Source organism: Spinacia oleracea, chromosome 2, assembly GCF_020520425.1.
Source record: "Spinacia oleracea cultivar Varoflay chromosome 2, BTI_SOV_V1, whole genome shotgun sequence".
Taxonomy (NCBI): Eukaryota; Viridiplantae; Streptophyta; class Magnoliopsida; order Caryophyllales; family Amaranthaceae; genus Spinacia; species Spinacia oleracea.
Window position 1 is genome coordinate 105,366,029 of NC_079488.1, and position 138,546 is coordinate 105,504,574.

The following is a 138,546-nucleotide window of genomic DNA, read 5'->3' on the forward strand; positions in this document are numbered from 1 at the left end:
AATATTACACGAAAATTTAATAAGATCTAAACAGTGGGTGCTAGATTTTAAACTGAAATTAGGTAAGATGTCATACCATTTGATTATTGAAGAGCCTGTTAAGAAATTCAAACAAATATAGGAAAAAAACACATCGAATCAACAAAATATCCAGAATCAATTCGAAAAAAATGAAAATTTAATAAACAAATATTGAAATCTCACCCGAATTTAGTTCTTGGCTTATCAAGTTCAATAGCTTGCGCGCAATTCGAATAGGAAGCTCTTTATGAAGAAATTGAGCAGAAATCAACAAATTACGATGTTAGAATAGAAACCCTAAAACTGAACTTTGTGGCTGTTATTTCAGAATAAATTGGAATTAGCTCAAAGTCCATAAAGAGGAGTCAGTCTTTACATGAATTAGCAGTAATAGGAATTAAATCAATTGAATCAATTGGAGTATAAGAAGTCGTTTATATTTTATTCCCCTGCTTCCAATTACTGAAATAAAAAAATTTAAATTGGAATTGGAATTAAAACCCTAAAACTGAAATTAAACCCAGAAAATTAAAATTAAGAGATAATTACTTTGAATTTCGATTGAGCCTTCCTAATGATTTTAGGGTTGATCGAAACAGGATTTCAAGGATCAGATCTTTCGACAACCCCATTAACGCACCCTCTTTATGTTTGAGTACTTATTCATACCGGATTAGGGTTTTCACTTCTGTCAAAATCACAAAATTCTACAGTTAAGATTAACACTTTCACACAAATTCCCCCAAATTCTCAACAATTCCACACTATAAATTTTTAAAAAGGAAGCAAAAACTACAAAATTGTGTAACTGAAACGGAATCAAATGAATAAATTGTACTGCAATAGTGAAGAATTAAACTACGCCTAATCATGGTGGAAGTTCACATAAACAAATTGAAGAATATTACAACAAATACTATAATTACATGAAAATAATAAAGGAAATGAGGGAATATTTTACCTTCAGATCAGAACTTCTGATGGGAATAGAAAAGAGAATATGGTGGCTGCGCTAAGGAAGCGGCGGAGAATACGGTGGCCGGCGACTGAACGACGGCAGTGATCTGTAAGAGGGTGGATTTGAATTGCAGGATCCTAATGTGGAGGTCGTCTTTTCAACAAACCTTAACAATGGCGACGACTCATCGTACTCACCACTTTTTACCTCCTCCGTCGCGGTTTCCAGCATTTTCAACGGCTTCGGCGGACGAACATAGAAAATATCAGACGATGATGGTGATGATGATGTCGACGACGAGAGGTGGAGGAGAGAATGAAGCGAGGAGAAGGTTTTGGGGGAGTAGACGAGATATGGCGATGAAGTTGAGTGAGAGAGGGGAGGATAGTGTGCGGTGAAAGAGGCACGACATCTTAGGGTTTGGAATAGGGCTGGGTTTTAATTAGGGTGAGGGTATTTTAGTCTTATACATGGGGAAACCAAAAGTGTGATTACAATTTTAACCTCAGCTCTTGGCTTGGGGTGAGTTTATCCCCAGACTCAACTGCAATCTTCAGACTCTGCCACGTCAGCTTTCCACTAACTTTTTCATTATCCGACTCACAAAAAACTCACCCTATTTTTACACATTATTCCCAGACTCACCTCAGACTCACTTAACTCTTAAAATTATATTTTATGTAATATATCTTTTTTTTTGTACATTTTCTAAATAATATTGAAACTATGTTTTCTTATATACAAACAAAGTAGACCTGATCAACATGCGGGCCGGGCCGGGTTCGGGTCGAGCCGAGGACATAAAAATTTGTCCATTATGTTGGCCGAGGCGGGGCGGGCCAATTTTGTATGCCCAAAACCCGCTATTTCGGGCCAAAAATAGGGGGCTTTTCGGATCAATTTCGGGGCAGACCAAATTTATAACTAAAATTGTTGTTTTGCGTTGTCCAAAGCCCGCAAATTTTTTTTTAAAAAAATCGGGTCGGGCTAGAGAATCGGGCCGGAATCTTCTGCCAAAAACTCGGTAATTTTCGGACCGGGTCGGGAACCGCGCTAAAACAAAGTAATTTATAATTCGAGAAAAAAAATGAAAAAAAATAGAAAATGGTAATTTCGAAATTGACATATATTCCGTACAAATTAGAAACAATAATACAACATATTAAATTCAAAAGATCTAGAACATAAATTTAAAGGATAATGAAACAAAATCATACATAAACCATCAATAATTTAGTTGAGTGGAATAAGATAAATTAAGTTTGATGATGTGGCATGATTTGATTGGAGGAAGAAAAAAGTGGAGTCTTAAGTGAGTCTTGAGTGAGTCTTGGATTTTCAAACTCACTTCAAGACTTGGGGTAGTCTTTTACCACATTATCCCAAGATTTAGGCTTGAGACTCACCTCAAGACTCACTTCAAGACTAGGGATAAACTCATATATAATAGAGATGCTAATTAAAGGATGGTATAATATTTTTACAAGTAAAAGTTAATCGTGTATATAGGCAAGGAATAATTTTTAATGTTTCAGGTTGGATATTATTCGGTCAAAATTCAAAGCATTGAGTCGAAAATCATTAATTAATTGAGTAATTTTGATTCCTAATTTAATTTAGCTCATTTTAGTTATTATAATAAATGATGTGTTGTAATTTGCACATTTTTATAAGCCAATTATGATCTCGTTTGTGTACATAGTTTATGTTATCCCCGTAAGTTTATAAAGTTTATTAATACTTCGTATATTTTTGTTGTGAAATACATAGATAAGAGAGAATAAATTCGGAGAAAACAAATGTGTGTTTTATTCCATGAACAATAGGGTATATATGTAACACCCCCGATTTACTAACTAGAAATAAATAAGAATATAAAAGACTTTATAAAAATATTGCGGAAGCTTACACCTAAATCGGAGGTATCACCGCCACACTTGACCACATTATCAAGTGCTAAGGCTTACAAAACTCAAACTAATACAACTCGATTACTAGGTGATCTATTTACAACTGTACAACTGAATAATATTAAACTGTCATAAAAGACTAAACGGTAACACTTAAGCTCCTTTAACTTCTAACTGCAATCCTTCACGATCAATTTGCTCCAGTCATCTTGACTGCTCACCATAGAGGACAAATTCCAAAAGGATCGTCGCAGGGCCACCATAAGAAAAAGACATGGCCACAAACACACATAACAAATAAACACACACGTCAGCAAAAAGTTGAGTAATCACCTGTAATAAAAACATACCAATATAGAATAATAAAGGCTCATGTAAACAATGTAGTATGAAACTACATTTCAAGTATGATCCCAAATATAAAACTAACTCTATGCTCTATAAATAGTATAGGTCTTCTCTTCAGTTGAACCTCAAATATATTTGATATGATCCTTTCATCTACTAAACTTACTTCAACCAATAGGTGCCATGTTTGCTCTTTGTTTTATACCTAGCCTTGGACATGGGTAATTCGAATAATAAACCAACAAGTATAAAAACTTGAAACTCTCAATAGCTACTAGAAAGACTCTCTGAGTCAAGGCCACTTTTGGACCAAATCCCACTTTTGGGGAGATTAAGAAAAATAAAGATTGTATCTTGCTCCTCTACTAATGGTTATCATCTCCTTACCAACATGCCAAGGACTAAGGTCTATAACATTGAACCTCAAACCGAAATATAATAATTCTCACCCTTTTCGTATCAATACGATCAATACCCATTATGGGTTAATAATCTATTTTTCTCAACAACGGCACAAGATCCCAAAACAGATGCATACACCGGCCTTAGCTCGGTCTAAAAGTAATCAAACCTCATTCGTTCTAACTACGACCAATCACCAAGTTATTCATCTTAATCCCAAACAATTGAACCATTAATGAATGCCCTGACATTAGCCAAAGACTACAAGCATGACTATCTTATATACCGAAACCGTATACAATAACTCCTCATTCAATAACGCAGAAGTAATGGAACTAATAACTAATGAATATATATAATCGCAACAGCTAGTTATTACTCACATCAAAGTAATTTTTACACATCTAAAATCATATCATCAAAATATATATATCATCTAATATCAAACATGTTATTAATTATCACTAATAAAATACACGGCGTATAATTTCATACAACTCCAACATAATAGGTGCGCGGGATTACAACTAATAATATACACGAACAATTAGAAGGGACTAAGCGTGATTACAACTAATAATATACACAAGTAATTGGAAGGGACTAAGCGTGATTACCTTTCGAGATAATAATTTCATAATTAAATGCAATTCCACACTTATTGAGATCGAGACAAATTAAAGGGCGTTGCTGCTGCTCATTGCTCAATAGTGATCGATGAACAATTTGTTTTGGTTTGCTAAGGAATATTAAACACATGATCCTGGATAAAATGAATTGGATGGTTTCTTCTTGCTTGTTGCCCAAAGTAAGGATTTTGATAATGGAGGTAAGTTGTTTCTATTTTCTCACGGCTCAAGTTACTCTCGACCAAGAGAAACAACACAAGACGGCTAAACCTATTAGAAAATATTTAGGGCTAACAGAAATATGGAATATATAGTACTTATAATAAGAGTCCTACTAAATTTAAAATAGCATTTTTAAAATTTCCAAAAATATTAAAAAAGACTAATTAAAAGCGAAAAATCATTTAATAATAATATTTTTTATTTTTTTTGCTATAAAATATATTTTACGAAATCATGAAATATTGGGGTATTACAATATATACATACAATATAATAGGGTTTTCTTGGAGAACAATAAACCTAAGATATAGAATATTCTGGAAATATACTAGGGGTAACTATAATGGGCATCCACATAATATTTTATAACACTCCCACTTGGATGTCCATTGTTGAAGATTATGCCTCGTTAAAATCTTACTATGAAAACCCTGTGGGATAAAACCCTAATGACGGAAAAAGAGGTACATATTCTTCATAATATGCTTGAGATGTTGCCTCATTAAAAATCTTACCAGGAAAACCCAGTGGGACAAAAACTTAGTTAAGGGGAAAAGAGTGCAACGCGTATTTATCCCCCTGATGAATACATCATTTGAGATCTTCTGGTGCAATCTATCCAATATTGTTGAGTAACTTCTCAAATATAGCAGCATGGAGTTTCATGAAAATCGATTCTCCAAAGTTTAACTTGAATCTTCAATTCTCCACTTGAACAGATGAGGTGAGTATTTATATCACCAATGTTTTGAAAATAATACTTGTAAGGTCATGTGTTTTTCTCTATCTCATTCGATACATTTGTTTTTTATTTTTCCGATGCATGATATAGTAATGCTTTAGCTTCACCTAACATAAATACATTTTCTTGTACATGATATTACAAAACTTATTCATACATATTGGACATATATACCTTCTTTTGGAGGTCATAAATGGTACTTTTCGATCAATAATGATCGAACTTTCTTTGGTCATATACTTTCATGGCAATACATGATAAATATCAATATCAACGTCCAACTTGGAGGTATAGTAAATCTAATAATGTTATTTATGGTTCTTCTGGACCATAAAATAATATTCATTGGAAAGACATTACATACCATTATCTTATATTTTAATATGATTAATATTTGTACAAGAATTCTTTCATGAATAAATTAATATGTATATTTCAAAACTCTTAAGTACTCAAAATATTGGTTGAGATGATTCAAAAACACTCTTTTAGAGTTTTTATAATATCTCATCGATGTTGTGATATTCATATGCAAAACTCAAAGGGATAGATGTTTAAGAACATCATGTATAAGACTATAAGCTCTCCAAGAACTCTTATTTGCATGAATCATACCATGCTATTAAATCAACATCATATACTTCTTTTGCAACTACTAGCACAACGGGGTAAGAATCTCCTCTTATAAATTTCTACCAAAGTTGCAAATTTTTCTTATTATGCTCTGGATGCATGTTCAAGTACGTCATGATAACAGTTTAGAAACTTTTGTATACAATATAAAATTTATAACTAGATAAATCAAAATCATACAATGATAAAATGTAAAACGAACTAAATGTATGATGAATGATGCATTTACCTATTAATTACACATGCACATGAATGTAAGACTCAAAATGCAAAACACTGTACATTGTGGATTATAAAATCCATAAATTTTTGGACTTCGGTTCCATGAGCTCATTTTAATCAATATGATTATGTCGACATCAACAAGAACATATATTTCAGAACCCCATTCTAAAGTCCATTACTTTTCGCATATGCATATCGGTGCCATGTGAAATGCAAGTTTCATAGTTGGTTTCTCGGACACTTTAGGAGACATGGCGCAATTTGGTCATGAGTCTTACCTTTGAATCTAGAAGGACAAGATGGGAAGACCTTAAAAGTCCTCTATGAATCCATGAGCCAACAGTGATTGATCTCGATTCAACGGTTAGATTCCTTTAGCATCAAAGTTAACTGGTCCTGGAGAGCATATCTTTTTCTTAATGATCCCTAAACGTACTTTTTAGTTTTCACCGTATGAATTGTTGTTGAAACTTATGGTTAACCTCTTTATGTGGTCTTCAATATTACGAGTTTCGGTCCTTTGTTCCAATTCCATATCCCAATCTAGTGTCCTAACTCAACAAACATAGATTAATTCCAACAAAAAACAAATAAAATTTATCATGTTTCAACTCATTCATACCTTTTACCACCTTGAGAAATGTCATTTGTAGTGATGGGTTTCTTTTTTAAAAAAACTATAGTGCGTTAGCGCAACTCGTCCCTTGCTTGTTTTCAAACTAAAGCGAAGTTTAAGCATCTAAACAACCTAAAGCGAAGATTTTGATCATAAGCTGTGCTCTAGAGTTCCTCGGAAGTCTTGTTCTGATTGGGAATATGTATATGGAACTCTTTGGCTAGGGGGAAAATGGAAAAAGAGATAGAAAGTAGTGAAAGATGATGTTTATTTATCTATTGAGAATTTAAGAATGATTTTTTCATAACTCTTAAAAAAAGAGTTTTCATTGAGAAATCATCTACTACTCATTGGAAATTCTCCTACCTTAACCAACAAGTCACCAATTCATCACAATAAATGGAATTAATCTAATTTTGTTCAGTTGGGACATTAGACAGGACACAAATTTAGGATAGAGGACCGAGACTCAATCTCAAACTTTAAACTGTGTCACATAATCTTTTCACTAACTTTTAGTATCTACTTTTTCATTATTCAAACTCACACAAGACTCTCCTTATTTTAACATTATCTCCAGGCTGACGTCTAAGTTCCAACGAATTGATTTGGTTGGAGAAAAAATAGTCTTGGATATCCAAACTTAACTTCAGACTTATTGTAGTTCCTTAACACATTATTCCTATAAAGACACTACTCCATATAAGGGATAATCTCACCCTAACTTGATAAGGCTACATTACATGGTAAACCGCTGTAGAAATACAAGCACTGAAGGATAATTTGGCAGTTCCTGTAGAATACCAGCATTTCCATTTTCCAGACAAATACTTGGTAGCTTGACTTGATTTCATTTCTAGCTACTCGTTATGAAGGTTGAATCATTCTCACCCTGCCAGATGATCTCTCATGCTCGCCTTTTCTTTTCCTCAGAGTCTGCTTCCTCTGCTAAGTACTCTTCATCCATGCTTTTAAGAGTGCGGAAAGAAAAGAACTTGAGCCACATGTGACCTCTCCTATTCTGTAATCCATGTTGTATTTGCATCTTGCCATTTTCTGGGTTGATATATACTATGTGTCTCAAGCACCCGAGAGTAACAATTCGACCTTGTCCTGCATATCATTGTTTTGTTGCATTTTATTTTGATACTCATGAAGACATAACTACTTAATTAAAAGAACTAGAGTTACATAATTTTGAAATGTGTAAACATACTTATAAAACTTGAAACAAGGAAACATGCAAGTTGGTTATTAGCTCATGCTTTAGAAATTAATGATGTTGTAGAAGAAAAACATGAAACTCACGCTACCAAGTACCAAGAGAAAGGAAACAGACGAGATGACATCATCATTGAAAGTATAGTTTCAGGACAATTAGTTCAGATAAGGGCTACACAAGTTTAAATCACATCTAAAAATAGTTCAGATAATAAGGTTCTGTTCAGGTGAAAGGCTGAAGCCTAATAAAGCCTTACCGTGGATAAGCTAAAATAACATGCAGTGCCCACTTCGATAGTGTTCTTCACACATTTGAGGCATCCAATGCATCATCAAACATTCTGCAACAATGAAAAATGCAATGGTGATTTATAACAGGAAAAGAATATAATGTAGATAAGTAAATCAAATGAGAAAGACTATGAATCCTGCGTAGTACTCCATAGCATATTATGTCAAATACCTTGCAAACATGGTATAGTAAATTCTAGAAATGACCTAGTTGGCAGAGCTTAGATGTGCATTAAAGACCATGTATCTCCATCCATGAATCCCAATCTTGCTAAATGTCGTACATCCTTTTAAAAGAATCCGAAAATGCAGACCTCCATATAATTATGTTACTTCTCTATTGTTGCTTTAAGTTTTACACATATTATGGTCTGTATGGAGTATGGAGTACTTCGTAGTTGCTAATAAACTCACTATGTTCGATAATGTTAACTTGAACTAGTGATAAGTAATGCGAGTACTATCCTCGGACACAACTCACACAAGTAGCAAAAGAATTGTACCACGTAATACATAAGAATTTGTTTATGCGTTTGTATCATTTTTAAAACTACATATCCTCTTTTAAGTGTTTTAACGGGAAAGGGGATTTTACCAAGTGTCAAGAAAGCGCCTTTGTATCATTATTCATTTATTTGTCAGTGACCTTCAAGAGTTCAAGACTCATTAAGCATTTTTAAGCCTCATTTTTTGTGATTCTTAAACAGTGGGCCAACATAGTTAAATTGTGAATGTGATTGGAAATGGGCTTAAACAGTTGTAAAACCTAAAAATTCCAAACACAATACAACTAATTAAGTCTCCCATTCAAATAGGCCAACACAAAGATAAGGCCCAACAAAATAAAGTCTCATTTTGTCATATTCATATGTGGAGTAACAGATGAGTAGAAAACAGGTGGTTACTTGTTAAGTTGTTAACATTAAAAAATATACACTCGCTGTACTAAGCAAAATCTTATACGAAGTATAATGATGGAGTAAACAGTAACTTCAGGAATCATGACTCCATCAAAATAGACTATCACTATCTGACTCATCATCTGAATCTTTGAATCCACTCTCCAAATCGTGATCAGCTTCTTCCTCCTCCTTCTTCTTCTGGTATCTGCAGATTGATTTAAATATCTTCTCCTTATACATCCTACAGTTCTCGTAGAGATGAGCTGCTACGTTTTGAACCTTAATACAGCCTCACCATGGCAAGTCTCCAAGTAGTCATGAAATATTTCATTTAACAAAGTTAATTTTTTACTTTTAATTAGATGGTTTCTAAAAAATTTAAGATATTTACCTAAAAAAATATATTTATGATTACTTATTTTTATCAAAATAATAATTCAATGATATGAAAAAAAAAACAATAAAATTTATATAACCATAAATGACATAGTAATGTTTACTAAAAGAATTTATAACATAGAATTTATTACAGAGTATTAAAATATGTCTTTAATTATACATTATAAAATCTAGCTATAAGGCGTAAAAAACCTTAACTTTTATGAATTTGAAAGTAATTACAATTAATGACTTAAATATTAGCAAAGAAAATTTGAATATACATGATAATGAAGGTTATGAATCGTTATTTAATTTCATTTGAATTTGTTGTAACTATTTCATTAAAATGTTACTATTAAATTCTATGTTGGTTTGTTATTATTTTTGTGATTTGATTATAAGATTGTACAACCATTTTTGGAAATATTTTTCATATTCAATTTTTACGGGAAATTAAAATTAGTTAAATATATGGAGTATAAAAAAAATCAAACATTTCATTCTATGGTTTTGAATTGCAGTTGAATCATAATATCAATTCACAATTCAACTTAATTTTTTATTTATTATATGTCTAATAAAAATCCAATCAATTGGTATATGAAAATTCATTTACGAAATATAGTTTGTTTTATTAACTTTTCTGTAAATAATTGTCAAATTATTAAAAATATTAATAATATTTACGGTGTATTAATCATCGTACAATTTTTAAAATCATTAATACTACAGTTATTTTTAACATACGAAATGATATGTATATGATATAGATCGTTTTTTCATTATAACCATTGTAATTATTGCATTAAAACGTTATTAAATATTACTTTTATTCATCATTATATTTTTTATTTGATTAAAATATTGTAATAAAATTTTTGGAAAAGTTTTTGTATATATATAAATTTTTATGGAAAATTAATTCAATATAATAAATGAAACATTTTAATGTATGGTTTTGAATTGCGGTTCAAATGATAGTATCCAATAAATATCATTTAACTTATTTAGTTTTTTATTTATTTAGGAAAAATTAAATCGATTCATGTTGATGAACTCATCGACGGAAAACAAAAGTGAAACCAGAGAAAACAGAGATAATACATTTCAACCAAAATCTACAAATCCTAAAACTCACAACAAAATCAACATATTCTAAAATCATAACACAATTATAAGCAGAAAATCAATAAATCCTAAAAATCATAACACCAATCTATTTAATTTTTCCTAAATAACTAAAACAAAATAAATTAAATGATATAGATTGGATACTATCATTTGAACCGCAATTCAAAATCATACGTTAAAATGTTTCAGTTATTATATTGCATTAATTTTCCATAATTTTATATATATATATCATATATATATATATATATATACTTTTGCAAAAATTTATTACAATATTTTAATCAAATAAAAAATATAATGATGAGTAAACCTAGTATTAACGTTTTAATGGAACAATTACAATGGTTATCAAGAAAAAATGATCTATATCATTTCCATATCATTTCGTATATTAAAAAAATTGTAGTATTAATGATTTTAAAAATTGTACGATGATTATACTCCGTAAATATTATCAATATTTTTAATAATTTGACAATTATTTAGTTAAAAGTTAATAAAACAAACTATATTTCGTAAATAAATTTTTCATACACTAATTGATTTGATTTTTATTAGACATATAATAAATAAAAATTTAAGTTGAATTGTGAATTGATATTATAATTCAACTACAATTCAAAACCATAGAATGCAATGTTTGATTTTTTTTTATACTCCATATATTTAACTAATTTTAATTTCCCGTAATAATTGAAATATAAAAAATATTTCCAAAAATGTTTGTACAATCTTGTAACCAAATCACAAAAATAATAACAAACCAACATAGAATTTAATAGTAACATTTTAATGAATAGTTACAACAAATTTAAATGAAATAACGATAAATAACCTAAAGTATCACGTATATTCAAAAAAAAATGCTAATATTTAAGTCATTAATTTAAATTACTTTTAAATTCATAAAAGTTAGGGTTTTTTTACGCCTTGTAGCTAGGTTTTATAATGTATAATTAAAGACATATTTTAATACTCTGTAATAAATTCTATGTTATTAATTCTTTTAGTAAACATTATTATGTCATTTATGGTTATAATAATTTTATTGATTTTTTCATATCATTTAATTATTATTTTGATAAAAATAAGTAATCATAAATATATTTTTTTAGGTAAATATCTTAAATTTTTTAGAAATCATCTAATTAAAAGTAAAAAAAAAATCACTTTGTTAAATGAAATATTTAGTTAACTTAAGCCCCTCTTTTCTTGATTTTTCTAGCTTTTGATTTCATATTTAGTTGGTGGTAAACCCCTCTTTTCTTTGTCGGAGGTTCGTTCCCTTTCTCTCAACCCCATGATCCCCGTCTGGTGGAGGAACTCTAGGAACGTGTGCTAGTCAGACCATATGTTAATTAAGGTAGTTGTTACTAACTATAGAAGTAAATTATTTTGTATGGAATATTTTGCAAAGAGCTCCATAAGCCATACTTCTAATTAGCCCCATAATCTAGTTAAATCCTTAAGGTGTTTTGTATTTGGTAAAGAACTGGATCCTTGTGCGCGCTGATGGTTTCTTGATGTTGCTTGGTGATGTTTTGTACAATTGGTCAGCAAGTGCATTACTTGCATTATCTGTATGTTATGCTAGCTTCTGTTCTACATATAATGTTTCTTGTTCGATCTACTACTCTGCGAATTGCTTTGCTTATGGACTCTCTTTTTCTAATCAACATATTGCTTTTGTTCTGGTGCTGGAATGTAGGTTGTACAAAGAGGGATGCGATGCCTCTCTTATTTTGTAATTATACTTCTTTTTATAAAAGAAGAACATCTTAACTTGATATGGCATTTTGAAGTATTTTGTAATGTGGTTTATATGCTAAGTGTTTTGTATATTGAGCAATTAAAATCCATAAAAACGAAAATATATGGTACATGACTGATTGAAAATGGGTAGGTAAAATCATTTGCCGACCACTATCGTAGGTAAATTATTTTGTGAAATGAGAATGTTACCAGTAGGTAATAATGAGAGCAGTAGTAAATCAACTACTGGAAGTCGGAAGGTAATTACCTATGGAAATAACTGTAGGGGTTTACAGTTAAATACACAACATGATAGCGGAATAACCCCAAAGCCAGGAATCATGTATAAAGTACAGATTAAGCAGTACTTACCTTTGTAGCGTGTTTTCCCTAGTTCAACGAATCATAAACAAGAACAAGAACTCCAGATGTCGTTCCTCTACTTGGTTCACCGACACGTTCAGATCCGTCTTGAGATCGATGGCTTAGAAGTCACTCAAGATAGTTTGCTTAGGGAAGAACAATTCTAATTAAGGCACAAAGAGAGTTTAGGGTTTCTCTTGCCTTAGGTTAGAATCTAATTTTTGCATTAGGTTAGGAAAACATGTAGACTAGGTTAGTATAATAACCTATCTAGTAAGCCAAGCCAACCGGCCAAGCATAGAGCCCGACCGGCCAGCAAGGCCCACGACCGTAGCCACGCACAAGCGCACAACACAACACGCAGTGGGCTGGGCCTCGCTGCTGCTGCTGTTGTTGTGGCTTCCCCGCACGTGCACAGCCAAGGCAGCAAGGCCATGGGCCTTTGCTCCTTGCGCTTTGCTTGTGGCTTTGCCTTCGTATTTGCTTCATTTAATTATCATTCGATAATTGATTTATCGTTTCGTATTTCCGATTCATTTAATCCGATGATATGTTACATGCCAATGGTGTGACCTTATAGGTTCAGTCAAGAGTAAGCTGTGAGCCTAATATAGATTAGAACTCACTAATCGAAAGCATTGCTCCAGCCAGCCGTTCCGATCACTTGATCTCACTGAATTAATTGTTCGAAATTAATCTGAACCTTGGTATACTAATGCACATTGGGTGAAAGACATATTTCCTTCAAAGTGAACCCGAATAGCAATAGCTTTAGACCGTGCACGTCTGAAGTGACGGACAATTAGGAGTTGAAGTTCATGGTGGTAGCCCATGGCTTTTTCTGGAACCGGATTGATCACCGTGTTTTATTTTAATTCAAAAGGTTCCTCGATATCGTGGGTCATAGGAATACGGAGTCGCACCCGTATTCTGTCTTCCAAAATGAAGGCTATTTCAGTTAGAAACCCAGTCCATTGACTAATCCATTCAAATGAATTGTTATTCAAAGTTAGTTAGGAAAAGTTATATGTGAGTCTTTATGTTGTTACTTATTATTGTTTATTATGCATTAGTATCATGTTAGGATTCTTCGTTTATTAGTATTATGTTAGGATTGTTATTTATTTAATATGTAGTACTCAGCTTTGCTGATTACGTGCTTTTGTTTGTGTATGTTGATCATGGCTATGCCTTATTGATCCTGCGATGACCCATTTTGGTGAGAAGTCTCCAAGGATTAATAAGCATTGTCCGTTTACAGGTTTGAAGATGGTGTATCATTGGGTTCGGGATTGGAGAGCTTGTGTAGTTTAGTTTTAATATTTTAAGTCGACTTTGGTTTGTCTTAAGTGGACTTTGGACTTGTTGAATTGATTATGTTGAATTTATTTTTCATTGGTTGGTTTTGGAGTTAATTATGTAGTTAATTGACCATTCTCAAAACTTAAAGTTAGTTATTATGTTTTCCGCTGTAAAATTCTGAATAAGCCGATACGTTTTCACATGGGCGATAATGCCTTGATAATTCTATATGTTTTATATTAAAAGGGTATTTTAGAAAGGAGAGGATTGTCCGGGTGTTAAAGTTTAGTTGCAAATAGTTGCATTCAGAGTTATCCCTATTCTATTGCCTTTCTTTGATTTTTTTTACCGATAGCTCATATCTCCCTATTTTCAGGCCAAGTTATAGCATGGCATGGAGTATGGATGTCCCGCTTATCCAAAAGAGAGAATGACCACACTAATGGGGTTCGAGTGCAAGATTTGCGGCATCCTCGTCATCACACCTTATCACTATCATCAAAGGCTCTCACAAAAGAAGAGAAGTATGAATGGAAAACTCCCACGAAGTCGAGTCTATGGGGTTGAATGATGCATGGCATTTATTCACAAGAAAAGAGTAGAAGAGAAGTAAAGCAGCTAGGAGCATATTTCTTGTACGGACCGTGCTACCCTTGCATCGCATCGAAGCAGTCATCTTGGATAGCAGTTGTGCACAGACCGTGCACGATATGGTGGGGGTCGTGCAACACATGATGCAATACTCGTTGTACGGCTCGTGCACATTTGGCGCACATCGTGCAACGATGCTACTCCACCCTTCATGATTACATTGCACGACCCGTTTCACGTGTCGCGCAACTCTGCTGAACATCGTGCGAAGCATGACAGATATGCCATTTCCTGGGCACATGTTCTTCCTTTATATAAATAGAATGTTACCCTGAAGCCCACATGTGTGGAGTGTGTATTAGTTATTTTCTATCATTTTGTTTTATTTTAGCTTGCACACTCTCACCACTTTATTGCTTTCTAGTTTAACTCTTTAATTTGCTTTAATTTGTATTTTGAATTCTGTACTTTTAGGAACAAGATCTCATCTTTTAATTCAAGTACTTTTAGTTATTTCTTTGTTTATTCTCTTTGTTTCTTTCATCTTCTGCTTCTTTTTTTTTCTTCTTTTTTTTTTGCAATTTTCTGAGTTTTTGGTGCATGATTTGTAGGGGTGTTCATCGGTGCAAACACGGACTGGACCGGACTGACCCAGATCGGACCGAAGACCGAAATTTTGATAATTCAAGACCCGAAGACCAGATCGATTATGCTTGGACCGAATTCGGACCGGACTGGAAAAATCGGTCCAAAACTCGGACCGGTCTGGTTTGGACCGGTTGTAGACCTATTTCTATATTTTTTACTTTTTCTAAAAATTATGATAAAAAAGATAAAATATATACTTCCTCCGTTCCGGAAATATCGCACCCTGGTTGAATTTTACTCTTCTAAGTTCTAACAATTACTTTGACTCTTAATATCTCAAATCGTGTGCAAGTACAAATTATAAAAAATTAACATTTAGAAAATATATATCTATACGAATTTAACATGAACCCACATGACTAATACTTCCTTACGTAAGAATCATAAAAAATGGCCAAAGTCGTAATGTGAATAGTGTAAAAAACAAATAGTGATTTCCGGAACGGAGGAAGTATTAAAAACCAATTGTTTAAGGCCTTTTCGGAAGCTAAAATAAAATATATCACAATATAGTGATATTTACAACATATTAAAGGAGAGAATTAAATTTTTAAATAGTTTATATTATATTTTATTAAGGAAAAATCGGTCCAGTCCAAAAACGGGTTTTTGACCGGACCGGACCGGATCAATGACCGGAAATTGATATTTCTCAACCCGGAGATCGGACCGATTTCCTTATGTCCGGTCCATTTTTTTGGTCTGGATTAATTTTTGCCCACCCCTAATGATTTGTGGTTGAGTTTCATTACCCGATTTGGTATGTTCTTGGTGTTCATCCTCAAGTTCATCTTTTAGGTTGAGTTTCTTTACCCGGAATAGAAAGTCATGTTTTCAGGAATGGTTTTATTTGATCTTCTAGGTTTAACTTCTATTATGTGTGAGTAGTTCTTGTAGGCCTAGGGGTTGGGTGACCCCTAGTAGAATTATGGCATGAAACTTCTTTGTTTTTACTTTTGTATGTAACTTTGGTGTTTGTTGGGCTTTGCTAGTTATTGTGGGATTTTGTCCTTGCTTGAGATGGGTGTATGAGCATGCTAGATGGACTTAGGTTGGTCTTACTTGTGTTGTTTCCTTGTTCCAAGCCCCAAGGAAAAGTTGTTATTCATGCGCTATAGTTGTTCTCCTAGATAGGTATTCAGCACGGAGTCGTTGACACCAAAAACGCTCCCTTTGACACGATAAAGCCTCTGTTCTTCGTGTTGACTGTATGAGCTTGATTATAGTGGGTGTTGAGCCTCATTTCTATTTACTTAGTTGTCACCCTGACCCAAGGGAACCGACGTAGAAAATTAGGAACACAACTCTAGAATCTTGAGCCACACTGTGATCGACCATCGAGTGGGAATGGTTTGTAGTAGTGCGCAATGCTCCCTAGACTTACTTGTAATTCTCCATATGTTTATGCTTGAGTAGAGTAAGAGAGACCTTGACTTGCCAGCTATAATAAGTCGAATCCTTCTTCCTTAGTCCTATCCTTGAATATAATTTACCCCGTTTGTGCAATTCGTGACAAGTTGTTCAAACAACTCAATCATTGATTGTGTTTGAAGTGAAGTGTGCTAGTGTTACATGTGCTTTGCTATTGTATAAAACGCTTGATCCCCGAGAGTTCGACATGTCACCTACGTAACCCTTGTCTACTATACTTGTTATAGTGTCATATGATTGAGTCAAGTGGACTAAATTGTATTACTTGCTTGGAGCTCTTAGTGTAACGACCACTTTGGGTCTTGTTAATAAAACCCGTATATAAACGGCGGTCAAAATCAAAACAAAACGAGTCAAAAATATTTAATGGGACATGACTACCAGTCTACCAAGTCCCGTTCAAAAGCCAAGAATGCATAAAAATCGCAAAGGTCTCCCTCACTCACTCTATAAACAATGCATTCTACCGTATTCTTCAAGGTAAGGAGAAATCAAATTGTAAAACCTGTAGCGCTCGAATGTTCTTCATGCTAAACTTCCTCAAAACAAAAAGCACTGAAATTGATGTATCGTTCAATTCTAAAGATGAACCGTGAAAGAAGATCAAGCCCCGAAGTCCCTTATTCAAGAATATCAAGTTGATAGTGAAGGAAATAATGCCCTTGGTCCAAGTTTGCATTTAATGCATTTAATGCTAAGTCTAATAAATGCGGTTCAATATTTATTAACAAGTTAATAATTCAGTGAGATCAAGTAATCTGAATGCCAAGGTAGAGGCCGCTTCAGTTTAAGTGGAATTAATAATATTAATCCACAACTTACTCTTGACTGAACCCGTAGGGTCACACAAATAGTGCGTAAATGGATCAAGTATTTAAGTGAATATAATATTCATTAAGTACTCTATTTATGGTCATTCGGAAATGATGGATCTCGGTTCCAGTGGGAGCTGAAACCATAAAAAAGGCAAAAGGGAATTTGCCGGAAATGAAGATATTGACGGAAACGGAAATATGGTTCATGACGGAAATATAAATATTATCCAAGTCGAAGATATTTCCGGAAACGGAAATATTTTTCGCATCGGAAAATATTATCGGAAATAGAAATATTTCTGGAATTGAAAATATTGTCGGAAACGGAAATATTACCGTAATCGAAAATATTGTCGAAATCGGAAAATATTGCCGGAATCGGAAATATTTTCGGAAAAGTAAATATGTTCGAATCGGAAATAAATTCCGGATTCGGAAAACAAATCGGAAGCACGACGAGCGACTGCTCGACGAGCGAGCTTGCGAGACGCAAGGCCCAACGCCTAGCAAGCCCGCACGTAGCAAATCGCTTGGGATGAGCAAGCGCAGCAGCGCCCAGCAATGGGCCGCGTGCTGTGTGCTTGGGCGCCAAGCCTCGAGCAGCGATGTGGGCCTCAAGCCCACGCTGCAAGGGCTGGGCCGGTTGCTTGTACGTTAAGCAAGCCTTAGGCGCCAAGCTACTTGCGCGACAAGTAGTTTGGGCCTCAAGTTATTGTTTTCCTAATCCTAAATAATTAGATGTTAAGGGTAAATCTGAAATACTTAGTATTTGATTATCCCTAGAGTTCTAATATTATTAATTAACCAGAGTCCTAATAGATTTAGTTAATTGATTCCTAGTAGGATTATATTTCCCTATTTCCACCTTATAAATATGTGATTCGTGATCACAATTTATAACAACACATACAATACATTAAATTCAAGGGAGACTTTAATATTTGCCTATCATATTTGTGAGTTTCCCGAGTGCACAAAAACCTTAAAGAATATTCTAGTCGACGTGCTGTGGACTTTCTACGGAGGGGCAACATTTGGAGTCATGTACTTGTTCTTGTTCAGTTTGGGAGCAGTTAGGGAAGGCACGCATCACTTAGTATGTATACTAAATTATGCTAATTGACTATGTGACAATAAATTTGGATTCCTGGCTTTTATGGTTTTTCCGCATAAATTATATTGTTCATAACCTTACAGATAATTCCTGAGAAATTAGTTTAGCTCGTGGACTGTTATATCCATTCACAAGACATCAAATGAGTTCGTGAACCAAATCAAATCTATCTGTGAACCAAAACAAATTTGAAGAGGAGATCAAATCATATAAGCAAATATTAGATAATGTAACCCAAATATTCAAAATGCATAAATTTATATTTTGACTTTGTTTGCATATTTTAATTTCTTATTTGAATATTTTAAAATGCGTGTGTACAATTGTCTACCATATTTTACTAGTTGACCTAATTAGTCACTTAATCAATCAAAATTATGTTAAAAAATAATGAATCGGTAAAATGAATTAAGTACGCAGCTTAATTTGTCAAATATCCTACAAAATTGATTTAGGAAATATTTAAAAGGTACGGTGTATTTTTAAGTAAGATAATGAATAGTAAAATCTATTACATATTTACATTGTACTAAAACAAACATCTGGAGTGACTCATGTTATTCCTGGTGCAATTTTTTTATTATTTATTTATTTATATATCTCAATTAAATTTTATAGAAAAGATTTAGTATTTTGACTAAAATTTTATCTTTCCCTATTTATTTGATCTTCAATAACTTTTCAATTGTAACTAATTTTATTTCTCAAAAATAATATTTGTAAAATCATAAAATATATCATAGCCTTTTTAATCTTTTGAAAATTTGCAAGATCATTTGTATTTTGTACTACTTTATTTTAAACAATTCTTTTGTTATTCAAATATCTTACGAAACAATGGTAATTTTTTTTAATACTCGTGCATGCACGGGATCTAATATAGTATTTCTCTATTTTGTAATAGTTTTCAAGTGCTTCAAAGTACTTAAATTTTGTAATACTATTGCAAATATAGTAAAATATTTCTCTATTTGCAAATAAATAATTTATATACTTTAAATTTGTAACAAAATAAATTTGTTTTATTTATTCGAAAAAATTATATTTATTTTTTTATTCAATGTTTATGCAAACAATAAAAAGAAAATAATAAACTATTTGTCCTATTTTAGTAAGATACTCGGTATAAAATACTACATATCCAATAACAAAGTACACAAACTTTTAGGAAAGACGGTCTAACGGTTAGACTATTTTTATGCACTGGAGCCAATTAGTTATGCACTTTAACTAATTAATTAACCACGGAAACCAATTAGTTAAGTCTGAAATTCAATTAGTTAAGAAACGAAACCAATTAGTAATGCAACCGAACCAATTAGTTAAGCACTGAACCAATTAGTTAAGCAATGAGATGAATCAGTTAATAAGATTTTATGAGTTTTAGTTAATAACTAGTGTTATTGTCCCGGGCGATGCCCCGGGTATTTAAATGATTTTGAAATTAATTTTTTTTTAAAATGTTTCATTTACATATACGATAAAATTTTTATTATACGGAGTATTACATATGAAGTAAATTGTTTAACAATTAAAACTGGTTAACGATTTTTTTGAGTAATTTACTTGATTTGTATAAAATTTGAGTCTTTTGTGCTTCACTTATATGTAATACGGAGTACCTTATAAGAAATTTCTTAAATTAAAAATTTGTACATTGGGTTATAAACCTTTTAGGGGGGACATATTGGGCAAGCTAACTATGTTTTTGTCCTATTTTCTACGGAGTATTACATAATTTTAACAATCTCTTGAATTATTTGAATAACTTCAAAAAAAATGGTTACTCAAGTATATTATTTGAGCATATAAAGAAAAATTAAACAAATTTTTATTACCATACATGGTACTCAAATATTGTGTTAACATTTATAGTGCATATTTTTGTTGATTGATTAATTTAAAGTTACAAGTTGATGAATTGGAGTGGTGGTTAAAACTTTACGTCAAAGAAAGCATGATCACAAGTTTGAGTATTGTCACCAACATTTTTTATTTTTATTGATATAACAATATGTATAATGTGTGCGCATGACATGGCGCCATGTCATATGCCAAATAATGGTAACACATGGAGAGATATCATGCATTGTATGGGAGATTTAATATATATATATATATAATTAAGTTTGTTAAAAAATAATAACTATTCGACTCATAAAATTAACTATTTGTCTTTATACCTTAACTATTTTGATATTCAATTAATTATGATTTTATTACTTTTAGTTATATTTTACACTAGTTTAGTTAATACTAAAAAAAATGGTCTAACCGTTTGGCGGTCTTACAATAAAGCTTTTGAACAAAGTATGTCAATGTCCTTAATATTCTTTGACATATTAACAACTAACAATTAATCTATCAAACACTTTTATGCCAACAATTAATTCAACCAGCTAATCAAACCAACTAATACAAATCACTAACTATTTACTAACTAACAACTAAGTCAAATTAGGTAACAACTAACCGATAATGGCTAACAACTCCTAACTAAACCGACATTGATCACTAAACTAGTTTGACAATCTCGACATCTGAAAAGTGTACATTAATGATGTCGGAATATCTCCATCCTTAATCCAGCGGTCTTTTAAACATTGTTTCCAAAATTGTACCTTTAAGGACGCATGCGAAAAGGCTTGATCAACTTTATCCAAATAAATCCTAGCATCACTTAAATTCCCCACCATCGAACCTTCATTTGAAAGATTTTCATTCATTTCCTTCCAATTAACCCCCCACAACTTTTTGTTAAGAAAACACCAACGCTTAATTTTCAACCTAATTGACACTAGTCGCCTAGAAAAAATGAACATAGGGGAACCTTGGAAAGTAGTTGCCCAAGTAGTATTGATCATATCACATATTTCCTCAAATTGAAGACACCAATTCTCAATTTGGTATGGCCTATTTTTCCTCATTTCAGTTGTAACATTTGAAAAAACAATTACAGCATGATCAGAAGTTACTAAAGGAAGGTTTAAAATATTACTATCAGGAAAAGACATGAACCATTCATTTGACATATATCCTCGATCAAGCCTTTCCAAAATTAATGTTGATCCATGCCTCTTATTACTCCAAGTAAACCTAGGTCCAGAAAATGGTATATCAAGTAGATGAGTATTAATCCTCCAGCTAGCAAAATCATTCCATCCCCGAATGAAATTCGTACCTCCTAGTTTATCACTAAGGGACTAAATTTGATTAAAATCCCCAATCAAAACACATTTAGGGTACAGATTAATTAACACTAAAAGTTGATTCCAAACTAACAATCTATATATCTTCGACAACCGGGGCACCGTAAAAGAAAAGCACATAGTAGATCATTTCACTAGATTCTTCAATTTTACAAAGTACAAAATGAGTTGAACTAACTACACAAGTGATGGGAAAGGAACTCCAACCAAAAACAACCAAACCACCACTTTATCCTACTGGTTCTAATCTACAACTAAAAGAAGGGTAATACAACTTCAGCTTATCAACTACACAACATACATTCATTTTAGTTTCTGAGAGAAACAAGAAAGTTGGACTATATGTACGCAAAAGCCAAAATATGTATGGTAATTTAGGAGTATTCGGTTCATTGATACCCCTACAGTTCCAAAGAACTGCCTTCATTTGTTGGAAGAAGGCATAGCTTCCGCATTAAGTGCAGCCAATGAAAACTTGTTTTTTGATTTTTTTGAGGGTGATACAGTACCAACATCATGAACACGTTTTTTGCCCCGTTCAATGAAACTAGTGCTAAGGTTAGGAAGGTTCAACTGAGTAGAAGCAACCAGAGCAGTAATATCATCAGCACTTTTATATCTCTTCTGAGACCAACTGGAGGTCGAGTAACCAAAGTAAGATTTTGTGTCATATGAACGAGCTCTAGTGAAGCTGAGTGGTTTCTTCCTCTTTTTTGACACAAGGTTTGAAGTTGTACTTTTTATAGAACCAAACTGAACAGTATTAGGAGCACTCACTTGATTTGGAGGTGAAACTGAATTAACCTCCTGCACTCCAATATATGTTCCTGCAACAAAATCCTGATAATCTGTTACAACAGGAGTGGTAGGGTCTGAACCCAGGCTCCATCCACTCAATGATGCATCAACAGAACAATTGCCTGGTATTTTAATTCTATGAGGTGGTTGAACATGAGTAGGACGCTTCATAAAGATTTCTGAAAAACCACGAGATGGAATATAAGATTTAGCACGATCTGAAATGCCAAATTTACCACCTGAAATAGCCTCAATGTTTCTCAGACCTTCCTGAGATTGCTGATTAAACTTTGTACTGTGACTATCTTCACCAAACAGACCAAAAGGAACAACATGTATTGTAGTAAAAGTATTATCTCTTAATATTTAGCTATCAATTTGGACGCAAATGAGTAAAATTCATGACCATTTCCATATATCCTAATTGCCCCCTCCACACAACAAAAAGCTCAGCACTGTTTGAATTTCATACTTCAACAAGAAATAAAATTGCAGGACAAAAAATAGGTTACTCTTCCTGTGTACTAAAACCAAAGAAGATCAAATCAAAATTCTACAGTTCAAATCCAAGATACTCCCATGACTATGAATATAGACCAATTCAGTTCATGATTTAACGAAATTTATTTTTGATTAGGTCATACAAATTGTTGCGAAATTAAAACAACATAATTAAAATTAGGAGAATATTAGGTCATAGAAATTGTTGAAGAAATTAAAACAACAGAATACCAACTATGGACTTACCACCAATTGCAGTTGCTTGAACCGAAGATGCCGGAGAGCCCAGATGAATTCGTCTTTCTCCCTCCACTTTTCTGCAACTTGAGGGTTGTACTTGAGGTTAGCGGTGTTAAATGGCGGTGGGAGTTGAAAAAGAACAGACAACCTTTTCCGATGTTACAGGCGGTGCGGTAGCAGGCGGTGCGGTGCGGTAGCCGGCGAAGGAGAGTCCTCAAACGATTGTTATAGGCGGTGCGGTGCGGTAGCCAGTGAAGGAGAGTCCTCAATCGATTGTTACAGGCGGTGCGGTGCGGTAGCCGGCGAAGGAGAGTCCTCAATCGATTGTTACAGGCGGTGCGGTGCGGTAGCCGGCGGTGCAGTAGCAGGCGGTGTAGAAGGGAGGATAAATTGGCTGTGGAGATTTGAAAACCTAGCTCTTTCTCTGGGTTCTTGTTTTTGGAATTCTAGATCTACCGTACATTGAGGAATGGTGGGTCGAGAAGATGATTGATGGAGTATGAAGGTTTCTAGCTAATTGCAGCAATCTCATTGCGCGGAAGTTGCGACTATTCTGAATTGCAGCAATCAATAAGGGCCGAAGTTGCAACTAATTTGCCTAATTGCAACTTGTACTGTATGTACGCGCTGCGAAATCTCATTTTTTTTAAAAAATTACCTTTTTGCAACTCGGGGTCAATAAAATCGGTGCAAGTAGCTCATTCAATTATTCACCCGCGTTGACCGAACCCATGTTGCAGCTTGTATGACTTGTGTGAGTTGTATTGATGAGTTGTAAATGACATTTTTTCTACTAGTGCGTCCTTCAACAAAGCCACCTGAACTATACGGGTTTATGTCAACATAACTTTGGTATGTTGTTTGGGTTGAAACTGGAACAAATTGAACTGCATTTGATGCCTCTCCTACTTCAAAATTCATCAGATTATCAGTTGCATTCTCTATCACATAAACACCTTGATCATCCTCAGAAATACTGCTGTCACTACTATCAGAATGCAAGGAAGGAGCTGTCATACGGAAACCTGGATTGACATTTTGCTGTATAGAGACCAAAGTAGGCAGGTTGTTGGTTCCTAGAGAACTAGTGTTTGGAATGGTGTGCCTGTGTGAGTCAAACCTCACTGGATAATGATAGTTCTCAAGAGTTAGAGGGTCATAATCATCAGCAAAAACATCTTCATTCCGTAGCTCAGTGCGAATTCCATTATCAGTGGAATTGTCTGCTGCACTAACATAATTTTCAGAAGCAGAACTATCATTCGTATCATCCTCTGATGTATCAGACATAACATGAACAAATTCACCCTCAATTGGATCATTCGGTATTTCTCCAAAATGAGCATTATTCATCCCATCCCCAATTTATTTTGGCCAGGTTCATTTGGGTGATTTATATCTCCATTTTGATAAATATTGTTTGGCAAATCACCCCCACCTCCGTCATTGTTATCATCATTATCATCCGAAGAACCCCCATGGCCTTCATTATCATCACCAACTTCAGGTTCCTGATCATCAGAACCTTCCCCTTCCTCTAACTCAGCTTCTAACCCAAGTAATAACAAATCAACTCGCACATTCCTATTCCTATATTTATCAGGAAGCCCTTCTATCATGTTCGTGTATAATGGAGATTCCATTGGACCATGAACAACAGTTAAACCAGCAGCCTCAAAACCATCCATTTTATCAGTAATTAAACGAAAAGCATGGTATGCAGAGAAATCACAATTACACATATAATGCCCTACTATCCCACACTTCTTGCGGAACTTATATGCTCCTTCATAGAAAATATAAACCCAAACAATATGATCCCCAGGTACAGGAATAAAACAGCCAGGAATTAGAGGTTTTGATAAATCTAACCATACCTTTGCTCTGAATTCTGGAATTGTGGGAAGAATATTGTCATCCTGTTCCAACAGCTCAACAAGGCCATTAAGACTAAAACACTTCAAAGCCCATTCATGATCAAGCAATCCCAGAGGTAACCCAACAACACGATTACTCTCAAGAATCAAGATGGTGATTGGGTTGAAGGTCAAGATCAGGTGAAGGGTCTTCTGGTTGACTCTCTAAAAGAAACTTTTCATTCCAATGATGGAGTTCTTCAAAACGAAGACCTCGATATGGTTATTCGAGAATTAGGTGTCCCTCAAATCTCACAGGAATAGATTTCTAGGCTTGACAGACCCTTTACGGATGGAGATATTAGGTCAGCGATGTTTTCCTTAGGAAATTCGAAATCACCAGGTCCAGACGGATTTACAGCGGCATTTTTTATACTATATTGGGATAAGGTCGGAAGATCGGTTTATGATGCAGTCAAGAGTTTCTTCAATTCTGGGTATTTACTGAAAGAATGAAACCATTCTATTTTGGTTATGATTCCAAAAAAAGATATCCCAGAAGAAGTAGGCCATTTGAGGCCGATCAGCCTTTGCAACACAATTTATAAATGCGCATCGATGTGCATGGATACAAGAATGAAGCCTATTCTTCCTTCAATTATTTCACCAGCGCAACATGCTTTCATTTCGGGAAGATTCATATCAGACAATATACTGGTGAGTCATGAAATTATTGATAAGATTAATCATCGCAGGAAAGGTTCTGGTTACCTTGCCACATTAAAGATTGACATGACTAAGGCATACGATAAAGTTCATTGGGTTTTCTTGTTGAAAATTTTAAGGGCATATGGGTTTCCGTCACATTGGATTCAGTTAGTACACCAGTGTATCTCTACCGTTTCTTACAAGGTGCTAATCAATGGAGATACGTCTGAACAGTTTAAACCTAATTGTGGCATACGTCAGGGTGATCCTTTGTCCCCATTTCTGTTTCTGTTCTGCATGGATTTTTTGTCTCGAATGCTACAAATGGGAACCGATCTAAATCAATTCCAAGGGATAAGTATCACAAGGGGTTGCCCTCAAGTGTCTCACTTGTTTTTGGCCGACGACGCCCTTTTGTTTTTCAAAGCTACTGAGGCAAGTTGCATTCAGGTTAAATTTATTATTGGTAGGTTTTGTGCAATTTTGGGTCAGCAACTGAATCTTCAAAAATGTCATTTTAAAGTAAGCCCAAATACACCTCAAGGGATTAGGCAGCAGTTCAAGCTTATTCTCCAGATGGACTTAGTTCCTTCTCGGTCAACTGACCTGGGAGTTCCTATTGATTTGGTAGGTACAAAGCATTCAAATTTCCAATTCCTTGTGGATAAGATTGCAACCAAAATTAATGCGTGGATTTCAGTTCCCCAATCTCAATCTCAGAAGCTAATTTTAATTAATATAGTCCTCATTTCTATGGCTTCTCGTGTTCTTTCATGTATGGAAGTTCCTGCCTTGATCGTGAATAAAGTTGATTCGTTGTTAGTTCAGTTCTTCTAGGCTAATAAAGGTAAATCAGGAATGCATTGGGTTAACAAGTATACTGTTCAACTTCCTAAAGGTATGGGAGGACTGGGAATTATGGGAATGGCTTCATTAAATAAACCCTTTTAATGAAGCAAGCATGGCGTTTGTTTAACAATCCACAATGTATATTAGCAAGGATTTGTGGAAGTACATCCCCCCCCCTTTGCAAACAGGGGTACCTGCTCAGGTAGTGGGCAATGGGTTTTCTTGGGGTATGCGAGGACTCTATAGGGCAAGTAATTTTTTCCTTAAAGGATGTATCTGGAAAGTTGGTAATGGTCACCGGATAAGAGCAGGGAATGATAGGTGGGTTCGAGGGAAGGTTCCAGTGTTTAAAGCTGACATTTGTCTCCAAGAAGCATCGAATTAGAAGGTTAACCATTTTATTGATCCATCTGGTACAATTTGGAATCATGCTCGGATCAAAGCTAGTTTTAAGTTTGAAGATGCTCGCCACATTGTGAGTATGGAACTTCCTACCCTGGACCGTCAGGATTTCATGTACTGGAGCTATCACAAGTCTGGTAAGTTCACGGTTAAATCTGCTTATGCAATGTTAGCACAAGAAGATATGTCGATCAGCTATAACAGAGCTCCCTCGGATTTCTATAAAAATCTATGGTCTCTTAATATTCCACTAAAATGGAAATTATTTATATGGAAACTTCTCCATAATGGAATCGCGACCAAATCCAACCTACATTCTAGAGGTATTCAAATGGCGGATGATTGTGATTTTGTGCGAATGGAGAAGAAAATATTCAGCACATCTTTCGTTTATGTACGATAGCGCAACAAGCTTAGAGGGATAGATTTCTTGCAATCCATTCAGAATTCAATGAAACCATTTCCTTTGAGGATTGGTTTCTGAGCTATATCCTGCTTTTTCAACGTCATGATGGAAAAAACAGTGCTAGAAGTATTTATTTTATTAGTACTTTATGGGCACTCTGGTTGTCCAGGAAAAACCGTGTCTCCAGGAGTGAAATAACTTCAGCAGCCTCTGTGTTTGCTTTAATCAAGGATGGTATGGATATGCAGAAAGTTTTAATTAGTAACATCGGTACTTCACTGCAGTTCCTACATCCACCTGAAGTTGATCCAGATGTTCCGCCGGGTTTTTCAGAGCAATTCTTTCCACTGAGAGTATCGAGAATTTCCCAGGACTTATACAGGTGGACGGCTCTTGGCATAAGAGTAATCACAATGCAGGAATGAGATGGTTTTGGGAGAATAGTTTGAGGACTGATGAATTGCTTATGGGGGGGAGCATCCTCGGGTATTGCAGAATCGTCTTTACAAGCTGAGGCTCTAGCCTGTCTCTATGGTATGAGATGGGCTCATCAGGCTAATATGGTAAGTGTCACAATTCTTACAAACTCCTTGCAGCTAGTGACAATGCTTGTAAAGGAAGCCTCTCAGGATATGCAGATACAATGGACCTTGGAAGAAATCAGGAACCTAGGTAAGACTTTCTCCTGGTGCAGCATTCTCAAGGTGGACCGTGTTAGGGTGACAAAGGCGCACGATCTTGTAACTGGAGCTGCGAAAGTAATTTGCTTTGTTCATTTTCCATAGTTTGTTTTGTTTAGTTAGCACTTGTCAATAAAAAAAATAATAATAAAAAGACATATGTAATGTGGAGTACTCTATAAATCAATGTAAAAAGATTTTGACACACATGATAAGGAGAGGTAAAAAATAAAATAAAAATCAAGTACAAAAATACTCTTTAACAACAGTCAACCATGGGGAAGTATAAGTCACAAGTGACTTGTGTCCATATGGACACAAGTGGGATTAAAATAATATAAAATGAAAAATAAAAAAAAGAAAAGTAAATAACTAGTAACGGAGCCCGTTAGGGAAGAAGGGGGGTAAGAAAAGGGGGCATAACAAATTGAAGAGAGAGAAACACCTCCTTCCTCAATATTTCTGAAGAACAAGATAGAAAAATGCCTCATCATCTCCTCACCATTTCTGCAGAAAATCAATTCTTCAAGGTAAGGTCTCATCCCTATTAATTTTTTGTTGTTTTTACAAATTTAGTTATGTGTTAACATTTAGGGTAAACAAAAATTGGAATCATAATTGTTGAAATTGGGATGAGAATTGTGAACATTCGTAATTTATTGTTATTGATTATTGAAATTAGAATCATAATTTATGCTTAAGTATGACAATTTCCGCGTTTAAGCTTATTTGGTGTTGAAAATGGTGGCAAATGGGGGGGTTTTTATTGAAATTTTGGCTTAGGTTTTTGTAGATTGGATATGTTACTTTCAATTTGTTTAAATAAGAATTCAGAAAGATAATCCACCATATCATAGATAATTGTTATTATCTAGGCTTTGCTCTGTTAATGTTTGGTACTGAAACGTTATGCATTAGTACTAGCAAATGGTGTATTGGTATTGTATATATGCGAAAAAGCATGGATTTGATTTGGTAAATTATTGCAACTCGGCTCTGTTCTTCTTTGCTTTTGTGTTGATACTGAAACTTTATGCATTAGTACTAGCAAATGGTGTATTTGGTATTGTATATATGCGAAAAAAACAAGGATTTGATTTGGTAAATTATTGCAACTCAGCTCTGTTCTGCTTTGCTTTTGTATTGGTACTGAAACGTTATGCATTAGTACTAGCAAATAGTGTATTGGTGTTGTATATATGCGAAAAAACATGGATTTGATTTGGTAAATTATTGCAACTCAGCTCTGTTCTGCTTTGCTTTTGTATTGGTACTGAAACGTTATGCATTAGTACTAGAAAATGGTGTATTAGTATTGCATATATGCGAAAAAACATGGATTTGATTTTTGTAAATCATTGCAAGTCAGCTCTACTCTGCTCTGCTTTGCTTATGTATTAGTACTAAAACGTTATGCATTAGTACTATATAATGGTGTATTGGCATTCAATATATGCGAAAAAACATGGACTTGATTTTGTAAAATATGGCTAATGGTTGTTTACCTTGAGTTTATACATGTGATTATGTTTATACATATTGTTTGTTTGAATACGTTTCTTCTTTAACTTGTCATTTTTTTGGAACCAGGAAAAGAGAGACGGTTTCTTATACTCCTCGAATTGACATGATGACCTTTCTTGTTCATGGTTTATTATCTCGTCCTCCATCGGAGTGGACATTATGGTGTTTGTGACGTTTATTACCATGTTGTATGGCTGGATTATCCTTTTTGGTACCCTTATTTTATTCTCGCTTTTGGATTCTCCTTTTTTGGGAACTTTATATTGTATTTTTATTAAGTGTTATGACGTTTGATATTATTGTCTTTTTTATTAAGTGTTATGACGTTTGATATTATTGTATTTTTATTAAGTGTTATGACGTTTGATATAATAAGCCTTGAATTTAACAGTAATCAATATTGTATTCTCTAAATTATTGGTTTCGGATTCTCCCTTTCATGGACAAATGATTCAAATAACTATAGGAGTAATCACATAATGTTGTCAATTCTCCCTCACATGTTGTCAAAACCTCTGAACGTGACTCTTTAACTCATTCAACTTGGTATACTATATTGTGTTGATACTTACTATAAAGGAAATAATAAATTTACATGAATAAAAGGGGATCAATCAGTACATTTGAGAATCATAATAGTACCAAATTTTGTTGTATTGGTACGTATTGTTAAGGGCTTATCACACAATTGGAAATAAATATTGGTAATATTAAATGTGTGACATTAGAAAAGGTTAATATTGATATAAGAATATAACAATAAAACACGATAATAATTAAAAGTTATAACATCCTCCTCCTTCAATAAGATAATCCCGTATTGAACTACTAACATTTTATATTTTTGTATGATCATAGGTTACATTAATTTATTAGCTTATGTTCAATTTGGTTTCACATTCAATATCTTAATTGTATCTCATGTGTAATTTATTTGATAACCATATGTTACATTTAATTTATTTGGTACACATGGTTCAATCTCATATGAATTTCATAAAATCATATATGTGTTTTATAAAATGATTCACTTAATATAATTTGTATTTAGATAATTATTACTATTATTCACACTCAAATAGTCATATGTTTCTATGTGAATTTGACCCATTGGCAATTGAACCGAACAACTTTACCTCTAGACCCATTGGCCATTGAACACCTATTGTATTGGTACTTGTTTTTGTAGCAAATGATACATTTACATAGGAAAATGAACCCTTGAAAACTGAGTTGGGACCCTTTAGGACGGGAAATGTACCCTCTTTTGTTGTATTTGCATTTATTTTTTTATAAACAGTATAATAACATTGTTATGTAGCAATAGGTTATGTATAATTGTAATACCCCGAAATTTTTAAACTCGATTTATTAAAATTAAATATATTTATTAGCTTGATTTCGTTTTAAATGAATTACGAATAATCGAATTTCGATATTTTAAGCGTTTTTACGATTTATTTTAACGATAAATTTATAAACGAAAAATTATTTATTTTTCGAATTATTTTAGCTAAACATTTCTATTTTTAGTAGTTTCCATAAATGGCTGAATTTTGGCCTAATCTTGTGAAATTGCCCTTAAAAGAGTCAAAATTCCCTTTTCTCTTTTCCTGCTTGCTTTCCACGTACAAATGAGTGGAGAATTTTTCTTCCTCCTCCTCTTCCCTAAAAACCAGTTCTATTCATTGCAAAGTCCCAATTGCTTTTCTTTTCTTCAATTACAAAATTCAGTTCAATTCTGAAATTCAACATCAAAAATCAAACCAAAAACCAAGTTCACTTCCCTTTTTGTTTCTCTTTGAATCGAACCACCACCAATGCTCAACCACCACTGTCGCAGCCGCCCAACACCACCACCAACCACCTCTGACTACCACCCCTACCACCGTCGACCCCCTCCAGCACAACCACATGCCCCACCGTCTCCCCTCTCCTCTCCCACGAATCCCCTGCTCCCTCCCCTGTATCTTTTTCTCTTTCCTTGCTCGCACCACCACACCGCAACCAACTCACCACCTTCTAAACCCAATACCGCCCCAAAATCCACGGCGAGCCGCCCTTGTCTTCACCCAAAACTGACCGAAAAACCAACCCCAAACTCCCCTGCTTTTCTCTTCCTTGTTCGCACCCCTTCCTCCTCCCTTTACTGTTATGCCGCCGCCAACCACCAATCCCCACCGTCACCATCACCGTCTAAATATCCGGCGAAGCTCAACCCAGCCACCACCCTTCGGGATCCCCTGTGCCGTGCACCCCCCTCCCCTGCTTCCAATTCGTGCCCCCTTTCCTTTTCTCAAAAATCCAAAACTAAGGTTTCTAAGTTAAACTCAAAATTTAAAGTTGGGCCAAACCATTTTGGGCCTTGGGTAAGACCAGATCTGAATTTTCAGATTTTTAATTTGGCCATAGTTATGTTTTAATAAGTTTTTATAATCTAATTAATTACTAATGAAATTGTTTATTATAATATTATTATTTTTCAAGTAGAAAAATATGTATATATTTAATTTCCGGTTTACTAAAAATTCACTACCTTGAATTAATAAAAATGAAATTTAAATAATATTTCCATGAAAACTTGATTTATAAAATATATATGTATTTCGATTGAAAATTCGAATAATAATAATATTTCGTTAAATTTCGAAATTATATTTTATTAAAATTCGTTATTTATAAATTCGTTACTTATAAAATTTATGATTTTATAAAACATCGATTTAAAATTATTTATCGACCTAGTACTAATTAAATGATTTATTATTTTGAAAGAAATTGGACTCGGAGCTCAGGACGAACGAACCAACGAAAATCCTTAGCAAAATCGCGGAAGTGAGGTAACGGCTATTGCTAGTACCCGCAATCCCCTTATAAATATGATTTATGAAATTATGACGTTATGATTGAATTTATGAATTAAATGTTTTGATGTGTTTTATGGATTGTGGGATGAAATATGATTTGTTTGAATTGTTTATTATAATATGATTTGATTGAGTTTTCTCATAAAATTATGTTTATGCAATGCTTTGAAAGAAATAATATGTTTATTGATCCCAGGATCAAAATGATGTTTTATGAGCTAAATGAGTTATGTTATTTCGAACTGAAATACAAGCCAAGGCTTGGTAAAATTATACAAAACATGATAAATGAAAGTGAAAGACCTGGTTTGTCTGGCGGTATATAAACTACCATCTTCCTATCTATCGGTCATGAATGCACCACGGACACCTGTCCACCCATGGATTACGAGCCCAGGCTCCCATGGTTTATGAGCCCAGGCTCAGGGCCCAGGCCCCATGTTACGATGAGCCCAGGCTCTTATGGGCCCAGGCCCAGTGGAGAATTCCTTCACGGTTCGTACTTGCCGACAACTAGCATGTTAAATTGCAAAGTTTATGAATGAATTGAATATGATGTTTTATTAAATGTTTTACTTATTCTATTCTCCCTGTGTTATTAAATAAAATGAATTGAAATGAATTTACGCTGCTAGAATAGTTCGTTACTGAGTCTTCGGCTCACCGTTTTGTTTTCCGTTTTAGGTACTGCGGGGAATGATGGACACGAGTAGTGGCGAGGAGTTTCACTTTAATATTATCCACCTAGTTTATGTTTACGGTTCTAATAGTTTAATAAGTTTTAATTAAAGACTTTTAGTAAGTTATGCACTTTTATTTTGATAATATAAAGGATTATATATATATTTTGGAGTATTTAAAGGCTTATGATTGATGGTTGCCTTGTAATTTCCGAAAAGGAAGTTACGGCAGGTAATGTCCCGACCAATTAGGTTAATTCCGCTGCTAATTATGTGTTAATTATTGAATTAGAGGTCGGGGCGTTACAGTTTGGTATCAGAGCCAAGGTTCTGGACCATAAGTGCTAAACCTTACTGGTTTTGCACGTAATAGAATTCATTAGGCTTTAAGAAAAGAGTTTTAAGGAATTGGTTACAAAGGAATATTCTAAAATCATGTTAAGTTAAAATGAATATGAGTGTGAGTGTAGGAACGGGATGAACGGGTTTATTTTCTATGATTTATTTGCTTTCATTTGTTGAGACATGTTATGTTGAATGTTGTCTGTCGAGGTATGAATGATGTCACCAAGGGCTCGCAACGAGCAATCCGTTCATAATGATTATGCCATATCGATGCAATTATGAGTGTTTTCTTTCCTAGTGATTGTGAATTAGAAATTGTCCTATGATGTTAGAGAAAGTTGAGTTTTAGTATCCCTTGACCTATCTAGATCTGATGTAATTTTGGGAATAAGTTGGTTGAATATGAAGCTAACACTAATTTTTTGAGGTATAGTGTGACCAAAATGCCAAATGAGGATAGGATTGCATTCCATAAGTTAGTAAGAAAACCAACGATGCAAATTGTCACTGCTTTGAAAGCTCCGGTGGTGAATTTTTCTAGTTATCCTTGTAGTGTTTTCGATCACCACTCACTGACACAACTATCGTTTATGAATATATTTCCCTGAAAAGAAACCTAGTATGCCTCCACAGAGAGAATTAAACTTTAGCATTAAAGTAATCACAAGATCCACCCCTATTCCTAAAGCACCTATAGAATGACATCAACTGAGTTGCAAAGAATTGAAGAATCAATTAGATGATTTACTTGGATAAGGGTATATTCAACTGAGTACATCACTTTTGGGGAGCCCTGTCATATTTATGAGGAAAAATGATGAAACATTGAGGTTATGCATAGATTATAGAAAGTTGGACAAGAATAAATATCCTTTATCCCGCATTGATGATTTGTTTGACTAACTTCAAGGTGCAAAAGTGTTTTCAAAAATAGATTTGAGGTCTAGATACCATCAACTTTACAATAAAGTTGAGGATATTCCAAGGACAACCTTTAGAACCAACTATGGTTACCACGAGTTCGTTGTAATACCTTTTGGGTTAACTAATGCATCAGCTGTATTTATGGATTTAACGAACCGCATTTTTTTTAAACCATACCTTGATAAGTTTGTAGTTGTTTCCATTGATGACATTTTGGGTATATTCTAAGAGTAATGAGAAGCACAAGGAGCATCTGAGGAAAGTGTTAGATATGTTAATTGAAAATCAATTATGTGCTAAGTTGTCAAAGTGTAAATTCTGGCTTAAGGAAATATCGTTTTGAGGTCATATCATTTCTGAGAAAGGTGTATCTGTTGATCATGAGAAAGTAAAAGCAATCGTGGAATACCCTAGACCAACCAATGTTCCTGAAGTATGAAATTTTATGGGTTTAGCTGAAGATTATCGAAGATTTATTTAAGATTTCTCTAAGGTTGCCTTACCCACAATCCGATTTGTTAGGAAGAATATCAAATTTATGGGGAATGATGATTGTGAATCTGCAATTTGAGAACTTAAGAGATGAAGGAAATAATGCCCTTGGTCTAAGTATGCATTCTATGTTAAGTCTAATAAATGCGGTTCAGTATTAATTAACAAGTTAATAATTCAGTGAGATCAAGTGAGCTGAATGCCTAGCTAGAGGCCGCTTCAGTTCAAGTGGAATTAATGATATTAATCCACAGCTTACTCTTGACTGAACCCGTAGGGTCACACAAATAGTACGTAAACGGATCAAGTATTTAATGGCATTAAATACTCCATCTATGAATATTCGGAACCGACGGATCTTGGTTTCAGTGGGAGCTAAGATCGTCACAGGCAAGAAATGAATACTCCGGAAACGATGATATTGCCGGAAACGGAAATATGGATCGTATCGGAAATATAAATATTATCCAAGTCGTAGATGTTGCCGGAAACGGAAACATTGTACGTATCGGAAAATATTATCGGAAATGGAAATATTGCCGGAAACGGAAATATTGTCAGAATCGGAAATATTACCGGAATCGGAAAATAATTCCGGAAACGGAAATATTAAATATTTGTTCGAAACGGAAATTAATTCCGGAATCGGAAATATTAAATATTGTTCGTATCGGAAATGAATTCCGGAATCGGAAAATTTAATCGGAAGCGCATCGTACGAATAAGCATCGGACGAGGCCTGCCGGACGAGGCCCAGCACGAAGCCAGGCCATCGCCCAGCAAGCCAAGCGCGCCGCACAAACAGCCACGCCAGGCCCAGCGCAAGGCCAGGCCCAGCAGGCTGCGCAGCGCGCGCAGCGCGCAGCGCGCGCGGGCGCTGCGTGGGCTGCTGCTCGCGCGCACGCATGGGGGCCCATCGTGGCTGTCGTGCGTGTGTGTGCAAGTGTTTGTGTTCGTGCACGTTTCCTAAAACATGCAGAGTTCGGTTAATGATTAAATTCCTAATTCTATTTGATAAATTAATTAAATTAGAGTTCTTGTAGGATTCTAGGTTTAATTAATTTGTATCTGAATAGGATTTCGATTCCCTTTCCATACCCCTATAAATATGAGGCTAGGGATCACAATTTATAACAAGTTTCAAAGTATTCAAAAGTGAGTTTTTTGAGAGAAAATTAAAACACACATCTTGCTCATAAAAGTGCCGAAATTTTCTAGTACCTTAAGGGCGATTCTAGTTGGTCAATCTTAAGGCGGATCCGGACGTGCTGTGGACTATCTACGGAGGGACGACACTTGGAGTCCTAAAGACTTGTTCTTGTTCGGTTCGGGCGCAGCTAGGGAGGGCACGCAACAAAGAGTATGCATCTAAATTATGCTATATGATTATGTGTAAATAATATGTTGTCCTGGGTTAATGGTTGTTTCCGCATGATCTATGTAATGTCATATGTATCATAACCTAACAGTGGTATCAGAGCCCCTTATTATTTTCATAATCTAAATTGCATGAACATGGTTAAATATTACAAATTTGCAATAATTAAAAGGGGTGATTAATTTTCGTAATTGTTAATTAATTGCAAATTGCGTTTATTTAATTATACGTACGCAGTTTTTCGGCAGTTTCTTCGTTACTCATCCAAATTGAGTGATTTTTGTGTCAATTCCGCATGTAAAAGGCATTCTAAAATTTTGACAAAAATAGTGTTTTTCTGCCGAACCCAGAATTCTCAAATTCGAAGCCTAACTATGACTTTTCGAAGGTTTTAGTTTTTCGAATGCAAAATTTCGTAAATTTAAGATGTTAAATTAAATATTTGCGATTCTTGTTGATAAATCTTGAATTTTTGATTGACCTACTGCATATGTTTAACAAGTTTGAATGCCTAGTCTTGTTAATTATGCAATCTAATTTGTAATTATGATTAATTTGTTGAAAATTAGAATAATTTAGAATTAATTTGATTTTCATAATTAATTGTAATTTAATTAGAAACCTATGATTAAAAACCACCATAAAAATTGTAAATTTATGATAAATTTTAAATTTTTATGACCTAGACTTGAATCCATAACAATCGGAAATCAATTGGAGAATAAATTTTCGATTTTTCGCCCTAAAATTATGAAATTAATATTATTTATTAATTTGTCATTAATTTTAAATATAAATTTTAAATTTTTATGCGATTCGTTCATAAAACTTGCACGCACGAAGCAATGGACGCTTCGTGTTACCCTTAAGGGGTGTTGTATAATGCGGGCATGCGACGACGAGCAAGGGAGCTCGTCGCCCATGCGGCACGAATGTAATGAGCAAGGGCGTAGTGCACGAGCACAAGGCAGCAGCCCTGCCTTGTGTCGTGTGCCACGAGCAATGGACGAATGGGCATGGGCGAAGGGCGAGCCAAGGCAGTCGCGTGTGGGCAGCAAGCGAGCTGCGCCACAACGTGCGCTGCCTCGCACAAGAGCGCGCAGCCTCGCGCGCAGCGAGCGCAAGCTCGCGTGCCACGAGCGCTGCGCCCAGCATTGCTCGCGCGCACAACGAGCGAGGACTCGCGCGCACAGCCAGCATTGCTCGCGCGCACAACGAGCTATGTCGCCCGCCCAGCGAGCGATGTCGCCCGCCCAGCGAGCGATGCCGCGCGCCCAGCGAGCGATGGCTCGCGCGCCCAGCGAGCGATGGCTCGCGCGCCCAGCGAGCGATGTCGCGCGCCCAGCGAGCGATGTCGCGCGCGCACTGCGAGCGATAGCTCGCGTGCGATGAGCGCTGGCGCGCGCAGCGAGCACCAATGCGTGCGGAGGTTTGCGATGGGGATGCAGCAGCTATGCGACGAGCGCATGGGCTGCGCGCACATGGCCAGCAATGGCTGTGTGCGTGCGGCCCATGGGCGTGCAACGCGTAGGGTGTTTGCGTTACGATTAGATCGTTTTGAATGTTTAATTTGAAAATTTCAGTTCACGTAATTTTAATTAATTTTAAAATTAATAATTTAAATTAATTTCTTGGATTTTAATTTTGAATATTGTAATTATAATAAATGTTATTTATTCTAATTATTTTACTAAAATTAAAATCATGAATTAATTTAAATACGACTGAAATTAAATTAAACTTTTTGGATTCAATTATAAATTGATATGAGCTTTAAATTTTAATTAAATTTGTATGTTTCCGGTTGGACTAGAAATACATTTTTATGTTTAAAATTAGTAAAGCATATAAATTTATTGGTTTAAGTGGGAGCGCTTTTTAGTCATAAACTCTTGATTAGGTCTACGAATCCTTAAGGTTAAAACAACTTGATTAGAATTAATAAGGACTGAATAATTGGTAGATTATTGGTGCCCTTGATTAATTGCTGCAAATGTTTACATGATGCATAATGTGTTTTACTAACCAGCTATGTGGGCCATTCATGATAATGAATGGGTGAATGGTATATATTGTATATGTACTGTTTTGCAGGTTATGAAGTGACTAGTATGGCCCAAATAGAATAGAAAATATGGTCTGCGTACCATTAATTTGAATGTAATTGGTCTAAAGTACCAAAGTTATTTTTCAAATTCAAATATGGTCTGCGTACCATCAAATAGTTGTAATTAGTTATAGCTTATCCTATTTGAAGAAAATGGTGCCTCCCACGGAGATTTTCAAGACGGACTTTGAAGTCAAAACTTCAAGATGAAGTCGGGCCATACTAGATCACATTTATCTTATGCATGTTTTAAGTTATTTATTGTTTTAAATATGTCTTAAAATGCATGAGATCAAAAGCTTGATTATGTTGCATGATTAAGGATTTTAGTTCACTTAAAATCTAACCAACATAGTAAGAGCCTTAAGTTCCAAACTTAAAAATTGAGTTAAAAGGTGCCATGCCAAAATATACACTTGCTTGGATATCCTTTACATCAATCTAGTAATAGTTTTCGCTCAGCGAGGTGTTACTTATTGGTCCTAAAGGGGCAAGGTACGTACACAAATAATTGTGAGTACATGTTAGTTTTGGTGAAACTCAACGATATAAGTAAGGAGTCCTTTTATGTCGTGGCAAATTCGATAGGTTTACCTAATAAGTTCTTAGACGTACCTATCAACCAAGAATAGTTTCTAGACTATTAGCAAAAGGCTTTTGCTTACCTAAGATGTTCTAGGATTAAGTCGACAAACTGTGCTTAGTTCTTCAATGATTTTAGGATCTTGGAATCATTTTATTCACACCTGCCGGAACACATAACTTGAATAAAATGCTTAATAAACATTGAATTATGCATGTATGCTAGAATTTAAGTTTATTAAGAGAAACTGTGAATGGTTATTTATTTGTTTATTCTTTTCAATTGTAGTTTTTAATATGGCAAACAACAATTCATTCAACATTCGATCAATTCTCGAAAAGGAGAAGTTGAACGGGAAAAACTTCCTTGACTGGCAAAGGAACTTGCAAATAGTTCTTATGCAGGAAGAAAAGGAGTATGTCCTAGATGAGGCGATGCCCGAAGCTGCAGGCGACGGGGTCACTCAGGCAGCCCTCAATCGTTGGATTGATGCCAACAAGGATGTGAAATGTCTAATGCTCGCCACCATGAGTGCGGATCTACAGAAAACGTTCATCAACTCAGATGCTTTCACAATCATCAGTGAGTTGAAGAACATGTTCCAAGATCTGGCTCGAGTCGAAAGATTCGAGACTCATAGGCAAATTCTTGAGACTAAGCTTAAGAAAGGCGAGCCCGTAAGTCCACATGTTCTCAAAATGATTGGACTCATTGAGAATATGAGTCGGCTGGATCAGCAGTTTTCTCAGGAAATGGCTATAGACACCATCCTCCATTCTCTTCATAGCGGGTATGATCAGTTCAAACTGAACTACAGTATGAATAGTCTGGACAAAACGCTCACTGAGCTTCACGGTATGCTGAAGACCGCTGAAAAGACGCTCAAAAGTGATAAGCAGGATGTGCTTATGGTGCGTGGGGGCAAGTTCAAGAAATCTGGAAAGAAGAGGAATGCTAAGAAAGGTGGCAACAAGGCCAGCCCAACTAAGCAAACTGGCGCCAAATCTGCAAAGAGGAAGGTCAGTCAACCCACTTCTGAATCCGAATGCTTCTACTGCAAAAAGAAGGGGCATTGGAAGAGAGATTGCTTGAAGCTAAAGGAAGATCAGAAGAACGGAACAGTCGTTCCATCTTCAGGTATTTTCGTTATAGACTGTATACTTGCTAATTCAACTTCTTGGGTATTAGATACAGGTTGTGGCTCACACTTATGTTCCAATCCACAGGGACTAAGAAGAAGTAGAAAGTTAAGCAAGGGTGAAGTCGACCTACGAGTGGGAAATGGAGCACGGATTGCTGCATTAGCCGCAGGAACTTACTATTTGTCGTTGCCCTCCGGGCTAGTTTTGGAACTGGAAGAATGTTTCCATGTTCCAAGTCTTACTAAAAACATCATTTCAGTTTCTTGCTTAGATGCTAAGGGATTTTCCTTTTTAATAAAAGACAATAGTTGTTCGTTTTATTTTAAAGAGATGTTTTATGGATCTGCTAGATTAGTCAATGGACTTTATTTATTAGATCACGACAAACAAGTATATAACATAAATACCAAAAAGGCCAAAAAGGATGATTCAGATCTCACCTATCTGTGGCATTGTCGATTAGGTCATATAAACTTGAAACGCTTAGAAAGACTTCAAAATGAAGGAATTCTAGAACCATTTGACTTAGAGGATTATGGTAAATGCGAATCATGTTTACTTGGCAAAATGACAAAGCAACCTTTCTCTAAAGTTGGAGAAAGAGCAAATGAACTATTGGGTTTAATCCATACAGATGTATGTGGACCAATGAGTACAAATGCTAGAGGTGGTTTCAGCTACTTTATCACTTTCACTGATGACTTCAGTAGGTATGGTTATGTCTACCTAAGGAAGCATAAGTCTGAATCCTTTGACAAATTCAAGGAATTTCAGAGTGAAGTAGAGAATCAATTAGGCAAGAAGATTAAGGCACTGCGGTCTGATAGAGGCGGTGAATATCTGAGCTATGAATTTGATGACCATCTGAAAGAATGTGGAATTCTATCAGAATTGACTCCTCCTGGAACACCACAATGGAACGGTGTGTCAGAACGGAGGAACAGAACCTTGCTAGACATGGTCAGGTCAATGATGGGTCAGGCCGAACTTCCATTAGAATTTTGGGGACATGCAATAAATACAGCTGCACTCACTATAAATAGAGCTCCGTCTAAAGCTGTCGAAAAGACTCCATACGAATTATGGTTTGGAAAGCCTCCAAATGTGTCTTTTCTTAAGATTTGGGGATGTGAAGTATACGTCAAACGATTAATTTCAGACAAACTTCATCCAAAATCTGACAAATGTATCCTTGTGGGCTATCCAAAGGAAACAAAGGGGTATTACTTCTACAATACATCTGAGAACAAAGTGTTTGTTGCTCGAGATGGTGTCTTTTTGGAGAAGGATCACATTTCCAAAATGACAAGTGGGAGAAAAGTAGACCTCGAAGAAATTCGAGTCGAACAACAAACTCTAGAGAATGCTCAAGATGACATTCAGGATGAAACTCAGAGATCTTTAGAAGAATCTGGTGAGAATCATGGTCAATCTAGAAATGTTACCCCGCGTAGATCGCAAAGATATAGATCTCAACCGGAAAGGTACTTAGGTATTTTGACGAACGAGAGCTATGACGTTCTATTACTTGAAAGTGATGAACCTGCGACTTACAAACAAGCTATGACGAGCCCTAGCTCCAAGCAATGGCAAGAAGCCATGCAATCTGAATTAGACTCCATGTCTGAAAACCAAGTATGGGATTTGGTCGATTTGCCAGATGGCTACCAAGCCATTGGAAGCAAATGGGTTTTCAAACTGAAAAAGGACAAGGATGGGAAACTTGAAGTTTTCAAAGCTAGATTGGTTGCAAAAGGTTACAGGCAAGTCCACGGTGTGGATTACGATGAAACCTTTTCACCAGTTGCAATGCTAAAGTCTATTCGAATAATGTTAGCAATCGCTGCATATTACGATTACGAAATATGGCAGATGGATGTCAAAACTGCTTTCTTAAACGGCGTTTTAACAGAAACTGTGTTTTTGACACAGCCTGAAGGTTTTGAGGATCCAAAGAATGCTAAAAAGGTATGCAAGCTAAAGAAGTCAATCCACGGATTGAAGCAGGCATCCAGGAGCTGGAATATACGTTTTGATGAAGCCGTCAATGACTTTGGTTTCATCAAGAACGCGGACGAATCTTGTGTATACAAGAAGGTCAGTGGGAGCAAAATTGCTTTCCTAGCATTATATGTCGACGACATATTGCTTATCGGAAATGACATTCCTATGTTGAACTCTGTCAAGATTTGGCTTGGGAAATGTTTTTCGATGAAGGATCTAGGAGAAGCACAGTACATATTGGGCATCAAGATTTACAGAGATAGATCTAAAAAGATGATTGGACTTAGTCAAAGCACTTATATCAATAAGGTGCTTGATAGGTTCAAGATGGCGGACTCCAAGCGAGGCTACCTACCCATGTCTCATGGAATGACTCTAAGCAAGACTCAGTGCCCAAAAACACTTGATGAGCGTAGACGAATGAATGGGATTCCATATGCATCATTGATTGGTTCAATAATGTATGCTATGATATGTACACGCCCAGATGTTGCGTACGCACTCAGTGCTACGAGCAGATACCAGTCAGACCCAGGAGAGGCGCATTGGACTGCTGCCAAGAATATTCTGAAGTACCTGAAAAGGCACAAAGATGACTTCCTGGTCTATGGTGGAGATGATGAATTAATTGTTAAAGGCTATACGGACGCAAGTTTCCAAACCGACAAAGATGATTTTAGATCACAGTCTGGGTTTGTCTTCTGCCTCAACGGAGGAGCAGTAAGCTGGAAAAGTGCTAAGCAAAGCACCATTGCGGATTCTACAACTGAAGCGGAGTACATTGCTGCACATGAAGCAGCAAAGGAAGCTATATGGCTAAGGAAGTTCATAGGTGAACTTGGTGTAGTCCCCTCCATTAAAGGACCAATAGCCCTGTATTGTGATAATAACGGAGCTATGCACAGGCAAAAGAGCCTAGACACCACCAGAGAGTCAAGCATGTACTTCGTAGATTTCACCTTCTACGAGAGTTCGTTGAAAGAAAAGAAGTCGAGATAAGCAAAATTGGAACTGATGACAACATATCAGATCCATTAACTAAACCTCTGCCGCAGGCGAAGCACAACTCGCACACTGCAGCTATGGGAATCAAGCATATTGGAGAATGGCTTTGATGTCTCTGTTTAATGTTTTAAAGTTTTAGAGTTTAAATCTTTGTAAAACATTATTGGTTAATCATTCACAATAAATGAAATGAATTCATTTTTCCATTTAATTTGTGGTTTATTAAATGATGAGTCCCTTCAATTTGACGATATATTCAAGATAGACTGTCAGGACCAGTCCTGTGACTAAGAAATGTCTATCAAGTGAACTTGAATGTCAAAGGTTGAAAATGGTCCCTAATCGAAGTTTTCTATAAAATTGGACGCATAGAAAACGTTAGACGATTAGAATGCAAGATGACTAGTAGTTCTGTTTCTTGAACTATGTGGACATGGCAATGTCATAATCATTTGCATAGATACTTACTTTGGGAAGACTAGTATCGGACAAGACCTATGAAACTTTACTGAAAGAGATGAAAATCTGTCATGAGTAAATTTCATTAAATTATTAGACACTAAATCCTCAATACCTGAGTGATTTAAGATTACTTGTTTGAGAACTGGTTGCTTTGACGTTGACCAACCGTCGCACCGTAAAAGGAGGCTATAAAGGCAACGCTCAGGTAATCACCTATCAAACGAAGTCTAATCTCAAGATCGCAAGATTGGGATTGTCCTCCCATAAATCGGGATGAGATGCTTAAAAGTTGTACAAGGCCACTCGGAGAGCTAGAAACTGTGAAATGCATGGCCGTGCTCGGATGAATCATAGACTATGATTATCTGTTTATTTGATCAGTTGAACTCTGAAACCGAGGAACACCTCTGGACGTAATAAGGATGACAACTCTTACCTTATGTTCAAGAGCAAGCATCGAGCGACAAAGGAATTAGGAAATGCACACTTGTCCCTAAGGACAAGTGGGAGACTGAAGGAAATAATGCCCTTGGTCCAAGTATGCATTCTATGTTAAGTCTAATAAATGCGGTTCAGTATTAATTAACAAGTTAATAATTCAGTGAGATCAAGTGAGCTGAATGCCTAGCTAGAGGTCGCTTCAGTTCAAGTGGAATTAATGATATTAATCCACATCTTACTCTTGACTGAACCCGTAGGGTCACACAAATAGTACGTAAACGGATCAAGTATTTAATGGCATTAAATACTCCATCTATGAATATTCGGAACCGACGGATCTTGGTTTCAGTGGGAGCTAAGATCGTCACAGGCAAGAAATGAATACTCCGGAAACGATGATATTGCCGGAAACGGAAATATGGATCGTATCGGAAATATAAATATTATCCAAGTCGTAGATGTTGCCGGAAACGGAAACATGGTACGTATCGGAAAATATTATCGGAAATGGAAATATTGCCGGAAACGGAAATATTGTCAGAATCGGAAATATTACCGGAATCGGAAAATAATTCCGGAAACGGAAATATTAAATATTTGTTCGAAACGGAAATTAATTCCGGAATCGGAAATATTAAATATTGTTCGTATCGGAAATGAATTCCGGAATCGGAAAATTTAATCGGAAGCGCATCGTACGAATAAGCATCGGACGAGGCCTGCCGGACGAGGCCCAGCACGAAGCCAGGCCATCGCCCAGCAAGCCAAGCGCGCCGCACAAACAGCCACGCCAGGCCCAGCGCAAGGCCAGGCCCAGCAGGCTGCGCAGCGCGCACAGCGCGCACAGCACGCGCAGCGCGCAGCGCGCGCGGGCGCTGCGTGGGCTGCTGCTCGCGCGCACGCATGGGGGCCCATCGTGGTTTCCGTGCGTGTGTGTGAAAGTGTTTGTGTTCGTGCACGTTTCCTAAAACATGCAGAGTTCGGTTAATGATTAAATTCCTAATTCTATTTGATAAATTAATTAAATTAGAGTTCTTGTAGGATTCTAGGTTTAATTAATTTGTATCTGAATAGGATTTCGATTCCCTTTCCATACCCCTATAAATATGAGGCTAGGGCTCACAATTTATAACAAGTTTCAAAGTATTCAAAAGTGAGTTTTTTGAGAGAAAATTAAAACACACATCTTGCTCATAAAAGTGCCAAAATTTTCTAGTACCTGAAGGGCGATTCTAGTTGGTCAATCTTAAGGCGGATCCGGACGTGCTGTGGACTATCTACGGAGGGACGACACTTGGAGTCCTAAAGACTTGTTCTTGTTCGGTTCGGGCGCAGCTAGGGAGGGCACGCAACAAAGAGTATGCATCTAAATTATGCTATATGATTATGTGTAAATAATATGTTGTCCTGGGTTAATGGTTGTTTCCGCATGATCTATGTAATGTCATATGTATCATAACCTAACAAGAGACGTATCACCATTGCCTATTTCCTTGGCTTCCTTTTGAAACTGAGAGATTTGTTGTTTATAGTAATACTTCTAAACCTGGAATACGATGTGTAAAAATGAAACAGGAAGGTCATAGATGATTCTCTCGCCAACTCCAAGTCCCTGAATAGAACTACCTTACTTATGATCTTGATATACAATACCTTACTAGAAAAGCTAATTTTATTATAGATGCTTGAGTCAAAATCTTACCTAAATTCGATCCTACCTTTCTACGAGCCAAACAAGATGATATGTAAAACCTAGAAGTGAAGTTGTTAAGAATAAAGGAAATGTTTGTTTAAATGCGTTAAGTCAGTACCGAGACCAACTTTGATTGATGAGACTAAGGAAATATTTGTTATGGAAGTCAAGTTCCTTAAGGATAAAGGAAACGTTTGCTTGAATGCGAGGCCAACTTTGAATTATGATATTAGGAAAGCACGAGTTAAGGATTTGCAATAGGAACAAATAATCGTTGCGGAAGTCATGACCATTACGTTCGAGATTATTCTGAGCTATCACCATCAGCTACACGTACTAAAAGATCGTCTATTGACAACGAACATAGAACCAATGACGTTGTTAGCATGCCTCAGAAACCCATGAATGGAGTGGATTAAATGATACCAATGATGCTTGTAATGCTTTTCTAATGATTCTGTAATCGCCCATGTTACTCGTTGATACTCTTCCATTTATAATTTATCATATATGTTCAGAGTCATACCAAATAGGTTAATATGTGTAGGTTGTTAAGTACTAGGTGATTTGAGAAAGTTTAGACATATTTAAATGTTGTAATGTAAAGATTATAGGTTGGCAAATATAAGGACTGTTGAAATTTATTCATGTAACAAAATGAGAGTAAGTTACTCCAATGACTAAGGGACAAAAAGTTCGAAATTGAAAGTTTATCAGACAACTAGGGAAAGGAACATTTTAGTTGCCTATAGTAAGTGTGCGAATATATTTCAAAGAGGATATATGATAGACCCCTTTAGAGCGAACACGGTTTTAGGTTTCACCCTATCATTCTGTCGTGAGATGAGTTAATCTAATTGAGGTAATCATTTGAAGAACGATAACATGAAGATGTCACTTGGGAACCCCGATCTTATGAGCAAAGAAACGATAATGTATGAGTATTATAGAGGACCAAGATAAGTTACCATTGTGCGTCATACATTTGGTATCAATAGAATTGGTACAAAAGTAGTTTTTAAGGTTCGTTGAGCTATTAAGAATATATTAGAGGTTGTAAACCAAATACCATAAAGTTAGCTGAAATTATTTTGGGATTATCAATTGTATGTGAGATCTTGATGAATCATAATTAAGACCCGTGCTTTGATACATTAGTAAACCTACCTATGGATAGTTTAAGAATTTTGGAGAAACCTAAGGAACAAATTTGAAGAAAATACAGGAGTTCTGGAAGTTTCGAAATATGTCAAGTTGGCAAGAAAGTAGTTTCGAAGGCTATGGAATGGCAATCTAGAATGAACAACCTAGACTAATCTATGCTAAAGTATCTATCATGCATATGTTTTGGGTATATGTAGAAGTCTCAACCAGGCTATGTTCAAGGATCGAGTCTCGTAATTTGGGCTGAGCCCTCCATTGTTGAAAGAATTTGACTTAGGAGAGAAATTGTTGAACACCATTGTTTTGAAGTAAAATCAAAGAAACGCATGTTGAAGGACTAAAAGATGATTGATATGCCTCTATTAAGGAAGCTAAGAAGTTAAATAGAAATATTATGAACCCCACATGAGTTATGTTAAAAGACCCATATGAGTTGACACATGAATAAGATCTTGAGGATTCTACCAAGATAAGTTATCAAGAATTAATCTATCAATAAGGTTGATGCTAGCATTGAATATTAGAAAATTCGAAAAGAATGATTGAGGAACGCAATGGGATTGAGATTAGAAAATCAACATATGACATGTCTGTAGGACGAGGTAGTCTGAACTAAGTTCTTTGGAGCTAGATGGTTTCGTATAAAGGCACACTGGATGGCTTAACATTGTTGGCAAAATCTGAGGTTTTTTCGACTTAGAATATAAAGGATAAGTAACAAAGTCATATGTCTAACGATGTATTCCTAGTCACATGATTGGACTCGAACCCCTGCAACGAGCGTAGTCAACAAAGTTATCTGACGTAAAAGAAAAGATCGAAGATTGAAATCAAAACGAATCAAGTAATGAAAGTCAACGACAAGATTCCTGGAACAAAGGAGCCCAATAGCAAATGAAAGCGAATTTCAAACATTCGTCTAAGAATGATATGATGTACGAATCACTATGTTTTCTGTGAATGTGTAATGTATCAACCATGCTTATGCGTGAGATCAAATGATTGTTATGACCTGTATGTTTTCAATGAATGACGAATAGAACGATTAAGTATGAGTTGAATGATTTCTATGAAAGGCTAGTTCGACTGAGCTCCAGTTTCGAGGACGAAACTTTTTCTAAGGGGGTAAGGATGTAATACCCCGAAATTTTTAAACTCGATTTATTAAAATTAAATATATTTATTAGCTTGATTTCGTTTTAAATGAATTACGAATAATCGAATTTTGATATTTTAAGCGTTTTTACGATTTATTTTAACGATAAATTTATAAACGAAAAATTATTTATTTTTCGAATTATTTTAGCTAAACATTTCTATTTTTAGTAGTTTCCATAAATGGCTGAATTTTGGCCTAATCTTGTGAAATTGCCCTTAAAAGAGTCAAAATTCCCTTTTCTCTTTTCCTGCTTGCTTTCCACGTACAAATGAGTGGAGAATTTTTCTTCCTCCTCCTCTTCCCTAAAAACCAGTTCTATTCATTGCAAAGTCCCAATTGCTTTTCTTTTCTTCAATTACAAAATTCAGTTCAATTCTGAAATTCAACATCAAAAATCAAACCAAAAACCAAGTTCACTTCCCTTTTTGTTTCTCTTTGAATCGAACCACCACCAATGCTCAACCACCACTGTCGCAGCCGCCCAACACCACCACCAACCACCTCTGACTACCACCCCTACCACCGTCGACCCCCCTCCAGCACAACCACATGCCCCACCGTCTCCCCTCTCCTCTCCCACGAATCCCATTCTCCCTCCCCTGTATCTTTTTCTCTTTCCTTGCTCGCACCACCACACCGCAACCAACTCACCACCTTCTAAACCCAATACCGCCCCAAAATCCACGACGAGCCGCCCTTGTCTTCACCCAAAACTGACCGAAAAACCAACCCCAAACTCCCCTGCTTTTCTCTTCCTTGTTCGCACCCCTTCCTCCTCCCTTTACTGTTATGCCGCCGCCAACCACCAATCCCCACCGTCACCATCACCGTCTAAATATCCGGCGAAGCTCAACCCAGCCACCACCCTTCGGGATCCCCTGTGCCGTGCACCCCCCTCCCCTGCTTCCAATTCGTGCCCCTTTTCCTTTTCTCAAAAATCCAAAACTAAGGTTTCTAAGTTAAACTCAAAATTTAAAGTTGGGCCAAACCATTTTGGGCCTTGGGTAAGACCAGATCTGAATTTTCAGATTTTTAATTTGGCCATAGTTATGTTTTAATAAGTTTTTATAATCTAATTAATTACTAATGAAATTGTTTATTATAATATTATTATTTTTCAAGTAGAAAAAAATGTATATATTTAATTTCCGTTTTACTAAAAATTCACTACCTTGAATTAATAAAAATGAAATTTAAATAATATTTCCATGAAAACTTGATTTATAAAATATATATGTATTTCGATTGAAAATTCGAATAATAATAATATTTCGTTAAATTTCGAAATTATATTTTATTAAAATTCGTTATTTATAAATTCGTTACTTATAAAATTTATGATTTTATAAAACATCGATTTAAAATTATTTACCGACCTAGTACTAATTAAATGATTTATTTTTTTTGAAAGAAATTGGACTCGGAGCTCAGGACGAACGAACCAACGAAAATCCTTAGCAAAATCGCGGAAGTGAGGTAACGGCTATTGCTAGTACCCGCAATCCCCTTATAAATATGATTTATGAAATTATGACGTTATGATTGAATTTATGAATTAAATGTTTTGATGTGTTTTATGGATTGTGGGATGAAATATGATTTGTTTGAATTGTTTATTATAATATGATTTGATTGAGTTTTCTCATAAAATTATGTTTATGCAATGCTTTGAAAGAAATAATATGTTTATTGATCCCAGGATCAAAATGATGTTTTATGAGCTAAATGAGTTATGTTATTTCGAACTGAAATACAAGCCAAGGCTTGGTAAAATTATACAAAACATGATAAATGAAAGTGAAAGACCTGGTTTGTCTGGCGGTATATAAACTACCATCTTCCTATCTATCGGTCATGCATGCACCACGGACACCTGTCCACCCATGGATTACGAGCCCAGGCTCCCATGGTTTATGAGCCCAGGCTCAGGGCCCAGGCCCCATGTTACGATGAGCCCAGGCTCTTATGGGCCCAGGCCCAGTGGAGAATTCCTTCACGGTTCGTACTTGCCGACAACTAGCATGTTAAATTGCAAAGTTTATGAATGAATTGAATATGATGTTTTATTAAATGTTTTACTTATTCTATTCTCCCTGTGTTATTAAATAAAATGAATTGAAATGAATTTACGCTGCTAGAATAGTTCGTTACTGAGTCTTCGGCTCACCGTTTTGTTTTCCGTTTTAGGTACTGCGGGGAATGATGGACACAAGTAGTGGCGAGGAGTTTCACTTTAATATTATCCACCTAGTTTATGTTTACGGTTCTAATAATTTAATAAGTTTTAATTAAAGACTTTTAGTAAGTTATGCACTTTTATTTTGATAATATAAAGGATTATATATATATTTTGGAGTATTTAAAGCCTTATGATTGATGGTTGCCTTGTAATTTCCGAAAAGGAAGTTACGGCAGGTAATGTCCCGACCAATTAGGTTAATTCCGCTGCTAATTATGTGTTAATTATTGAATTAGAGGTCGGGGCGTTACAATAATTTATTTGAATTTCCTTCTTTAGTAGATAAGAATATAATAATAATAAAAGTTATAACCCCATTCCGTTTAGTTTTGTTTGTAGTTACACAACTTTCGTCTTAAATAAAACGAAATATCTATACTTTTGAATCTCGCATTAGCCCAGTACATATATGTATGGAACATACTATAATAAGTTTATTTTTATTTTTGTTGTCAATAGTATATTCCTTAAGTCTCATGTGTATTTTAAGAATTGACTGTGTTCTTGATGCTTAAAATAGATAAGGAATTGACTATGAACATTGTGATGTTGTTAATTAACTTGATAGTTGATTCTCGTAATTATTCATTTGAATTTTCTTTTCCAATCCTCGTTATGTTGATAGCAATAGGTTATGTATAATTATTTGAATTTCTTTGTTCAATCCTCGTATGAATGTTACGAAACGATTTATTTCACATATTTCGTATTGGTTAAGTATTACGATTAATCGCGATCATTTGTCCTTTAATTATGTGATTTGACCCATTGGTCATTAAAGTTGGAACACGCTTTTTGTATTGGTACAAGGTTTACAGAATATAATACAGTTACATTTCAAAAAGGGACCCTTGCACTCTAGGTTGGTACCCTTTACTATTATAAAGGTATCAATCGTTAATGTATTAGAACTTAGTTTTAAATTCAAAGACTTAGCCGAATTTAATCTTGCATTTGAAAAGGCTAATATTGTAGAAGAATGTAATAATAATAAAAACTTATAACCCCATTCCGTTTAGTGTTGTTTGTAGTTACACAACCTCCGTTTTGGGTAAGTCTCATTCTCGAGTTCGAACTCCCTTAAATATAATTAACATGAAAATATATTTATCTCGGGTAAGAAGATTACACATCCGTATTAAATTAATATTTGTACAATTTTTTGACTTTTACAACTTATTATTTCATTAAACAAAACATATGTATTACATTTATAAAATAGAAGGTAAAAGAAACTAAATATTTGTAATGTAAAATAGAGGGAAAAGGTGAAAAAGAGGGAAAAAGGTGAAAATGAGGGAAAAAGTGAAGGGGGGTTTTGGTGGGAAAATCAAAGAGGAAACTTAATAAAAAAACCTAGTCCCATCAGCAAACTGAAGAGAGAGAATCAACAAATCCCTAACTCAACACATCGCAAGAATCGTCATGAACACTACTCACCAAGTTTCTGCAGAACAAATTCTACAAGGTAATAACCCATCTCTATATTTTGATGTTCTTTCAAATTTTTCTAATTAGTGATTCAATGTAGCTAATTAAGTGTAATTCAATTTAGGAAAAGCACCATTGGCAAGGAAGCGACAAACATATAAAAGGGAGAATCTAAAAGAAAGAATACAACATTATATCATTACTCCTATAGTTATTTGACCTCATTAGTCCACAAAAGGGAGAATTTAAAAACAAGAATACGACATTGATTACTGTTAAATTCAAGACTAACTATATTAAACGTCATATTCCCTCAAAAAATAAATAAATTATTATACGTCATAATAATTAATAGGAATACAATATAAAAGTGCCTAAAAAGGGAGAATCCAAAAGTGAGAATACAACATAAGTGCCTAAAAAGGAGAATTCAACCATACACCATGATAATAATATAAATGGCATAAACACCAAAATGTCCAACTCCTATGTAGGACGACATAATAAATCACCACCACAAGAAGTGTCATCATGGGCATCCGGGGAGTAGAAGGAACCGTCACTCTCATCCTTAGAAGATAATTATTCATTATTTCTTGTATGATGCTGTAAAAACAATCATTAGCAATATTTTACAAAATCAAGTCCATGTTTTTCGCACATATTCAATACCAATACAACATTATATAGTACTGATATATAACATTTCAATACCAATACAGAAGCGAAGCAACCATTAGCAATATTTTACAAAATCAAGTGCATCTTTTCCGCACATTATTCAATACCAATACAACATATATAGTACTGATATATAACATTTCAATACCAATACATAAGCAAAGCAACCATTAGCAATATTTTACAAAATCAAATCCATGTTTTTTCACATAATTTCAATACCAATACAACATTATATAGAACTATTACATAACGTTTCAGTACCAATACATAAGCAAATCTAAGCGGAGCAGAGCATTCTTAAATTCTGACCGGTGAATTTAGCCCTAAATGAACTACAATTCATAATCAACAATGAGGGAGATCTTAATCACACAACCAAAATTCAAAATTACCCATAAATTCAAAACAATTATAGTTCTTTTAGCCCTAAATTCACAAATTGAAAACCCTAAATCTAAACCTAACCTTGAAAAGATCCATACCTAGAATTTTCGAGCTATCAACAATGGTTAATGTAGATGAGTTGTAAAGAAAAATACTTATAAACAAAAAAAATTACTATTTTCATAAAAAAGTGGAATTAGAGTAAAATCATGAAATTGTTTACAAAATAGAGATAAACTTACAATTGTTAATGAAGATGAGTTATTGTGCACATAATTTTGGACGGTTGAGAGGAGAAGTGTTGTGGGAGATGAGAGCTCAGTAGAAGAGTCAACAATGGTGAGGACTTGGGGAGGAGAGAGAAATCTCTGAAGTTGGATGTTTCACAAAAAAAGAAGAAAAGCTTTTTTTACATCTTGAAATCCCGTTAACGGAGTCCAAGTCAGCAACATGGGAACAGCTAAAAAATGCATACAGAATTACTATTTTGCCCCCGCTTGTGTCCTTATGGACACAAGCCACTTGTGGTTTAGACATCCTCAGTCAACCATTACTTTCACCTCTTTAATTGGGGACAAAAATGACAATTTACCTTATAAAACTTTTCCATAAGAAATTGTGTCATTGGAGTAATAAGAACCGACGAAGTATTGATCTGCAGAGATGATGTTTGCTTAGAGAGTATCATCAAATTAGCAAGAAAATGGGGAGATCTACATACATAGGAATTGCGGCAGCTGTTGCAATTTCGAGTTTCGCCTTCAGATTCTTCCTCAAACCCCATCAACCTCCTCAACCTTCGGTACTTTCTATTAATTCCCCTTTTTCTTATTCACTTTACCAAAAATTTAATTGTAATGTCTAACAAAAATGAAGTACTAAGTAATAATCATGTACATATCTATTTTGATGAAACACAGAGATTGTTCATTGCTCAAGAATTGTCTCTTTACAATGGAACTGACGAACAATTGCCCATCTTCTTAGGAATACTGGGGTAATTTATGGATGTACTCTCTTTTTTATTTTGCTATCAAAGTTGTTAGCTTTGAATTTAAGTAAGTTGTTGTTTTTGGGATTTTTTCGATTTTTTCTTTCTTTCCTGAATCCCATTTGGAAGATTCCATTTTTGATAATATTTTTGTTGTTGATGAATAGTGAATTTAGTTTGGGGAATAATGGTTTGAGGTAACTAGAGCAATGAAATTGTGGTTGTGGGTGGGAATGCTTGGTAATTTTGACCCTTCATGATTAGGGTGCATCACGATTCACGAAACACACCGAATTAAGGGTGTGACCGTTGACTGTTGTGGTATTATGGAAGTGGTTTAGTGGTATGGTGGTTGGTCGATAAAGATTGGTAAACCCGCCTATTATGTTAAAAATGATAGTCATGGACTGTTGGTGGTAGGTGTTTTGCCTTCTGAAATCCAATTGGAAGAATCTCTTTTCAATAACAGGAGTATCACCGATCCACAATGAATAGGAGCATCACAGATCAAGGGTGTGCTTTTGATGGTAGTATGTAAGTGGTACGGTGGTCTGTAGGTAGTTCCTAAAGCATGGATGGACGGACCGCCTATTATGTCAAAACTGATAGATTGATGGTGGATTGGTAGTATACTAGTATGTTACATTTTTATCAAATATGAAATAGGCCTCAACAACCCAACAAGGAGAGGAGAGTTTGGACCACTTACGATACATAGAAAGTTCCTAATAGAAGGAGTAACTCCATAAGCTTATTAAGTGATTCTTTACTCTCTTCATCTCCAATGTCGAACAACTCACATGTGAACAACAAAGGGGTTTACACTATCCTTCACGTAGGAGTGTCCTTAGAATTTATAGCTAATTGGAAAGGTAATCAATAACGATCCTTTTAAGAGCGGGACGTCCTGTTGAGGTAAATCCTTATCCGTATCTAGTTCCGTGATTAAAAACACAATATAGAAGAGATCCACGACTTAAGTTGAAAATGGCCTGGTGAACCCAACGAGGATGAGAGTTTGGCCACTTCTAAGCCCAGAGGAGGTTCCATCCCAACACTAATTGGTAACAGCCTAATAGGGAGCAACTATTTAGGTTTATAATGTGATTATTTTCTCCTCACTTAAGGCTACTGTTAAATCCTCTTATATCTTCACTTAAGGCTATATGTCGAATATGAGCCTTTATAGAGGCTGGATATTAAAATTTGGGAGGAATTGGTTTTGGTGTATAGGATTGGCTTTTTCTCTCAGAGGTAACTATGACAATGAATATAATATGTTGTTTGTGCTAGGATGCCGGTTCTCTTTTGGGACTTTTACCTATTTTCTGTAGAGAAACTAACTTTGGTTTAATTTCTTCTCTTTTCATGGTTCATGGATCAGCTCGGTATTTGATGTGACAAAAGGGAAGTCTCATTATGGTGTTGGAGGTGCTTACAATCATTTTGCTGGAAGGTTGTTACTCTTTAGATGCTCTATGTTTTTCTTATTTCTCAATGAATTGATATCATTTAGATGCTTGCATCACTTATTCTGCATGTCCTACACTCCCACCAATAATTCTTAAGTTGTAACCATGTCCATGTGTATCCATCTTCTAGACTAGGATGCAGTGAAATGCCATTTATATTTTTGGGTTCTTGCAATACTAAGCATTGTGTTTTTTTGCACTTCATGACTAGGTGTAGTTATCTTTGAAAACACTGCTGATCATGTTACTGATTGATTTGCGGGCATTCAATCTTACTTGATTGCTGGATGGATCTGTTGTTGGTTCCTAGTTTTGTAGCTACCCTTTGGGTAGTATTGAAACAATGGAAAGCGTCCTAAAATGTAGTCGTAACTCTTATATCTAGACTCTAGAGATAGAAATCTAGCCCTCTTCCACAATTTTTTTTTGGATTGAAATTGCTTCATGGTTAATTGTGGAGACTCTGGGGAGGATATTCCTTACATCATGTATTGGATGAATCTAGGAACTTTTCCTGTAGTAATGTTTTTTGTTGATTTCTGTCCCTGGGTGTAAGCTTAAATCTAATTCAAGCCTATTTCTTTTTAATTACAGAGATGCTTCACGTGCATTTGTATCAGGGAATTTTACAGGTTAGAACTCATGACACCAATGTAGTTTTATTATGCCTTATTTGCTTTCCCAAAAATAATAATATTAGTATGCTCTTGACAAGAGTTTCTCCGCACAAAACCCGTCAAGCGTTCAGTTTGATATGTTTTTTCTGTGATCATGTCCCCCAAATATGTATGCGCTTTTCTTTTAGTAGTCTGTTGGTGGTGTGATCATACGAGGGGTTGTCTAAGCAAAAGGAGAATATAGTTTGGATCAGGGTTTATATGTGTTGCTCTTGTAGAATCATATGAACTCCTACATGGTTTTCGGAGTGTATGTTTTGGTTTAGAGAGCCACAAGGGAAAACGATGTGTGGGGCTTTTTTTGGTGTTCGTAGAGTATTATATATTTCAATTAAATGAGTTGTACAGAAAATCTTGCTCGTTGAATTGTGAGGAAGAACTAGAGCGTTACTACTCACACATGTCTGTCTTAAAGTTATGATATGTTTAACATCAGAACTTAATTTTCTGAATCCGTATATACAAATCATTACGAGGGGCCAATTATATGCAAAACAACCATTTAATTCAGTCTTTCAATCAATTTTGACTTTGAAGCTTGAGTAATTGAGTTGGGTATAAGAACGTTAACCTTCAATTCAATGTCATTATTAAAGAGCACGGTCTTGTCATGTGGAAAAGTCACCAATGTCAATTGTTATCTGACAATTCCATTCTTTCTCACGAGTAAAGCTAGTTATCTTAAATTAAATTAGTCACAGAAAGCCATGAAATCTCATAGCAAAATGCTTCTTTGTTTGTATGAAATGTGCATCTATAATTTTGATGGCTGTATTGGCAGAAGTTGCTATGACTTTTTTATTCAAAGTGGGCAAATTCTTGCATTCTGATTAAGTTTTTGCAGTTACTCCTGAATGCAGGAGATGGACTTACTGACACACTACGTGGACTATCTAGCAGCGAGGTACTTGAACATCATTTTTTCCCTTGGGTTCTTTGTTGGCAAGACTTGTCTGATGTGTCAACATATTGTAAAATTCATGCATTCCTTTCCCTTTCCCTTTGCATTCTGGTGATTACAAAGTTATAACAATCAACCAGGTCCCGGAGTTCAATAGTTTTACCGAAAAGTTAATATACAAACTTTTGAACAGCTGCAAAGTAGTCCAAAATTCTCCTGAAAGTTAGCTTTGCAATTGTAACAGAAATGAGGTTGGAATTTATCTTTATATAAGCATGCAATGTTGTATTTTGAAAAAAAACAGGTATATCTACTGAGACATTCATTTGGTTCACATAATAAAATTTTGATAAGTATGTAACATGTCTTTAGAAAAATAGAAAAGAAAAATAGTCATGTGAACCTAAGGAAGAAAAGAAAGAAGGCAAGAGAAGGAAACAAATAAGACCATCAATCAAGAAACAAAAGGATACGTAAAGCAAAGAAGTAAATTGCTTAGATGCAAAAAGGAAAGAAGTAGATAATGAGCCTCAACCTCAGCCCCTGGATAAAAGAGCCATAAATCTTTATTTCTCAGACCAAAACCCGGCTTCATTATCTTGATATCTATTACAAGTTTACAACATTATATCACGAAGTATAAATCTAGGAAAGACCACGTCCTCCCCAGGCAACTCCCTAGTTCCACCACTGCCTTCTCTTTCACTCTGCATTGTGATGGTTCAACTTCGTTTGAATTGGTTCCAAAACTTCAGTGTTTTATGAATCCGTTGCTTTGTTTTTGCAGGTAAAAAGTGTAGTAGAATGGCGGGATTTCTTCGTCAAAACATATACGTGAGTTGCAAAAACTAAAGTCTAGCTTTCTTTGGTATTAGTACATGTTAGTATGTTACACCTGAACAACAATCAGATAAATCAGCGTTACAAAAAAAGAATACAATAAAATTATAACTGAAAAAAGAAGAAAAAGAAAGCAGGAGGAGAGGGGGTGCGGTAACGGTTTACATCTGCTTATACAAAACTAAGAAATTTTGTTTGTGAAATGGAATAATATCCTCTTTGATCACTCATTCACTCCTTAAGCTCTATTTTAGGCTGTTCAATTCTATCTATGTCAGCAAGTAAAACTTTAGACATGGGCCCTGTTTATTGCAACATTAAAAAATGATGTTCAGTAAAATCAGCTTGAATCAACAAAAATCAGTTTTAATCAGCAAAAATCTATTTCAATCAGTTAAAATAAGTTATGATTAGTTTTACCCAGTAAGAATCAGCTTAAGTCATAAAAGAAAATCACTAGAGAATGAGCAAAAACCAGCTTTAATTAGGAGTAAAACTCAGTTTGTTTGTCAAAACTGTGAAGTGAGATTTTTTATTTTTTCTTGTTATCAGGTGGACAATTAACATACCACCGATTTGTTTTATTCCTCTTAGATCTGTTGGTAGATTGATCGGCCGTTACTACGACTATCGAGGGAAACCTACAAAATATTTGAAGAATGCAGAAGCAAAGGCAGCTAGGGGTGCTCAGTTGTTGGCAAAGCAGAAGAAAGAAGAAGAAAAGATTCCAAATTGCAACTCGAAGTGGAGTCAGCATGAGGGTGGCGAGGTAAGAATTATAAACAATATTTTCAACCTTGGCCATTACTCAAAACCTTGATTACAGCTACCCGTGCCTTATTTTTTCTTGGGCATTGCTCCACCTTCCATGCCCCTAGAGCCTGACAGAAATAATTGATTAATGAAATAAAAAACTGTGGCTTGAAAATACTCCCTTGTTCTGTTATGATTGTACCGTGTTGTGTGTGTGTGTTGGGTTGGGGGGGGGGGGGGGTGCAAGTTAGTTAAGGAGAGAGGTAGAGATAAAAGACCTGCAAAAATGGTAATGTTGCAATTATCTTGCAATTCTTTAAATACTCCGTAGCAAAGTGTTGCAGATAACGAGAACAGTGGAAATGTTAAATAAAGCCGAAAGTGTGAGAAGCAAATTGTGAACTCAAAAGTAAATTTAAAAGGATTAGGTAGAGGAGAAACAAATATGGATTATAACCCAGAATAACAAAAGATCTCTCTTATGTATGTTTCTCCAATCTTATGTTTTTCTCTTTCTTTTTCTCTCAATTTCAGCGAAAAATATATTACTTATTACATATTTATATGACAAATAAGATTATAATAATCACTCATGTCATCATGTGTTACTACTATTTCCACGTTACAAATTGTAATGCTTATTTTTTTTAATATTTTAGAAACACTACATTTAGCTAGTGATGGAGAAGATTGATGTTCACGTTCACATACTTTTCGAAATTATAGTTCGATACTTTCAACATGCCCCCTCAAACTTGAATTGTCATTACTAGTAAATCTGTCAAAGAGATATGGGTTACATAAAAAATTGTGCAACCCGTGATTGTTCCTTGCTTAAGATCCTGAAGAGAGTATCAATGTGTTTGCTTCTCCCATTGCCGTATCAGTTTAGCAAGTTTGCTGACACGTTATCGACATATATCTTCGTGGATCCTCCTTGAACATGACCAAGTTCCTGTATGAAATTTCTTAACCATAATGCTTCATATGTTGCAGATGAAGCTACTCATGTTTTGCCTCACAACTTGAAAATGCACAACTGGTTGTTTCTTTGAACTCCATGTTTAACATAAAGTGCATTTTCTGTTGTACCTTTTCTCTTATCTTGATCTCCAGCCTGATCACTATCAGACTAATCAAACAACCAAACAACTATGCTTCATCTCCATAGGAATAAAACATTCCAAAATCTAACGTACCCTGAATATACCTCATTATTCTCTTTGCAGTGCAACAATGTGATTGTTAAAGTGTTTCCGTATATATGCTAACAAGTCTAACTCCGTATACAACACAATATCTAGTGATGGTCATGTATCTCAAACTTCCATCTTGTATAGAGTTGGGGAAATTAATTTCTCTTCTCCAACTTCTGTCAACCTTTTCCCTTTGCAATGGGTGTGCTTATAGGGTTGCATGAGTCCAGTTTGAACATTTTCACAAAAAACCATAAACATATAAGCTAATAAGAATACCATCACCATTATGTTTTCACATACACCGCATGTTCATATGGAGTATGGACACTTGGTAAAACCATTATTTATCAATTATCCGTCAATGCATGCATTCCATGCACAACAAGCTTGCTTTAAACCATATAGTGCCTCTTTCAGACGATACATTGTATCTTCTCCCTTGATCACAAACTTTATGGTTGTTCCACATAAACTCTTCTTCAAGAATGCCATCAAGAAACAGACTTGACATCAAGTTGATATATCGTCCACTTATGGTGTTCTGTAAGTGATGTTAACATTCTCAGTATCAAGACGAGCTGTTAAACAATTTTCCTAGCGCTGTACTTTTGTTTACAACCTTTTGCTACGAGCCTTGCCTTTATCTTTCATGCCTCCTCAGCATCTCTTAAAATCTTGTATACCCATTTTACTCCTATAACATTTTGGTCCTTTGGCAGAGTAGCCAACTTCCATATTGAATATGAAGTTTGGCCTGTCATCAGATATATGGAGACACTACAAATAATAAAATGAGGTATGTTAAGGGTAACTCAGATTTTTGAATGTTTTATTCTTATGGAGATGAAGCACGGTTGTGATTGAATTGGAGATCAAGATGAGAGAAAAAGTACAACAAGATATACATTTTACTTGAAGTTCTAAAAAAAAACTAGTTGTGGTATTGTCAAAGTTGTTATGTGAAGCATTATGGTTAAGAAGTCTCCTAATGGAACTTGGTTATGTTCAAGAAGGACCTACTATGATGTATGTTGATAACGTGTTAGCAATTAAAATTGTTAAGAATCTGGTACAACACGAGTGAAGAAAACACATTGGTACTCGAATACATTTTCTTCGCAATCAAGTTAGGCAAGGAACAACCATGCTGAAGTATTGTAAGCAATACCACCTACTCACCTAGCTAGTTGCAGACATTTTTACGAAGCCTTCACACTTATAAAGTTGGAGAGATTTACTCTGGAATGACAATTCAAGTTTGAGGGGGCATGTTGAAAGTATCGAACTTGAATTCGAAAAATATAAATGAACGTCAAATTTTCCATCACTAGCTAAATGTGTTTCCAAAATATTAATAATGAATAAGCATTACAACGTGTAACATAGATATAGTAGTAAAACATGTGTGATTTTTGGAATCTTACTTGTAATATAAATATGTAATATATTTGTCACTCAAATAGAGAGAAAAATATAAGGAGATTAGAGAAACATATACATAGGAAAAAGTTATGTTCAGTATAAGAGAAGTTTTGTTATTCTGGGTCTGTATTTGTTTCTCCTCTAACAAATTCCCTAAATAGGAAATTGTTGCAATTTAAAGAGAACGGGTGAAGTATTAAATAGAGCAGAAAGTGTTGTTTTTATGATTTTCTACTGTTCAAGGTAGCTAGCGATGTGGTAATCTCATCAAGCTTAAACAAAACCAAGTTTCAGACTTTTGTAGCATGAGTGAGATAATTGTGTGCTAGGCCATTTTGTGATTTCCGCTCAAAGTTGTTGTTTTGTACAAATTACTGAGTTGTTAGTTTAAGCATTTTGTGATTTCTGCTCAAAGTTGCTGTTCTGAGTTGTTAGTTTGGGAGTGTGTGGTCAGGTTTGGTGTGACGATGGCTATCCAAGACTGATTCAGAGACCTCTAGAAATCGCATTGACAGGGAAAATGAGCAAACGATGTGTATGTTTGAAAGAAGAAGAATTGAAACAACCAGGTTTAGAAGTCTATGAAGGATGTGACTATCACGCCAAAGCGTGCAAAGTGTAGATTAGAAGCAAACTTATGGTTGCGGCTGTATGTATTTCGGAGCATATGCTGCAAAGTGTAGACAAAAGTCATGCCAACAAATTTCCTTCTTCATTCAAATAATACTATCAATCAGTTTAGCAGGTGAAAGTCAACACTAAACAGAATAGTGGTAGTGACTAATGATAATGAATTTGTAATGTGATTTTACAGAGTTATTTATGTCAAAAAATACTGTATCAGTCATACATTTTTTTATAACACTAGTAAGAGGCACGTGCGCTGCACGCGTCCGTTAAGAAATTATAATTTTTATATTAACTATGGTTATTCTCATGTTATAATATCTGAACTTGTAAGACTCTATTTAACTTATAGCTAGTATGTTACTTAACCTTAATTATTTAACTTTTAATACCTTATAGGACCTTGTTTTCTATAATTCCATATCATATGATAATGTTATTGTATTGTTGTTTACTTAAAAAATGAAAAGAGATTTGCAAATTGCAAGTCAAACGTAGTACACAGGAAGTATTTACCTAACTCATTCCATAAAATCCCTCACTTTTTTTTATTATGCGCTATCTCTAATGAACTATTTTAATTATTAACATCCTTAAATATCTGTTAATAATTATAAAAATTTGGTGATTTTTATTTAAATCCAGTGATATCCAACAAGATAATATTTTATCTAATATCTTAACTAATAAATAATTAATTTGATCACATAAATACTAAAAGCAAGGAATTAACTTTACAAAGGAAAATTTGGTAATATTAATCCACCTTTGGCCGATTTTCTTTTGTTAATCCCAACTAAGACATATTTTTTAATAATCCCACCTTTACTTCCCAATGACTTTTATTAGGCTTAAGTGCCCCGTAGCCGGTGAAAAAGTCAACGAGATGGTGATGAATTGATGATGATGACTGAATATACTGAGAGAAAGTACTGCCATGTACGGACATATTAACGGCTACAACAGGTATATGACCTGTTTGGCCCAATCAAAGTCGTTGGGTAATAAATGTGGGATTATTAAAAAATATTTTGTAGGTGGGCTTAATAAAAGAAAATCGATCTATGGTTGGATTAATATTAGTAAATTTTCCCTTTACAAAACCGATGAAGTATTAGATAATAAGACATATTGCTCTTGCGAAATTATATTGGAGGGTCTAACACTTCATCTATTACAAGTCATGGCTCTTATATATCTTATATCTTGAAACAACTTTGTAATTATTGCTGCACTTTCTCTAGCTTCCAAGCATTGTGCTTAAACAAAAAATCAAAAGAAAAAAAAAAAACTACACCTTTTCTGGGCCAAATGAGATCGAATGTGAAATCTTTATGATTATATACGTACTCACTTAAAATACGATCACAAAAGGTGCAATGCCTTTTTTCTCACATAACTGATGGTAAATTTTACGAAGTATATATATACTCCGTATTACGTACACTTCATTCCAAATGATGATGTATGTTAGATACTTGGGCAATAAATAAAATTGACATGTCAAATATAAATGGAATACTTCACTATTATAAAAAAATAAAAAATAATATATAGGCAGGAGGATGGGTAGAATGGACCAAACAAAGTTATGCAAAAATGAAAAGATGTTAGGGCTTTTATATAAAGATAAAGAAATATAGTCAAAACAGAGATAATATATTTCGTCGCTGACATTGATGACAATCGAGGTAAAAGTAAGAGGGTTGATTGCTTTCTTTGCAGGGCAATACTGTATATGGTGCATTGCGGGCGTTAGAGGTATGAACTCTCAATACATTGTGGCCATATCATGCCATTACTTTTATGTGTGTATCATTAGGCCTCCTTCACTTCTTAAGACGCAGCATGTAAAATTTTAAAACTGCATTTGTTAGGTAATGACATTGCTTTTGAGTGTTTATGACCAAGCCGCCTTCACTTCTTTAGTCAGCGGGATGTGAGCTTGTGAAGTTGTAATTAGAGCTGGCAAAAATTGACCCAACCCACCAACCCAACCCGAACCCAACCCAATAATAAAGGGTTGGGTCGAGATTTTCAACCCGTTTAATTAAATGGGTCAACCCAACCCAACCCGTTTAATTAAATGGGTTGGGTCAGGTTGAAATTTTCAACCCGAAAACAATCCGCCTAACCCGTTTAAGTTCAAGCAAGTATGTAATATAGATCTGTAGAATGTTATTTGAAAGATTTTATTTCTCACTTTTCCTTCAACATTGAACAATTATTTGACATTTTGATTCATGTCAAATACATATTGAAGTCTTATTTTTTGCTATGAGATGTACCACAAAAACATCACCTCGCAATTCAAGTCAGTTTATACTTAAAAGTGGAAAGTAAATTAAACGGATCAACTTCAGGTCAACCCGTTTATAGTTGGGTTGGGTTGGGTTGAAAATCTCAACCCGTTTAATTAAACAGATCGGGTTGGGTTGGGAAAATCTCAACCCGTTTATAAATGGGTCGACCTGATTTCGACCCAACCCAACCCATTGCCAGCTCTAATTGTAATGCCATGACTGTAAAATATAAGTGGAATATCAAACTTATCTGTTTATGTTGGTTAAAAAGGAGTTTTAATTTTAGGATAAAAAAAATGTAGTAGTCGTCTCGATCTACGTACATTAATTAAAGTAGTCGTCTATATTAATTATTATTAACATAAAACATGTAGTAGTCATCACTCATCTATATTTTTTCAGTCTTCTTAGTTTCACCGGGAACGTTGCATCTGACGCCTCTATTGCAACGACATTTGTTTAAATTATTCTTCCTCCCTTTTTTTTAGTGATAAGTGATAACCAATTACAAAGGGGTTACCAATTATTCTTGTTTGTTAGATTGAACTTACTTGCTGGTTGTTAAGATTTTTTTCACCTCCCTCGTGAATATGCGACCAATTTTGATTTTGATTTTGATTTTGATTTTGATGATATTGAACTGGGTGGTGGTCAGTTTTGGCTGGAAAGTGGAAACAGACATGGAGACTTATCTGGTCATGCAACATTTCTTCCGTAATCTCCATGATCGGCTCAGTTCAAGGCCTTTTCTTAGCCTAATTGAGAAGAAGTGGCTTGCTTTTCAGGTAATCTGTAATTTTTGTTTTCTGTAGTTAACTAGCATATTGTCTCAATCTACTCTTGCATGATTGCTGGTATGGTTTGTTTCTTGTATATTAGTTCCCAAGATTTAAAATAAGGTTCTGGAACCTAAGTATGTATTAGAACTGTTAGAATATATGATAATATATTCTTGATGAGTTGTAAATAGATTATGTATATTTTTTAGTAGTATACTTAGTCCACGAGATCTTATTGTTAGGAGATTGTTAGCGTGATTGACGCACAATCAGTTGCAAGTATAGGTTGTATATATACTGCAAACAATATGAATGAAAGGCACGGAATATAATTCCTTTATGGTATCAGTCAGCTAGGGTTCTCTTCCTTCTCTTCCGCTGTGCCCTAACTGCTTCTTCCTCCGTCTTTCTTCTCTTCTCCTCTAGTCACCATGACTGACGGCAAAACCTCCTCTGGTGGCTCTTCCTTTCATCCGGCTCTTTCGGTTTCGAATATACGAAACCATGTCTCCATTGTTCTTGAGATGGAGAACGTACAGTACGGGACTTGGGCGGAGCTATTCAAGATTCATGCTCGCTCACACAAGGTTCTACACCATATCATCCCTCCCCCACCGGGAAAGGAGAAGCCGGCTCCTAAAACGGATGATGAGATTGAGGTATGGTCCACCCTCGACGCTACTGTGTTGCAGTGGATTTATTCCACCATATCTACGGACCTGCTCAACACAATTCTTGAACCAGAGGCCACAGCAATGGAGGCTTGGACCCGTTTACGGGACATCTTTCAGGACCATCAAACATCTCGTGCCGTCCTCCTTGAACAAGAGTTCACTCATACCCGTTTGGAAGATTTTCCGAACGGCGCTGCGTATTGTCAACGACTGAAAAGTCTCGCCGATCAATTGAAGAATGTAGGTGCTCCGGTTCCCAACAGCCGATTGGTTCTTCAACTTGTCTCCGGCCTTAGTGAAGCATTCAAGGGCATCGGTACACAAATTCGGCATGCTAAACCTCTCCCTACATTCAGTGAAGCCCGTTCCTCCCTCCTCTTGGAAGAACGTGAACTGGCGGCTCAGGCAACCCATGGTGGTGGTGCGGCCATGCTGGTCGCGGCTGACCCTCCCCCTCCTGCTGATAACAACCGCCACAACCGAAACAATGGCAATCGTAACAACTGTAACAACGGACGTCGAGGCAATGCTGGTGGCCGGACTAATGGGGGCGGTAAGTCGGGACACGGTGGCTCGGGTTCTGGTGGACGGAATAACGGTGGCTCGGGTTCTGGTGGCGGCAAGTCGGGAAACGGTGGACAACAGGGGCAGGCTACGAGTCAAGGAAGTTGGCAGTGGCAATGGGTGCCCTCTTGCACTCCCCCTCCATGCCCATATCCTACTCACATGTGGGCTCGTCCACTTTCTCATTCTACTGGCCCAAGAAATCAATCAAGTGTGTTGGGCCCTCACCCACAACAAGCATACACTGCTACTGCATCTCCTATGGGATCGTACATTCCGACGTACACTCCAACCGATATTGAAGCCGCAATGCACACAATGAGTATGAATCCACCGGACCCAAATTGGTATATGGATACTGGTGCAACCTCTCATATGACATCAACTTCTGGTAATCTCTCGTCTTATTTTAATTTGAGCAATCAAAATTCTGGTATTGTTGTTGGTAATGGTCATTCAATTCCAATTCGTGGTTGTGGTAACACTAGCTTGTCTTCCCCGAATCCCCCATTAATATTACGTAATGTTCTTCATGCCCCCAAACTTATTAAAAATTTAATCTCAGTCCGAAAATTTACCACTGACAATTCTGTGACTGTTGAATTTGATCCTTTTGGGTTTTCTGTGAAGGACTTCCAGACGGGGATGGCTCTAATGAGATGTGAGAGCCAGGGCGACCTTTATCCCATCACCACCATCACACCTCCATCCACAAATCATTCCACCTTTGCGGCACTTTCCTCCTCCCTTTGGCATGATCGTCTGGGTCACCCGGGAGCTTCTATTTTGGATTATCTTAGGCTCAATAAAAGCATTGATTGTACTAAATTAAAAAGTACTAGTGTTTGTCGTTCTTGCATTATTGGTAAACACATTAAGTTGCCATTTTCTTCATCAGTTTCTGAAACATTGTTACCTTTTGACATTATTCATAGTGATTTATGGACGTCACCTGTTTTGAGTTCCATGGGTCATCGTTATTATGTCTTGTTTTTGGATGATTATTCGAATTTTTTATGGACGTTTCCCATAGCTAAAAAATCGGATGTTTATTCAAAGTTCTTAGCTCTCAAAACCCACATTCAAACTCAATTCGAGCGTAATATTAAAAATGTTCAATGTGACAATGGGCGGGAATATGATAATGGGCAATTTGGGAAATTTTGTGAGTCTCATGGGATGTCTTTCCGTCTTTCTTGTCCTCACACGTCCTCCCAAAATGGGAAAGCCGAACGAAAAATTCGGTCAATAAATGATATCACTAGAACTCTCCTAGCCCATGCATCCCTTCCTCCGTCTTTTTGGCATCATGCTTTACAAATGGCAACTTATCTCCTTAATGTGTTACCTAGCAAGCTATTAAGTCATGCTTCGCCTATTGAGGTCCTATACCAACGAAAACCAACGTACTCTCATATTCGGGTTTTCGGGTGCCTTTGTTACCCTCTCTTCCCTTCCACCACTATCCACAAATTGCAACCACGGTCTACTCCATGTGTCTTTTTGGGATATCCGTTGAATCATAGGGGGTACAAATGCTATGATTTGTCGTCTAATAAAATCATTATTTGTCGCCATGTAATTTTTGATGAGAATGTGTTCCCGTTCTTGAAATTGCATACACCCTCTGCTCATACGTACACTTTTCTAGATGATGGACTCTCACCTTATTTAACCCATCACTTGCAGTCTTCTCCCACATTGGCCCAGCCAAATATACATGACACGGCCCACTCCCCTTCACTTGCCAATCCACACGCTGACCTCACCTCTCCCTTGTCAGCTACTGGATCTAGCCACTCTCCCCAATCATTTGCCCCATCTCCCATGTCAGACCCTATAACTAACCAAAACTCTCCATTAAATGTTGTCCCTGAAGGAAATAATGCCCTTGGTCCAAGTATGCATTCTATGTTAAGTCTAATAAATGCGGTTCAGTATTAATTAACAAGTTAATAATTCAGTGAGATCAAGTGAGCTGAATGCCTAGCTAGAGGCCGCTTCAGTTCAAGTGGAATTAATGATATTAATCCACAGCTTACTCTTGACTGAACCCGTAGGGTCACACAAATAGTAAGTAAACGGATCAAGTATTTAATGGCATTAAATACTCCATCTATGAATATTCGGAACCGACGGATCTTGGTTTCAGTGGGAGCTAAGATCGTCACAGGCAAGAAATGAATACTCCGGAAACGATGATATTGCCGGAAACGGAAATATGGATCGTATTGGAAATATGAATATTATCCAAGTCGTAGATGTTGCCGGAAACGGAAACATGGTACGTATCCGAAAATATTATTGGAAATGGAAATATTACCAGAATCGGAAATATTGCCGGAAACGGAAATATTGTCAGAATTGGAAATATTACCGGAATCGGAAAATAATTCCGGAAACGGAAATATTAAATATTTGTTCGAAACGGAAATTAATTCCGGAATCGGAAATATTAAATATTGTTCGTATCGGAAATAAATTCCGGAACTGGAAATTTAATCGGAAGCGTATCGTACGAATTAGCATCGGACGAGGCCTGCCGGACGAAGGCCCAGCACGAAGCCGGGCCATCGCCCAGCAAACACGCGCGCCACAAGCCCAGCCAAGGCAGCGCCCAGGCCTACCGCAAGGCAGGCCCAGCGCGCGCCAAGGCCACGGATGCGTGGGCCGCGCTGCGTGGGCTGCTGCTCGCACGCGCATGGGCAGCCCTTGTGGCTGCCGTGTGTGTGTGAGTCTGTGCTCATACGTGATTCCTAAATCTACAAGAGTTAGTGTATGATTAAATTTCTATTCCTAAATTGGATAAATTAATTAATAGAATTCATGTAGGATTCTAATTTCAATTAATTCGTATCCTACTAGGATTACGATTCCTTTTCCATAACTCTATAAATAAAGGCCTAGGGGTCATTATTTATACACAAGTTTTAAGTATTCAAAACTAAGATTTTTAAGCAGAAAAATCAGCCAATATTCTTGCCTACCTAACCGAAAATATTAGAACCTTAAGGGCGATTCTAGTTGGTCAATCTTAAGGCGGATCCGGACGTGCTGTGGACTATCTACGGAGGGACGACACTTGGAGTCCTAAAGACTTGTTCTTGTTCGGTTCGGGCGCAGCTAGGGAAGGCACGCAACAAAGAGTATGCATCTAAACTATGCTAAATGATTATGTGTAAATAATATGTTTCCTGGCTTTATGGTTTTTCCGCATGATTTATGAACTGTCATATGAATCATAACCTAACAGTGGTATCACGAGCCCCTTATTATTTTCATAATCTAAATTGCATGAACATGGTTAAATATTACAAATTTGCAAGAATTAAAAGGGGTGATTAATTTTCGTAATTGTTAATTAATTGCAAATTGCGTTTATTTAATTATACGTACGCAGTTTTTCGGCAGTTTCTTCGTTACTCATCCAAATCGAGTGATTTTTGTGTCAATTCCGCATGTAAAAGGCATTCTAAAATTTTGACAAAAATAATATTTTTCTGCCGAACCCAGAATTCTCAAATTCGAAGCCTAACTATGACTTTTCGAAGGTTTTAGTTTTTCGAATGCAAAATTTCGTAAATTTAAGATGTTAAATTAAATATTTGCGATTCTTGTTGATAAATCTTGAATTTTTGATTGACCTACTGCATATGTTTAACAAGTTTGAATGCCTAGTCTTGTTAATTATGCAATCTAATTTGTAATTATGATTAATTTGTTGAAAATTAGAATAATTTAGAATTAATTTGATTTTCATAATTAATTGTAATTTAATTAGAAACCTATGATTAAAAACCACCATAAAAACTGTAAATTTACGATAAATTTTAAATTTTTATGACCTAGACTTGAATCCATAACAATCGGAAATCAATTGGATAATAAATTTTCGATTTTTTCGCCCTAAAATTATGAAATTAATAATATTTATTAATTTGTCATTAATTTTAAATATAAATTTTAAATTTTATGCGATTCGTTCATATAACTTGCACGCACGAAGCAATGGACGCTTCGTGTTACCCTTAAGGGGTGTTGTATAATGCGGGCATGCGACGACGAGCAAGGGAGCTCGTCGCCCGTGCGGCACGAATGCAATGAGCAAGGGCGTAGTGCACGAGCACAAGGCAGCAGCCCTGCCTTGTGTCGTGTGCCACGAGCAATGAACGAATGGGCATGGGCGAACTAGCGAGCCAAGGCAGTCGCGTGTGGGCAGCAAGCGAGCTGCGCCACAGCGCGCGCTGCCTCGCACAAGAGCGCGCAGCCTCGCGCGCAGCGAGCGCAAGCTCGCGTGCCACGAGCGCTGCGCCCAGCATTACTCGCGCGCACAACGCGCGATGTCGCCCGCCCAGCGAGCGATGTCGCGCCCCAGCGAGCGATGGCTCGCGCGCGCAGCGAGCGATGTCGCGCGCCCAGCGAGCGATGTCGCGCGCCCAGCGAGCGATGTCGCGCGCCCAGCGAGCGATGTCGCGCGCCCAGCGAGCGATGTCGCGCGCGCGCACTGCGAGCGATAGCTCGCGTGCGATGAGCGCTGGCGCGCGCAGCGAGCACAATGTGTGCGGAGGCTTGCGATAGGGAAGCAGCAGCTATGCGACGAGCGCATGGGCTGCGCGCACATGGCCAGCAATGGCTGTGTGCGTACGGTCCATGGGCGTGCAACGCGTAGGGTGTTTGCGTTACGATTAGATCGTTTTGAATGTTTAATTTGAAAATTTCAGTTCACGTAATTTTAATTGTTTTTAAAATTAATAATTTGAATTATTTTCTTGGATTTTAATTTTGAATATTATAATTATAATAAATGTTATTTATTCTAATTATTTTACTAAAATTAAAATCATGAATTAATTTAAATACGACTGAAATTAAATTAAATTTTTGGATTCAATTATAAATTGATATGAGCTTTAAATTTTAATTAAATTTGTATGTTTCCGATTGGACTAGAAATACATTTTTATGTTTAAAATTGGTAAAGCATATGAATTTATTGGTTTAAGTGGGAGCGCTTTTTAGTCATAAACTCTTGATTTGGTCTACAAATCCTTAAGGTTAAAACAACTTGATTAGAATTAATAAGGACTGAATAATTGGTAGATTATTGGTGCCCTTGATTAATTGCTGCAAATGTTTACGTGATGCATAATGTGTTTTACTAACCAGCTATGTGGGCCATTCATGATAATGAATGGGTGAATGGTATATATTGTATATGTACTGTTTTGCAGGTTATGAAGTGACTAGTATGGCCCAAATAGGATAGAAAATATGGTCTGCGTACCATTAATTTGAATGTAATTGGTCTAAAGTACCAAAGTTATTTTTCAATTCAAATATGGTCTGCGAACCATCAAATAGTTGTAATTAGTTATAGCTTATCCTATTTGAAGAAAATGGTGCCTCCCACGGAGATTTTCAAGACGGACTTTGAAGTCAAAGCTTCAAGATGAAGTCGGGCCATACTAGATCACAAATATCTTATGCATGTTTTAAGTTATTTATTGCTTTAAATATGTCTTAAAATGCATGAGATCAAAAGCTTGATTATGTTGCATGATTAAGGATTTTAGTTCACTTAAAATCTAACCAACATAGTAAGAGCCTTAAGTTCCAAACTTAAAAATTGAGTTAAAAGGTGCCATGCCAAAATATACACTTGCTTGGATATCCTTTACATCAATCTAGTAATAGTTTTCGCTCAGCGAGGTGTTACTTATTGGTCCTAAAGGGGCAAGGTACACAAATAATTGTGAGTACATGTTAGTTTTGGTGAAACTCAACGATATAAGTAAGGAGTCCTTTTATGTCGTGGCAAATTCGATAGGTTTACCTAATAAGTTCTTAGACGTACCTATCAACCAAGAATAGTTTCTAGACTATTAGCAAAAGGCTTTTGCTTACCTAAGATGTTCTAGGATTAAGTCGACAAACTGTGCTTAGTTCTTCAATGATTTTAGGATCTTGGAATCATTTTATTCACACCTGCCGGAACACATAACTTGAATAAAATGCTTAATAAACATTGAATTATGCATGTATGCTAGAATTTAAGTTTATTAAGAGAAACTGTGAATGGTTATTTATTTGTTTATTCTTTTCAATTGTAGTTTTTAATATGGCAAACAACAATTCATTCAACATTCGATCAATTCTCGAAAAGGAGAAGTTGAACGGGAAAAACTTCCTTGACTGGCAAAGGAACTTGCAAATAGTTCTTATGCAGGAAGAAAAGGAGTATGTCCTAGATGAGGCGATGCCCGAAGCTCCAGGCGACGGGGTCACTCAGGCTGCCCTCAATCGTTGGATTGATGCCAACAAGGATGTGAAATGTCTAATGCTTGCCACCATGAGTGCGGATCTGCAGAAAACGTTCATCAACTCAGATGCTTTCACAATCATCAGTGAGTTGAAGAACATGTTCCAAGATCTGGCTCGAGTCGAAAGATTCGAGACTCATAGGCAAATTCTTGAGACCAAGCTTAAGAAAGGCGAGCCCGTAAGTCCACATGTTCTCAAAATGATTGGACTCATTGAGAATATGAGTCGGCTGGATCAGCAATTTTCTCAGGAAATGGCTATAGACACCATCCTCCATTCTCTTCATAGCGGGTATGATCAGTTCAAACTGAACTACAGTATGAATAGTCTGGACAAAACGCTCACTGAGCTTCACGGTATGCTGAAGACCGCTGAAAAGACGCTCAAAAGTGATAAGCAGGATGTGCTTATGGTGCGTGGGGGCAAGTTCAAGAAATCTGGAAAGAAGAGGAATGCTAAGAAAGGTGGCAACAAGGCCAGCCCAACTAAGCAAACTGGCGCCAAATCTGCAAAGAGGAAGGTCAGTCAACCCACTTCTGAATCCGAATGCTTCTACTGCAAGAAGAAGGGGCATTGGAAGAGAGATTGCTTGAAGCTAAAGGAAGATCAGAAGAACGGAACAGTCGTTCCATCTTCAGGTATTTTCGTTATAGACTGTATACTTGCTAATTCAACTTCTTGGGTATTAGATACAGGTTGTGGCTCACACTTATGTTCCAATCCACAGGGACTAAGAAGAAGTAGAAAGTTAAGCAAGGGTGAAGTCGACCTACGAGTGGGAAATGGAGCACGGATTGCTGCATTAGCTGTAGGAACTTACTATTTGTCGTTGCCCTCCGGGCTAGTTTTGGAACTGGAAGAATGTTTCCATGTTCCAAGTCTTACTAAAAACATCATTTCAGTTTCTTGCTTAGATGCCAAGGGATTTTCCTTTATAATAAAAGACAATAGTTGTTCGTTTTATTTTAAAGAGATATTTTATGGATCTGCTAGATTAGTCAATGGACTTTATTTATTAGATCACGACAAACAAGTATATAACATAAATACCAAAAAGGCCAAAAAGGATGATTCAGATCTCACCTATCTGTGGCATTGTCGATTAGGCCATATAAACTTGAAACGCTTAGAAAAACTTCAAAGAGAAGGAATTCTAGAACCATTTGACTTAGAGGATTATGGTAAATGCGAATCATGTTTACTTGGCAAAATGACAAAGCAACCTTTCTCTAAAGTTGGAGAAAGAGCAAATGAACTATTGGGTTTAATCCATACAGATGTATGTGGACCAATGAGTACAAATGCTAGAGGTGGTTTCAGCTACTTTATCACTTTCACTGATGACTTCAGTAGGTATGGTTATGTCTACCTAATGAAGCATAAGTCTGAATCCTTTGACAAATTCAAGGAATTTCAGAGTGAAGTAGAGAATCAATTAGGCAAGAAGATTAAGGCACTGCGGTCTGATAGAGGCGGTGAATATCTGAGCTATGAATTTGATGACCATCTGAAAGAATGTGGAATTCTATCAGAATTGACTCCTCCTGGAACACCACAATGGAACAGTGTGTCAGAACGGAGGAACAGAACCTTGCTAGACATGGTCAGGTCAATGATGGGTCAGGCCGAACTTCCATTAGAATTTTGGGGACATGCACTAAATACAGCTGCACTCACTATAAATAGAGCTCCGTCTAAAGCTGTCGAAAAGACTCCATACGAATTATGGTTTGGAAAGCCTCCAAATGTGTCTTTTCTTAAGATTTGGGGATGTGAAGTATACGTCAAACGATTAATTTCAGACAAACTTCATCCAAAATCTGACAAATGTATCCTTGTGGGCTATCCAAAGGAAACAAAGGGGTATTACTTCTACAATACATCTGAGAACAAAGTGTTTGTTGCTCGAGATGGTGTCTTTTTGGAGAAGGATCACATTTCCAAAATGACAAGTGGGAGAAAAGTAGACCTCGAAGAAATTCGAGTCGAACAACAAACTCTAGAGAATGCTCAAGATAACATTCAAGATGAAACTCAGAGATCTTTAGAAGAATCTGGTGAGAATCATGGTCAATCTAGAAATGTTACCCCGTGTAGATCGCAAAGATATAGATCTCAACCGGAAAGGTACTTAGGTATTTTGACGAACGAGAGCTATGACGTTCTATTACTTGAAAGTGATGAACCTGCGACTTACAAACAAGCTATGACGAGCCCTAGCTCCAAGCAATGGCAAGAAGCCATGCAATCTGAATTAGACTCCATGTCTGAAAACCAAGTATGGGATTTGGTCGATTTGCCAGATGGCTACCAAGCCATTGGAAGCAAATGGGTTTTCAAACTGAAAAAGGACAAGGATGGGAAACTTGAAGTTTTAAAAGCTAGATTGGTTGCAAAAGGTTACAAGCAAGTCCACGGTGTGGATTACGATGAAACCTTTTCACCAGTTGCAATGCTAAAGTCTATTCGAATAATGTTAGCAATCGCTGCATATTACGATTACGAAATATGGCAGATGGATGTCAAAACTGCTTTCTTAAACGGCGTTTTAACAGAAACTGTGTTTATGACACAGCCTGAAGGTTTTGAGGATCCAAAGAATGCTAAAAAGGTATGCAAGCTAAAGAAATCAATCTACGGATTGAAGCAGGCATCCAGGAGCTGGAATATACGTTTTGATGAAGCAGTCAGTGACTTTGGTTTCATCAAGAACGCGGACGAATCTTGTGTATACAAGAAGGTCAGTGGGAGCAAAATTGCTTTCCTAGTATTATATGTCGACGACATATTGCTTATCGGAAATGACATTCCTATGTTGAACTCTGTCAAGATTTGGCTTGGGAAATGTTTTTCGATGAAGGATCTAGGAGAAGCACAGTACATATTGGGCATCAAGATTTACAGAGATAGATCTAAAAAGATGATTGGACTTAGTCAAAGCACTTATATCAATAAGGTGCTTGATAGGTTCAAGATGGCGGACTCCAAGCGAGGCTACCTACCCATGTCTCATGGAATGACTCTAAGCAAGACTCAGTGCCCAAAAACACTTGATGAGCGTAGACGAATGAATGGGATTCCATATGCATCATTGATTGGTTCAATAATGTATGCTATGATATGTACACGCCCGGATGTTGCGTACGCACTCAGTGCTACGAGCAGATACCAGTCAGACCCAGGAGAGGCGCATTGGACTGCTGCCAAGAATATTCTGAAGTACCTGAAAAGGCACAAAGATGACTTCCTGGTCTATGGTGGAGATGATGAATTAATTGTTAAAGGCTATACGGACGCAAGTTTCCAAACCGACAAAGATGATTTCAGATCACAGTCTGGGTTTGTCTTCTGCCTCAACGGAGGAGCAGTAAGCTGGAAAAGTGCTAAGCAAAGCACTATTGCGGATTCTACAACTGAAGCGGAGTACATTGCTGCACATGAAGCAGCAAAGGAAGCTATATGGCTAAGGAAGTTCATAGGAGAACTTGGTGTAGTCCCCTCCATTAAAGGACCAATAGCCCTGTATTGTGATAATAACGGAGCTATTGCACAGGCAAAAGAGCCTAGACACCACCAGAGAGTCAAGCATGTACTTCGTAGATTTCACCTTCTACGAGAGTTCGTTGAAAGAAAAGAAGTCGAGATAAGCAAAATTGGAACTGATGACAACATATCAGATCCATTAACTAAACCTCTGCCGCAAGCGAAGCACAACTCGCACACTGCAGCTATGGGAATCAAGCATATTGGAGAATGGCTTTGATGTCTCTGTTTAATGTTTTAAAGTTTTAGAGTTTAAATCTTTGTAAAACATTATTGGTTAATCATTCACAATAAATGAAAGGAATTCATTTTTCCATTTAATTTGTGGTTTATTAAATGATGAGTCCCTTCAACTTGACGATATATTCAAGATAGACTGTCAGGACCAGTCCTGTGACTAAGAAATGTCTATCAAGTGAACTTGAATGTCAAAGGTTGAAAATGGTCCCTAATCGGAGTTTTCTATAAAATTGGACGCATAGAAAACATTAGACGATTAGAATGCAAGATGACTAGTAGTTCTGTTTCTTGAACTATGTGGACATGGCAATGTCATAATCATTTGCATAGATACTTACTTTGGGAAGACTAGTATCGGACAAGACCTATGAAACTTTACTGTAAGAGATGAAAATCTGTCATGAGTAAATTTCATTAAATTATTAGACACTAAATCCTCAATACCTGAGTGATTTGAGATTACTTGTTTGAGAACTGGTTGCTTTGACGTTGACCAACCGTCGCACCGTAAAAGGAGGCTATAAAGGCAACGCTCAGGTAATCACCTATCAAACGAAGTCTAATCTCAAGATCGCAAGATTGGGATTGTCCTCCCATAAATCGGGATGAGATGCTTAAAAGTTGTACAAGGCCACTCGGAGAGCTAGAAACTGTGAAATGCATGGCCGTGCTCGGATGAATCATAGGCTATGATTATCTGTTTATTTGATCAGTTGAACTCTGAAACCGAGGAACACCTCTGGACATAATAAGGATGACAACTCTTACCTTATGTTCAAGAGCAAGCATCGAGCGACAAAGGAATTAGGAAATGCACACTTGTCCCTAAGGACAAGTGGGAGACTGAAGGAAATAATGCCCTTGGTCCAAGTATGCATTCTATGTTAAGTCTAATAAATGCGGTTCAGTATTAATTAACAAGTTAATAATTCAGTGAGATCAAGTGAGCTGAATGCCTAGCTAGAGGCCGCTTCAGTTCAAGTGGAATTAATGATATTAATCCACAGCTTACTCTTGACTGAACCCGTAGGGTCACACAAATAGTACGTAAACGGATCAAGTATTTAATGGCATTAAATACTCCATCTATGAATATTCGGAACCGACGGATCTTGGTTTCAGTGGGAGCTAAGATCGTCACAGGCAAGAAATGAATACTCCGGAAACGATGATATTGCCGGAAACGGAAATATGGATCGTATTGGAAATATGAATATTATCCAAGTCGTAGATGTTGCCGGAAACGGAAACATGGTACGTATCCGAAAATATTATTGGAAATGGAAATATTACCAGAATCGGAAATATTGCCGGAAACGGAAATATTGTCAGAATTGGAAATATTACCGGAATCGGAAAATAATTCCGGAAACGGAAATATTAAATATTTGTTCGAAACGGAAATTAATTCCGGAATCGGAAATATTAAATATTGTTCGTATCGGAAATAAATTCCGGAACTGGAAATTTAATCGGAAGCGTATCGTACGAATTAGCATCGGACGAGGCCTGCCGGACGAAGGCCCAGCACGAAGCCGGGCCATCGCCCAGCAAACACGCGCGCCACAAGCCCAGCCAAGGCAGCGCCCAGGCCTACCGCAAGGCAGGCCCAGCGCGCGCCAAGGCCACGGATGCGTGGGCCGCGCTGCGTGGGCTGCTGCTCGCACGCGCATGGGCAGCCCTTGTGGCTGCCGTGTGTGTGTGAGTCTGTGCTCATACGTGATTCCTAAATCTACAAGAGTTAGTGTATGATTAAATTTCTATTCCTAAATTGGATAAATTAATTAATAGAATTCATGTAGGATTCTAATTTCAATTAATTCGTATCCTACTAGGATTACGATTCCTTTTCCATAACTCTATAAATAAAGGCCTAGGGGTCATTATTTATACACAAGTTTTAAGTATTCAAAACTAAGATTTTTAAGCAGAAAAATCAGCCAATATTCTTGCCTACCTAACCGAAAATATTAGAACCTTAAGGGCGATTCTAGTTGGTCAATCTTAAGGCGGATCCGGACGTGCTGTGGACTATCTACGGAGGGACGACACTTGGAGTCCTAAAGACTTGTTCTTGTTCGGTTCGGGCGCAGCTAGGGAAGGCACGCAACAAAGAGTATGCATCTAAACTATGCTAAATGATTATGTGTAAATAATATGTTTCCTGGCTTTATGGTTTTTCCGCATGATTTATGAACTGTCATATGAATCATAACCTAACAGTCCCCTCTCCTACCACATTGGACCAGCATTCCCCTCCCCACCAATCAATCCCCACTCAAATTCCAAATCCCCAGCCTACCTCTATACCCCAACCCGGGATGGTGACTCGTAGCCAACGAGGTATTTTTAAACCAAAACAATTGTTTAACTTAAATACTATGGTTACAAAGTCTCCCTTACCTCGCACCCCGGTAGTTGCCCTTCGGGACCCGAATTGGAAAATGGCTATGAATGATGAATTTGATGCTCTTATTACTAATAAGACGTGGGAGTTGGTGCCCCGTCCGCCTAATGTAAATGTTATTCGTTCTATGTGGATTTTCTCTCATAAAGAAAAGTCTAATGGTGCTTTTGAGAGGCATAAAGCCCGTCTTGTAGGTGATGGAAAAACTCAACAGGTTGGCATTGATTGTGGTGAAACTTTCAGTCCGGTGGTAAAACCGGCGACGATACGGACAGTTTTGAGTCTCTCTCTGTCAAAGCATTGGCCCATCCATCAACTCGATGTTAAAAATGCCTTTTTACATGGTGAGCTAAAGGAAACAGTGTACATGCATCAACCTATGGGGTTCCGGGACCCTACTCATCCAGATCATGTATGCCTACTACGTAAGTCTTTGTACGGACTTAAACAGGCTCCGCGGGCGTGGTATAAACGATTTGCAGATTATGTATCCTCAATTGGTTTTATTAACAGCAGATCTGATAATTCTTTGTTTATCTACCAACAGGGGTCCGATATGGCATACATTTTGTTATATGTTGATGATATTATTCTAACTGCTTCCTCAGATAAACTCAGGTGCTCAATTATGACACTTATGGGCTCGGAATTTGCTATGAAGGATCTGGGTCCTCTCAATTATTTCCTTGGCATTGCAGTCACTCGAGGCAAGGATGGTATGTTTCTTTCGCAACGTAAGTATGCAGAAGAAATTATTGAGCGTGCTGGCATGTCTTCTTGTAAGCCATCATCTACTCCGGTTGATACAAAACCGAAAGTAAGCAGCACTTCTGGTTCCCCATTTGCCGATCCTAGCCATTACCGCAGTCTTGCGGGTGCCCTTCAGTATCTTACTTTTACGCGCCCAGATATCTCATATGCGGTGCAACAGGTTTGCTTACATATGCATGCTCCGAGTGACGACCACATGCACAGTCTCAAGCGTATTGTTCGGTATCTTCAGGGCACACTTGATTATGGTTTGCATCTCTATCCCTCCTCCATCACTGACCTTGTTTCCTATACGGATGCCGATTGGGGGGTTGTCCTGACACACGTCGTTCGACGTCTGGTTATTGTGTATTCATTGGAGATAACTTGATCTCATGGTCTTCCAAACGTCAACCCACCATGTCTCGTTCGAGTGCTGAGGCGGAATATCGGGGGGTTGCAAATGTCGTATCCGAATCTTGCTGGATTCGGAATCTCCTATTGGAACTACGTTGTCCGATTAAGAAGGCTACCATGGTTTATTGTGACAATGTGAGTGCTATATATCTTTCCGGAAATCCCGTACAACATCAGCGCACTAAGCACATTGAAATGGATATCCATTTTGTTCGTGAGAAGGTCGCGCGTGGGCAGGTTCGTGTTCTACATGTTCCGTCTAGACATCAGATAGCAGATATTTTTACTAAAGGCCTCCCACAAGTTTTGTTTGAAGATTTTCGGGACAGTCTCAACGTTCGAAAGTCTCCCGTTTTGCCTGCGAGGGAGTGTTAGAATATATGATAATATATTCTTGATGAGTTGTAAATAGATTATGTATATTTTTTAGTAGTATACTTAGTCCACGAGATCTTATTGTTAGGAGATTGTTAGCGTGATTGACGCACAATCAGTTGCAAGTATAGGTTGTATATATACTGCAAACAATATGAATGAAAGGCACGGAATATAATTCCTTTAAGAACAGAAGCTCGAGCTTTCTTTCTCTCTTCCCATTCTGCTGGGTGGCCACTCCGTAATCCATATTTCAGAGGTGTATATCTGATCGCTCTCCAATCTTATTTTTTTTCCCACAATTCATGATAATGTAACATATTCTATGGTTTCCCTCAAAAAACGCATTCTAGGGTTTAGTTTCCATCTGTTTATGTTGATTTTGATCTAATTTTTTTGGGGTTTTATACATTTGAGATTACCCTACAATTTACCTATTAATTATAATTGTTGTTAAATATTAGGTGTTTGTTGAGGAATAATATATGTAGTGTTTATGTTACTTGTAGTGAACCAAGAACCTTATTTTGTTGTTCGATCTTGATTGAATTGGATTTGGTTTTGAATGCCCAACAATATATTTTCATGGCGTTGTAATATAGAGGGTTTCACATATTATGACTTCAATTCTTAGGAATAGAGGCATTATGGGGAAAGCAATTCACCATTGAGTAACAAAGAGATCCGTAACCTGATGAAAATAGCAAACTGAGCTGTGAGCCTACTTACTTTCTGAGTTCCAATATTCATAGGTTTCCATGGTACGTTGGGATCAAGGCAGAGTAGATGTTAGGTAACGAATATGCTGTTAATTTGGGTTTTGGATTTTGAACTCAACATGCTCAGTTCAAGTGTTTTCTTTTAGGAGTATGCTTTTGATGTCGTGCATAATATTTGCACTCATTTAAAATATTTTTCCATGCTATATCTAGCGGTAATGGTGGTCAAGAATTGGATTCTTATGACCTACATCTACATGTATACTATTTCCGGCAACTTTTGTGTAAGACCGCGCGCCTTACCGGAAAGACCACTTTGGTTGCTTAACTAATTGGTTCCATTTCTTAACTAATTGGTTACATTGCTTAATTAATTGATTCAATTGCTTAACTAATTAATTTCTTTGCTTAACTAATTGGTTTCAGTGCTTAACTAATTGGTTCCAGTGCTTAACTAATTGGTTTCATTGCTTAACTTATATGATACCAAGGTGGTCTTTTGTGTAAGACCGCCTTATAGAAAAGTTTGTATACTATTTCTCTATTAATCAAGAGCATTCAGTTTGTTATAACCTCAGTTATTTGTCCAATTCAGGTGTAGGTTTTGTTATCTTGTTCGGCAAATGTTAGTCAAACAAGGGATAAACTTTTAATTAATATGATCTTCGTGATAGAGTTTGAGAAACTGATGATTTTTGTTTTCTGTCGTCCTCCTTTGTAATTCCATAGTCAAGTAAAAGCTGCATAACAAACTTTCTTTTTGCGGATTCTGAGTGCATCATTTTTGGCTATAGCTTGCTCCCATTTTTAGAATGTGGGTTTTGTAAATCTTTGATGATCTGATGGACGCCTCACAGAGAACAATGGACATCAGAAAAACTACGACCGATGATCCGAAACTCTTTTGAGCTGCGGCTGGTAAACAAGTCATTTTAAAGAGTGCAGACATGACTGATAACATGCAAAAAAGAAGCTATCGACATTGCCATCGCTGTACTTTCTCCCTCCTATTTTTGAAATTGCAATTTTTGTACTTCTACTTCCAATCTTTGCACTATGATGAGACAATTTCGTGCTTAAGTTGTGGGACTTTCTATTGATTTGAAAAAAGTAGAATTTGAAGAAGAAAGTTGTTTGAAAAACCATACAAAAAATCAATTTAATACAATCCTAGAATTTTAAAAATTAAAAAACGAGGGAAGGAAGGGGATGGGGTACGTGAGTTTAGAAAATGGAGAAGGGACTAAAACAAGAGAGTAAATGACCAGCATTACTCAACGCTAATTATTTTATTATTAATTTCCGCTACACCAGAAGATTAATATACTCTCCACCCGGAAATCCTAAGGCTTTAGAGATTGTGAAATTCAGAAAACCATAAAATAAAATATGAGTGGGAGAAGGGAAGAGAGGGGAAAAAACAGGAAACAACTTTCTAGGAGATAAGTGAGAAGGGGAGAAGAACAAATAGCGAGAATGGACTGTGGCAAAGTTGTTTTTTTAGCTTTCCGGGTAAATTTTTAATCACTATAAGGTCTATAACATTTCCAAATTCCGCTGACAGCAACTATTTCAAGCTATCCAGCAACTTTATTAGGTCACTAATTCCGTCATTGGTGTTTTAATACTTGTATTATGGACTGGTCCTATGGAATTTATTTGACTAAGTCTATTGCCAAGTTTCTACCTACTTAGTTTTTATAAACTTCTGTCCATGAGCAAGAGTTCAACATTAATTACTCCTTTTGCTTTGTCTTTCCAATTAAGCATTTTGTTGCATGTTTTGTTCAGTTCTCTGCAACAAGTGCTGAACCTGAATAGGCAGGCAAACATTTGGTATTATTGCGTAGCCTAGAATCTTATGTAATATAATGATGACTAATGTATTAGGGGCTTTTTAAAGCAACACGAAAATCCACGATCCTTCATTTTTTTAGCAAAGATCTTTAGCACATTTCCAAGACTTTACTTTAAATTGTCATTTGCAATTATTCCTATTACGACGTTTTTTCATCCATTATATATTCATTGGAACACATTTCAAAAGGTTTTATTTTACTAAATTGATTATTTTGAAATTATTTCTAAAAGAATTTTTTATATCTTCAGGCCCTTGAATGATTCACCTAAGCTATTGATGATTGATAATATTTGGTCTGTATATTAGTAAGCACTCTTAGTTTGATTTCTTACATTACCTCAATTTCTTAACTTATCGGCACTAGGGAGTGGGAGTAATCGTGGCCTCGTGGGAGTGCAAAAACTCAAATTTTGCTCACAAATATCAGTCCGTATTTTTTTTACTCCAATTATGGTGGATTGTCAAGCTGCCTTCTTGTGCTTGTGTTAGGTAGTTGTTTCATTTGTAGCGTATATTTGGCGTTTTTCTTTGTCTATTACTATTTTGTAATCATCTAATGTAGTATTTTGATGCAATTGGTTCTATTTGTCTTAATATTAACACCGCCATAACTTATGTTATCTGATTCCCTTTTAAATTATTAAATGTCTTGGATTTAGTAGAAACAACACGGTCTTGTGAATTATGGCAAGGCATTAAGCTTGCTTATTTTTTGTCACCAATTTCACTCTTCTGACACATTGTATTTTCTATAACAAAATACAGGGGTTCAAGATGAAGATTTAGTTTCTTTTGTGAAAAAATGGCAGAAGGGTGGGGCTTTTCTATTTGGCGGTTGTTGTAGAACTACGGAAAAGACGATAAATGACATTTACCCAACTCTCTCAGAGCATTCAGAATCTCCGCGTTAACAAGTCATTCACACTTTTGTCTTGTAAATGACTAATTAGGAAATATGATCTATGCTTGTGTACTGTTGTTGCCTTCATTAATTGATACAAATTTGTTTACTGAAGGGACCTTCTCATTTTCTGTAACCTATAAATAAAGCATTTGGATATCTGCACAAAGACGAGCTTTGCATACAAAAAAAGCACAAGTACTCCGGTTTACAACCATTAGCCGTTCGTTTTTATTATTCCAACTAATTCCCCGTGAACTTTTACCCTGATTTTCTACGTACTTTTTTACGATATATGTTTGTATCCCTTGGGAGAACGTGCGCGCTAGCGCACGGTCCAACAACTAGTATAAGTAAGGATATGATGGATATGAAGAGGAGCTTCTTTGAAATGGTCATTTCTCAAGGATTCCCACTCCCCATTACTAGATGCATGCTTCATACAGTTGGATAATTGCTCTAACAGCTCTTCCTTTATTGCCCTTCTTGTTAACCATTTTATATGAATATATCCATCTAGACGTCCGAAAAGTCTTTCAAACATTACCTAAAGAATGCTCTATTTCCCTTCTACTCCTATTAAAACGCTCTTTTACAAGAATTTGTACATAATATACATTATAATAAAGATAAAATTAAAGTGTAAAATACTTCTTCATGTATAATACATCTATTAAGTCAAAATAAAACAACTATGTTGTGTTCCATATTGCTCCTTTCATCTAAAATTAAGTTTCTCAAATACGTTTTCACAATTTTTTAGATACAACTTTGTGCAGAAGGTCTTGGTCTTTTGGACGAATAAATCTAAAGTAAATCGAGCTGAATTCAACTGAAGTTATTGAAACGATCTGAATATTGAATTGAACTTATTTATTGTGTTAGATTGAATTGAACTAAAGTAAACTAAAATTTGTGAAAGGTTCAAAGGTCCAAATAGGGCGAGTATTAAGGGATACATTTTTAAAGGAAACGGGCGAGTATTAAGGGACACATTTTTAAAGGAGGAGGAAGTATTATTTACTCCGTATTATTCAGTCCGGCCCAGTTTAGTTCATATTAGAGCATCTCCAATGGTTGTAGCTAGGGACTAGCTTGAAATTTATAAAAGTTTCAACCTAATAGCTAGACCATTGGAGTGAAAATAACAAATTAGCTTTGCCAAGCAAATTAGCTTAAACAAGCTAATTTGCTTGACAACTAACTCCAAAAATTGTCAAATAATTAATTGACAAGTGGACAAGTGGAATAAATTTTAATAACAAGCTAGTTGCTAGCCATTGGGGCACAAATTAGCTAGACAATAAAATAGCTTGAAATCTTATGTGGCATAATAAGCTAATTGTCAAATTAGCTTACCATTGTGGATGCTATTAAATTCATATTCAATTCAGTTAATTTTAGACAATTGATTTCAGTTCAATTAATTTTAGTTCAATAAAAAAATAAAATATTTACACTAATATAAACCTGGTCCACGTTAACTTAGCGTGAACCAGGGCAACAGAGTAATTTGTATGGGCAACATGTGTAACGGTCACGTGACAGTTATTTTGTGATTTTAAATAGTAACTATATGCGTATTACAATAACTATGTGTTGTAAAGAGTTACTATGTGTTTTGTAGAGTTTCAATGCTATTTGTGTCTAGCATTTTATATACGTTTTAAACTTTTTTATTTTTCAAAATTTCAGATCTACATTCTGTTCATTTCTCTTTCATTTCTCTCTCTTCATTTTCTCTCTATGCTTTTCAAAATTTAGCCCAAATTTCTAGGTTTTGTTTGATTTTCTTCGTAATAATTCTTATAATTGGATCTATTAGATGAGGAAAAATTGGAGAAAGTAGTAGATTAAGAAGGAGGTTCGTCGTTGCCGAAATCGAATCGAAGAATTTGCGCTCGTCTACAAATCTTCGCAAGAATTTCTAGAGAACACATCTCGATTTGTTGTTTTTTAAAGAATTTTGAGTCTATTTTTATTTAAAATTGAAAATATTTATTGTTTTGGAGAAATTAATGTTTTGTTTTACCGAAATATCGTTTTCACTTCGCGAATTCGATCAGTTTCTTCACGATTTAAATAGTAACTATATGAGTAATACAATAACTATATGGTTTAAAGAGGTACTATGTAACTTTAATGGTTACTATATGTGTACAATAGTTACTATATTATTTTAATGGTTACTATATGTGTACAATAGTTATTATTTTGTTGAGTGATTTGAAATGTTTGTTGTTTTGTTGAAATTAGGGTTAGTGTTTCACATAGTTAGTATATAAATGATATAGTCACCTTTAATTTATGTTGCGAAATAGTGTTTTTAATAGTCATTGGAATGTTCGTTGTGTTTATGTTAGTAGTAGTTTTTAGAGTAACGTTACTGTTTTAAACTTATAATATAGTTAACTATGTTTTTTTAAAAGTTACTATAACTTTAAAACACTAACTATATATGTGTTTAAAATAGTTACTATATTTTTTAGAAAGTTATTATAAGTTTAAAACAGTAACTATGTGTTTAAGATAGTTATTATGTTATGAACAGTTTATAATGACTTTTTGATAAATAATAGTTACTATACGATTACATTGTGTACTATGTTATTTAGAGTATGTTATTGTCCGATTCTTATATAGTGACTATATGATTATAATGGTTACTATATGTGTACAATAGTTACTACTTCGTATATTATAATAATAGTCACTATATGTTTTATATAGTTATTATATGGTTTATATAGTTACTATATATTTGAAATATGTACTATGTTTATTTTATCATGATTTGTTACCATATGTTTATTTTCTTCAATAGTTATTGCATATTTTATATAGTTATTATATGTTTGAAATAGGTACTATGTTAGTTTATTATGTTATGTGCATATGTTTTATGTTTATTCTACGTAGTTACTATATTATGGATCGAGTTACTATATTATTATCACACAAACTATATCTGCAACTTTGTGACTAAATGACCATCAATAATATTTATGGGTACTATACTTGTATTATAATAACTATATATTTGGTATAGTTTTTTATGTATATAATAATGTTATTTTTATGTTGTTTGTTGTCCTCTATGTTATTAGTAATAAGAGTTACTATGTTATGATTACAATAACTATATGATCATAACAATAACTATATCTGCAAACCTGCTTGTGTATGACTATCATTAATATTAAGAGATACTATATCATGTATAATAGTAACTATATGTTTTTAATAGTTACTATGTTAGCATTATGTTCTTTTATGTTTTTTTATGTTATTTCTTTGTACTCTATGTTATTAGTATAAAAGTGACTATATTACTATGACAGTAATAACTATATGACTATAGCAATAACAGTAATTATATATGCAATTCTGCGAGTATCTTACCATCGTTAATTCTAAGAGTTACTATATGATGCATAATATAAACTATATGTTTTACATAGTTACTATGTTATTTTTTCATATTTAAATGTTAAATCATTAACTTAGTTTAAATATTATTGATTCAGAAATACAAAGATGATGCACCCAGAATTGAAGTCGTGTAAAGAATAAATTTTGCAAGGAAAACAAAAGCAAGAGAAGAAGAAAATCCTGACAACAATGGAAACCAAGGACGTGGTAGAGGAAGAAGAGGACGTGCTGGTGGAAAAAAGAGACGTGCACGTGTCGATTAGTATTTTTTAGTTCAAAAAAATTTGATTTTAACCTGGTTTATTTAATAGATGCAAATAATTAGAATGTCGTAACTAAAACAACTAACCAAATAGTTAATGTTTTTCTTTATTACTGTTTAGGAGTTGTAATTACTGTTACTTTTGATATAGTTACTCTTTTTTATTTCAGTAATTATGTGATATACAATAGTAACTATATAATAGTAAGAGTTACTATATGACCTCTAAAGCATCTATATATCATATTGTTTATTTTATAATATAGTAATCGTTCTACAGCTAAAGTTAGTTTTCTATATGATATAATTACTCTTGGATAGAATAATTATTGTTATCGAAATGACTATGTTATTATTATTTTTCATAGTTACTATTTTGATGATATAGTTACTTTACAGAATTGAACCTATAGTTTCTATACTTTACTATTTTTGTCTGCAAGAATGAATATATAATCATTCTTATTTTTATAGTAATTGTTTTACAGTTAAAATTACTTTTGTATATGATAAAGTTACTCTTTGGATAGAATAATTATTCTTATCGGAATGACTATATTATTATTATTATTTTTTTCATAGTTACTATTCTGAAGATATAGTTACTCTACAAAACATATAGTTTCCATAATATACTATTTTTGTCTGCAAGAATGAATATATAATTATTCTTATTTTTATAGTAATTGTTTTACAGTTAAAATTACATTTCTATATGATATAGTTACTCTTTGGATAGAGTAATTATTCTTATCGAAATGACTATATTATTATTATTTTTCTTAGTTACTATTCTGAAGATATAGTTACTTTACAGAACCTATATTTTCTATAATAGAAGACGCCGATTACCCGATTCACGTTAATTTACAAAAACACCATGGTCCACGCTAATTTCCATGCAAGTGGGATGCAAAAAAAAAAAGGAACTTTCCTCCGCGGTGAAAATTTAATTAAAAAACCGCAATATCAACTACCAATCCGTTTCCAGAGGTTAAAAGAGCCAAAACCTTGGGCATAAGAAAAGTGAAAGAGAGAACTCAGTACTGAGTAGCATTCAGTAATGGCGGAGAAAGGTGGAAATGGGTTTTCTCTTGGCAAAGGAGCAGGTAATTCTTCCCACTTCTCCAATTTCAGGGTTTTCTGCGGTTTTTTTTTCAATTTTTACTTTTGTTATGTAATCTCTTTCCTGTTTTTTTCTCACCCAAGTCCAATTTTAGGGTTTCAATTTTTCAAAGTTTTCCTCTTTTTAGAACCAAAATCCAAACCTCCGGTCGGAGCTAGGGTGTTATGATAATATGATGTAGAAGGGGTTAAATTTCAAATTAATTATAATTATGGAGTATTATTATTTGAAACCGTCAAAATTTTGTAAATTATTTTAAAATGCCTACTTTATTTGTGGATTTAATATTTCCGTTGTGAATAATAATAATAATAATTTGTAAACATATTTTAAAAAGGGATTTTTGTTTGCAAAGTGTACCATGAATGCATTCAATATTTTGGATTAGAACTTGCTAAAAGTAATAATTTTTTTGTTTTGTTTAAGTTGGAGTTAATCTGAAACCATGGTTGTGGATTTTGATTTGTGACTAACTAGAAGTAAGAAAAAATGAGTTCATTGGTTATGATTTTGGCTCGATTATTGCGGAATGTAAAGAGAGAAGAAGCTCAGATGTTGTGAAATGATTTGAGGTTTCGGGGTATGTGGAAACTTGATGCAACAGTTACCCTTAACAGAAATTCCCCTTGGATTTTACTTCAGAGCGATTACAGTCCAGGACGTTCTTATGTTTGAGGTGGGGGCACATCTATTGCATAAGTGTTTTTAGTGCGAGTCTGATGAAATCGTGTTTGTTGCATGGAAAGATTTAAAGTAACACCTTGGTTTGTACCTAAGGGCGATTATAGTGGAGGAAAATGTTACGCGTGAGGTGGAAGCACATCTATTGCATAAGTGTTTTTAGTGCAAGCCTGCTGAGAACATATTTGTTGCATTGAGAGATCGGAAGTTTCTTATGGAATACTGGCTTTTGTCATTTAATGAAAAGTAGTTAGATTGTTCACCCACCGATAGATGTCATGAGATTTTTCCCATACTTGTGGTGAGAATTTTGAGGGTAATTACACCTAGCAGTACAGATAATTTTCTCAATCAGTTGTCTTGTATTGGAATGCAAGTGAAGTTCTATAAGTGAGGATCCTGGTTGGAAGTGACACATGTTCCTGTAGGCAGTTTTCCTGTAGAAAATGATGGTTTTGGCTCCTGAATACAAAGATACAAAGATGTAGTAAGCTGAGACAACATACAAAGATGCACGAGCGTGCCTTGAAGTACATTTCTTTTTGAATAATGGGTGTACTCCTTTTCAAGTGTTTTCAGCACGCAACGGTCCAGTGCAGTGATAAAGGTGGCTAACCTTGCAATATACCACTTCTATTTGTCCCAAACTTTAACTCCTTTTTGGTCTCATTTATGCCCACCTCTACGTAGGGCAATGCATACTGACCGTAGATGCATACAAATTTAAGCTACATGTTAGGTTAACATCAACAGCATTCATATCTAAATGTTATGCTTATCCATATCAGAAAAATTGTATATGCTCTTCCACATTAGAAAGAATTGATGTCATTACGTGTTCTTTTGTTCAGTGCCCTTGAGAGGAAAGGATGATGACTCCACTAAATCAAAGAAAGGAAGGAAAGTGCAATTCAATGATGAAGGTACCGACTGCTTCTCTTGGTAATCTAATTTTATGAACAGTAGTTTTATTTCCAAGCTTAATCTCAGTTTTGTCATATTTCGTCATCTGCTTAAGTTGGTATTTTTTCCATCTGTATTTGGAGTTGAAATTTCTGTTTTTACTTGTTTGGTAGTATAGTTAGCCTTTATAGTATTAGTTGGCCATGTTAAAGAGTGCTTGGATCTTTATTCCGTATGTGTAGTGTGGTTCTTTCTTCAAAGGTGAAATCTTTAAGTTATATTCGATGCTTTTTACTTTTGTCCCTGCGAAGAAGTTGTTAGCTAGTTACTACCGTTAAATGCATGTATAGCTGTATATTTATTTGTCGACAAATGTATTCATACTTGTATTTTCCTGTGGCATCTTCTTGGCCCTATCAAGAGTCCCCTGCAAACTTTTCATCAAAATCTGGAGAAAAAGGTGCACCTTTGAAAGGAGGAAAGGGCTCTGCTCGAAAAGAGCCGGCAAAGTATGAACTCAATGTTCAGTCAGGTGTGTATTTTCTCAGCGTGAACCTTTTCATATGATGTTCAACAATTGTTGTTATCCCTTTGCTCTTCAAGTACATACTAGTCTTGGTTCTCTGCAAAGTTAGAAGTACTTTTCAAAATTCAGAAGATGATAGAGTTAGAAGTTGGACTTCTGCTCCTTGGGTTAATTAAGCTACCGTCAATTCAAACCATATTAAGTGTTTGGTCCTCTGTGCATAAGGAAGCAATCCCTGATTAAATGTTTTGTCCTCTGTGCATAAGGAAGCTATCCCTGATTAAGTGTTTTGTGTTACTGTGTTGCCTGCTTTTATAATTTTTTAGTACTTAATTTTTTTATTCCTCGTCAAAAAATACCCCTTTTATCTGTTTGGTGATAGTTTGTAAATGAAGAACTTGAAGAAAGGTAGAGAAGAAGGGGATGAAATATGGAAACAGAGGCTCATAATTTAGTTGAGAGTCATAGAACGGAAGGATAAGGCCGAATGAGGAAGGTGGTATAAAAGGACTGCAAGGAGGATTGACGGTGAGGAAGGACTTAGATTGACAGAGCTAGAAGAAAGGCAGAAAGGAATGAGAGAGGGACTGCAACCATATCAACTTCTTGATGCCTGTTTGCAATGCTTTGCATTGGCTTTTCCATTATGTGTTTGACATGTTGGTGAAATGATTATCATTGTGCTAGACTTTTTAATATGTTCCTTTTTTTCCGTCTGATGAACTTTAGTCTTTATCTTGTTCCTAACCGGACAACGTTAAAAATTAATAGATATCTTGTTGATAGATGAAGTCTCGCACAAAGTTGGATGCTTCTAAGTTGCTAGCTCATTCCTCTGATCCTCTCTTCCATGTACACCACCTAATAGTCAAATTATTGCATGACACCATCACTTCTTTTATGGAGGTCACCCTGTAAACAGATGGCAATTGAGATTTCACGGGTTATCACCAAACCAAGCCATACCAAACTTCATGATTAAATCCATCTCAAACGACTTATCTATTTTATAATCTACCGAAGACTTAAAATGCTCCAAGGTTGATAAATATCTTCCTAGACTTAAAGAATCACTACTGAATCTTGGTCTTTTCCAACTTATCTGTAACACTCATGAGGATGGTGAATAGACATAGAGTAAATGGGAAGAGTTCATAGATTGCTCTTCAATAAGGCTAGCTTACCTCTTTCGAAGCGAAGCTTAGATTTCGATCCAATGAACCTTTTCTGGAACTATTCAATGATAGAGGCTCCGAGTTGGAGAGAACCAATGTAACCTTTGAAACTGAAATTTCCAACATTTAGGACATTATCCATTGCCTAGTAGAATCATCTGCTCCTTAAAGTTAATTGTTAGACCAGCCAGCAAGGGGGATGTAATGAACTGATAATATTGAGTAGAAAATTAATGGTAGAGATATATTTAATTTGGTTGAAAGTTGATGAACACAAAATGGGATACAAAAGGTAGTGACTTGAGGCCACCAATCTCCAAGTTAGTGACTTTAGGTCACAAGTCTCACAATTCACAACCTATTTCCTCCCTCCCTCTCTCTTCCTCTAATTCTATTTATCCTACATTCTCTGCTGATTGCTTTGCTGTCCCTGTTGTGTTGCTATTGCTGTTGGGCTGCTATTCTTGGTCCTCATTAGTTGGGTTCATTACAGGGGAGCCTATAAGTAGCCATAAATTTTGATTAGGGGAACAAAAAACCATGTTATATAGTGTAGTTATTCTAGGGAAGGACTGAATGAGGCAAAGTAAAGAAGGGAAAGAAAATACTCAAAGAGAAAGCACATTATCAATTCCCTTTCCCTTTCCTTTCTGAAAACCCTCAAACCGAGCAACACCTAATTAGTAATGTAGATTTGTAGCTTCTTTATGATTTTTGTCAGATTGTTAATGTGTATGCTATTATTAGAGGATTTTTCTGTAGCCATTTCATTGAGATCTTAATGCTAATCATTTGTTGCTGCTCTCTTCCACTTTGTATTGTGAAATTTCTGCGGTACTTTATTTAGAAGGGATCACTTGTTTAAAAATTCTATGTCAGAAGAGATGTTTCCATTTGGTTTAGGGAAATTATTCTTTGTGAATGCTGCTAATTTTTTTTTCCCATTTGCACTGTTAATACTTCGAAAATGGTTTGTAAATTTTCTCTTATCTGTTTGCCTATAGAGCTTCCACAGAACTCCCAATGTGTGATGGATTGTGAGGCAGCTGATATCTTACAAGGAATCCAGGAGCAGATGGTTTTTCTCTCTCGTGATCCAACTATCAAAATTCCTGTGTAAGAATTTATGCTTTATGATGCTCGTTTCATTTCAGATTTTGTTTGGAGTTGCATAGAGGGGTGGGTGAAGTTAAATTTGGGCAGAAATCAGCATCCTTGAGCTGGTGGCTCCTCAAATGTATTGTCAAGAGTGGTGGTTGTTACATAATCTCTAACCCGTCTTCTGATATCAGGTCATTTGATAAGGGATTGCTATATGCCAAAACTGGAGGACGATATTCCAATCCCAAGACTGTCAGACAGGCTCTTGAGTATCCTTTTACCAGTGTCTTATTCAATTATTGTATTATGTAACAATTCTCAATTTCTCTAGCCTCTTAACTCATCAAATAGGGGTCTCAAGAAGTATGGAGTTTCTGATGCAGAGGTTAGAGTCACAAACTTGCTGATTTGGTAATTGAAAATCTAAGTTATTGCTATTGATAATGCCTCCGATTGCAGATATGTGTCATTGCCAATAGTTGCCCCGAGAATGCTGAAGAGGCTTTTGCACTGGTCCCTTCTCTCAAGGTATGTTGCATGCAAGTAATTTGATTGGAGATAATATATTTGCATCTGATTTTACTCATTAACTTTTTTCCCCCTTTAAAGGCCAAGAAAAACAAGATCCACGAACCACTTGAAGAGATCATATCCCAGCTGGTTGCATCGAAGTTGCCAACAGAAAACCATGAAGAATAGAAAGGGTAGGTACATTTGTTTTTTCTGTGGCCTTTGTTCCAACATGGCACCATTTAACTTTGTAGGTTGGGTACTAATATTCTTTTTCAAACTCCTATTGGGGTGTGAAAGAAGATGTGTATTATAAGAGCATTTGAGGTGGGAGACAAATATAGACCATTAGTAAGTTAAGGGATTGTTCATTATCATTACAAGTTTTCAGCTCTTTTAACCTTTTAAAAAAAGTATTGGAAACTAGCGAATATTAGGATCTGTTCATTATTATTGCATTTTGTTTCAGTTTTCATTTTTATGAAAACGAAAAACAGCAAAATGGAAACAGGAAAAAGTAGTTTTCTTTTCACTTTAAGCATGATTACTTGATTGGTGTATACGGAGTAACTAGTTTCTTGTTCATACAGATAAAAATAACTAGTTTGTGATGTACGATTTTAAAATGGCTAGGAGTCTAGAATAGGTATGAGTAATTTTACATACATCATAGAACTTAGAAACTTAGTGTAGCATTGTCATTAGTGGAACTTTGTTATGCTTTGTCATTTCAGTCTAATAATTGTTTGTAACCAATTTTGCAGTTTGCTGTGTCCTTGCGGCTTGTTGAAACATAGTTTCATCGCTACCCTTGATTGGCCTTTGTAGTCGTAGTTGGTTTTGTATAGATCTTAGCTTTGGAATAATATTTTCCAATATAGATTGTCTATGTTAATGGGTGTCAAACCGTAACTGCCTGTAAATCAGTAAACCCTAACTGTAAGAATCATCTACTTTTGAGTTATGAAGCTCTCACCAACTGTTGATTTAGATAACATTCATCTCAAGTATTTGATACTCATCTTTTGCTATTCAGTATTCACCTTTGATTCTTTGGACCTTTTTATTTATGTGGCCTTACTTGGGGACAAGGTAAGGTACCCTCAGTAGGTCCAAATGTATGAAATTAGGTTTTGATTGGGTTCTATACGGACATACAGCAGGGTGAAGAAACAAAATTGCTGTTGAAATCAGTTTCTGTAATGGTATTTTTGATGATTCTATTCTGGAACTAACAAAAGTCCTGCGTTTTCTGGGGTATTTTAAACTTATGGATTTGTAAAGAGCGTAAAATGTGCATTTGAGTTGGTAGAGTGGGTCCATGATAAGAGAAATAGAGAGAGAACAAGTAGGAAATTTTACCATTTAAGATATGAGGCAAATTTAAAGGGACATTCAAAAACGGAATATAGGACAATCTTATAGGGATGGAGGAAGTAAGTAACGCGGTATAGGAAGAACTTTAAGTGTTACCTTTAGTCCATTTCACCGGTTGGTTTAAACAATCGCTGCAAGGTACCACACATTTGACACATATAAGCAATCTAAACTACTCCGTATTTCATATGAGGTGATTTGTTTCATAGCTGAAACATAAAGTAAAAGCGAGAACATTTTAGCTCAACACCAAACTTCTTGGGAGTTGACCTATACGAGGAGTTTGTTTATACAAAGTATAACTAGCTATTGACACGGGCGATGCCTCGGGTTCTTCATTGTAGGTAATCTGAGAACTATCTTTTAAAAAAACTATGGAAGTTAGATGAAAATTATTGCGGTACAGTAGTTTTTACATAAATATTTTGTTCGGATTACTTTTGACCATAAATTTTGGGTAGACCATAATCTAGCTCGATATTAGGAAGTGATGAGAGTTCACCAGTGTTCAGTGTTCAGTGTTCAGTGTTCAGTGTTCAGGTCCAAAACATAGTAACCAATTTCCCAAAACATAGACAACACTTCCTTCCCCTACTATTACGATTTACGAAGTATTATCTTATTCTTCAATTCCCCTCTATTTTCCACAACCATTTTTCCGGTGTAACCTGAAATAATAAAATAAGTTGCTGTTACATTGTTACTAGCACTGAATGTTGCAATAACATAGCATTGCTTTGAAACCAAAAACCATAAGTATAAAAACATGTATAACCACTTAAATTTGGTCCTCCTAGAAAACCCGAAAAAAAAAAGTAATTGTTTAGATTTCTTTTATACGGAATCTGTATGGAAATTTTGGAGGACAACGAACAAATATGGACATATAAAGCTATGAATAAATTCAGTATTATTGTAATTCGGAAAGGAAAAGTACAACAGCAAACTTAAAATATCAATTAATTCTAGATATCTCTAGAATTTCAGAGTAATAAACTAATAGCATTAAAAAAAACAGAGTAATAAACTAATATTACACATCAATCACATACATACGATGATACGAGTAGTCTGTGCTTTTCCGACGAATATAGAATTTAAAAACAAAAATCTCAATTGCAGCACAAAAAGTCCAACAAGAACAAGTGCAAAATCAATGGAAACCAAGCGATTAGCGAATAATAATAGTGAAAATCGAAAATTGCTATACCTTACAGTTGAAAAGGATAGGAGACTGCAACGATGAAAAGAGATGTTTGGAGAAATTCCTAAACAATCGAACCGATTAACGTCGCTCGTCAATCGGGTGACATTGTTGGAAAAAGCTGATGAAATAATGGCAGATGTGTCCTTCCTTTTGGAAATTGGAATGGCGTCAAGTTGGCGTTAAACTAGCGTTAACGGGAGTTCATTAACGGGCGTTAGCGTTGTGTACTCCGTAATAGTTAATGAACAGTGCATAAAGAAATAAGGTTGTTAAAACCCAAATAAAATGCAGAGGCTTCTTGTTTCATATCGTTCCCATTTAGCAATTCTCAAAAAAATCGAAGGCGCAGACGAGCTCGATTTCTGCATGTAATCCGGTAAGTGATTAATCCCATGAACTATGTATTGTTTTTATTACTCTAATTGTGTTTCTCTATTATCTTTCCCGGTAATTTTGACGAATAGATTAATTAATGGGAAAGTATTTAAAACCGATTTGTTGTATGTACGGAGTAACAAAAGGTCTTGCGCGCACAAGATGTACAATAAATTTATTGTACACCAAGATGACTTTTACCCATATTTTCGTAACTTTAACCTAGTTTTGATTAACTTTTATATTAGTAAAAAAAAGTTGATAGAAATGATTAAATGATTAATTTTATACATTATTAGTGGTTTTGAAGAAATATGTTTTTACTGAAATGAAAAAATCTATCACTAAAAATAGATAACTTTTACATATATAAGCTTAACTTTTAAAATTTTGAGTTAACTTTTACTCCGGTGTACAATATTTATTGAAAGTAGTAATGGAAAATAAGATGGTATTATTGAAATTGTGGATTCCAGTGATCAATGGATTTGACTATATTTAAATATAGACATTAGAGCATGTTCAGCGCGCAGCGCTGTCTTGTCTTAAGACTTATTTTAAATGCCACATCAACTTTCTACTAACTTTTAATAATTTTTTATGTGTTAAGACTTGCTAAAACTCAACTAAATTTATCTTTTCATCCCTAAGATTCAATTAAGATTTCTCAATACATGCATATGACATCACCCAATTTTAGGATGACATCACCCATGTGAGTGTCCAAGTCTTAAATTGAGTCTTGAAAAATCAAGACTCCACTTAAGACTTTGTTAAGACAAAATGAGATAAATGGGTGAAATTATAAAAGTCTTATCTTAAGATAATATTGATGATATTATCCCAAGTCTTAAGACTTAGTGCTGATCTTGCTCTTAGTTATGGTAAAAAGATTGTACATCTGAAATTATAGGTCGTATGCTGAACTAATTCAAAATGAAAATGAGATTGTAGTGTTAATGATGTTGTTAGTGCTTATACAATCTGCTTATATATAAAGGATTATTAATAAAAGAACAATTATTTCGTTAAGTTGTATGATGTTAGTTGATTGGTGGATTGTTATATTGTTTCCTTGTAACAGACGGCAACCATCAATTGCAAAGTTGAAGCATTTGGAAGAATCATACACAGGTTTGATAATCGTAGGAGGCAGTGGGTGGGTGAATTGGGATTCGGAGGCCTTTATCACTTGTGCGGGAAACAGTTACCGCGGAACTTCGTGTACTGGTTGATGAGTCGTGTGGACCCTGTAAACGAGGTATTTAGGGGGCCGAATGGATTAGATGTCCCCATGAAAAAAAACCAGATACGGTGGATATTTGGACTTCCAAATGGGGAGAAGGTTATTCCCACAACTGAAGTCGATGTTGATGAACAAATGAAAACCTTGGGACAACATATACAAAGGGTATATGGGCGGATATGGGAGAGTGTTAACCCTAATAATTGAGGTGCTGTGATTACAACAAATGCAATTCCGGTGAATCCTAAATTTCTTGAAAGATTGGAGGGTCACTGGGGGGAAATGACGAGGAGGAGTTTAAGACGATGTTTTGGAATGGTTCTTTGTCCAATACAATGTGGAAGATTGAGTGCGGATATGACATATGCGTGCACACTTGGAATGCAAGCACGTGAATATGATTGGTGCAAGCTAGTATACGAGTTCTTCATTGATAGGGCCAAAGTGTTCTGTAGGGACTTCTACACATATGGATGGACCAAAGGAGTAGGTGGTTGCAGCATGTACTTAGTGGTGAGACGATGTTTAAAAAACAATATAATGTTGTTGTTATTTAGTTTCGGCAGATAGTCAACTTGTTTGTGTAAATGTATTTCAGATTTTGTATCTTGATCGACTAGATAGACTGCCCGTGCAATGGGGCGTTTTTCCTAGGCTGAAGGCATGGGATATGAAGGAGATTATAAAAGCAAAACAAGCTGATCGACATCCGGGAACAAAAGGGGACTACGGCTGTCTCAGGGTTAGTATAAGTTATCTCTTCGTAGATGAATTGTCTAAAAAATCTTTGGTATATAATTTAGCAATGTTTATGAAACACTATATGAGTTATTTTGTAAAAAACTAAGGTGTCTTGCTTATTAAATAATATTTGGTATATAATTATAGTAAAGATTATCAAAGGTTTACAGTACTATCTAAATTTGATAATACATTGTCTTACAAAATTAAAGAACAATTTCAGTTCTTTATATATTTAATAAAAATATGGGCACAGGATTTAATAATCTACCATTCTAAAAGTTCAGCCAGAATTGATTTTGTGTTGTTGAGGATCACTATGAGTATGGAACTGTCCGTGTAAACCTTAATACACTTTATATTTTATAAACTTTGTAGAGTATAGCCTTAATTTTACAGTACACTGTCTACATTATTGTCCACTGTTCACTGTAGAGTGTCTTAATTTTAACACGTTGCTAAATGTAATATACAATACATTTATATTAGACTTTGGCTGAATTTTACAGTAACCTTTCTTCGAATGTAAATATGATTTAGTAAAAACTTGCTATGAAAATATACAAAACTAGCATGTTGACAACTGATAAACAAAAAATTATATTTCTAATTACAATTTGATATTTTTGTATGTTGTTGTGTGTTGTTGTTGCGTACGGGGATACACAACATCCGAGGGCCACTAAGGACAGTGAAGGTCCGGTTGAAGAGGTGAATTGGTGACGAACGTCATGTATTTAACATTTGGTTTTATAAGGTTCTAAACACTTTAATGATAACTACTTGTGTTGTATGATATTTTTAGGTATATATTCCGGCAATAGAAGATGAAAAACTTAGGTTAAAACCAAGGAGGAAAGGAAATAGTGAAAGGAATCCATTTAAGATGAAGAAGATGGCTAAAGATAGGGCAAAAGTACAACGTATCGAGTTAGTTCGCTTGGAATTCAATATGGAAACTGACGGTCGGATAGATTGTGGATTAGAAACCCTTAATGAGGAGCCTCCTTTAACACCCCCACCTCGACCTCCACCTCGACCTCCACCTTCACCTCCTCCTCCTCCACCACCACCACCACCGAAGGTTACACCTCCTCCTCCTCCACCCTCACCAAAGGTTACACCTCCACCACCACCAAAGGTTACACCTCCTCCTCCACCCTCACCAAAGGTTACACCTCCACCACCTCCTCCACTCCCACCAAATGTTACACCTCCTCCTCCTCCTCCACCCCCACCAAAGGTTACACCTCCATCATATGATTTAGTAAAAACTTGCTATGAAAATATACAAAACTAGCATGTTGACAACTGATAAACAAAAAAGTACATTTCTAATTACAATTTGATGTTTTTGTATGTTGTAGTGTATTGTTGATGCTTACGGGGATACACAACACCCGAGGGCCATCAAGGCCATTGATGGTCCTGTTGGAGAGGTGAATTGGTGACAAACGTCATGTATTCAACATTTGCTTTTATGAAGTTCTAAACACTTTATTGATAACATCTTGTGTTGCATGATATTTTTAGGTATATATTCCGGCAATCGAGAATGAAAAATTCAGGTTAAAACCAAGGAATGAAGGAAATAGTGAAAGGAATTCATTGAAGATGAGGAAGATGGCTAAAGACAGGGAAAAAGAACAACGTATCGAGTTAGTTCGCTTGGAATTCGATATGGAAACTGACTGTCAGATGGACTGTGGATTGAAAACCCTTAATGAGGAGCTTCCTTTAACACCCCCACCTCGACCTCCACCTCCATATCCCCATCCACCACCACCACCACCACCACCACCACCAAAGGTTACACCTCCACCTCCTCCACCACCCTCACCAAAGGTTACACCTTCACCTCCTCCTCCACCCCCACACCCACCAAAGGTTACACCTCCAACTCCTCCTCCTCCACCCCCACACCCACCAAAGGTTACACCTCCAACTCCTCCTCCTCCACCCCCACCTAAGGTTTCACCTCCACCTCCTCCTCCTCCTCCACCTCCACCTCCACCTAAGGTTACACCTTCACCTCCTCCACCCCAACCTAAGGGGACACCTCATGAAGGTCCTAGCCCGAAGTGGATCACACCATTTCCAACAAGTCAACAGATGGTTAGTCAACCAATGGCCTCACCATTACCTTGGGCTTTGGATATTGATAAGGGCAAAGCTCTTGTGTGCGGGTTGGAAACTTGGAATCCCCTCCAACAATACTTAATACGACATGTGAAAATAGGAAGGTTGAACTCATTGCTTCAAGTGCCTTACTTTTTCAGAGGTCACAACCGCGGCGTGAGAAGAAAAAGAGGATATCATGTACCAATTTAGACCGTCATTTATAATTGGGCTAACTGCTACATGTACACCCAGGCATGATTACAATGTATCGAAACTTTGAAAAGCTAAAGGGAACAGACACGATAAGGAAGGCGAATATTGAGAACCGGTGTACTTTTTACGCACAAATATAACCAGATTGATCGAGCATTTAGGTTTGATGTCTGTGCCATGCTACTTTTGGGTTGTCATGTACGTATCTGGGTCCAAATTTAATGGTTTTTCTTTAGTATGGAGTAATCAAGAATCCAAAGTTTTATCATATGATATGAAGTATTGTTTAATGATTAAAACTTGATGTTCATTTTTTTATGACTTGACCAGTGCATACTTGATGAAGATTAATACAACGTTATTACATGCAAGGTTATCAAAATCGTGATTCTACTTTGAATCGGAAGGGACACTTAGAATCGAATCGTAAAAGCGAATAGTAGATTCGTAAGATTCTACAAACCAGATAATCAAGATTTTATTCTTAAAATTCATTTAAAATGCTTATATTATAAGGAAAAAACTTAATAATTGAAATATATAGTTGTTTAATATCTAAATAAGCATTAATTAACAATATTTTTCTATTAATAACTTTCTCAACGTAATTTAAATTTATGAGGTTTTCGCTAGTCAAGAAAAAAGTGTAGAATCGTGTAAAATCGTAAATCGAATCGTTGACAATATTTAAATCGTAGAATCTCGCGATTTTAATAACCATGATTACATGCATCTAATTATTTGTAATTAATTGCTCTCGTGTTTATGTTTTTTATTTAGAAAAGCTTTGGCTAATTACCTTAATCGAGACAGTGTACTTGTGATAATTTGGGATGTCATGATCAAATTTTGAACAAACAACGGAAGCTATAATCAAATTAACATGAATGACTTATTACGCGCCCAGACCCCTGGATTAGCATGAACAGTGAATCCACATCTCAATATATCTCATAAAACTGATAGAATATAAAAACTAATCTTGGAGCTTCAACCATCAGCTTAAGCTTTTGGTTGAGTTGGTCCCTTGACATGATATCAGAGCCAACGTGACGCCAAAGGTCATCCCTTGACAAAAACATCAACTTACTTATCAAAAAATAGACATTAGGTTGGGGTTTACGTACACGCCCCTACCCAATTTTCTTTTGAAAACCCTTCTAATCATTTCTTTGTAGCCTTCTCTGGACAATTTCAATCAATCTTAAAAATAGTAAACTCCATGTTGTACACGCCGTCATACAAGATCTATTGTTTCACTTTGTTAAACTAAATGGAGTATTTTTTTTATAAACGTTGTTTATGTCTTGATATAGACATAGGATTTTACTCGCCCTAACTTTGACTTGATCTTTTACTAATCTATGAAAAATTAAAAGGGCATTAGGTAATATATATGTTGTTAGATTAGTCGTTTCATTATATCAACAGAAACTTTTGTGTAAGACCGCCTAACGGTTAGATCATTTTTTTTTGGTACTAACTAAAATAGTGTAAAACATAACTAAAAGTAATAAAATCATAACTAATTGAAATTTATGAGTTGAATAGTTATTATTTTTTAACAAACTTATTATTAACTAAAACTCATAAAATCTTAACTAATTAATCTCATTGTTTAACTAATTAGTTTCATTTGTTTAACTAACTAGCTTAGGACCAGAGTAACGCACGGTTGAGATTAAATTTGTTTACGAAATATTATTAATTACTCGTAAATAATAATTTATAAACATAAAATATTTTTAACGGAATAAAATTGATTTATGTTCGTTGTGTGTTTGAGAAAATATAAGGTACAAATTAAAAATAACGACATAGTAAAATTTGAAATTAGTATAAAACATAATTTATTACAATTAATCAATTAAACATGGTGTCATACTGCTTACTTAACATACAAATTTTAAACTTGTTAATTTCAACTTATTTTCATTTGTTTTTGAAAAAATTGAAGATAAATTAGGTTATAAAAAATAAAAGGAAATTTTGAATAAAAAAATAGAGGAAGATGGGATGACACATGTCACCTCATAATCCATGGTCTTGTTTTTTAAATACTTAGGTGTTGATTGATTGGTTCAGTGCTTAACTAATTGGTTCGGTTGCATAACTAATTAGTTTCGTTGCTTGACTAATAGAATTGCAGACTTAACTAATCGGTTTCAGTGGTTAACTAATTAGTTAAAGTGCATAACTAATTGATTTCAGTGCATAAAAGTGGTCTAACCATTAGGTCGTCTTTCCTAAAAGTTTGTATTATATCAAACCTTATAGCATCATTAATAGGCAATTGGATATATTAGACGTTAAAATTGTGCATTGATAAATATGTCTGATGTATTTATTCAAAAAACATAGGGAATATAACATTAGATTAGTATAACCCCTACAACACGAATTGGAAATAATATATTTCAGTGTGGTATTGAACCAATTAGTAGAAGGTACACCCGGTTGCGTGTAGCTCTACACGCAACCGGGTCAAAACTACGTCGTTTTGATAGTTTTTTACCAAAATAAAAATAAAAATAAAAAATTAATAACACAAAAATACTTTCCGGATATTTTGTTAATTTTATTTATTTTGACAGTTTTTGATAATTTTATCTATTATTATTTGGAATTTCATGGGTTTTCTTTACACCCAAGAACAGATGTGCATCTTAATCAATGGCAGACGTAGTGTTTATCAACCAGTAATTAGAATTTGTCCTATTTTGTGTTGATTTCCTTTTCCAGTTGAACATGTGATTTTCTTCCTAGTTATGTGCTTGTAGTTGTAAATATGTACTTTTATGTGAAATAATGTTTTTTTTGGTCATACTTATGTGCTTGTAGTCGTAACTATGTACTTTTATGTGGGTAAAATGTACTTTTATATATAGTAATGTGTTTTTGGTTTTAGTTATGTGCTTTTGGTTAAATGTATTTTTTTTTGTCCTATCATGTACTTTTACACCTTCAATGTATTTTTGTTTTACGATTTGTTTTTTTATATGCCTTTACACATGTATTATATTTCTACTCCATATTAATTTAATACTCCCTCCATTTCTTTTTGATGTATCCATTTGGAATCTGGTGTGGTTTTTAAGAAAATTGGAATATTGGTTTGTATGGGTATAAGTGTAATGATTGGGTGTAAGAGAAATGATTGGGTGTAAGAGATTATAATAAATAAAGGAGTGAGAAAATAATAAAGAAATAAGGTAAGAAAGAGGAGTGATAATGATGGGTGATAAAGGAGGTGAGAGAGTGTATATGGGGAAGGGAAAAGAATTAAATATTATGGGTGGGGAAAATAGGTGGGAATATGGGTAGAATATTTAGGTATTTTGGTAATTAGATAGAAATGTAAGGGTATTTTAGGATAAAATGTATGTCCAAAAATAGAATAGATTCTAAATGGATACAACAATATGAAACGCTTAAAATAGAAACGGATACAACAAAAAGAAACGGAGGGAGTACATGATACGAGAAATAGGAAGTATGAATAAATCCGCAAATAAAACAATGTAAATTGTTAAAGATTTAAATGCAAATAAAAGTAACCGATTGTTTTTGTAAAGATTTATTAAAATATTAATAGAATTTTTGACTTTTTTAATCAATAAAAATAATTGATTGTTTTTGTAAAGTAACCATGATATGCGTGGTTTTTGGGGGAGTTAGTTATGTGATTTTAATTTATTTATTTTAATTTTATTTTTTTTGGAAAAAAGTATCAAAACGACGTAGTTTTAACCCGGTTGTGTGTAGAGCTACACGCAACCGGGTGCACCTAATAATTTGTGGTATTGAACTATGGCATACTCATAACCAAATTATTTATATATTCAATATTAGGCCCTTTCATAAGTAAGGTCCAAAGTAATATTTTGAAAAGATATACCAAGATGAATATAATAAGATCCCCACATGATAATATTTTGTTACGGTGAAAATTTTAATACTTAGACACATATTCCAAAGCGTAAATATACTTCAGGGATGGAGGTAGTACGTAGTATTGAAAGAAGAAAACATGACATAAGTCGTTCTTAGGCGAGTGTCGCTCGATGTTGGAACATGCTAAGAAATTTTTTGCCTGGCTTTGTATTTAAGCTAACGACCTAGTTTAGCTTCCGTCATGCTCTAAGGAACACGGTATAATTCGCAATGATTATATAACACCTATCAGTGGCGGATCTTGACCCGATTTTTTAGGGGGGCGAACGGAAAATAATTCTCTGTCGTATGTCGTAAAATTCTAGCCGATACAAATACCAATTTTTTGGTAATTGCAAATAGCAAGTTTAAATATATTATTATTATTACTATCATCTATCATAGTACTACTTCCTCCGTTCCGCAATAGATGCATTGTTTCTATTTTGGACACTATTCATTTAACTAACTTTGACAATTATTCTTTCACATTATGTAAAAACAAACGTAGTCAAGTGTGATCTTGTTAAATTCATAAGAGCATGTACATTGGGGCTCTTGGAATGACTCTCCAAGTAGCTCTCCAACAAGAACTAGCTCTTGGCCAACATTTGGGCTCTTGAGTGGTTCTTGAGGGGCTCTTGAGTAACTCTTCATGGAGAGCTACTTCAAGATAGCTCTTGCCCAAGAGCCCTCAAAGAATTGGTTCTTGTTGAAAATTGAGGAGTAACTTTTTTAAAAGTAGATGGTAACTTTGGGTAAAATACAATTAAGTAGTAACTTTTTTACATTTAATATTTATAATTCAATAAAATGAAAAACTAATATGTTTAATATTTTTTTACGGAAAATCTACAATAGTGGTTACTTTTTCTTTTTTCCTTCCTTATTTAACAAGCCTAATATTGGGCTATTTATTTGCAACTAAAATTACTCTAATTATTGTTAATATCGCAGTAACCTAAAATTTTCTATCATAATTACTTAACTTATTAGTTATTACCAATAAATATTAACATTGTTTGATATATATAAAATAAATGAAAAATTGACATGGGACCACCAAATGATAAAAAAAATATTGAAGACCTCATTTGAGGAACCAACCAATGTTGGGTGTTTTTAGGAATGAATTCTTGAGTGTATCTTGTAGAGAGATAATGGTAGAGAGAGTGGAGAGCCCTCCAAGAGCTCTTTTGAAGAGCCAACCAATAACAATGTGAGGTTCCAAATATCAATTTTTTTATATTTTTTTACCCACACGCAATCAGAGATATTAATGTTCAAAGAAGTATGTTGAAATACGTGGAAAAAAAATGATGTATCTATTACGAAACGGAGGTAATATTAACTTATTAAGTACTCCGTGTTAACTATAGTTTAAAAAATAATATTTAGTTCTATTTTTTTCAATTTCATAGTAAATTAAATTACCGATAACCAAAATACTCTCGATTAACCATTTTTTCTAGAAGAAGTATAAAATACTCCGTATTATGTAAATAAAAACATATGGAGTATTCCCTTTAATTTTTCCTATTTTTATTTCACTTTCTATCTTTTTCTCTTTTTCTGTAGCTTCTTCTACGAGTAGTCTAGGAGACTATGAACCTCTTTCCCTATTTTTCTTGTCTTTTTCTTTTTTGTTTTAGAAGACATAACTTTCTTGTCTCTTTCTCTCTTCTTTCCCAATACTTTCATGTGGTCCCTTACCCAAATTTATTGCTTTTACAATAAAAAAATCTGGCCTGGCTAGCAAATTGTTTTGTGTTACACTTGTTTCTTCAGTTGGCAAGTTTTGGGGGGGGGGGGGGGGCGGGCAATACTATTCATTGGGCTTATCTTACTAAAGTCCTTTGATATAATTTGGTTTGGGCTAAATTTTAGGGGGGGTCAGGCCCTTGCAGGCCAGACTGAAGCTCCGCCCCTACACCTATCAATTCATTAGTGTTGGATTATAGAAGTAGAAAAAGACCAAATGCAGGTATCACAATTCAGTAGTTCACAGTTTTGAGATTACCACCCATCAGCTCATGTAGTTGAATTACTCAACAAAGTACTTCAGCATTGGCTACAGCCTACAATGCCTAACAACACCAGAAAAAAGCCCTATATACAGATCGAAACAACAACAAAACAGAAGAGATAGGAAAATGGGGCAAATAAGAGGTGAAAAACATAAGATTTCACCAGTTTCGAACCTTAGTAGACTGGCCCTGAGACTGGGAACAATCCCTTGCCCAATGTCCAGACTGGCCACACTTGTAACAAGTACCAGATGATTGGTTTCCTCTCGCGCCAGTAGTTGCAGTTACAGTTGTAGTTGCGGTTGCATTGGATGAAGTAGTAAGGCAGTCTTTTGCCCAGTGCCCTTCCTGGCCACATTTGAAGCAGGAGGAAGTTGAGGAACCACTTTTCATGCCGTAGCTTCTATTGTCAGTGGCTTCAAACTTCTGACCGTAGCTGGAGTTTGGAGCACTAGTTCCTTTATCAAAGTCATTCCACGATTTTGTATAACCAGAAGCCTGTGAAGATGCATTTGACTGACCATGTTATTGAACTTGAAAAGCAGGGTAAGAAGTTAACAGAAAACAAGTTTACTACTTGACAGCAATATACACTAGTCCCTAAACCCAAATATGAGATTATGTAATGCTAAAAGCTTTTTAAAATCATGGCTTGGTGCACCATTGATTAAAAGATGCTTGAAATATACCAATGAAGGCAACGATACCCCATTTTCTTCTTCTGGGGCCGTGGCAATTAAATGAGTTCCACCCAAATATGGAGGGTGCATCTAAACTTTGCCAGGACAGTAAAAGAAGAACTCCAAAATAAGTCCTGATATGGTGACTTTAAAGGTCGCTCATGCTATGAATTTCAAAAGCGAGTCATTTCAAAATTCCATACAAAACAATAGCGACTCCTCTCTAATCTGCACAACTGAATCGAGTAAATTCTCAGAAGATGAAACTTCCTTGGCGCATCGAGAACAATCAACAACCACTTCCCTCCCTGCTCCTTACCAGGCATAACAGGAAGTCCAACAGCCAGTTCTTTCCCCTTGTTAAGAACTACAAAAATGCAGCTTTAAAGCCAATCAGAAGGAATTGTGAAAGCAATATGAATAAGCATGTCAAGTTTGTGATAATTGAAAAATTCACTTCCTGAGCAGATGCACAGGTATTTAGAAAGATCCAAGTAGCTACATCAGAATATTGACTATGAAAGACCGACAGCATTCAAGTGCTAGAACTCTAAACATTTTAGTACAAGTGTTCTAAAAGCACCAACATTTTGTTTACTGACATAAGAATAGCCATGTTTTACATTTTCATCTTTGTTACAGGATCAATCGTATCTGCTATCAACTTCGAAAATATCAAATAGCCATTCTAACTAATGAATTCACCCCAAAACAAAAACCTCCAGAAAATGAAAGGGATGCGTTAAATTGTGTATGCGCAGCACATATAATCCACAAGGTAGTTATTTAACCAGAGAAGAGAGGAGGGAGGGAAGCACATCTGAGTAGCCAAATAGAAATTGCAGAAGGCACTAGGAACAAATGCTTACAAATGATGAAAAGGAATAAGACGCAGCTACATACTACTAGAACTCAAAAGTACCTGGTTAGTAGGGCGCTGGTAGAATTGCTGCTGCTCTACATTCTTCCAAGACTTATCTGATAACACAAAAAACAATAGAATGAGAAAATAATGGAAGGTCAAGAATTATAAACGGCCACAAATGTAAAAACCTTTTCTACCTCCAGGAGATGTCATTTTTGCAGATGATTCATCACACCACTCAAAAAATCCACAACCACCATTCTCCTGCAGAAAAGAACCTAAAAGTTAGCATTCCCAAATGATAATAGACTTGTCTAGGAAAAATGGACAAAGCATTATTTGAAGGCGTAAATCAGTAACACAGATCAATCACCCACTGCTGTATGATGATTCCACAATGCACAATGTGTCATGGTTAAATAGGCATTTCTACTGCTCACTACACCAAGTTTGCATCGAAAATCTATATAAAGGGGTATGGAAGGGAACTGATAGCATACAAGGAGAAGAAAGCAACCTAATTAAGAGAAAAAAAAGGGTGTTAGTCAAGAATGTAAGATGTACTAAGTACTAATGCCAATCTTCCACAGAAGTTGCAACTCACAGTACAGACCATTTCCAGAAGTTCCACAAAATTAATGGTTACGTGATTTGTCTACTACACAACCATAATGGAATAGCCTAGTCCCTAAAAATTGGATCATATTGGAGTAATTGGACCTTGAAGCGATACCACATTCGTAGTCCATTACACTTTCAAATATTAAGAACGAAATAAAAGCTGCAAACTCCCAACATTCTTGCTGTCAATGCCGTGAATCACATTAAGTAGGCAATTCAATCAGTCATATTTTCTTCTTTAAGAATAAAATGAATCTCTGCAAGCTACCAGACATTTAAGCATCAGAACAATCATATTATGCGCTAGCCACTAGATATAGGTTGGACTAGCAAAAAGAAACAAGAAATATTAGGCGTAAAATTATAAACACAGAATAATCTCCTCTGCTATAGAATGACTCCACATTGCACAATGTGTAATGGTTAAATATGCATCTCTGCTACTCAGTGCTCACCACGACAAGTTTGAATCAGAAGTCTATAAGGGTCAGAAAGAAGACAGATACTCCATAACATACAAGAAAAAGCAAAAAAAAAAAAAAAAATCTAATACAGAGAAAATAGGACTGTATTCCAGAAACTAATCCATACTAACCAAGATGTAACTACATCAATCTTCCAAAATCCAAATCACTTGCAACTTACAAATTACAATATATACAACATTACAGCCATTAGCAAAATTTTCATAAAATTGAGTGTTCCAGTTATGTGACTTTGTCTTAGAGTCCCTTATGTCCTAGGAGACAATAAACTCTAATGGCATAGCCAAGTCCCTAGCGATTGGTTAACATTGGACCTTGAGGCAATTAATACCAATTTTACTGTCTGTTACACACTCAAAACTCAGGACAAAATAAAAAGTTATAAACTCCTAATCTTCTTGTTGCCTATACCGTGAATCACATTAAGTCGGCATTCAATCATAAGTACAACTATCAAATTCTGCTTTTCTTCAATAAGAATACAACGAATTGCTGCAAGTTACCACGTAAATGAGCAATCAGAATTCAGAACAATCACATCACGCGCTAGCCACTACATAAAGGTTGCACTAACAATCACAAATGATAAAGGAAGACTATTAACTAGAAGTCATTTCATTGAAACCTCCATCTTCTTCACTTGCATACATACAATTTCTTTCAATAGTCCCATTTTAAAGGTTATTACCAATGAAAAACACCTTAAGTAATCCGAACTACTTATTTATCTGACTCGAACATGGAAAAGTTCGATGTTCCTGATCTTCAAAATGCTATTGCAATTCATACTCAAAAACCAAATAATTGGAGAAAACGTAAACAAATTGAATTTCACTCCCACAATCCCCATTTTATATCAGAAAATGGATAAACATGGTCACAACAGGAACAATATAAGCTTAAAAATCAAATTAAAAACCCTAGATAGAGAAAGACCTGACGAATAGGGCAACGGAAGAACTTGCGACCGGGATTACGCTCAGTATTAGCAGTAAGAAGCAAACAAATCCCCATTCCGCAAGGGCACGCCTTCTCCACCCCTGCCACCGCCGTCGCATGCGGCGGTCCGGATCCCAAATTCACCGCCGGCGACATCGCTTGCGGGCAATCCCTAGCCCAGTGACCTTCCTTTCCACATTTAAAACAAGCACCACCTCCTGCGGTGGTAGTAACCGACGATTGAGGGGTTTTAGTGAGGCTAACCTGCTGTTGTTTCTGCCATGTGAGGCTCTTGCTTCCCTTGAGTGCAGCAGTGTAAGCTCCCTCTTCGATTACTTGAACGAATCCCTGATTTTCTCTCTCCAATTTCACCGCCGAGTCGACGGAGACGCGGCGGCGCTTGGAGGCAGAGAGAGAGATTGCTTGAGCTTCCGCCGCGTCGAGTTGACTTAGAAACTCAACGTCTTCTACATCTTCCGGGATGTCGATTATCGTTGATTTTGAGTTCGCCATTGGTGTTCTTGGCAGCATCCTTGCAGAACAGCAGAATACACAACTTTCTCTTTCCCGCCTATTCCAAGGATATGATCGTATAACTATAAAACAAATTCAAATTTTTGACGAGTTCTAATTTAACTTGCGCGCTCTACATTCAGAATCTTATTTTAAATCACATTTTATTTCAATATTCCCCCTAAATTTCTTTGATAGTCTGCTATGCTTCCGACCGCACATGACTTTACGTGTACCGTGTAATTATTTTCCGAGCAGAAAATGTTTTCACGTGAAGTGGTGCAAATTATTTCTAGCTGAGTAAACGAAATTTCAATAAATTCCTACTATGGCAAAATCTTTAGGCCGTCTATTAAAGATTAAGAAAAATTAATGAGAATAAGTCAATATTTAGACCGTCTATTAAAAATAAGTCATGTTTTTTATATATGAATAAGTCTAACTTTAACACCCATCAATTTTAAACAAGTTAAGTGATTGGTGATCTGTTCTACGGGTAAACCTCTAACTTTTCTTTCTTTACATTTAGACAAATTTGCCAACTACAACCTAATAAAGTTCTCTATTTGTCAATTACAACCTCAAATTTCAAATTTTGTCAATTACAAACTTAAACTTGTACATCTATTTTAAATTACAACATGAAACCATTTTCCGTCAAAAATCACCGGAAAATGATGTCATAACGTTATTAAAAAAAATCATGAAGCACTTAATACCTGTACAAAAAAAAAACTTATTTTTTCGATTATTTTATTTTTTTGTTTTAATTCTTATTTATCGATTTAATTTTTTTTTATAGAAAATATGTAACTACTTTTTAATAACATTATGTTGCAGGATCAAGAATCACTGCATTTGAAGACTCAACAGAAGAAGAATAAGAAGAAGAAGTTTGAGAAGAATGCAGAAGGAAGAATAGAAAAGATTAGAAGATAGAATTGAGATTTAGGAAATAATTGTTTCATTTCTTGATTTCTTGTAATATATTACAATTCGAGTATATATAATACATGGATCAGAATTGCATTATTACAGCTTAGCCTAACAACTAACTGTATTACAAGAATCTGTTATAACAGAAAGTCAAATGTTTGACTTTCGATCAATCAAAGCTCAAGTCAACGATATTGACTTTGATCATAAACTTCCCTTAACAATCCTTCCCCCTTGAAAAACTTGTCCTCAAGTTTATGGTAACACAAAGCTGGGATATTTAGATTGAAAAACATCAGCCACTTCCCAAGTTGCATCATGGGGAGATGTGCCCTCCCATTGCACTAAAAATTGAACTTGTGCATGATTTTGAAATTGAACAATCCGTTTATCAAGCACAGCAGCAGGCATAGGAACATCAGTAGAGTGTTTACCCTGCAACCAGTGAGGTATATGAGTTGCAAGAGGTAAGGTGCCATGGAATCTCTTCAATTGAGAGACATGAAAGACATTGTGAATCTTTGTTGAAGTAGGAAGCTTTAACTTATATGCAACCTTGCCAATAAGGGCATCCACCTGAAATGGACCATAGTACTTTGGTGACAGCTTCTGATTGTGTCTGGTTTGCACAGAAGATTGTCTATATGGCTGGAGTTTGAGCCAAACCCAATCACCAATATCAAATGATCTGTCTGATCTGTGCTTATCAGTTTGCTGCTTCATTCTGATTTGAGCTCTTTGTAAATGGATTTTTACCAAATTAACCATATCTTCCCTTCTCTGAAGGCTTCTATCAACCTCATCCACTACTGACTCACCAGGTAAGTAAGGTAAATGCAAAGGAGGTGGTTGACCATACACCAATTCATATGGAGTTAGTTGAGTAGCTGAATGAAAATGGGTGTTGTACCACCACTCAGCCAGTGGCAACCAAGCAGACCAATCTTTAGGTTGATCACTGCACATGCATCTCAAGTATGTTTCAAGACACCTATTGACAACTTCAGTTTGTCCATCTGTCTCAGGGTGATAAGAAGAAGATAATTTGAATTCAGTCCCATGTAAGTTGAACAAGCCTTTCCAGAATTGGCTAAGAAAAATTGGATCTCTATCACTGACAATACTCCTTGGCCATCCATGCAATTTGAATACATGATCAAGGTATGCCTGTGCTACTTGTATTGCAGTAAAAGGATGTGAAAGTGCTATAAAGTGGCTGTATTTGCTAAGCCTGTCCACAACAACAAAGATCACATCTTTGCCTGCAGATTTAGGTAACCCTGTTATGAAGTCCATAGAAACATCAAACCAAATAGCTTCAGGAATAGGGAGTGGTTGCAACAACCCAGGACTTGCAGCAGCATCATATTTTGCAGATTGACACTGACTGCATTGCTTGACAAATCTTCTAACATCAGTAGTCAATCCCTTCCAGTAAAATAAACTCTGCACCCTTTTGATAGTTAATTCTCTACCTGAATGCCCACTCTCAGGAGAAGAATGCAACCATGTTATGATTTTAGTCTTCAAAACCAAATCAGGACCTACTATCAACTTCCCTTTTCTCCTCAGCAGTTCATCTTGCAAAGTGTAATTATCCACCAATTCACCAGTTTGCAGCCTATGTAGTATATCCATCAGAGCATTATCCAAAACATAACTAGCTTTGATTAATGCAGTAAGATCAGACTGGACCAAAGAGATAGCCAAACACAGAATAGATGCTCCAGAAACCCTTGAAAGAGCATCAGCTGCAAGATTTTCTTTGCCAGACTTATACTCAATATCATAATCAAATCCCATCAATTTGGATAACCAAAATTGCTGGAATGGTGTTGAAACCTTCTGTTGCAATAACCATTTTAAACTCTTCTGATCAGTCTTGATAGTGAAATGGGAATTCAACAAATATTGCTCCCATTTTTGCACAGCAAACACTATTGCCAGTAATTCTTTTTCATAAACTGACAATCTTTGCCACTTAGGCCCCAAAGCTCTACTTATAAAAGCCAATGGGTGATTATCCTGCATTAATACTGCACCAATCCCAGTGTTTGATGCATCTGTTTCCACAATAAATGGCTTTGAGAAATCAGGGACTGCCAAAACAGGAGCAGTAACAAGGGCCCTTTTAAGAGCAACAAAAGCTGATTGAGCTGTATCTGACCAAACAAAAGCTCCTTTCTTGAGGAGATCTGTGAGTGGTTTACTAATCAATGAATAATGCATGACAAACTTTCTATAATATCCTGCTAGTCCCAAAAAGCTTCTCAACTCTTTGACTGAACTTGGCACTGGCCAACTCTCCACAGCAGCAACTTTATTGGGATCAGTTTCCACTCCTGTAGCAGAAATAAAATGACCTAAGTACTCTACTCTGTCAATAGCAAAGCAACATTTACTTGCCTTGGCAAACATTTGGTGTACTCTCATCAACTCAAACACCTGAGCTAAATGGCTCCAATGCTGCTCCTTATTTCTGCTGTACACTAGAATGTCATCAAAAAAGACTAATACACACTTTCTGAGTAATGGCTTAAAGACACTATACATCCAATTTTGAAAAGAAGCAGGGGCATTAGTGAGTCCAAAAGGCATTACCAGAAATTCAAAATGGGCTGAGTGTGTTTTAAATGATGTCTTGTATACATCAGCTTCATGGACTCTTAACTGGTGATAACCAGCTCTGAGATCCAACTTACTGAAAACTGCAGCACCAGCTAGTTCATCAATCAACTCATCAATCACTGGTATGGGAAATTTATTCTTAACAGTCCTATTGTTCAGTTCCCTATAATCCACACAAAGCCTCCAAGTTCCATCTTTCTTGCCTACCAAAACAACAGGTGATGCAAATGGGCTAGAACTATTCTGGATCACCCCTCTCTCAAGCATATCTTGAACCAATTGCTCAATAACATATCTTTGTTTCAAAGGGTATCTGTATGGCCTGATGTTAACTGGTCTGGCATTAGGTTCCAGTGGAATAGTATGGTCAAAGACACCCCTGTGAGGTGGTAACTCTGAAGGATCAGCAAAAATGTCACTATATTTGTTTTTAAGGGCTTCCAATTCAGCTGATTGTTGTTGTTGTTGATCCATGGCCTGAATGTTCATAAAAGAAACATCCCTGACTTGCAACAAACATAATTGTACTGCATTGCTAATTAATTTTGCAGATGGTGTACCCTCCACAACCTTCACTTTCTGTGGATGTATTCCCCTTAGAACAAATTGTTCTTCTCCTATTGAAAATTCCATAAGCAAAGCCTTAAAATCCCAACAAATGGACCCTAGTGTGGCCACCCACTGTACTCCTAAAACCATATCACACCCCCCCTAATGCAATGAGCATCATATCAACAGTAAATGACCTACCCTGCATAGACCAAGTGAATCCCTTGCACACATGCTGACAAGCTAGATGATTTCCATCTGCTACTGTGACAGCTTGAGAAGGGATGGTTTCAATAACACAGCCCATTTTCTTGGCCAACTCTAGATCAAGAAAGTTATGTGTACTCCCAGAGTCCACCAAAACATGGAACAACTTGTTATTCCTAGTACCTGTGACCCTCATAGTTTGAAAGTTCTGGTTTCCAGAAAGAGCATTCAATGAAAGAATGGGTTCAGCACATCCATTACTGTCTAATTCATCCCCATCTTCCTCACTGTCATTAGAATCTTTATCTTCATTGCTACTACATATTTCAACAGTGAACAATTGAGGTTCTTTAAATTGACACTTATGGAACCTATCATATGGAGCATCACAATAGTAACACAAGCCCTTGGCAATTTTTTCAGCTCTCACATCTGCTGGAATATGCCTAAAATTTTTAGCATATCTTGGATTAAATTTGGTAATCTGGCTAGGTTTTGTGTTTGGGGTAGGCAGCAAAGCAGGAAGTCCAGAATTTATGGGTTTGTTTGAGTTTAGAGGTATGGCTTGAATGGCTTTTTGTGTATAAGAATTTGGCTTGGTTGTATAAGGTTTCTGTGAAAAAGCAATAGTCTGTTCTTCTTGAAGCCTAGCAAATTCAACAGCTTCAGCAATGGTAGTGGGTCTAAAAGCTCTAACAAAGGGTTTCACAGTTGGGTTTAAACCTCCAATAAAACTTTCCAACACAAACTCTTCAGGCAATCCATGGTGAACATTCAAGACATCAGACTTTAAATCTTCAAAATTGTCTAGATATGACTCTATGGAATCTGTTTGCTGTAACTTATTGAATTGTTCTACTGTGTTAGTTCCCCTTACATCTTTAAATCTTGCAGACAAATCCAGACAAAATTCACCCCAATCAACATTCCTTTTAACTGACATATAACTGGTCACCCATTTTTCTGCCTTGTCAATCATGTTTAATGATGCCAGATCCACTTTATGTTCATCACTCACATTACACAAGCTAAAATATCTACTGCACTTTTTAATCCAAACTCTACTGTTCGTACCATCAAATTTTGGAAAAGAAATTTTAGGATTATACCCAAAGGTTTTAGGAGAATTACCATCCTTGGTAGCACCAGTATTCTTGCTGTTTTCAGAAGTGGAATCTCTCATTTGATTCTTCATTTCCAGCAGCAGACTCATCAAACCATCAAGCTTCTTGGACTGATCTTCAATCTGAGCAGATTGACTTTCCACTCTTCTTGATTGCTCGAGCATTTTCTCTTCCAATTGTTTCAGATGATCGTCCATTGCACGTCGAGTTGCAGGAGCCAGATTGCTATGATCAATCAATTTCAGAAGGTTTTGTTGCTTAATGTGAACCCAGATTCTGCGATTAATTTCTTAATAGACTACACTAGATTGGCAACCATCAAGTGTAATCAGAGTAGCTCTGATACCATTGATACAGGACCACAGGAGAACCATCCCCAAAAGCTAGCTCAAGGGGAGGAGAGCCCAGGATCCTATATAAACCCCACATCAGCCACCCATATGACCGATGTGGGACTTAAGTCCCATACCTTACAATGGACCGTAACATACCACCCCTCTTCGCAGCCACATGCCCTCATGTGGCAGGCTTTGCGCTAGGCAAAGAGAGAAGGTTCCTAGCCCCGGACGAGCACCAGCGTCACCTCCATCGGTCACATGTGGTGCTAGGAGCGGTGGTCGGCTCTGATACCAATGTTGCAGGATCAAGAATCACTGCATTTGAAGACTCAACAGAAGAAGAATAAGAAGAAGAAGTTTGAGAAGAATGCAGAAGGAAGAATAGAAAAGATTAGAAGATAGAATTGAGATTTAGGAAATAATTGTTTCATTTCTTGATTTCTTGTAATTACAATTCGAGTATATATAATACATGGATCAGAATTGCATTATTACAGCTTAGCCTAACAACTAACTGTATTACAAGAATCTGTTATAACAGAAAGTCAAATGTTTGACTTTCGATCAATCAAAGCTCAAGTCAACGATATTGACTTTGATCATAAACTTCCCTTAACACATTATGACATCATCTTCCGGTGATTTTTGCCGGAAAATAATTTCGGGTTGTAATTTAAAATGGATGTATAAGTTTAAGGTTGTAATTGGCAAAAATAAAAATTTGAGGTTGTAATTGATAAATAGAAAATTTTATTAGGTTGTATTTGGCAAATTTTCCTTACATTTATGTATTTTTATTGTATTTTTTATTTTAAGATTAGTTTTTGTAGATTTTTAAGCTAGTTTTTTTTAAAAAAAAATATATATTTTAAGAGGATTTTTTTTAAAAAAATATTTTAAGCTGAATTTCACGAAAAAAATAACATATCAAAAATTCGTCTCGAAAAATATGCCTTGATGAAACTTGTTAAAATATCATCTCGAATAACGTGTAAAAAATTTACATAGAAAATTGTGTCAATAAATGCTTTAAAAAGCCTATCAAATTTTTTTTTTAAAAAAAAAAACAGTGACATGTTACGAACCTGCAATAACAAATTGGACTGACTTGTTTAAAACTGATGGGTGTTAAAGGTTGACTTATTCAGATATAATCAAAATTATGACTTATTTCTTATAAACAATTTAAAGGTGGACTTATTTTCATCATTTTTTCCTAAAGATTATTACTAGGTCGGGTTACTCGTGACTTTCCTGTATCACCCTGCATAGGGATCAATTGGGTTCGTCTGACTCATAGTCAACCTTGCACAAGTCTGACCCAACTCAGCTCTAAAATTGCATTTTGAAAATTTGGCACACAAACCCTAAAAAGAAGTAAGAAAAAACTCAAAACCAGTTCCCCAACACTGGAACACCAGGTCGGCTAATACCCGATGCAAAGAATAAGCGTTTTCTACCGGATCTCAAAACCACTAGCCACCACGAGCTGATTCATAATTCACAAAATATTTTACTTCATTTTTGAAATCGGTGGATGTTTTAGGTCAAGTAAAGTTGGATATGATTTAATATATGCTTTCTTCAAATTCCAATTTTCAAGCATGTCAGTATATTGTACTATATTATTAACTAGATTTTAGCCCGTGCGATGCACGGATTCTATTAAATCGTTATATTTAAATAAAACTCCTATGTATATACCAATTTTGTATACTTCGTATTAGATTAGAAAGTTTTTTATTTTGCATTGAATTTCATTTTAGATTTATTTTTTTAATTATGAGAGTGTTTGTTTTTTAATGAAATTGTATATGCGTAATAATAATAATTAATTAATTAAAATATCTACGTGGAACTTAATTATTTACCTACGTGACACTCAACTTTTTAAATTCAAAATTAATTTTAAAATCTTATTTTTCATTGGCCGAAACCATTAGATTTCCTACGTGGCGCTCTAATATTTGATTAATGTTTTATTTTAAATTGAATTTTATTTATTTTATTTAAGATTAGTGTTTTTTATTTTGGATGAATTTTATTTTAGATTTATTTTTTAATTATTAGAGTGTTTGAGTTTAGATGGAGTTGTATATATTAGTATTTAATTAATTAAAACATCTACGTGACACCTAATTAATTATCTACGTGGCAATTGATTTTTTTTAATTCAAAATAAAGTAGAAATCTTATTTTTCATTGGCCGAAACCATTAGTAATCCTACGTGGCGCTCTAATAATTCAACAAATATGCCTATTGGATTAATGTTTGATTTTAAATTGAATTTTATTTATTTTATTTTATATTAGTGTTTGATTTTGGATTAATTTTATTTTAGATTTATTTTTAAATTATTATAGTGTTTGATTTTAGATGGAGTTGTATATATTAGTAATTAATTAATTAATTAAAATATCTACGTGGCACCTAATTAATTATCTACGTGGCAATCGATTTTTTTAATTCAAAAATAAATTAGAAATCTTATTTTTAATTGGCCGAAACCATTAGTAATCCTATGTGGCGCTCTAATAATTCAGCAAATATGCCTCCTTTATATATATATATATATATATATATATATATATATATATATATATATATATATATATATATATATATATATATATATTAGATTAAGAGCAGATTAAATCGTAAATTGGTCTACCTCTTAAGTCTTAAACCATAAGCTAGAAAAATATTACTCCTGTTTTCTTAATAACAAACCTCCAACTATTAGCAAGTTCATGATTATGTTGAACTGGAAGTGACCAATGCTGTGGTTAGGCTCCAGTATTAAAGAGATGTAGTAGTTTAGACGATGATGATGAAGATTTCTAGAGTCGGAGCCTCATAGCAAATTAAAATGGCCGCATTTTTCTTGAAACTTCAACTTCATGGTCTTCCCAGGTGTTCTGTAAATGATCTTTAAAACTGTCCCAAGCAAAAACAAAAGACAAGATACAAATCCAAGCACAATCTCAAAATTGGTTCTTTTGGCATCAAGATTCAAGAGTGAAAGAAACAACTCGCATTCAAGACCTCCTGCATATGCATGAATCTATTGATAGCACCTGCAAATATTACTTAAGCTTCTGACAATAAACATTACTAACTATAACAATAATACAATGGAAGTGTGTTCAAGTTACATCTGCAGTATTTGCCCTACAGAGAGGATGTCGTGTGACTCTCCCCACAGCAGTTCAGGGACAATCACGCAGGCTAATTTACAGTGTTCTGCTGCTCGCGTTATACGCTATTACCTTAAACTTAGCTGCTAATACATTCAATTTCATTCCACAAATGCCCTGTTGGAGACTGTAATAGGGAGTTCCGGGCTAAGGGCGAAGATACACATTTTAGGCATCTGCTAACTTATCCGAGCTCAATGGGTTTTCATATAGGTAGCAATTGGCACGTTGTGAGTCATCAGTAATCAAGAGAGGTTACAGATGCCATCCCATTGCTATTATTATGTCTCAAGTCCTGTTGAATTGTGTAGTCATCACAGCTGTTGAAGCTGTTTTGGTGCTTCGCCCTCAATATTGAGTTTGGAAGATCGAGCCCCTCTTTCCCCATCTGCTGCACTTCTTGAGGGGATAGGATCTTTATGTACCACACATTGTTTACGAACTCCCTAAAATGGAATACCATTGTTTAGTAAAACAGATGAGTAATTAACATGAAATCTAGAAAAGTACTCTGTACATCAACGTTTTAGTTAAACAGATGAATAATTAACAATGAAATCATCGTTATCATCATTATCATTACCCCATTGCCTCAAAGAGGCTCCCGCAAGAAGCGGGGTAAGGGGGTCAGTTGTACGCAACCTTACCCCTGCAATTGCAGAGAGGTTGTTTCCAATTGACCCAAAAGCGATAACGGGACGACAACGGTAAGTCCATCTTCTACTTCATGGAAAGGAAGCGAAGAGGTTTTAAGAGCCATTTTGATTTAGTCCATTACATCCCACAGCCAAAAGAACAAATGAATAATTAACAATGAAATCTGCAAAAAAATAAATTACTCTTGTATATCAATCACCACAAAGGTCGTGTTCTCTTTGCCCGATTTTTATTCAATTTAAGTATTTTGTAGATTAAAACTGATTCTTTCTGATTCTGTGGTGTTTTTCGCGTATGCTTTTTACTGATAGAAGCTGATTTTGTTGATTCTAAACATATTTTCACTGAGAAAAGATGATTTTTACTTTATATTTTTAAAGGTTAATAGAACAGTGGCTAATCATATGAGCTACCGTATCCTGAAAACCACACAGCATATTAGCCAAATGTTAGAGAGAGAGAGAACTCCGAAGCTTAGAAATTGTGCAAACTCCCTCTCTTCTCTCACCAAAAGCCTCAATTCCTTACAGATTGAACCCTGAAATCTCAAGCATAGAGATACATCATACATGTCCTAGTGAAATATGACGACCCATTTGCAAGTACAGACCAATAGCAAATGTAAACCCCCGATGTGACACCTAAAGCCAATCTATCTTTTAGAAGTAAAAAATAACATGACTATGCCCTACAAGAGCTCCAATCCTCATTTTTAGGAAAAAGGTGGCGCGTCAAGCAGCTCCATCCTTCCACACAATACACGAGGAGGTGAAACCCACCCCTTCCGAGCCCGCGCAAGTTTTCCCAGGTTTATTGCTACACGACTTTTCTTTGTCCGTCAATTGAAATACCTATTGCCATCATATTGTACAGGATAACATAATACTCACACACACTTTCTAGGGTTCGTAGAGAGAGATATAGGTGGTTTGAGGGAGCATTCCATTTCTTGATCTATCTTCATTGATTACTCCATAGGTTTTTTGACTTTTTCTCCTGGAGCTCGGATTCCCACGTAGATGTCGATGTGTTCTCGACTTCTTTCCTTACTCTTCTTTTTGAATTCGTGTTTGCTAAATTTCTACTTGCTTGTTTGTAGTGAATTGCCCCAACTAATTTGCACTTGTATAAAACTTGAATGCTTAGAATTCATCATCCACTTCATTTATTACTCCCGGAGCTCGGGTTTCCACGTTAATTTTGAAGTGTTCTTTCCTTAATCTCCTATTTTAGAATTCGTGTTTGCTTAATTTCTACTTGCTTGTTGTTTCTCGTTAATAGCCACAACTGATTTGCACTTATATGATATAAATCAAAACATCTTTGTCTTCTCAATTATAGTGAGACAAAGTCACTTTGGTTTGTTATGGGTTAAGCCAGCTGGGGATTTTAAGAGATACCCGATTAGGGAGGTTCAAAGAAACTGGTTTAACATGTAACTGTGGCTTCTTTTTAGAGGACGACTTATCCTCTGTATTTTGTAATCCTTATTACAACTGATTTACAAAATAAAAATAGGAAGTGGATAGAGAGGGGAAAAAAGGAAAAAACATGTACAGAGTCAGAAAAGTTGAAAACCGTACAAAAGGGCAAATGGAAAAAACTTAAAGAAACAGAGGGAGTATTATAGTTATTATTCTGTAGTACTTGGCATTGGTTTAGAATCTTTTGTAATGTCTTCGTACATTCTTACTACTCAAGGTATTTTAGGATTCAGAACGTTTAAGTCACAAACTCACAATACTACTCTGTTATTGTGGTTGTAGCTTCTTGATTATAGAAAGCTACTGTTTACTATGATACAAATCATACAATAAATGTCTTGAAACTGTTATTGAATTTAGATATCTTATAAGGATTTATTCTCCATCAGAAGAGTCGAATATTAAGCCAGAAAAGGAAGAGTCCTTAAGCAGATAAGGAACTTACTGCCAAGGGTCATCAACAGTTAAAAGAGGATTCAAACAGTGAGATATTTCTGAAAGAAGATAAGGAACTTACTGCCAAGGGTCATCACCAAGCAGGAGAATATCATTCTCACGGTCAACAAATACAAGCTGCCAGCCTGATCTCACGGGATCTTCCAATTGGCCTTCTAAGCCAAACAAATGAGCAAGTTCACTGCGCAGCTCCTGATAGCTGCTAAATTTAGATATATCCAGTGACCGCCCAAGGGACCCCGATTTTTGAACCTGTCACACAAGAACTTTATAAGTCCCAAACTCCCAATATACAAACAAGATTATTGCTTCTTATAAGAAATAGAGGAGGCAGTGAGAGAAACTGTTAAAACCTGTTCCTGAAGTATGAAAACTAATCTCAGCTATTCCACCCAAAACACTGAAACAATTTTTTTTAATGAATTGGAAATGTGATGTAATAAAAAGTTAGATGAGCCTCAACTATGAAGTTCGAAACTTGTTCACTTCACTTATCTCCATGACCAGAATCAAAATGGAGTAACAATCTCTATCTTGAATTCAATTTAGTCTGAATGTATAGGTTTGCATGATTTAACCATTACCCTTTTCTCAATTCAAAAGTATTACAAACTTTTGGAGATAGAACATTGTAATTACATATATCGCATACATGCAGTCATGCATCACCCAATGCGCATCAATGCCCTTATTTCTATCCAGGAGCACTTTTCACTTTTCGTTTAAGTAATGATGAATGTCACACACGAACTTGAATCATCTAGTCAGAGTGTCTCATCTCACTTCAGAATTTATGGGTCTGTCAATTGAATTGGTGCAGCATAGCTTATTTGAGTTTGATTCCAAATAAAAAAAAATCCTGGATTCTCAAGCCCCAAAGTAACAAATGCTTCTTCCCACTCCCTCAATCTATAATTCTCAGGCATTTTTCTTACATCTGTATGTACGGAGTACTTTTTTTTATCACTCAGTTCTCCATCTGTAAATGAGTCCCCCCCCTCCCCCATCTTGGTGACTGTTGATTAAATCCCTTTAAAAATTCAAAGAATCCGAGAAAAAGGGAACACCAGTGGTGACTTGGCAATAGATAGATGGAAAAATTATGTGCCGACCCCCCCCCCCCCTAACCCGCATCATGGCCGAGCAAGTGATCTCCAAAATATTGTTCTCTTAACGCTCCCAAAACAATCACAATAGATACAAGTGAATCCAAACAGATGTCAGACACATCCACTATAACCAAAGTTTCAAAAGACCCAAACAGTTCATTTTCAAGTGCACTTTATTTTAATGTATCATGCATAACATGCAGAAAATTAAAGCCGGCACATTGATTGAATTTAATTCCAAACCAACAGCTTCAAGGCAGAGGCTCAAACCCACTCCCAACACAACCACAGATATTTTCAAGTACTTCATTTAGTCAATAGATAACATGCATTCATGTTATTTAGGAGGGGAGTTGACAGAAAAACAGAAATTCAACTTAAATCTGCTTAAATTCCCTTCTTCCCCCTTTTCTTTTCCTTTTGTCTTAATGTATGCTCTCTTGGTCTCTCCTTACCACTTTTTAGTGAACTCATTGCAGTAGGTAGTTTCCTCTTTATCAATAGCACCTCCTATATTCTATGCATATCAAAGGGAAAAAGAATGTCACACAATAAAAATAAGTCCAAGACCAAGAGACTCACCTTTACAAAGGTTCTACTAGGTGGGTTTGCTATATCATCATTTTCTGATGACTGCAAGAACCCTGATTCATCCACACAACTACTAGTCATCATATCAGAAGCAGGTGGAAAATCACTCCCTGCAGCACTTGAGAAACTGGAACAAGCAAACGGCATGGACAATGAGTCATTCTCATTGTTATTACTTCTGATGTTCGCCAGCTCATTCTGCTGAACATTCACCCCAAATAACATATTGTTCTGTGGATCACCAATACCATGGTACATAGAAAATTCCCTACCAGGTAAAGGGGGTAACAAAGACGACAGATCAGAGATCCTAGTTTGAGGCCCTCCTAACTCTTCAACTTGAGGCAATGAGCATGGAGCAGTACTAGAAGAATGCTGAGGTTCAGCTGCAACTCGCTTCGATAATAAGGGAGAAGAAGATGCCAAAGGGTTAGAGTTAGGTATATTGATTTGTCGAGAATCTCGGGATCCAGCATCCTGCGAGAATAAATTTTGTCGGGATCCACCATCCTGTGAGAATGAATTCAATAAACTATGCATTGGAGATATGTCAGAAGCAGTGTTCATGATAGAGTTCGAAAATATTTGCTGTGGACATGAAGAAGAAATTGATTCCAAGGATGTAGGCAGAGCCTGAGTGGATGACCCAAACGGAGGTGTCTTGCTGACAATCTTTGGAATTTGTTGTTGATCAGAAAATTGATTCCGTAGTTGCTCAAAGTGTGGAAGCTGCTGCTGCTGCTGGTGGTCACCATATGCACGGCAATTTTGCAGTTGTTGCTGCAGGAGCTGACCTTGGACTTGATTGTGTGCCACAGTTGGGTTTTCATGAAAGTTCTGAACTAAGGTTTGCTGTGATTGGGCTTGCTGTAACAATTGGTTTGTTAGAGATGACGGCTGGCAAGACATATTCTGATTCGGCTGGAACTGGAGAAGAGATTGGTTGGGACGTTTCTCCAAGCCCCGCGAATCTTGTAAAGCAGCAGATGCCATTGTTTGAAATATATCAGGTTGTAGGCCCAATAGTGCAGGGTCCAGCCTTGGTTGCATCCAGGGTGTCAGTCCATAACCTTGGAAATTTAAGGACGGCATGCAACGATCTCCAACCTCTCTCTGGAGCCACATAAGCGGAGAATTGAGGCCCATGTCACCATCCTTCATAACTAGCCAAGGGATATCCAGAGAAAAAGAAAGTTGAAAATAAAAGATGCACAGACAAGAGCAGATGAAGACAAGGGTTAGTTTCTCATACACAAATCAAATAGACAAGAGTATGGCCAAACTAAAGCAAAATAAACCAACCTGGAAAGGATGGCAGACCAGATGGCCATGGACGCTTCAGTCTAAGGGGGAATGGAGAAGGATACATGGGGAACGTAGTCAACGGTTCAATCTCCCATAAAGAGACCCTAGGCTGCCTTTCTCCAGCAGTGGATTCATCCCAGCCGACCTGCGTATACAGAAGTTTCAGTGGGTCAAGTGTTGTATGTCAGAACTGAAAGCACAAAAAAGGAGTTTAATATTTGAATATGCACAAAATAATAATGTTTTCATATATTTTGGACCAGCTTCCTATAAATCAATCAAATACAGACCAGGTCACATCCAATTGAAAAGCAGATAAGTAATAATCAGTCGTATGTAATTATGTATCAGTAACGCACTACCGCTATACCGACACCACATAGTGGCTAAAATAAAGAACAAAGGGTCTTAACTTTTAAAAGATTACTTGCAGAGGTTAAAAAATTGCTTAAAATCCATAAAAAAGGAATTGAGATGACTTGACCAACCTTCACTGAGCGCCAATGGGAGTTAGGCCAACGAGCAGGATCCAAATCACTAATACCCGTTATTGTGCCCATATACCTAGAAGAACATCATTTGTGTTAGGAAGTGCCAAGACTCATTTGAAAGACCAATGACAATTGAAGGAACAAATATGAGGTAAGTAAGACTACGCCGGTAGAACACATTTCACAGCAGTGATGATTATCTTGAGCAATTACCATTCATAAAAGCATGCTAATACACACTTCTTGTTATTTTGTGAGAACAAGTAACTAATAAGTACGGAGAATTTTTTATTTTATTTTGAAACGACCAAGTCACCTACCTATCAGCAGGTTTTTATTTGAGTGGCACTACCAACTAACGGCAGACGTTAGGTAATTTTTATGTCTTCCTTTGAGTGGTAGTGCTACCCAAGCAAAAGCTTGTTGTAAGATAATTGTTTTGGGGAAATAAAACTAGGTAGTTCATGACAACAGTTTTATTATTGATCTTGTAGACAGATCAAAATCAGATCAAAATCAAGCAAACACCTTGTCATATACAAAACATTTTCAAGCAATTCAAAATGCTCGAATGAACAACTATCCTCAAGGCTCAAGTTGAAATTACAAGTCTGGAAATTAAACAATCACCCCTAAATTGAAAACCCTAACGTAAATAGTTTGAGACTTTGAGTTGTAATAGTTTTGGTTTGGAAACGATGTATATCATAAATCTTGTTTCTCAAAAAAATAAATAAAAAAAATAACCCTTATGTAAATATTGATGAGCATTCAACATATTGTAGCTATAATTACTTGTTCCGACCCTCCAATATATACTTCCTCCATTCTTTTTTAGTTGCAACACTTTCTTTTTAGGGCAATATCATATTACTTGCAACTGAGCGTCCAACCCATATATACTAAGTTTTGTACAACAAAGACAAAATAATATCCCACCCCTTCCTACTTCCTATCTCTTTCCTCAACCCTTCCCCTTACCCATGCCAACTAAGTCCAACCACCACGCCTGCACCTATGCGTACTAAACCACAGTCACTTTAGCCACCAGGCCCACCATCACCTCTCCCTCTCTCATTCTGAGTTTCTCACTCGGCCTCCCGCTTCAAATCCCGACTTCATTTGTCAATTACGTCCTCCCATCTTCAAGTGATATCAAGCTCATCTCTCTCTCCACCACCACCACTGCCAACTAAGTCCGACCACCATGCATGCACCTATGCCTACTATACTTTAGCTTAGTTCCTTAATGTTATTTGGCAGGGAAGAAGATCATAAATGAAAGACAAGTTTCAACCTTGGATTTCCTCGATACTTCATAAAGCCAAAATCACTACAAGTGACAAAAAGGGTCCAAAGATCAGCATAAGCCACTAGGATCACGCTCCTTTTCCTCCATATTCAATTTACACACAATGAATTTTCCAAAATGCGATTTCCTAAGGAAGTTAATGGAAGATCGATACTAAGTTGAATGTACAATTCATCGCAAGGAAATCAATGGAAAGATGATGTCAGTTCAACAACCCATCACAAAACCTTATCTGGGCCAACAAATTGCTGCACAAGAATCTGAAATTATCTGAATACAGGGAGACAACTTTGTGAATCCCAAAAATAATACTCCGTCCATCAAGTTTTCACTCTTTGGTTTGGCACAAATATTAAGGATAGTTGTTAAATGTGAATTAAAAAATGACCATGTTGCATGTGATGTTACTGTGTCTGCGTTATCCCCAGTTACTATTTCTTTATACATACTACTTTGTATCTTGTAATAAAAAAAAGTTTTATTGCCTTGGCAATCCAGTCAATAGTCAAACTGAAGATGCTTCAGTGGTGCATGCTTATTGTCCAATTTAAATTGGGTTTTGGGTTATTATTCATGGTGAAAATTATGCGGTATGTGAATTACGATCTACAAGTGAGGCAATGAGAAGGGAGAGACATTCTACACTACACAAGTAGTTGCTTTGATTAGCGAGAACAATCATCCCGGTAAGCACATACCTGCGAACACTTGACTCTTCTGTTTCAAACAGCATCCGAAACCGCATGCCCACAGAGACACGGGTATGGTAGACAGCTTTCACATACTTAGCTAATGAAACCACAAATTCAGAAGGGCTGGCCCTGGAGAAATTATATGTAAGCATATATTTCACTAGTGAAGTGTGCTAACATATGAGATACTTGTAGAAGCATACAATTTATACCTGGGATTAAAAAATACTGTGAAACGGCTGTTTGTAGAAGCTGCATGAGCCGCTGCAGCAAGAAGACCTATATGCATGCTATCACTTGACAATACTGATGAAGGCATCACAGTTTGCGGACGATTAGCTCGCCGAATGCCAAGGAGTAACTGATTCTTCTCATTCCTGATAAAGGAAACCACATAACAAGCAACAATTTTGAACTATTATAGATCACACATGTGGCAATACATTGCTTTTGCAACAGCTAATAAAAATATGTTGCTTAAAGAAAACTACCAAGGCATCAACTCTACTGGACCACAAAACGAGCCATGCTAGGTATTTTTAGAACGTTAATCTATCGTTTTCTTTTAGTTAATATTTGTATCTATTCTGAACGCCAAAAGATAACCGAAAAAGGGCACATACAAACTAGCCATAGGCAAATGGCATATAAGAAAATGCACTTACCAAATGAAGATGACAGAATCCCCAGCAACAAGTCTTTTAGCACTTACAAAGACACTCCATCCAGTGGTAAGAAGATGCCTCTTAGGCTGCCCTGCAATGACAAGCCAACATTCCAAGATGAAATCCAGCAATGGACTACCAGGCGTACAAAGAAATTTTCACTTTTATCATCACAATCTTTTATGATTGATCACATACTTGATGCGAAACAACATATGCTGCAACACATGATGAAAAACACCATAAGCAGTTCAACTAGTAGTTTATGTTTAACTTTTAGTGTTTCTGCTTAAATTTAAGTATTGAGTGTTGGACACGAGTACTTGTAAGGTCATGTTTTGTTCACCCTATTTCGACTTATTTTAGGAAAAATAAATAAGTTCAGATAAGTTCTAATAAGTTTCAATAACCTCAGCTAAGTTTAGATAAGTGAAAATCATATGAATAGAAGTGTCAAGTGTCAGATTAGGCTATTTTAGGTCCAAAATGAAGTGTCAAGTGTCCATACGATGATACGAGTCGGAATGTTGAAGACCTAACACAGGTACTTGAGGTGAAAATGTGAAATGAAAGGTCCGAGTAACAGATATTTATTCCAACAATGCCATGTCCATCGGCTCACTTAAAAAAAGCTCTTGATACAAGGAACCTTCTGTATTGGCTTCCTACTGCTATTGCTAACATCTGTGAAGTCAATAGGTAGAAACTTACCCCGAAAGATATGTCTAAATTTCCATTCGTTGTCATGCAGATCCCTAGCCATCAATTCTTGAGCAGGAGGTTGTTGAGTGTAATCCTGTCATATGTCCGATTGACAATTACCATTGATGCACAGGACACACAAGCAAAGAGAAAAATGGGATGCCAGATAACTCGAAACAACACTTACAAGGGGAGGGAAGACTTTTTCAGCTGCCCTACGAGGAACAGAAAATCCTCCATGAGTACTAGTGTCACTTGCAGTCAATGTTTTACAGAAATAGTTAGTTGGCTGTTTGCTGGGAGTACCCAATTCTGCAGGTAGGAGACAGACATCTTTTTGCTCTTGCTACAAAAATAACAATTCACTTACCAACTACCATTGCAGACAATCACAAAAGTAGAAAATTCCACACGTTATAGAGAAAACACAATACCAGAGTCAGGGGCTGCAAGGTCATCTGAGCATATACTTCATCTGTCTCTACATCTGCCTGTAATAACAGATATGAACCTCAGGAGGCAGCAGGCACAAATATTCACACGAACAAAAACCTAAGCAAAAAGCACTTACATGCATGGTCACATCATGAAGCTGACAAATAAGTTGTGCAGGCAAGCTAGGATAATTAGGAATATGAGCATCTACTTCTTTATTAGTTGAAGCTGCAACCTGCAGGCATTTTCAAAAATTGTCAGACCAAATCGGCGAAATATTTATAACTTCATTTTTTGAGAAAGCTAGAGTATTTTCCAACTTCATGTAGGATAAATAACTACCACAAAGTAAAACAGAAGCAACCTAAACATCACATTTCCAGCATGCATTAACAACAAACTAAAGAACTACTTAGCAGTTCAGAATTACTTCTAAACGGGAATTAGATACCTGCTCACTATGACCCTGAGGAAAATATACAACACGGCTTCCCACAGGAGGCAAAGAGACTAGAGGACCAGCACATGCATGCCACAGTTCTGAGTTCAAAACTTTCTTCTCACCTGAAAAAAAAAAATTAGCCACAGCTCAAATGTAATGGAAGAATCATAGCTACACAACAAGCAGAGAAAGCACATAGCGAGGTATACAGTTATATCAGCAGCCATATCAACTTTTTGATGATCTAAGATGACAACTTTTTTTATATCTACCACAAGAAGTAGCATAATATTCAATCTTATAGTGATTGTATTGTAATATTTGGACTTTTGATCATACCACTAGCGTGATGACAGCTGTGAATCATCTGCATTGCCCGCGAAAGTGATTCAGTTACATTTTTCCTTTTCTTAACTTCTTACTGCTTAAACACAAAGGAAACCCGAACCATTGAAATGATGGGGAAAGGATCCAGAAAGTTTGATCACATGATGTCCAAATGCTCTGATTCCTCCAAGGAAAGGTCGAGAATCAAGATACTGATTTCTATAAGAAGTATCTGCTTGTTTTTTTTTCAGAATTGGCAACAAAATCTAATGATTTATCAAGTAAAGAGAAGACGGACCTAAATCAAAATCTAGGCTTATATTCTCAATTAATGAAACTTAATAATTTTGTGCAACTGCAATTAGTCACATAAAGAATAACTATGTTAAACTAAAACCCTTCCAAATTAGTAAATAAAACACAAACCAATCCCCTTTCCTTGCCTGAATACCCCCAGCCCCAACCCCAATTTCGCTTCCCCGCTATAGTTCACACACTGTATAGTACCTCAAACTACACTTATCCAGCAACACAAATCAGACAAAACGAAAGCAACCGAGAAACAGTAGGGAAGTTGCTAAACGTCAAGTGGCTTGTGACCAAATTGGACACAGGTCAACCCATACAACCTCTTTCAAGTACCAACACGAGTATGTAAGTTCTAATAACACAAGTGACTCTTATTGGTACTAATTAGTAGCATATTGGTATACCAACAACACACTAATTCATTACCAATAGGTACCAATACGAGTCATTTGCGTCCATTTTGGACATAAGCCACTTTTGACATAGACTTCCTCACTAGAAATTAGGCTTGAATATAAATTCAGTTCTTACATTACTATATAATCTATGCAAAGCATTAGAACTTCCGAAAATCTATAACAAAAATTGAAGAAAATTAGAGGGTGTTCGAGAAATCAGCTTACCTTCCTCGGGTTGATGAGGAAAACCTGAAGATGACAATCTCATTTTGCAAAATCAATCAACAAAGAACCCCCAAAAATTAGGGAAAACAAAAAAAGACCAAAAAAAAAAAAACTTCCTACCCCCCACCCCCCCTCCAAAAACCGTCCTCGAATTTCCCAAGAAAGGGAAATAAATTTTGCTCAACCAAAACCAGTTCCACTGCAAAAATCCACCCTTCTCTGCTTCATGCGCCTCAGATCTCCACACCCACTCACCCAAAAAAATAAAACCAAAAATGGAGCCTTTTTCAGTAGCTCAAGCAGCTCAAAACATGGCGAACACTTACTCAGACAAAAACCCCATTTAATTGAGCTGGGTATTTGAAGTGAGCTAACTAGGGTTTGAACGATTTTCCCCAAAAAAGCTTCTAGGTAGATCTCTAAGTTCAGTTGGAGGAGGAGAGAGAAAATGGTAAAAAATGCGCCAAGTTGCTGAATGATTGATTGAAGCTGGTACGAAAGTTTAAGCTAGGAGCCTAATGAGTCCTTTGTGCTAGATCTTTTTGGGAGTATTTTCGGACAGCCGAACCCAGTAGAGAGGAAGGTAGTACCGTAGTAGAGTAGTAGTACTGTAGTAGTAGTAGTAGCAAGAAAAAGGAGCAAGTAGGAGAGAGAAAATGGGTGGGGAAGAGGAAAGTGCTCTAAAAAATGCTAACTCTAAACTTGCCTTCTTTAAGCTCAAACTTAGCCCATTATTTTTGGTATGATTGTGTACTCTCCTACACTTCCTATTCCCAATTGTCTACACCCACTCCAAGAACCAAGGCCACATGATGAGTATACGAATTATGGAGAGGTAGTAAGTTGACCACTATGGACTTCTCGAGTCTTGACTCTCGTGGAAGAATGTCACTCTCGACTTCTCGAGTTTTGACTTTAGGGGGAGAATTTGTAATACATCGTATTATGATTTATGATAATATTTTAGAGAGGTTTTCTTACGATTGAATATAGAAAACGTGAGTGGAGAGTGTCGGGAGGGCATGGTGAATGCGTTGACGATTCAACCATTTGTATTTGATGAAATCAGGGAGAATCGAGCTGGAGATGTGCAGTTGTAACACCCCGACAATTCCCTCTTTTCTAAAATAACCTTTTAATATAAAACGTAGAGAATTATCAAGGCATTATCGCCCGTGTGAAAACGTTACGGCTTATTCAGAATTTTGCAGCGGAAAACATAAAAATAACTTTTAGGTTCATAAATAATCTATTACATATTAGGTCCGAACCAATTAACTGAATTAAGGAAATACGAATAGTACGACAAATTTCAAATCCAAGTTAACAAATTAAATCACTTAATTAAACGAATAGAACTACAAGCTCTCTAATCCCGATCCCAATGATGCATCATCTTCAAACCTGTAGATGGGCAACGCTTATTGATCCTTAGAGACTGCTCACCAAAGATGGGTCATCACAGGATCAATAAGGCATAGCCATGATCAACACACACAAACAAAGCACGTAATCAGCAAAGCTGAGTACTACATATTAAAACAACAACAATCCTAGCATGATACTATCAAACCAACAACCCTAACATGATACTAATAAATATAAGTAAGGACAGACAAAACATAATAATTTGACGACTATACTTGACTAGACTAAGCTAGGCTTAATAACCATAATATTATTTTAGTTGAAATAGACAATGGACCGAGTTGACCATCCAGAAGTCTTCACTAAGGAAGACGAGGTACGGGCGCGACTCCGTAACCTCATTGACCTGCGATATCGAGGAACGTTTAAATAAAAATAGGACACGGTGATCAATCCGGTCCCAGAAAAGGCCATGGGCTACCACCATGAACCCCAACTCCTGTTTGTCCGTCACTTCAGACGTGCACAGTCTAAAGCTATTGCTATTCAGTTTCACTTTACATGATTTATAAATTGAGATTCCGTTATGACTCAACCATTACATAAGACAGACAATTCACATTTGTTCACAACTGTTTTTATCTTGGAATTAAGTAAGTGATCATAAAAGCATCAATCAAGACTCATTCCAACTTAACCAACCTTTCCTTTAACCATGAGCAACCCTGTATATGGGCATAAAGTTTCAACTTACTAAACAAGGTCCTCCGCCCTTATAAAGTAGTGAAAAGATAGAAAGGGAACAACGACCAATCGATCCAACCCAATCATATAGAATAATCTAGTGTTCCCAACCAACATGTTTGTATCAAACATCCATACTAACATGTTACAGTTCTTATAGTGCAAAATACGTTCAATAGGTTTGCCCAACAGTATTAAACATGCACATTCAATATAACCCAGTTCGTCCATAATATCAACATCACCAAGTTCAACAATAATATCAACATAACCAAGTTTAACAACAAGATTCAACATGGTTTCAACAATTAGCACACATTCCAAGCACACAGGTATGTACGTACCTTGTGTAAACAAACTGATAGGCCACTTTAACACTTTCAAAAGTTGCCTAAAGAGAATTCTCCACCTAACAACAACCAATATAGACTCATATCAATTCATATTGAATTTTCAGCAACATTAGGGAGCTTCAAACCCTTCTTAAACATAATTAGAACGTTTCCCAATATCAAAACTTGAATATTTAATTTCCTAGCATCATAATTATTATATTAATTATTGAAATTCGTTGAAAACTCTTCAAAGCATCATACTTTAAATTCCAGCAATATAACTAATTTCAAACTACCCCAAACCATAATTAACATGTTTGAAATCATAAAAACAATAACTTTAATAACTTATAATCATCCTACTATGATTTTAAAACTATTAAAACTTAAAATTCATGCTTTAATAATTAAAATTCTTATTTCAATCCAATTATATAATCTGAAAATTAAATTATTAATTAATCAAAATATATAATCTGAAAATTCATAGCTTAATCATAAAAATCATAAATTTAATTCAAGAAACATAAATTAAATTATTAAAACGTAATTAAAAACAATAATTTAGCTTAGGGTTCAAGAAACAACCAAAAGAGGAGAAAGGAGTTGCTGGCGGGCGGCAGGGCGCGGCAGCGGCGGTGGTTAGGCGAGCCAGGAGACGCGGCTGGCGCGTAGTGGTTGCGGATGGGCTGGTTGCCGAAGGTGGTGATGGCCAGCGTGGAGTAGTGACGAAACAGAGAGGAGAGAGAACGACGCCGACGAAATAGATGGACGGTGGAGGAAGCCGGGCGTCGGAGGAGAGCAGCGACGGCGGCTGCTGCTGCTCGGCGTCGGTTGTGGTTGCGTGCGACTGCAGTGTTTCGCACAAACAGGAATTTTGAGTGAGGGGAGCAAGGAAACGAAAGGGAAGAAAGAAAGAACGAAGCAAGAGAGAGAGAGAGAGAGAGAGAGAGAGAGAGAGAGAGAGAGAGAGAGAGAGAGAGAGAGATTACCGGCGTGAAGGCTGCGGTGAGGGTGGTCGCCGGTGAGTGGTGACGGCGGCCGTGAACAACAATGGAGGCTTGAGAGTGGTTTTCACGTGAATGTTGAAAGAGAGAGAGAAGGGTTTGATTTCTTGTTTTTGCTTTTTACGTGAAATTGAAAGAGAAGGGAGTAATTATTTTTTTGGGTTTTATTATTTGGGCTTCACCCAATTGGGCTAGAATTAGGATTTAGATTTAGTATTTGAATCCAAAATCGGTTATGATTGTTTTCTAAATTTAATTGTGTTTTCGTAATTCAAATTCTTTCAACATCAATTCTAAAATTATTTTTGATTTCATAAATCATTGAAATATTTAAAATGTATAAAAATAAATATTCGTAAATTACATATTTATTTCTGAAATTCGTAAATTCTATTTAAATATAATTAACTATACATTAAAATATATTAATAAAATGTATAAAATTACGGGGGATTACAATCTACCCCTCTTAAAAGAAGTTTCGTCCCGAAACTTGACCCGAAAATTCACACATTTTTCAAAAGTTTTCAACTTATTCCTATTGGAGAAGTACTTGTGCCACTCATGTGCACTCTTTTGCCAACTTAAAGTTACTTGTAATATTCACGAACACATTTTCTTATGCGGAGAATCTATGTACTTTGCATCAGCATGAATAAGTTGCTAAAAATAAGCATAAAAATGCATATAAATACCATAAAAATAGGTAAAAAGCGCGAATTTCTATCGCATTCTACCCCCCTTAAAGAAAACGAGTTACGCCCTCGTAACTCATCTCAAGGAATAACTTTGGATATTTCTACTTCATCGAATCATTTCCCCAACGCTATATTTCCACTAAAATCGTAGCAAGTGGGATTTCTACACTTCTTTCCACACAATGCCTCAATAGGTGGTATCTTAAAGCTCACATAGTAACTATTGTTGCAAGAAATTCAATCGAATTTAGATGGTCTTCCCAATTACCCTTAAAGTCAACAACACAGGATCTCAACATATTTTCCGTTAGTAATCTCAGTTTGTCCATCGATCGCAGGTGGAAAGCAGTACTCATTTTCAATGTCGCCCCCAAGATTCACTAGACCTTTTTGCCAAAGCTTCAGACTTTTATGGTGAGGATCTCAAATGTTGCCCCATAAAGATAATGTCTCCAAATCATTCAAAGTGAACACAATAACAACTAACTCTAGATCAAGGGTAGGGTAATTGATTTCATAAGGTTTCAATTGTCGTGACGACAGGTGCGGAGGTCAAACATTCCTTTAACATCTGGAAAGCTTCTTCACATTTCTCACTCCACTTGAATTTCGATTCCTTTTTCAACAAGTTGGTCCTTGGTTTTTCTTTGTTCGAAAATCTTTCACAAACTCCCTATAATAGTCAGCTAGGCCTAGGAAACTTCGGATATCAGACACGTTCCTTTGGAGTTGGTCACTCACTCACAACTTGATTCTTAGTAGGATCTACAGAAACTCCTTCTACTCAGCTTTCTCTTTCTAGTGATCCTCATTACGGCTTTCATGGATGTATAACTCTTGGGCTTAAATCTTAGCACTTTCACTAATTCATACATTACCATCTTTTCAAGACAACAAATGATTTCTAACGATCCTGGATCACTCAAATTTTCTCTTAAATTTACTCCCTTACGTAACATAGCTCTCAATCAATTTAGTCCTTTACTTTTCCGTCGGTGTCACTTATACACATATGACTTCAAGATTTGTATACTTCATTTAATAAAACTAGATTCTTTCTAAGCGTCTCCAAGTAATTCTCAAGTGTTTGTCATGCTCTTTCTCATTCCTTGAACAAATCGGGATATCATCAATAACATAATATCGAACTTAATTCGAAATTCGTAGAAAATCTTATCCATCAAATCCATAATTATGGTAGGTGCATTGGTTAACCCAAAAGACATTATTCTAAACCCATAATGACAATAACGAGTCCTAATGAGGTCTTAGTCCCTTATCAGCTATCCTCAATTGGTGATACTTCAAACACAAATCAGTCTTCGAGAACACACTCGCCCAATTCATTGATCCAATATGTCATCTATTCTAGGCAAATGATACTTGGAGTTTAGCTCCCTAAATTCGATGCATAATTCCATACTCTTATCTTTCTCCTTAATAAACAACACATGAGCTCCTCACGGTGACGCACTAGGCCTAACATACTCCTTAACGAAACAACTATTGCGATTGTGTCCTAATTAGATCATTTATAGGTGTCGTTTCAGGATTTAACTCTATAGTGAACTCAAATGCTCTAGCTGGTAACATACTTGCAATTTCACTCGGAAACACATCAATGAATCCACTCACAATGGCAATTACATCCTTGATTTCCACTCCAACTTCTTTACCCACTTCTAACACACTGCAGAAAAATAGTTCACACTCCTTATTCATCAAGTCCTCACTTGCATTACAGAAAAAAAAACTAAAGGTTTTTGGACTTCTCAAAACATCTATACGAGGTCAATCTTCCAATATGGTTCCTTAAATTTACTTTCTGAATTCCACAGTACGTCTATCTTAGCCTTGTACAAATTTAGCCAATCCCATCACGAGGTTTATCAATTATTGTGCCTTTTGCTTTCTCATTAAAGGAGTTTCCTTAAGGCAGTAACAACGAAGCCCAATTGAATATCTCAACAGCGCTAAGTCTAACCCCATTTTCTCTCCACCATAAATCAGCCTCATCTTCCAAGTACAGTACAACTTGACCCACTCTCCTGTTCTCAAGACAGTTCACATCCCCAAACAGTTTCTCAAACTCTCTAACCCAGTTCTCTAAAAAGGTAGGATCAGCTTGCTTCTTAAAGTATGGTGGCTTAACTTTGGTTAGTCTCTCAAACATGTCCCCAGTAGAATCAGGACGCTCAGTTCTCTCTTCAGCCAGTCTTCCCGCCAAAAGGCGAATAGTAGCAACTAACTCACTATTGCTTGACATTCTAGTGTGCGACCTAAAATAACTCATATGTCCCCTCTACGAAAGAAATTTAGATTTGATCATAGAAATCGCATCAACAAACACTTATTCAAGAATGTACACCAATAATAGAGCAATCATCGTCACTCATTCAAGAAAATATCCCCATCAAGGACATACAATTTGAAAACCAATGAATGGAAGTTCAATCACAACAAATAAGTAATAATATTCCCATTCGGGTGCCCAAAATAAACTCATGATCATTTGGATTATCAATAATCTAACTCTATTCCTCAAAAGAATGTTAATAACAATTTCTAAACCATAATAACACACTTGTCCTCAAATTAACATAAAGGTTCTATGACACAAACATAAACTATTGTTGGCGAATAATGGAATTCTCAAACTGGAAATGAATACTTTAACTTCTATTGCTAACTCTATAAAGGTTTATTACATCCTTGAAAATAATAAAGAACATTTCAAACTTCAATAAACTTTAACTTTAAACTGTTGTAGCTTCGCTACTTATTCTTTAAAACATAAAAGAGCTAATTAACTATTTATGACTTCAAAATATTTGTGGCCTCTTGCCTATCCATTGCTCCTGAAACTTGCGGAGTGAAATTTAGATCTCAAAATCATCAAACTCTTCTCCAGGGTCTTCATCTTCTTCCATATCTTTATCTTGATTAGGCTCACTTGCCACCTCCTGTTCACTTTCGAGCTATGCATCTGAATCACTAGAAATTCAATGGTT

The 138,546-nt window shown here is 35.9% G+C and overlaps 8 protein-coding genes and 2 long non-coding RNA genes across 14 annotated transcripts; 6 read left to right on the plus strand and 4 right to left on the minus strand.

Annotated features, from left to right (window-relative positions):
• Positions 1 to 21,964: 21,964 nt before the first annotated feature.
• LOC130467154 (uncharacterized) lies at positions 21,965 to 23,990 on the minus strand. The gene is made up of 2 exons (XM_056835590.1): positions 23,406 to 23,990; positions 21,965 to 22,837 (listed from the first exon to the last, which is right to left on the minus strand). Exon 2 carries the CDS (start codon positions 22,827 to 22,829, stop codon positions 22,284 to 22,286), a length of 546 nt encoding a protein of 181 aa, XP_056691568.1. The 5' UTR covers positions 22,830 to 22,837; positions 23,406 to 23,990; the 3' UTR covers positions 21,965 to 22,283.
• Positions 23,991 to 40,003: 16,013 nt separating this feature from the next.
• Positions 40,004 to 40,512, plus strand: LOC130467155 (uncharacterized). The gene is made up of 2 exons (XM_056835591.1): positions 40,004 to 40,337; positions 40,427 to 40,512. The coding sequence occupies exons 1-2, from the start codon at positions 40,019 to 40,021 to the stop codon at positions 40,441 to 40,443; spliced, it is 336 nt and encodes a 111-aa protein (XP_056691569.1). The 5' UTR covers positions 40,004 to 40,018; the 3' UTR covers positions 40,444 to 40,512.
• Positions 40,513 to 53,621: 13,109 nt separating this feature from the next.
• Positions 53,622 to 62,239, plus strand: LOC110785129 (membrane-associated progesterone-binding protein 4). Of its 2 annotated transcripts, none has more exons than XM_021989574.2 (8): positions 53,622 to 53,810; positions 53,929 to 54,005; positions 55,384 to 55,455; positions 56,066 to 56,103; positions 57,009 to 57,052; positions 57,837 to 57,883; positions 58,442 to 58,658; positions 61,718 to 62,239. In XM_021989574.2, the coding sequence occupies exons 1-8, from the start codon at positions 53,712 to 53,714 to the stop codon at positions 61,883 to 61,885; spliced, it is 762 nt and encodes a 253-aa protein (XP_021845266.1). In that variant the 5' UTR covers positions 53,622 to 53,711; the 3' UTR covers positions 61,886 to 62,239. The 2 variants fall into 2 exon arrangements, with proteins under 2 accessions (XP_021845266.1, XP_021845275.1); XM_021989583.2 differs by having other exon boundaries at positions 53,626 to 53,810; positions 58,484 to 58,658.
• A 2,341-nt stretch (positions 62,240 to 64,580) lies between these two features.
• On the plus strand, positions 64,581 to 83,969 carry LOC130468075 (uncharacterized). The gene is made up of 3 exons (XR_008928432.1): positions 64,581 to 64,978; positions 81,840 to 81,975; positions 83,609 to 83,969. It is a non-coding gene; the product is annotated as an uncharacterized lncRNA (long non-coding RNA).
• Positions 64,992 to 67,009, plus strand: LOC130468074 (uncharacterized). Of its 2 annotated transcripts, none has more exons than XM_056837643.1 (2): positions 64,992 to 66,601; positions 66,841 to 67,009. In XM_056837643.1, the coding sequence occupies exons 1-2, from the start codon at positions 65,404 to 65,406 to the stop codon at positions 66,873 to 66,875; spliced, it is 1,233 nt and encodes a 410-aa protein (XP_056693621.1). In that variant the 5' UTR covers positions 64,992 to 65,403; the 3' UTR covers positions 66,876 to 67,009. The 2 variants fall into 2 exon arrangements, with proteins under 2 accessions (XP_056693621.1, XP_056693622.1); XM_056837644.1 differs by having other exon boundaries at positions 66,850 to 67,009.
• A 4,419-nt stretch (positions 83,970 to 88,388) lies between the features above and the next one.
• On the plus strand, positions 88,389 to 94,455 carry LOC110785145 (DNA-directed RNA polymerases IV and V subunit 4). Of its 2 annotated transcripts, none has more exons than XM_021989593.2 (9): positions 88,389 to 88,547; positions 90,097 to 90,168; positions 90,570 to 90,680; positions 92,854 to 92,965; positions 93,142 to 93,219; positions 93,302 to 93,335; positions 93,410 to 93,478; positions 93,560 to 93,654; positions 94,225 to 94,455. In XM_021989593.2, exons 1-8 carry the CDS (start codon positions 88,502 to 88,504, stop codon positions 93,647 to 93,649), a joined length of 612 nt encoding a protein of 203 aa, XP_021845285.1. In that variant the 5' UTR covers positions 88,389 to 88,501; the 3' UTR covers positions 93,650 to 93,654; positions 94,225 to 94,455. The 2 variants fall into 2 exon arrangements, with proteins under 2 accessions (XP_021845285.1, XP_056693623.1); XM_056837645.1 differs by lacking the exon at positions 88,389 to 88,547 and adding an exon at positions 88,949 to 89,852.
• A 3,061-nt stretch (positions 94,456 to 97,516) lies between these two features.
• On the plus strand, positions 97,517 to 101,088 carry LOC130467156 (formin-like protein 5). The gene is made up of 5 exons (XM_056835592.1): positions 97,517 to 98,178; positions 98,264 to 99,117; positions 99,212 to 99,649; positions 99,774 to 99,845; positions 99,940 to 101,088. Exons 2-5 carry the CDS (start codon positions 99,037 to 99,039, stop codon positions 100,735 to 100,737), a joined length of 1,389 nt encoding a protein of 462 aa, XP_056691570.1. The 5' UTR covers positions 97,517 to 98,178; positions 98,264 to 99,036; the 3' UTR covers positions 100,738 to 101,088.
• A 5,549-nt stretch (positions 101,089 to 106,637) lies between these two features.
• On the minus strand, positions 106,638 to 111,029 carry LOC110784836 (uncharacterized). The gene is made up of 4 exons (XM_021989286.2): positions 110,288 to 111,029; positions 108,443 to 108,509; positions 108,303 to 108,358; positions 106,638 to 107,198 (listed from the first exon to the last, which is right to left on the minus strand). The coding sequence occupies exons 1-4, from the start codon at positions 110,819 to 110,821 to the stop codon at positions 106,860 to 106,862; spliced, it is 996 nt and encodes a 331-aa protein (XP_021844978.1). The 5' UTR covers positions 110,822 to 111,029; the 3' UTR covers positions 106,638 to 106,859.
• Positions 111,030 to 119,670: 8,641 nt separating this feature from the next.
• LOC110785154 (auxin response factor 6) lies at positions 119,671 to 132,130 on the minus strand. Of its 2 annotated transcripts, none has more exons than XM_021989601.2 (14): positions 131,384 to 132,130; positions 130,134 to 130,246; positions 129,819 to 129,917; positions 129,682 to 129,738; positions 129,435 to 129,593; positions 129,257 to 129,341; positions 128,546 to 128,636; positions 128,093 to 128,257; positions 127,887 to 128,009; positions 125,874 to 125,949; positions 125,383 to 125,530; positions 124,072 to 125,243; positions 122,442 to 122,632; positions 119,671 to 120,229 (listed from the first exon to the last, which is right to left on the minus strand). In XM_021989601.2, exons 1-14 carry the CDS (start codon positions 131,424 to 131,426, stop codon positions 120,022 to 120,024), a joined length of 2,730 nt encoding a protein of 909 aa, XP_021845293.1. In that variant the 5' UTR covers positions 131,427 to 132,130; the 3' UTR covers positions 119,671 to 120,021. The 2 variants fall into 2 exon arrangements, with proteins under 2 accessions (XP_021845293.1, XP_021845299.1); XM_021989607.2 differs by having other exon boundaries at positions 127,887 to 128,003; positions 131,384 to 132,065.
• Positions 132,131 to 132,592: 462 nt separating this feature from the next.
• LOC130467157 (uncharacterized) lies at positions 132,593 to 135,147 on the minus strand. Its single transcript, XR_008927316.1, has 4 exons — positions 134,823 to 135,147; positions 134,419 to 134,680; positions 133,840 to 133,904; positions 132,593 to 132,821 (listed from the first exon to the last, which is right to left on the minus strand). It is a non-coding gene; the product is annotated as an uncharacterized lncRNA (long non-coding RNA).
• Positions 135,148 to 138,546: the final 3,399 nt, after the last annotated feature.

Excerpts from the sequence above, each read along its gene's own strand:
- LOC130468074 (XM_056837643.1), top strand. The coding sequence starts at position 65,404 with ATGACTGACGGCAAAACCTCCTCTGGTGGCTCTTCCTTTCATCCGGCT. Across the intron at positions 66,602-66,840 it reads TCATATGACATCAACTTCTG|GACTTCCAGACGGGGATGGC; the intron begins GTAATCTCTCGT and ends TTTTCTGTGAAG.
- LOC130467155 (XM_056835591.1), top strand. The coding sequence starts at position 40,019 with ATGAATAGTCTGGACAAAACGCTCACTGAGCTTCACGGTATGCTGAAG.
- LOC110785129 (XM_021989574.2), top strand. The coding sequence starts at position 53,712 with ATGGGGAGATCTACATACATAGGAATTGCGGCAGCTGTTGCAATTTCG. Across the intron at positions 53,811-53,928 it reads ATCAACCTCCTCAACCTTCG|AGATTGTTCATTGCTCAAGA; the intron begins GTACTTTCTATT and ends GATGAAACACAG. Across the intron at positions 57,053-57,836 it reads GTGGACTATCTAGCAGCGAG|GTAAAAAGTGTAGTAGAATG; the intron begins GTACTTGAACAT and ends TTGTTTTTGCAG.
- LOC130467154 (XM_056835590.1), bottom strand. The coding sequence starts at position 22,829 with ATGAAGCGTCCTACTCATGTTCAACCACCTCATAGAATTAAAATACCA.
- LOC110785154 (XM_021989601.2), bottom strand. The coding sequence starts at position 131,426 with ATGAGATTGTCATCTTCAGGTTTTCCTCATCAACCCGAGGAAG. Across the intron at positions 130,247-131,383 it reads TCCTCATCAACCCGAGGAAG|GTGAGAAGAAAGTTTTGAAC; the intron begins GTAAGCTGATTT and ends TTTTTTTTTCAG. Across the intron at positions 128,010-128,092 it reads ACAGTATTTTTTAATCCCAG|GGCCAGCCCTTCTGAATTTG; the intron begins GTATAAATTGTA and ends TAATTTCTCCAG.
- LOC130467156 (XM_056835592.1), top strand. The coding sequence starts at position 99,037 with ATGTTGTTGTGTGTTGTTGTTGCGTACGGGGATACACAACATCCGAGG. Across the intron at positions 99,118-99,211 it reads GTGAAGGTCCGGTTGAAGAG|GTATATATTCCGGCAATAGA; the intron begins GTGAATTGGTGA and ends TGATATTTTTAG. Across the intron at positions 99,846-99,939 it reads TTGATGGTCCTGTTGGAGAG|GTATATATTCCGGCAATCGA; the intron begins GTGAATTGGTGA and ends TGATATTTTTAG.
- LOC110785145 (XM_056837645.1), top strand. The coding sequence starts at position 89,795 with ATGGGTGTACTCCTTTTCAAGTGTTTTCAGCACGCAACGGTCCAGTGC. Across the intron at positions 93,220-93,301 it reads ACTGTCAGACAGGCTCTTGA|GGGTCTCAAGAAGTATGGAG; the intron begins GTATCCTTTTAC and ends CTCATCAAATAG. Across the intron at positions 93,479-93,559 it reads CACTGGTCCCTTCTCTCAAG|GCCAAGAAAAACAAGATCCA; the intron begins GTATGTTGCATG and ends CCCCCTTTAAAG.
- LOC110784836 (XM_021989286.2), bottom strand. The coding sequence starts at position 110,821 with ATGCTGCCAAGAACACCAATGGCGAACTCAAAATCAACGATAATCGAC. Across the intron at positions 108,510-110,287 it reads TCCGTTGCCCTATTCGTCAG|GAGAATGGTGGTTGTGGATT; the intron begins GTCTTTCTCTAT and ends TCTTTTCTGCAG. Across the intron at positions 108,359-108,442 it reads AAAAATGACATCTCCTGGAG|ATAAGTCTTGGAAGAATGTA; the intron begins GTAGAAAAGGTT and ends TTGTGTTATCAG.